At 51.7% G+C, this 138,425-nt stretch overlaps 3 protein-coding genes across 10 annotated transcripts in view; 1 reads left to right on the forward strand and 2 right to left on the reverse strand.

Moving 5' to 3' along the window:
- The first annotated feature begins 22,835 nt into the window (after window positions 1-22,835).
- Window positions 22,836-61,662, forward strand: Phf21b (PHD finger protein 21B). Its single transcript, XM_059247999.1, has 12 exons — window positions 22,836-23,036; window positions 39,628-39,720; window positions 42,845-43,195; window positions 44,357-44,488; window positions 48,268-48,319; window positions 49,660-49,736; window positions 51,585-51,639; window positions 52,884-52,906; window positions 54,904-55,062; window positions 55,479-55,554; window positions 55,924-56,027; window positions 59,627-61,662. Exons 1-12 carry the CDS (start codon window positions 22,836-22,838, stop codon window positions 59,843-59,845), a joined length of 1,542 nt encoding a protein of 513 aa, XP_059103982.1. The 3' UTR covers window positions 59,846-61,662.
- A 13,350-nt stretch (window positions 61,663-75,012) lies between these two features.
- Arhgap8 (Rho GTPase activating protein 8) lies at window positions 75,013-120,875 on the reverse strand. Of its 7 annotated transcripts, none has more exons than XM_059247058.1 (12): window positions 120,595-120,875; window positions 104,590-104,733; window positions 97,026-97,113; window positions 95,815-95,946; window positions 92,551-92,637; window positions 87,475-87,573; window positions 86,772-86,882; window positions 80,451-80,524; window positions 79,766-79,843; window positions 78,846-78,974; window positions 76,688-76,791; window positions 75,013-76,029 (listed from the first exon to the last, which is right to left on the reverse strand). In XM_059247058.1, exons 2-12 carry the CDS (start codon window positions 104,666-104,668, stop codon window positions 75,733-75,735), a joined length of 1,278 nt encoding a protein of 425 aa, XP_059103041.1. In that variant the 5' UTR covers window positions 104,669-104,733; window positions 120,595-120,875; the 3' UTR covers window positions 75,013-75,732. The 7 variants fall into 7 exon arrangements, with proteins under 7 accessions (XP_059103041.1, XP_059103042.1, XP_059103039.1 ...); XM_059247059.1 differs by having other exon boundaries at window positions 104,590-104,736; XM_059247056.1 differs by having other exon boundaries at window positions 104,590-104,736; window positions 120,575-120,653.
- A 15,577-nt stretch (window positions 120,876-136,452) lies between these two features.
- Window positions 136,453-138,425, reverse strand: part of Prr5 (proline rich 5) — a 24,102-nt gene continuing 22,129 nt past the window's right edge. For both annotated transcript variants that reach the window (XM_059247063.1, XM_059247064.1), the window contains exons 8-9: window positions 136,926-137,404; window positions 136,453-136,710 (exon numbers count right to left, since the gene is read on the reverse strand). In XM_059247063.1, the coding sequence (XP_059103046.1) occupies window positions 136,935-137,404 (470 nt within the window). In that variant the 3' untranslated portion in view covers window positions 136,453-136,710; window positions 136,926-136,934. The remainder of the gene's footprint in view (window positions 136,711-136,925; window positions 137,405-138,425) is intronic.

Genomic DNA, 138,425 nt, shown 5'->3' on the forward strand with positions numbered 1-138,425 from the left:
GAGGCCCTCTCTGCAGGGCTTAGGTTTTGCTTTTTGATGACAGCTGACATACTGACTGTTCTGCTTTAAGGTGGACTAGGTCTTCTAACTTTGAAATAGCCTCTATTCTCTAAAGGGACACGTGTACTTCCTTAAGAGTGTTTTCATTGTGGGGTAGGGTCTCCGATGTGGGAGAAACTGCTAATGCAGCTTCCTTCTGGTTCCTTCTGATGGCCAATGACAGGCGGCCCTGGCTCTCAGCTGGGCTGCACTTTGGGGGGCAGACCCTCAGTCTGAAGAAGTAGCTGGCAGTGGTCTCACAGTGGGGCCGGTGGCCTGCATGCTGGGCCGGGTTCCCGGGCTGCAGCAGGGCAGTTGGACAGAGCAGCTGTTCTCTCTATTGCCTTATTAACATAGTGCAAAGGACGGAAAGCCAGCCAGCCCAGAGAACGCAGACGCAGATGTGGTTTTCTTGGGGACAGGAGCCTCAGGGTTGCTTTTTTCTCCCCCCCCCCTTTTTTTGAAACAGAATCTTACTGTGTAGCTCTGACTGACCTAGAACTCACAGCTTAGCCTGGAACTCAGAGATCCGCCTGCCTTTCTCTCCTGAGCGCTGGGATTAAAGGCGTGTGCCACCATGCACCAGCTGGCTAGCAATTTAGAGATGTTCTAAGTCTCTACTCTCCTGTGTGTTCACAGCTGGAGATGGGTGCTAGACTTGAAGATTTGGTAGATGAGGGTGTCTCCCAGCATCTCCTAGAATTGGCCAATGGGTTATGGCTGAACGTTATCAGATGTGAATACCAAAGGGAGATCCTTTTACAAAGGAGAAACTGAGGTCATGGGCGAGAATGGTCTTGGAGATAGTGTCTGGGAACCGGAACTAGCTGGAAGGTTCAGTCTTCACCCACACGTTTGTGACCCAAAGGAAGAGAGTTCTGTATTTCTGTCGGAAGCTGCCTATCCCAGGGGCTACCACTTTGAGATACTGGATCCTACATAGGATGTGCTTGTGTGCCGAGCACAGGAAAGGGCCCAGGCGATGCTCTCATGGCTCTAAAAGTGATTCTTAGATGCTAGCCAAGTAAGAGGTGAGCAGCATGGGCAGGGCCCATGTTCCATTCTAGAGATGTGTGTGAAGCCTGTTGGCTTGGATTCATTGCAGAGCTGTAGATGAAGGTTGGTTGCCTTAGCCCATGTCCCTGCTTGCTGCCCGGCCCATGCACACCCCTTGCTCCTTTTGGAGTCTGCAGTTGGGGGATAGAGTAGGCATGTGAGGGGGTAAGCCCCCTGAATAGAGATGCTAGAGCAGAAAACAAGTGAGACCTATTCCTCTGGGGGGACATAATGCCTGCTCTCGGATCTCTTAACAGGTGTAGCAGAGTCTTAGGGGGTGGCAGGGGTGGGGTGGGGTGGGGGGTGTAGGGTGGGTTGGGGGGTGGGGGCGCTGAGGTGGCTTTGCAAACTGTCACTGAGATAGGCTGCAGGAGGCCTTCTGCCCCCAGGAAAGGGAAAGGGCAGGGCCGGAATAGGGGAGGAGGAGGGAGGAAAGGACGGGGTGATCTCATGTCATTCAGGCAGACAGACAATCTGCACATGTAAACAAACTTCAGAATGTCATTAAAATAGATATCAGAGGCCCTAGTCTAGAACAGGAAGCTATAGCTCACCAAGTGACAGGCAGCGTCCTTGCAATCAGTGGCATACTGCACACCTGGGTTTAGTGATGCCGTTTGGGGGTGACGTGTGTGCCCAGGCAGGCTGCTAGGTGAGGGTTCCCTCTGTCATACTGCAGACACCACACCAGCCCTCCACTGCACCCCACCCCACCTCTACCCCTGTCCCAAGGAGTCAGTTCTGGCGAAGAAAGAAAAGCAACATGCTAGCCACTGGTATGGTGATGGTGTGAGGTTGTTGTAGCCACAGGAGTGATGGCAGATGTGGCTTGGAAAGGTGTGCGGAGGGCCACCCGTAGCTGGTTTCTTAAAGGTGAGGCTGGGACCTCACCTTTAAGTGGCCCAGAGCATTGAGCACAGGGGACTGGAAGGACACCGGGGTGACAGAGGTCTCCAAGTCTTAAGCCCTTTTTGCATATTCTCTGGGGGTGCCCCTAACCTTTGTGAGTGTGGATGATGTCCAGGGGCACACGCTCATGGGGGAAGGCTGCAGTAGCCGTGGCTCCTGAACACGCTGTGACATTTAGCTTGTTGTAGGACAGTCCTGGGTCAGCATGGTGACAAGACAAGGTACTGCCAGTCCCAAGCAGGTGACAGTCAAACACGATAAGTGAAATACTGCGATTAGCAGGTGGCAGGCAGTCTGGCCAAGTGAGGAATGTGGGGTCCATGATGTGGGTGGGCCCTTTAAGTAGGGTGGCCAGAGGTTCTCCCCAAGAAGGTGACATTGGAGCCAAGGCCTGCTGCAGTTGAGTGGGTAGGCAACTCTCCTCACTCTCTCTGGGTAGAGGACGCGCCTGGTGTTTCCATGAGGGGCTAGTGTGGCCAGAAGACAAGTGAGTGTGGAAGGGAGAGCTGAGGTAGGGTTGGGTGTCTCTTTGCTGTACTAGTCCCCACCCCCCCCTTATAAATCAGCTCCTGGCCCTCAGTGCTGGGCTCAGTTCTGTTGGGGTCAGGGTTGACCACCATCTGAAAGTCACACAAAGGTTGGAAGAGCTCATGGGGGGACTTGTGCTGCCATTCTAAGGGAGAAAAGGCTATAACTCAGGCCAAGGCCAAAGGCTGTAACTCAGCGGCTTCTCCCTAACATGGAGACTCTAGGTTCAGAGATGCTGAGGCCTCCAGGGTTCTCTGGTGGCCCAGTGGCAGCCCGGGTCCGCAGACTTCAGATGGGGAGGATAGACCTCAGCATGAGAGGAAGCAGGTTTCCAGACAAACACTCCCGGCCCGAAGGGACACACCTGAGAGATGACTGTCATAGTGCCTCCTCATCCAGAGCCTCACTGGGGTAGGCAGCCACTTTCTCTCTCAGACAAGGTCTGGCTTCTTCCTCTGGGTCAACCCTTTGGTAGCTCCGTTGGGCTGGGCCACAGCCTAGAAGTGGCTTCCCTCCCTCACCTCTTGTCCCCGGGCAGCATCTCATGGTGCCTTCTGGGGCTTCCCAGGTGTAACTATACTGCTGTCCCGGTAGGAGATTCCATGAGGCAACCGCAGTGGAACGCAGCAGAACCAGAGAGATTGCATAATCAAGAGAGCCATTGAGGTTTCTCAAGGGTGTTTGCCGTTTAGATCAGCGAGTGGGGCTCTTTAAGTGAAACAGACTTACGGCTCTACCCCAACACCGAGGCCCAGGTCAGCATATCTTAAGTTATTTTATTAATGCGTTCTGCTGAGTGGACGTGAATGGGCAGCGTGGCCTCACGTACTGTGGATCTAATTATAAACACAAGGGACCGCACCAAATAAGCCGCCTTGGAAGGAGGAAGAGGCTGGCAGCCAGGGTTAAAGCGGCCTTTAATGAACTTCCTTGGTACTTGTATCTTAGCAACACATTTTATTACATCCCAGTGCGGCTGGACTTGTGTAGTAATTTATCCCCCCCTCCTCTTGCCCCAGCCCTGGTGACTCAAGAGAAGAATGTGTGCGTGTACCCCTCCCATGCTTTCCCAAGGCTATGTTTGCCTCTTTTAGGTTTTGTTTACTCCATTTAAAAAAAAAAGTTATATTTGCTCCTGGGGGCCAGGACTCTCTGGCCTGGGGTTGCCACGCAGAGGTATGGTGGCCCGTGTCTGCAAGGTGTGCAGTCCATGCCCCGCTGGGGGTCCCACAAGTGGCATACACTGCCTTGTAGATCTTCTTATGCTCGCTGAGCGTTCCCTGGGCTGGAGTATTTTTACCTGCGCTCCGTTCTTGCGATCGCACTAGTTTGGAGATGGCCATGGAAGTGGGGATGTGTGCGACTCCTGTTTCAACAGCAGCAGCAGTAGTCTGTAAGTGGGGGGTCGTGGCAGAGAGGTACCTGCTAGATGGAGCCCGTAGAGAGGCCTCCAGGATAGGAAGAGGGGCTGGTTAGGGTGCCAGACTGCAGCTGCCCAGATCTCAGAGACCTCATCCCGTCACTGTCCTCGGAGCTGCAACTGTCCCTCAGCCGTGTGTTTCCTGGGGCCACTGTGTCATATGAGCACATTTTGGGGGCTTAAAGCAACAGTGAGCTAGCTGATGGCTCTGGACCTGGAAGTCTGAAATAAGTGTATCTACAGAACCAAGTTTTCTCAACGGCCCCAGGGAAGGGTCCTCCCGACCTTTGGTTCCTGGTTTCCCTTGTCTTGTGGACGCTTTGTGCTAGGTTCTGCCTACATCTCCACAGGCTCTGTTCCCTCTTTGGTGGCCTCTGTCATTTCTCTCCTTCTTTTGGTTTGTGTTGTTGTTGTTGTTGAGACTGGGTCTCATGTAGCCCAGGCTGGCCTCAAACTCGGTTGGGGATTGAGCGATCAGGGGCCCTGTGCGTGGCAGGCAGGCTAATATGTACACATGGAGCTATGGCCCCAGCCTGTCGCTCCTCTCCCTACCCACAGTCAGATTTGTTCAGTGTGCCATTACCTTCCTCTTCTTATGGGGACACCAGTCTTTTGCGTTTGGGAGCCACTCTGTCCCAGAATAGCCTCAACAGAGCTAAAGGCCCTGTTTCTGGGTAAGGTCACAGTCCAAGGTTCCAGGTAGACATGAACCGTGGGTATCACTTCAACCGGTACATCTGCGGGTTATAGGTGAGGCATGCCCTCCTCTGTCAGGAGACGGGGGTGCCAGGCTTGTGCTGACCACACCCTGGCTTCCCGTCACTGCATGTTCTCCACAGGGGGAGCTGAGGTGAACAGGCTGCTGAGCTTCCTTCCTTGCCTGTGGCCGGTGTGATGGCCTGGTTTGAATATTTGACTCAGGAGCTGGCACCTGGGGAAGCGGGCATGGGAGCCGGATTGCTGTTTGTGCAAGGGTCGGTACGGAATGGTCAGCCTGGTTGTTGGTCCTCCTGCTTGACTAAGAGGCTGAGGTTTTTTTTTTTTCAGTCCATTTCTGAATCTGTAATGTCAGGGTGAGCCCTACTACTTCCTCCTTAGCAGATGAACACAGAGTTGCACAGGCATGGAGAACTGTGATGGGGCAGAGGGGTCTGGCAGGGCTGAGAGGCCCCAGAGAGCCATCTTGATCCTCCACTTCTCTGCCACATTGTCAGTCGCCTCGGCTTTCCTGTGAGCAGTATCTGCCACATTGGAGCAACAGAGGTCCCAGCTGACAGGAACAGGAAAGGGCCGAGAGCGCTGAGCTGGGTGTGGACAGAGCTGGCTGGTCCCACTTACCCATCATGGTCATGCTGAGGGTTCAGTTCATGCTGTGTAGACGTGCCTCTCAGTAGGCCTGTCCTCGCAAGTGTCCAGGCTCCTGGGATGAAGCTATTGTCAGTCTCAACCGTGGTGACACAGGAACTGGGGACAGGTCTGGCTGGAGGGTTGTGAGGGACTGTGTCTTTCTTTCCTGTCCCTGAGCCTGGGGCTGGAAGCCCAGATAGATAGCTGTGGTTTGAATAGTATGGCCCCCACAGACTCATGTGTTTGAATGCTTGGCCATAGGGAGTGGCACTCGTAGGAGGTGTGGCCTTGTTGGAGAAAGTATGTCACTGTGGGGACAGGCTTTGAGGTCTCCTATATGCTCAAGCCATGCCCAGTGACCTCAGAAACTGTAAGCCAGGCCCAGTTAAATGTTTTCCTTTGTAAGACTTGCTGTGTTCAGGATGTCTCTTCACAGCAATGGAAACCCTAACTAAGACAGGTGCCTAACACCATTCCAAGTGGTTTTTCTGACGTCATCCCTGCCTGGGCTCAGACAGCCCCGTCCTGGGTGAGGACGTTTGTTTTGACTCCAGTTCTGTTACCTGAAAGCTCAAAACCATCATGTCCTGTAGGGCAGCATGTGGAGGTTGCCAGGTGGAGACACCGAGTCAGGGTGTTCTCTTCTCATGAGACCCCATGGTCTTGGCACATTTTCCTCCACGTCCGAGGAGCTCTTAAGCACTATGCTGAAGAGGGCTGCAGAGACCGTGGAGTTGTGTTTGATACCTCCGCTGCGCTAACAAATGACCAGGGACCATGAGTGGGGCTGAGCTGGGGGTGGGTCTTTGTGGCTCCCTCTTGGACCTTCAGATTCCACATTCGAGACACTGCCCAAACCTTGCCTGGGAAAGAAGCACTCAATGGGCACCCTCATGGTGTCTTTCCCCAGTTCCTCCATGGGTGTCCCCTCCCAGATCCAGCCTCAGACTGAGCTTCCATCCCGCTCACCACCCCAAGATGCTTCGTTTTGTGCCCCACCTCACTCCCTAGGCCTGGCTTGTGGGTGACATCGACAGATTTCCTGCTTATTGTTTGATCTGGGGCCACCCAGGGCAGAGTTCCTCCACTGACATGGCCCTTGTCCTGTCGTCTGTTGGTCGGAGGTGTCCTGGCTTCAGGAACCATTTGTTCCTCTGGGGCTATAGTTTGAGTACCTTGAGTTGGACTCATGATGGACATTGTTTTGGACAGTCCGTTAGTCATTCACCAGTATGCTTTGAGTGACCACTGGGTGCTGGGTACAGAGGACGTATTATCCATGGGGTCTTATGTCTCAAGCACTGTACAACCCTGTGAGAGACTCATGACGGGCCAGAGGCTGCAGAGGAGACAGTGGTTTGGCTTTAACCGCCTCCTCCACCCCCCACCCCCGCTGCTGTCATTGTCAGGCAACAGCAGCAGAAGTGTTCTGCGCTCCACTTGGGACTTGTGTATCTCCTGTGCACAGTCACCCACTGTCCGAATTCACCAGGCCCTGCCAGAGAGCAGATGTCAGAATTGAAAGTCACAGTGCAGTGGGATCAGGCAGGCACACTGGCTCAGGTCTCTTGTGGTTTTGGCAACAGCTTTGAGTCGCCGGTGCTCCGCTCCTTCTGGTTAGGTCTGTGATACCGTTCCCTCCATTTTACACATGGAGGTTCCAAGTGGAGGGAGCCTGCCCAAGGCCCATCCCATGTCGAGGGTGGAGGGACCAGCAGATTCCAGAAGTTTCTGCCTGACTCTGGCAAGTGTTATTACTGGCTTTGCAGAGAAGGAAGCCAAGACTTGAAGCTGTTCATTGTGATACAATGTAAGCCATACAAAACCACCCTCCCGTTGTGGGTCCAGCGACCCAAGCCCATTCACACTGCTGTGTGACTCATCTCCAGAGCTGCAAAATCCGCTAGAGCTGAAACGCTGTCCCCACAGGAAACAACTTTCCACGCCCTCCTCCCAGCACCCTACAGCTTCCTCCCATTCTACCTTCTACATCTTAGTTCAACTCCTCTGGGAACCTTCACATAGAGAACCACGCATTGGCTGATTTCATTCAGCAAAGTGCTGTCCAGACCTGTCCGTGTGAAAATAGGAATGGGCATGTCCTTATTGATTGATTGATTGATTGATTGATTGATTAGTTTGTTTGTTTGTTTATTTTTTGATGCAGAGTTTCTCTGTGTGACCCTGGCTGTCCTAGAACTCACTCTGTAGACCAGGCTGGCCTCCAACTCACAGAGATCCACCTGCCTCTGCCTCCCGAGTGCTGGGATCAAAGGCGTGCGCCACCACCGCCTGGCGATTTCCTTCTTTGTAAAGGCAGAGCAATAGTTTCCCGTGTACAGACGCCCTTTGTGGCATCATCTGTGGCATCGGGGTCCTTCCACCTCCTGTGATGGCTGCTGCCGAGAATGTGGTGTGCCGGTATCTCCTTTCTGTCTTTGGGGGCGCAAAGGTAGACTTTCTTCCAGCAGTGGGGTGCCAGGAGCTGCTTTGTTTCTCCTCCCAGATGAACTCAGCTGGGCAGGGGTCCTGGGAGAAGCCTGAGTGCTTGCCACTGCCCGTCGGACTCAGTGTTGTGATCAATGGCTTGGATACCATTGTCTGACAGGGAATGGGTGTCTCCTGACTGGCTCCCTCAGCCCCTAGCAAGTCTTTGCCTTGGGGACATGTAGACATGGACATATTGTGCACTAAGGTCTGATGACAGTCCAGTGACATCCCACTGGATGCCACACTGACATCAAGAATGTGGGTGTTCCAAGGAGAGAGGTGGCTTAACGGTGAAGAGCAGTGACTGATGATCTAGAGGACCTGGGTTCAATTCCCAGGCCGTCTGGTGTCTGATCACCCCAGGATTTAAAAGAAAAAAAGAATGTGGGTGTTCCAAGAGTAGACCAGCTGTGGTGTGGTCTAGGTCTGCTATTATGTGATTTGCTCCATCCTCTCCCAATTGCATGGTCATTACAGATGTGGGCGATTGGTTCCCCCGAACCTTCTCACTCATTAAAACAGTAACATGTGTGTAGCAGTGTCTTGAGGTGGCGGGCACCGTCCCGTGTGTTAACCCATCGGAACATTTCATTTTCTGAGTAAAATGCCAAGGTTGAGGGCTGGTGAGTCTCCCCACCCCCTCCTCTTCCCTCTCTCCACCAGCAATCAGTCCATAGCTCATAAAAGGGGGAAGGGGGAAGAATAGGATCTACCAGCCTCAAGAAAAGGTGGGTCCTCTCAGGTCAGACTCATCCGGGACAGGAGCAGCCTTGCTTTGGAGGTATGAGTTCCCTGTCACAGAAGGAGCCAAGTGGTGGGAATGACGAGGCAGGAGCTCCTGGAGGGCTCGGCCAGTGTTTGTGAAACTTCAGAAGCAGAGCCTAGGGCTGACATCCCCGCACACCACCAGGAACCACTCGGAGGCTCTGTGGACACTGTGGATACATCTGCAGGTGTTTCTTTTCTTCTGTAACTGGGAAAAGACGGGGTGATGATAGAGGCGATGCTCCTGTGTGCTTGGGGATCAGAGGACCTGGAGATTCCTTGCTCGGACCCAGAGCCTTGACAGTTCTCCATGACACCAGCTCTTAGAGTCCATCCCTGAACCTTGTTAGTTTGGGGACCTTGAGCTAGGCCTCTGTGTACTCAATCTGAGATGGATCATCAAGTGTCTTGTGGGACTAGAGGTAGAAGGACACATGATCGGTGTTAGAGCCTGGCTCATGTGGCTTCTGGAGCGATGTGGCCTCTGCTTCCATCTGGCTGTTACCCTCTGCGGTTGGCTGCACAGACATCCGTCACCTTGGGTTCCCACTGACCCCTCTTCTCACATTGGCCCCATATTTTCTTTTTCTTTTCCTTTTTAAGATTTATTTATTATGTATACAATGTTCTGCCTGCACGCCAGAAGGGGGCACCAGATCTCATTACAGATGGTTGTGAGCCACCATGTGGTTGCCGGGAATTGAACTCAGGACCTCTGGAAGAGCAGCCAGTGAGTGCTCTTAACCGCTGAGCCATCTCTCCAGCTCTCAGCCCCATATTTTCATCTTGCTCACTTTACCCCCTAAATATTTACTTTTCCTGCTTCAGCAGCTGCCCTTCTTCACCTCTCCGCAGCTCTCACGTGGAAAAGACCAATAGCTTAAGTGGCTTCTCTTCCCAGCTGTCTGTCCTCTGCATGGTCGCCATGGTGACCATGATGGTGACGTTGATGCTGGTGACCATGATGATGATGGTGACTATGATGGTGATGGTGACCATGATGGTGATACTTTGGTGGTGATGGTGACTATGATGGTGATTATGATGGTGACATTAAGAATGGTGGTGACGGGATTGGAGGGATGGCTCAGCGGTTAAGATCACCGGCTGCTCTTCCAGAGGACCTGGGTTTAATTCCCAGCACCCACATGGCAGCTCATGACTGTCCGTGACTCCAGCTCCAGGAGATCCAATGCCCTCTTTTGGTCGGTGTGGACACTGCACTCACATGCATGTACCTCCAGAAACACACAATTAAAAAATGAAATAAAATATTCTATACGTGCAGTCATGGCACCTCCATGTTGTCTGGGTGGGGGGAGGCAGGTGGCTGAGGATGGAGCCCAGGGCCTCAAAAAAAAATGATAACGGTGGTGACTGTGATGGTGCTTTTCTGGTGAGGATGGTAGCAGTGTGACAATGGTTACAGTGTGAGTGGTTGTGCTCACAGTAGCGGTGTGCTAACAGTGGTTGCACGGGGAGAGGCAGTGACAGCCGCTGTCCCGAGCACTTCTGGGAGGAAATGTGAGCCTCAGCAGAGAAGCAACACTGAGGTCTTCTATAGGAGTGACTTGAAAACACTGGGTGCTGGAGGTTGCTAGTTAGCTCTGCCGCTTGAGGGCAAATCACACTTGGAGCTTCAGTGTCCTGTCAGTGACGGAAAGAGGTGCACATCGGAAGGGAAGCTCTGTCTTGAGTGACAGCGGAAGGACTTTGGAAACCGCCATTGCGGTTCCTTATGCCCTTGAGGACACAGTGCTGTTGTGTGTCTGTGTAAAGGCGAAGCCACAGCTTTACAATTCCTAACCTCACCAGGGTTGCCGCTGAACGGGGAAGAAGTGTACTGTGCTTCCTCAGAAGCCCCGTAGAGCCAGGAACAAGGGAACTTGAAACATGGAGCGCTGCCACAGTCTTTCGAAGTCTTATAACAAACATGGCGCCTTTGTCACGTAACAACCACAACACATCCCAGCTCAGTGTCTAGGGTGCGGAGGGTCTGTCTGTCCTTCTGCCTATGCCTGTAGCTCTGTTGGTGGCTATGGGTAATGTTGAGGTTCTAAGTAGAAGTACCAGCAATTGGGTGTATCTTAATGTGATTTGTCTGAAAAATTAAAGTACTCAGTGAAGAAACAGTGGGATGAACAGTTCTTCCACTCTGCAGATGAAGTTGATAAATCATGGAGCAAAATGTAGGTACTCGTAAGCAAATACGAGGTGTTCTGGGAACTTCCGCCATCACTCCCAAGAACAAGCGGCCATAGATTTTTAACTGAGATATGCTCTCCATGACCAGGATGAAGGCTTCACCCAGGTCCCTCAGCATCACCACCAGCATCTTCATCACAACAGGCCCCTGACTCCCTGTATCTGTCTACCTACAAGTGCCTGGTGTCTCCCCACCCAAAGGGGGTCTCCCCACCTTCACCATTAGGTGCAGGGAGGGCTCTGTGTGTCACATGCTACCCATGAGATTTGGCACCTCTGAGGTTTGAGAACTCTGGCTCTGGTTAGGGTACACCCTTGGCCTGGACACCTGAAAAAGTGGAAAGGAGATGGTCCTGCTTCTTGAGCCTTTGTTGGTTCTTTTCTCTTGGGAGGTTGGTAGTAATGGTTATTGGGATGGAAGAGATGATAGTGATGTTGAAGTGATAGATTCTGATCAAGTGGTGACTGATGAGGGTGGTAGTGATGGAGATGATTGATGGGAGGTGATGATGGTGATGATTGGTGGGAGGTGATGATAATAGAGATGATTGATGGGAGGTGATGATGATGGTTGACAGAGATGATAATGATATGATGATGGTGATAGTGATGATGATTGATGGAGATGGTGATTATGGTGATAATGGTGACGGCTGATAGAGATGATGTTGATGATTGATGGGGATAGTGGTGATGCTAATGATGGTGATGGCTATGGTGATGATGCTGATGGTGGAGATGGTGATGATAACAATGGTGATGATGATGACTGATGGAGAGGATGGTGTGGTGGTGATGAGTGAGGAGGTGACGGTGGTAACGATAGTGATGATGGTAATACTGATGATAATGATTATGGAGAGATGATTAGCATAATATTGATGGCAGTCATGCTTTACTAGTGTCAGAAGGGATTGAGGAAATTCACAGATAAGAGCCCTGTGTTAGTCAGGGTTCTCTAGAGGAACAGAACTGATAGAATGAATCTCTATATATAGAAAGGAGGGTTTATTAGAATGGCTTATATGCTGTGGTCCAGCTAGTTCAACAATGGCTGTCTCTACCAAGGGAAGTTCCAAGAATCCAGTAGTTGATCGGGCCATGAGGCTGGATGCCTCTTCTGGTCTTCAGCACATGCTGTAATCCTGATGAATAGGCTCTGATTGCCAGTGAGGGAATGGACTTGTCAGCGAGAGCAAGCAGGCAAAGAAAGATCCGGACTAAAAGTGGGTCTTCCCACAGGTGTGCCCAGCTGTTTGTTTTTTAATTAATTCCAGATGTAGTTAATTTGGCTACCAAGAATGGCCATCACAGGCTCAGTTCTAGAACTGGGAATTCCTCCCCCACTTACGCAAGGCACGGAACCCTCTTGAACCTCAGTTTCCCTGTCTGTAGACTAGAAGCAGTCACAGTTTCACAAGCTCTAAGGCCCATGCAGTTGGTAGTGTTTTATCATAACTCAGGACTACACTAGATTTCTTATAAGTTAAAAATAACCTTTTTATTGTAAGCTGATGCCTAGGTACAGAATACCATACAAACCCAGCATGTGGCTTAATGAATCATCTCACAAACACCACCTATGCCAAGAACTGGAACTCTGTCAGCAACACTCAGAGTCTCCCACAAAATGACCCCCAGCGACTGCTGAAGAAATTGTCCTATCTTTTTATATTAACTGCTTTTCTTGAAATTTTCTAGGTGTTTTCTCACCCCAAAGTATATCTCTAGACACAATCGTTCAGGCTGATCCTATTAAACAACCGGATGGTTTTAGATCTCTTTTAATCCAAGGTCCCTCGTCTGTTCTGTCCTTTCTTTTCCATTTTGTGTGTACATGTACATGATGTGTGTAATATATGTACATGTGTGTGATGTATATGCAAGTATGTACTTGTGTGGAATGGGTGTGCATCCATTAGTGTGATCTCAGAGGTCAAAGGACGTCAGTGTCTCACTCTGAATGTGGGGCTCATTTTTCAGCTGGGCTTTCTGCCCAGCGAGCTCTCCCAATCCTCCAGACCGCAGCACTGGGGTAACAGGTGTGTGTATGTGTGTGGGGTCACGCGGGTGCTGGGGATCTGAACTCGGGGCCTCATACTTGTGCATTGAGTGCTGTTACTGTTGTCTGACCCACTCCCATGCCCGTTATCTTTTCTTTGTAATTTATTTGTTAAAACAGCCTGGGACATTTGAATGGCAGACTTCTGAAAACTTGAACTTTGATCAACTTTATTCTGTTGGTGCAATTCAGTGTGCTCCTTCACCCACTGCATTTCCTATCCCTAGACTCTGGCAAAGCCACAGGTGCCGTGTGCCAAAGCTAGACACATAGTAATGTGGACTATACTTGATTACATTCTTTAAAAAATTTTCAATTGTGTGTATGGGTGTGCCACGGCTGGCATATGGAGGTCATAGGACAATTTGTGGGAACTGGCTCTCTCTTTCCACCACGTGGGAATTAAACTGAAGTTGTCCAGTGTGGCAGCAAGTACCTTTGCTGGCCCCTAACTGTACTTGATTTTATTCCATAGCTCCATAGTAGGAGGGAAACATGGTTCCAGTTTGGTTTCAAGTGGTTGTTGTTTGAATGTTTCTGTTTGTCAGTGTTGGGTATGTTTAGGCTAGATCTTACAGCGATTCTTTTTAAAAAACAGTTTAAAGATTTACACACAGAAGGTCTGAGGATATAACTTAGTGATAATAGAGACTCTTCTAGCATGAGTGAAGCTCGCTAGGTTCAATCCTCAGTAGCACACACAGACACACACAGACACACACACACACACACACACACACACACACACACACACAGAGACAGAGAAAGACAGAGAGAGACAGAGACAGAGCGCAGAAGATTATCTATCAAGCCTCTCTTCCTATCCCGTGGTCTGTTGGTCTGTTGTTTGGGATGGACCCCTGTGCGAGCTCTTCCAGACTTCCCCACTGTCTTTGCTCAGTTTCCACTCAGGAGCCTTTACAGTGTGTGGCTGTTCCCGCTGCAGTCCCCTGCCTGCACCAGTGAGTGCCCTGAGCCCAGGGCCTAGAGACGGGGCCGGATTTCCCGAGAGTCACCAGTGCCGGCTAGCCTTACAACTCACAGCTGGGCCGTGGGAAGGCCAGTCCCTTTTCCATTGTGGGTTCCTAAGACCCGTTCTCACCCCGTTTGCCTGTGCAAACATTTCCATCCAAACCCAGACTTACGTTTTCCTCTGGAGTGTTGCCTCGTGCAGCTGCTGGCTCCAGTCCCTCACAGTGTGGTTGTCGTTTCATTCTTGGATTCTCCTCTCAGCCCCAGGTGCCTCCATCCTCACTAACCCTGCTACTCTGTAACTTGCCTCTAATGAGCCACTTAAAAAGCAAACAGTGCTCTACATGAAAACCCCAATTTCCAGTGCCTTCTAGAAGCCTTGTTAGCTATGATTCCCAGAAACAAAGTCTGAAATTAATGACAATCAATAGCCTCGTCTGATGTGAGATGCCTTTCCCAGTCTAGGTTTGTATATGAACCCCATGGCCGATGCTGGGTGGGGAAGCCTTGCAGGACAAACCAGGTGGTCTGGTTTGTGGAGGAGTTAGGAAGACATGGGCTTGGTGAGGTCCAGGCAGCCCTGCACACTCTTAATGTAACTGAACTTCCCAGCCTTGGCTTCCTCATCTGTGAAATGGGTTTAGCAGTATCGGTGTTGAGGGTTTGTGGAGGAAGGTGATGGTGACCTGCATCTACTGTTGGTGCTCAGAGCTTGCTCTAGACTCCTTTCCACTGTCCTATTGTCAAACTCATTTACTCCCTTTCGCCATGAGGTGGACGATGGCCAGACACTGCTGGGGGTGGGGGTGGTCTCTGGGCAGAACCACAGGCGCAGAGTGAGGAGTGTTATGGTCTGGGTCACACCTGACAGAACCAGGTGAGAGCCGGGTGAAGACCACACTCCTGCTCCCTTTAGAATGGTGATTAGGGGGTTGGCATTTGCCAAGATACAGATCAGCCAGGTGCCACGTGGGAGTCCCGAAGTCCCCAGGGCAGCACAGCCTGTCCTGGGCAGTGGGGTAGTGTGTGAGGCGAGTCATTTCCACAGCAGGATTGCCATGGTAACGGGTGCATTTACACTAAATCTCATTCATGGCCACCCTTTTGTCAATCTCTGGTCCAGAATTCTCAGAATCACTCCCCCTGTCCTTGAGCAGCGCGTCCTGGGTCCTGCAGAGGAGTGTTGTGTGTGGCCATGGGGATGATGGTGGTCCTCCCTCCCTCCAGAAAGAGCACAGGTGTGGGCCAGTGCCACTCTGTGCCATCAGAAGCGCCGTGCCGTCACCTGGCATCTCTGACACTTGGTCCCCTCCACTGCGGCATTTGCCCAGTCCATAGGCTGTGTGTTCACAGATCCAGCGATTCTGTTTGTACACTTGCTGAATGCCAGGCGCTGGGTGAGGTGCTGGGCAAATCCAGATCTGGAGGCCTAGGGCCTGCCCTCAGCAGGTTCAAAGCTAAAGCGGAGGCATTGTATCTGTGTAGACCACGTTGGGGAGAGAAGGGGGATTTTCAAGGAGCTGCTGAAGAAGTGTCTCCCAAGACGCTGGAGATGACACAGGAAAGGTGTTTGTTAAAGGGCCAGGCTAGGCCAGTTCCTCACCTTCCTCCTTCTTCCCTCTCTCCCTCCTCTCTCTTCCAGGTTCCAGGTCTCTCTTACTTACTTCCCTTCTCCTTCTCAGCCTGGTTGGACAACCAAGCCTGGTCTTTCTCAGATTTCCTCTTTTTTTTTTTTTTTTTTTTTTGCCTTTGGTCCCAGAGACAAACAGCCGGCCACCCTACCCTCAGTCCCCACCCCCACCCCCACCCATGTCTGCAGACAGGAGCTCCAGAGAAGCCAACAAAGCTTGGGAGTTATTTATTTCTCGTTCTGCAGAAATGTTTATTTGAAGGCAGGAGGCAAGGTGGAATGGTTTGATTTGATTAGCAAGTCTAAAATGTATTAGCCACAAGACAGAAACGATATTACAATTAGTGCTAATTAGCCATGCTGATGACTCGGAGCTCAGCGCGGGGTGGCAGATGTTGGTTCCTGGTCCTGGGTTAACCTGAGAGGGCACGGTCCCCTTGTGAAGTGTCTCGGTTCCCTGGGGTGTCCGACCCTGGACCAATTATGGTCAAGACTGAGTAAAAGCTAATTAGTCACATTGGAGAGACTCAGGTGCGGGACTTTATAGTTGTGTGTAAAGTGACTCCACGGTGCTTAAGGAGGCAGAGGGGCCAGTGGAACCCCCAGCTTCCAAGCCACCCTGAATTAGCACCATCCGTGACAGGGGCTTCCTTTGTACCCTCTTATCTCTCTTTAATTTTTGTGTGTGTGTGTGCACGTGTGAGCTCGCATGAGAGTGCCACGGTCCGTGTGTGGAGGACAGCTGTAAGCATTGGTTCTTGTCTTCCACCTTGTTTGAGACGGGATCTCTTATTGTTTGTTACTTTGTACACTAGACTGACTGGCCTGTGAACCTGGGGGGGGGGGTTTCCCTCTCCACCAAGAAGGAGTACAGTCACAGGCTGCCGTGTCCAGCTTTCTGTGCGTGCTGAGGATTTGAACGCAGGTCTTCAGGCTTGTGCCACAAGCATTGTACTCACTGCCTTTTCCTAGCTTTGCTCTCAAGTCTTTACAGATCTTGATCGTACGCAGCACAGTCCCCCCTAAACCTTATTGCTCGTGTGCACTGAAGGCTGTCTCCAAAGGCGAGGTCTGTGCTGTGCCTCTCAGCACAGGCCTGGCCTGAGGTTGTTACATTTGTTACGTTACGTTTGTTAGATGTGTGGTGGTGCCGAATATATATATCTGAGTCAACCTAAGAGCTACACGATCACATCTCCACACACATTAATTTACTTCAGCGAGGTGTGCCCATGACCCCAAACAAGGGTGAAGAGGACCCCATATTTCCCCCCTACCAGGATTCCTAGTTAACACCAGAGTCAGATGTGCAAACGTCCTGCAGAGAGAAGACATCAAGTCCCCCTTTCAGGGGCTGGGGAGAGGAAATGGTTGTACAACATTATGTGTGTGTGTGTGCTAAATGCCACTTAATGATGTGTTTGTAAAAAGCAAATGAAATGCACCTTTCACCTGAATTTAAAGGGTTATATTTAGACGCTATGATGGTAATCTGGATTGTCAACTTTAGTGGACTGAGAGACACCTAAGAGGGGGGAAGTAAAGCACACCTCTGGGTGTGTTTGTGTCTGTGGTGGTGTGAACAGGTATGGCCCCCATAGACTCTTGTGTTTGAATGCTTGGCCATAGGGAGTGGTACTCTTCGGAGGTGGGGCCTTGTTGGAGAAAGTGTGTCACTGTGGAGGTGGGCTTTGAGGTCTCATATGTGCTCAAGCCAGGCCCAGCGGGGCAGTTCACTTCCTGTTGCCAGCAGATCAAGATGTAGAACTCTCAGCTCCTTCTCCAGCACCATGGCTGCCTGCCTGCTGCTGTGTGTCTCACCATGATGATAACGGACGAAACCTTAGAAACTGTGAACCAGCCCCAATGAAATGTTTTCCTATATAAGAGTTGTCATGGTCATTGTGTCTCTTCTCAGCGATAGAAACCCTAACTAAGATAGTGATGCTGTGGCTGTGTCCAGAGTGGGTTGACGTGTGGGGCAACAAGTCAGGAAGAGCTTTCCACATGGGCAGTGCCATACAATAGACTGGGGCCTGGATGGAATAAAAATGGGGAGCTGATACAGCCAGTCAGTGTGGGCTGGTGTGGGCCCACGTGGGCCAATGTGGGCCAGTGTGGACCAGCGTGGACCAGCGTGGACCAGCGTGGGCCGGTGTGGGCATGTTCCACTCTTCTTGAGTGAGTTGTCTGTTGTGACTGCTATCGCCTGTGACATCAGACTCCAGATTCTTCAGCTTTTCTGTGAACTCACACCCGTGACTCCAGAGAGCTTCCAAGCCTTGCAGACCAAGGCTGCATCATCGGCCTCTCGCTCGGAGACTCCCAGCTTCCCTTAATCGGGCTATTGTGACTTTTCAGATGTTAGACATTTTATCATTTTTGATTTGCAGTATAAAGTAGAACGTTTATACATTTATAGAGCATGCAGATGTGGGCATCGGTGTCCAGGGTGAGAGTCAGGTGTGTAGCCTCTAGACTCTGGCACCTCCGACTTTCTGTGCAAGTTTCAGAGACAAGGTGGGAGACCAGGGTGTGAAGTCAGCTCTGTCAACCGCACTATAAGCTGTAATTTGTCTTTTCTCCTTGGAATGTCATAAACAAGATACTTTTAAGTTTTGTCTTTAATCAAGCTAAAAATTTGGAAGCGAAGGAAAATGGATGCGCGCCCTCTCCTGGGTAAGCTCGGAACGGAGCCTGGCAGCCGTGGGTGGAAGTGCCCCAAGTTGGTGGCCTGCTCTCTAAGCACCACGGACAGCTCCAGAACTGCCTTGGTCTGAGTTGGCTTAGTACCACGGACAGTTCTGGGACCAAGGACAGCTAGCTACTCCGCTTCCTCTAGGAGGCTCTGCCTCAGAGCCCAGCTTGTGCTTAGAGCTGGTGGACAGTCGTAAACCTCTTCTGCTGTCAGAGGGAAGGAATGAAGGATGGTGGAGCGTGGGATGAGTGCAAACAGGACAGGGAGGCACCTGGTCAGTCCTGAGTGTTGACCTCTAGTGAATGATGACCAGGGTCGCACACTTTCCAGGCTGGCTGTGGATACACAGGAGCAGAGCAGGCAATGTAGTGAGCCAGGGCCTGCTCCAGAGGTGGCCGCCAAGGTCAGGCAGGTGCCGGTGTCCTTTGGGCTGGACTCCCTCAAAGGGGCGGGGCTGCTGGAGAGAGCTGAGGTGTCCTCCATCCCTAGAAAAGATGGGCTTGGTACACAAGGTGGGCTTCTGGAAGATTCTCTGCACTCTTAAAGGCCCTAGGCTGAGGATGTGGGGAGCCAGGGGGAGGAGGTGTGAATAGAGTAGAAGGAGGTGGGGGATCAGCTTTCCGGAGAGTTGGGCAGGCTGTGGCTTCACGCTGAGAGAGGGAGAGGCAGACGGGATTCTCTAGGCTTTAAATCCGACAACATTCATTTGTTAATTCATGTTTCATTTTGATTTACTTGTTCAATGATTGGGTGCTGAGCAGTGTTATATGATCGAAACTTTCAATAACGGGGAATGCTCTGCTATTTGCTGATATGTCTACATCGCCACCCGCCACCCAGGGCTTATTAAATCTAAATCACGTTCACACTCGGCAGCTCTGGTTTGAACAGCAAACCTAGCCTGGGCGGGAGATGGATGTCTGCACTCCTGTCTCCTCTCTCTGATTCTCGCTTGATTTGCACGCAGTACAGCGTGGGGCCCCATCCCCTAGCACTGCTACCGGGCTTTCGCACCTGAGCTTGTCTTAACACTGAGATAGGACATCGTGTTTGAGTGTAGGACCTTGCACCGTGTGGTACCAGCACACGGGCACATCAGTAGCTTGCGTGAAGGTAAAATCTGGCTGTACAGACCATTTGCCCTTGCCTCTGTCCATTATGACAGTGTCTCACAGAGCACTCTGGGCAAAGGGCAGCAGGCTTGTACTGCTCTCTGACTCTCCAGCTCACAAGCTCTTGGTGCTTCTGAGGCAGTGGGGGGAGGGGTCAGCCCGAGCCAGGCGAGAAACGGTCTCCCCCTAAGCTCCTGGTATGGGTGTATCAGTGTTAAAACATATGCACCCCGCATTGGCTCTGCTCACTCTACCTGAGTCAGTCGTGGGGATGGCTTAAGAACTGGTTTGATAGCACCTCAACCCAGACTTCACTGTGGCAGGCTAGGTCTTCCTTGGCTCGTTACCCAGCTTCTGGGGGCAGGAGCTACACATTTTCCTCTCTTGTGCTCCCGCTATACCTCCTGTGGTGTTTATCAAACACAGTAGGGGCTCCATATGTGTTGGTGTGTGCCATAGGTGCTCCACGTGTGTTAACATATTTCATAATGGCTGCTCCCCCTCCTTCTACTAAGCATGAGAGGATTTTTTTTCCTGTGATTGTCACTTAATTTTTTTAACATTTTTTTTTTTAATTTATCTGGGGGTATGCACATGTGGAGGTCAGAGGACAACTTGAGGGAATTGGTTCTCTCCCTGTGTGGGTTCTCCTCTCCTGTGTGATCTATGGGGGTCAAACGTAAGCCCTAGGGCTTGGCAGTCAATGCTTTTAGCCACCAAGCTGTCTTGTTATCTCCGGTCTTCACTTTGAGACTGTAGGCCAGTGGTTCTCAATCTTCCTAACACTGTGACCCTTTAATACAGTTCTTTATGTTGTGGTGACTCTCAGCCATAAAATTACTTTCGTTGCTACTCCATAACTATAATTTTGCTACTGTTGTGAATCATAATGTAAATATCTGTGTTGTCTGATGGTCTTAGGTGGCCCCTATGAAAAGGGTCCTTCTACATCCAAAGGGGTTGTGACTCAGAGGTTCAGAATCACTGCTCTAGTGGTGTTTCTGGAGGTGAACTCAGGCTTTGCCCCGGGAGGCTTTATCTCAAACTAGTATACACAGCTTCTAGCACTTCCTCGATAGGACCTTACGTGTTCAGTCCTTGGCTTGAGTGGCCTCTGTCTGCAGCGAGCTGAGATTTTGACCAGTGGCCTCTCCAGTCTGGAGATTTGCTTTGTGCTCTCTGTTCTCTGGATCTAGGAGAAGCCACTGGGCTTCAGTTTTCTCAGTGTTCTCTTCTTTTGGGGGTAGTGACTTACAGACTCCTCTTTGCCTATTTGGAGGCCCTTGGTGCAGACAGGATGGTGACCAGCAGGCCCAGGTCCCCAAATGAATGCAGCCTCCAGGGGCTGCTGTATTCAAGTCGGGTTCCCAGACCCCTCCTCCTGAAGATGGTGATCACTATGATGATGGGAGCTGGTCAGGTTGGCACCAACCCTGGCAACAAGCTGAGAGTCCTCACCAGAGTGGAAGCCTGTGGCAGTCATCTGGTATTGAGCTAGCTGAGGACAACCAGCCTGGTGACGTGAGTGTGTCCTGCCTTCCTTTTTCCTCCTCCCTCCTCCCTCCTCCCTCTTTCTTCTTCACATCCTCCTCCTTGATCTACCATGTACCAGGCCTGTGATAGTGCTCAATTGGTAGGTCATACACACACACACACACACACACACAGAGAGAGAGAGAGAGAGAGAGAGAGAGAGAGAGAGAGAGAGAGAGAGAGAGAGAGAGAGACTTGGGGAAGGACCAGGGTAGGATTGCTTTATTGGGATGGAGTGTGAAGGAGGTATTTGTTGACTGGGGTTTTTGGTGCCTGGTGCATAGCTTCCTGTTGTACTTAGGAGAGGGTAGGTTTTGTTTTTTGTGGGGGCATGTGGCTCTTCAAGGCTTTCTCTTCACCTGAAGGAAATGTTTAGAATGGAACTCATTATCCGTTTTTTCCCAAAGTCAAGCTGATGAGTTCTTAATCCCCTTCAATATCTTCATTAGGACATCAAAGCTGTGGACCTGGGGAAGACATGTTGGATCATGGTGTCTGTAAGAAGGGAGGGAGAGCAGAGGAATTTGAATTTCAAAGCCCAGCTTTTATCTCTCATTAGTGTTTTCTGCAAGGGTTCTCCCAAGACCAGCCATCCTTCAGCAGGGGAGCACCCGAGAGACTGAGAGTCCAAACAGTGCTGTCTCTGCCTGATGAGGTGTGTAGTGTGGACAGTGTGGGTGACCCATGGGGGTCCATGCCACCGGGGATCGAGTGGCTGGCCCAGGAAAGTCAAGGCCACACACTGGTTGAGGTGCAATGCATGCTATTTGGTATTCCTCTGAGCAGGGGATGGCCTGCTCTCTTTGAGAGAACAGAGTAACCAGTACAAGCTCCCTGTGTAGTGAGCAGGCAGGCAGGCATGGCACTGGAGCAGTAACTGAGAGCTTACGTCTTGTGATCCCCAAGCATGAGGCAAAAGAGAGCTAACTGGGAATGGCTCAAGCTTTTGAAACCTCAAAGCCCACCCCCAGTGACACACCTCCTCCAACAAGGCCACACCTCCTAATCCTTCCCAAACAGTTCCACCAACTAGAGACTTAAAATTCAAACATAGGAGCCGTGGTGGTGGTGGTGGCGGAGGGCGTAGCATGAGGGCTGTTCTTATTTAAGCCACCACAGTGTGGAAGTTGCGCTTCCCTTCCTGACAGCCAGGGCTGTACCACAGAAGGTCCAGGAGGCAAGGACTGCAGGAAACAGAGGAACAATTCCAAAATCTGATCCTTCAAGGAATCAGGCAGAGAGCAGCACCCAGGAAATCAGAGTCAGAAGCCGGGGCGAGGAAGATGTGTGATGGAGAATTAAGGAACCAGCAGCAACAGGAGTGTCTGAGGTCTCTACTGTCAGCTAAGGGGATTGATTGGCAGTGGGAGTCGGAGAAATGGGAAGTGTCTGTCCAGAGCCCAGATGAAACTGCAGAGTGCGGCGTGAAGAAGAGTAGCTGTCTCTAGCAAAGGGCACAGCAAAATCCGTGACCGTTGATGTTTGAGAATGCGGGATTTCCTAAGACCCTCAGCATCTGGGGAGAGCGAATGCATGGTCAGTTAGGAAAGATGGTGGAGTCTGCGCTCCCCGCCCCCCAGCAGCTCCCAAAGCGGACACCCTCAGCACTGCACCAGAGTGTGGAGGGTGCAGCTTGCAACCTATTTCTGCTTATGATCTTGTAAAATTCCTCCGGAGCGTTTGCTTCACTTGGCCTTTCTCAGTGAGCCCCAGGCCAGATGCTCACCTAAAATAAGGGAGGAAAACAAAAACAATGGGAATCTGAGTGCAGGAAAGGGATTCCACTGCCTTCGGGGAAGCCCATGCCTGTGATGAGGCCTCTGTCCGGGTCTTGGAAGGGTCCCTGCTTGTTCACACAAGAGAGGTCACTGGACCGGGGAAGTTAGGGAGAGGGAGCTCAAAGAGCAGAAAACCAACTGGTGAAAACTCAGGCATGGGAAAGCAGTTGGTGAGGACAGGAGGCTGACTCCTGAGGCAGTGCATGCATTATTTAAACTCAAGTCTAGAGTCCTTTTGAAAGTGCTGTTTGGATCCGGGAGCAGACATGATGCACCAGCCCTTCCGCACAAATGCGCTTCTCCCTCAACAGTGAATGTGGAACTGACCCCAGAGCTTCCTTAGGGTTGCAGGAAGTGAATACGAACAAGGATGTTCCCAAGGAGCTGATCCCGAACTTCTGGGCTGCCGTGAGCTTGGAAACTGGTCCTTCTACAGAGGTCAGGACTGAAGTAGAGTCGGCGGAAAACACCATGGCACTAGGGGTTGGGAGGGTATCCAGAGGTGCAAGGGTAGAAGAATGTACAGAAGGCTATATGCATAGTTCTTGAGGAGGGTGGGTATCTGGCTCTGGGACTGTTGTGTGGGTGGTGGTCATCAGCTACAGCTCCCAAGACCAGAAAGCAGGCTGAGACAAAGATGGTCATGGACCGCTGCCACAGCAGCCACCTCCTCTCTCTTCCCTGAGTGTGGGCGAATGATTTACTTGTGAGTGCTCCCAAGTCCTCCATGAGTATCTGGGAATAATCAGAGAACTCCACCCTAGTTCATGTACCCTGATGACAGAGGTCAGAGGTCCGGAAGAGGAAGTCCCCACCGGATATTACCTCCTCTCCTCAGTTTTTTCTAATAAAGGGGTGGGGGAGGCTTCAAAAGTGAAACTCCTGTCTTGGGTGCTCCTGAGCGGTAGCTGGTCCCCAGGGACCACCTGTGACTTCAGTCAGGCTCAAGCTGGCATTCTGCCTGAGTCTGCATGGGGCAGTGTGGGGTGGTCCTGCAAGATGGCCACCTTCCACAAGTCTGACCTAGCCAACTCCTGAAGGCAGGCAGCCACCTCTCAGACCCTTGGCTGACTGGTAAACCCCAATATTTCTGCCATTAAGCTAAGTAAATTGCCACCCACAATGAGTAAATTAAATATTGATGATTTCATTGACTATTAGATTTAATTTACAGTCTCTTTCTAGGACTCTGGTAGGGCTGAGGTGGCTCACTGATGAATCCTGGCTGTTGTCCTGTTAAGAGTTGAGTAGCAAGGGAAAGACTTGTCAGCATAAGGTCAGGGACACCCTTAGGGACCCTGATCTTAGTTGTTAACTTGACACAAACTGGAGACACCTGGGAAGAGGGAACCTCATCTGAGACATGGCCTCCGTTGGCCTGTGGCCATGTCGGGAATTCTCTTGATTGTTGATTGATGTAGAAGGGCTCAGCCCACTGCTAGGGATGCTGTCCCTGGGTAGGTGGTCCTTGGCGGTGTCAGAGATACTTGAAAGTGAGGGGCTAGAGCTGCATTCCTTCATGGTCTCTGCTTCAGGTCACACTTCCAGGTTTCTCCTTGGCCTCCCTTCATGGTGACCTGTGTATACTCTGTAAGCTAAAACAAGCCCCTCCTCCTCCAATTGCTTTGGGTCATGGTGTTTATCACAGCAACAGAAAGCAAACCAGAACACTTGGCTTCCCCCACAGAACCTGGCTGCTTCCTCAAGTCCAGCCCATTGAAACCTTGCTCACTTGGATATACCCAGACCATCTATCTGCTCCATGTTCTCTCTGGTCTGCACCACCACTGCCCGGCGGCAATCATCTTGCTTTTAATACCTTTGTAGCTTTGGCAACACAAGAACGTGTAGATTTTTAAAAAACAACAAAAACGAAGACTAGAGGCATAGATAAATGCTTTAAGGCTGTGATATCGCACTTAGGAGATGCAGTAGTACAAACTATACAACCTCGGTTGACTTTTCAGTGTCATGCTGGCATGTCTCTGTTACTCCATTAAGCTAGAAGGAGTCTAAATAAAAATGGAATAAAATTAAAAATAATTTATTTGGCCGGGCGTTGGTGGCACACGCCTTTAATCCCAGCACTCGGGAGGCAGAGGCAGGCGGATCTCTGTGAGTTCGAGGCCAGCCTGGACTACAGAGTGAGTTCCAGGAAAGGCGCAAAGCTACACAGAGAAACCCTGTCTCGAAAAACCAAAAAAAAAAAAAGAAAAAAAGAAAAAAAGAAAAATAATTTATTTGAAGCATGACATTATGAGAATGTTAGTTCAGATTTCAGAATCTCGTGGACACTCAGATGTGAGTAATTCATCTGGCCTTCAAAAACCAAAGAGGGAGAGCTGCTAGGAGTCGGGCTGATTGAAGGCTTTTCCTGGGGCCCTGATGTATGGTGAGGGAATGTCGTTCTTGGTCTAAACCCAGGAACGTGCTTGGCAAGGCCAGGAGTGGCCTGGAGCCAGGGTCTTGGGAAAGCTGCAACTTCAGATCCTGGGAGCCCAACTCTTGTCCCCTCAAGGGCTGTGGTTATCAGTCCCAAGGCTGCTGTGTGCTCTGTCTGTGCCATACTTGAGATACTGTGTTCCCTTTGCACGACATTGCTTGATTAGCGTCCTGCTGACTTTGGACCAATGGATAGCGTTCTGCTGACTCTGTTGAATTTTCCCCTTGCAAACTATATGGAAGATGCTGGACTTCTTAGTATACTCGCTTGGCCTAAGACACAGCTTGTGCAAGACCTCCTGACCCCAGCTCGCCTATCTTTATTTTCTAATCCCTCGGTTCTCCCTCTCAGGAACCTGTCCCTGAAGAACAGCTTGCCAGTCCAGGTCAGTGCCTGCTGTGTGCTGGAGAAGAAAAAGCACTGTTGGTGTTGTCCTAGATAACAGTGTGGCTTTCCTCCTGCAGGGTATGAACGTGAACATCTGCAGCTGCTCCTGCCTTGGCTTGACCTCGGCTTCCCCATCTATAGGACGGGGACTAGAGTGAATAGCTGATGCCCACTCTTCGTGTAAAGGGTCTGAATCAATGGAGAGGCGGGGTCTCGGTGCCCTAGGACATAAGCAAGAAGCAGGGAGCCCTAGATGGGATCCCTCAGACTCAGAAGAGGCCAGGCAGTCAAAACATCATTCGGCCATAGAGATCTGGAGCAAAGTCCTGTTTAGTGTAGTCTTGTATGCCCCTCCCCCACAAGTGTGTGCACCCCTTCCCTGACCCCCAGCCAGCCTGTACGCCTCCCACATCTTCCCCTACAACTGGCTGTGGTTTGTAGTATGTCCCAGACAGCCCTGCTTCCTGTGTGCCTCTCCAACTGTCTGCCGGCACTTCGTGTCAGCTCAGAGGCCAGGTGATATCACACTGCAGGTACCCAGCTCCACGTGGTGCCCTGAGCGTGTCCTGGGCCTCTTTAGAGGGTTACAGGGTGAGCAACAGTTCTGTGTTGAGTACAGCGTAAGGTGGGCCAGTGTGGTTGGGGTCCTGTGGCCCTTCTCTCCTCGGCTGTGTGCTCCAGGTATCGGGGCCAAAGATGTTGGCAGGGCCCACCTTCTGCCCTTTCGCAGAGTACCTAGGCCACCATGTCCAGTGGTCCAGAGCATACACAGGGCTCAAGATATTCTAACCCCAGTGGTTGGCCTTTCTGAGGCCCCAGGGTTGTGGCCTCTCCTTCAGGTTGTCACCAATAACTCAAGGCTTCCCAATCTGAGATTGGAACACCCCTTGGTTGTACCAGGCCCCATTCTTGAGCACACATTCTGTATCCCGGCTTATTGCTGAAAGGGCACACTACTGACGAGGTGTGATGATGCGGCTCACAGCGGGCGGGAAGAAGATGAGAGGTGTGAGAGGTGGTAGTGGGAGGGACCACACACGGTTCGTGTCTGGAAGATCAAAACGATTCGGTTGGCTAAAGGGTCACGCCAGTCCTGATGGGCCAACTACAGCCTGAGGCCTCTGGCCAATAGGAGGCCTACATGGGGTCTTTACCTAATGATGGCGGTGCCCATCGCTGGCAGAGGTTGCTGATGATTTGAGGATCACTTCTGTTGCATCTACCTACTGCTGACTTTGCAGGTGGAGAGATGGAGGCTCAGAATGTCAAGGGCTCACCTGGGTCCCCAGACTCCTGACGCTGGGTTGGGAGCACTTTGGAAGACAGGACCTTGTCTGTATCTTGGTAACTTTATCTTTATCACTTGACTTCGCCATCTCTTTGGAGCCCATGGGGTTCCTGCTAAATCCCTTCCTGGTATCAGCAGTCTCCACAGATGTTCCATCACCTATGTCCAAAGTGTATACTGCTCCTAGAGGGGAAGGGAGAGGATGCTGGCCTTGGCTAAGTGCATGAAGGCCCTTCATCTTACCCGAGTCATGCAAGCATGGTGACTGATACAGATTCTGTTTGATCATGCAGCTCTTGGTTGTAGGGACCTGGGCTGTCTGTCCCTGATTCCTTATCCTTTCTTCCTACTCCATCTTAGATTAAGGGGCTCTTCTTGTAGAGAGTGTAGCTCCCAAACCACCCACTGGCCCCTGACCCATCCCATATCTGTCTCCTTGGGAATATCCCTGCCCCACCTTGCCTGAGTTATCTTAGGTTTCTTACTGGGACTTCTGTGGTGTTCCTGGCAGGGGACAGGACAGATCTGTGCTGTGCTTGGCACTATGCTGCTCAGTGTCCTCTCTACAGCTGCCTGGTATGCCAGGCTGGGAGCCAGAGTGGGTTTCTGAAGTCCCTTGTCTTTCCTGTCCTGGACCGGGCTCCCCTTCTCTACGGTTTCTGGTGCAAATCAGAAAACCCCATCCTTCTTCAGGCTGCACTGGTGGTTAGTGAAGCTGGGGTGTGCACACCTGTGTCACCTCTGTGGACCCCAACACTTACCCTATGCTACCAAGAAATCCTCATCCTGTTCCTGCTCCATGTGTTAACCTGGCTCCTCTCCCAGGCCCTGATAGACATGGTCAGGGCTGTCTGGTCCATTCCAATATGTTAGAGCCTTCAAAAGAAGACAGTATTGGGGTTGGCCCCATAGGGTAGGGCTCACTCCATAGGTGCTCCCCCAGCTGCCCCCAGGGCTCTGCCTTTCTAAAAGGGAGCTGTAACTAGTGCTTGCCTTTTAAATGTGTAATTTCTTCTTTGATATATAATTTACATACATTGAAATTCACAGATCTTAATTGTACTGTCTGATGAGTTTTGACAGTTGCAGATGCGCAGGTAACTCACACCCCCGTGGGGATGAGATGGGGAATATTCCCATCACCTCAGAAAACCCCTTGTGTGCTGCCTCATCAGCCCAAGAGAGGCAAAAAGAACCGGGACGACTGACTGTAATAACATACTCTGTGTAACCAGCATGTCCCAAATACTATCATCTCCAACATATAATTAATGTTTTAAAATAGTAATGAGATTTTTGCTTTTTCCCTCGCTGCCTTTGAAATGGCGTGTGTCTTATACCTGGTGCAGAGGACAAGTGCTAGCAGGTGCCAGGTGCTGGGAGGTGAGGACATCCAGGTGGGGTGTCACATTGGGAGGACTCGAGGACAGGAGGTCAGGAGACAATCAGAGCCTTGATAGAGCATCCCTAGCTGGGCCTCCGCAGAGAAATGCCATCTAAACAGGACTAGCTGCTGCAGCTTCCCAGAGCTGTCCCCTCCAGGCCCTGCAGGCGGGAGGCTGGCAGGAGTCCCCAGGGGCAGCATGAGGGGTCTGCAGCCTCGCTCTCAGAGCAAGTCCTACTTCGCTAGAGAAGATAGTCCTGTCCTGGACTCTCCCAAAGTGTCTTCTGCTGCCGGGACTGGGACAAGGTCTCTTTTCAGTCCAGATAACTCAGGACCTGAAGTTCATTGAACACATTTCTAATTAGACATGCCAACCTCCTCACCAGGCTACATAGAGACAACGGGTGCTGTGTCCCCTGAGGGCAGCCATGCCAGCTGGAGGTGCAGCGCCACCGCGCATACCTGACTGCTCAGTCCAGCATTGAGCTTGCATGAGGCCTGGGCTTCCTGTCCCGAAAGGATAGAGCTGAGCAGGCCCACCTTGTCCTCACCTGACACCTGTCCCATCCCATCTCATAAACTCCCCTTATAAAGCCAGCACCACCACCCCCATTTTATAAATGGGGAAACAGAGTCTCTGGAGGTTAAATGGTTTCATCAAAGGCTGCCTGAGCCAGGGTGTCCTACAGCCTCCCTTGGGTGACAGCTCAGGTTTTGGGGACCTTCTGGTACTAGGTGTGTATCAGACACTGCAGGCAGATACCCTGAGGACATGGTGTGGCATGGGGAGTCTGAGTGACTGGTGCAAGCTGTCTTAGCTATAGGTCCTCTGAGCCACATGCCTATGACTATTGACGGGCCTGGGGTGGCATGCTGGGACAGGTGACTGGACCATGATAATGTTTCCCTCCCCAAGAAGGAGTGTTTCTATGTAGTGCCAGTGTGAGTGTAAACAAATTACCTCTTGAGCTGAGCAGGTGCTGCCGCCAGCCACACACCCCTTCCGTGCTCCTGCAGACCTCACTGAAGTCAGGGATTGCCCCGACTCCCAGGGTGGCCTCCTGAGCCACTGAGCTGAAATGCTCTGACATCCTATGGTCTGAGTGGAAGTGAGGGGAGCCGGGAGGTGTGGGGACCCTGATGGCTTTGTAGATGCGATGCTGAGGAGACTGAAGGTTAGGCACAATGGCCTTGGGCCATCTAGCCCTGACTCTGAGGGCCTCCTGTCCTGCTGTGCCTGTACCCAGAGTGCCCTGGTGACGTGACCTTGAGTGTCCTGTGATTTTGCTACTCTCAAAACATCAGTCTTCTGGCAGAGGGCTCTTCCTGACCCCAACACCCAGAACCTCTGGACTATCCCTCTGCCTGGGAGGTTCCTTTGTGGTTTATGTTTATCTCCTGATGATACAAGCAACCCCGGTCTCCTTCTCTCCTCCAACCCCACCTTCTCTTCTCCTTCCTTCCTTTTCAACCCCTCTCCCCATTTTTTTTTTTAATCAGAATCTCATTTATAAGCTGGGCTGGCCTTGAATTCCACTTGAATTCCTTCACACTCAAAACCTCAACCTCCCAAATAGCTGGGATTGTAGGCATGTACCATCCTGCTGGGCTTCGAGCCTCTCTGTTGTCTGTGAAGGTCTCTCAGGAGCACTCCCAGATAGCTTAACTGATTGTGACTGTAACTTGTCCTTCCAGAGTATGGAGCAGATCTCATCCCTGTGCCGGGCTCACTAGGTGCCAGCTGGAACACCTGTACCCACAGTTCTCTAACCTCACTGCTGCCTTGAGGGCACAACTGGCTGCCCAGCACTCCATACAAAAGGGGCAGGTGGCCCATGGTCAAGGAAGGGCCAGCACTTAGGGAACTAGCCACAGATGGAGGGCGGGATCATCTCTGCCATAGGTCACCTGCCATACAGGGCCACTGGGACCATCAAGAGGGAGTGTGGGCCTTGTGGGCACCCTGTACCACCTTCCTGCTACCTTTATCAGGAATCCCCCCATGTCCCAGGCTGCAAACAAACCGGCACTGTGCCAGCCCATGGTGTGTCCTGCAGGTGCCCCTAGGGACCTCAGCTTCATAGTTAATGTGCCCTGAAAGCCCTCCTGTGATGGGCAGTGAAAGGTCACCTCTGGAGCATGCTGCCTGAGGCTCCATGGCTCTGAACACAGTGAAATGAGTTGATTCCTCTAGGGACATTCCCAGTGGAAACCAAGGATTAGCTTAGAGCAGAGGTTCTCAAACAGTGGGTCACGACCCCTCCATAGGTCAAATGATCCTTTCACAGGGGTCGCCTAAGATTGTCGGAAAACACAGATATTTATATTACGAGGCATAACAATAGCAAAATTACTGTTATGAAGTAGCAACGAAAATAATTTTATGGTTGGGGATCACCACAACATGAAGAACTGTATTAAAGGGTCACAGCAATAGGAAGGTTGAGAACCACTGGCCCAGAGCATCCCAGCCTTCTGGAACGTTCAGGCTCAGCCAGAGCAGAGGGGTGAGTCTCTCAAGCACTGGAGCGTGGGATGCCACAAGGTGAATCTCACCCCCTATCCAAAGATAGGGCCAGTGTTTTAAAAGTGAGGTAATACAGGTCACATACATTGAGAGGCACAAGGCTGGGCATGCAGTCCAGTAAACTTTGATGGATGTCTCCATCCACGTAGTCATCACCCAACCAAGGGCCTGTGCCCATTGAGGTACCACAATTCTTTTAAACGTAGGCCCTGCATCTCATTACTCCCGGATTCTCTTCAGACATAGGTTCACGTAACTGGCTCTCTTTGGGCTTCCCAAGCTACTAGGACATTATGCAAATTAGGTTCAGGAGGTTTGGAGATGACATGGCCAGTGAGAGGTGCATCAGGGGTTGCGGGTGGACATTGGATCTTCTTAAAGATTGTTTATTATATGTGGGGTCTGGCACACATCCTCATTCTGCAACATGTTGTAAGAACACACACTTGGCTATGCCTAGGACCTCTGTCAAGGAGCCGATGCAAACAGCCCGGAGGACCAGGCATGGATGCTGGGGGACATGTGCAGCACTAGCTTCAGGAACACAGGAAGGAGCTGCCCCCACCCTCCATGTCACTTCTTCTTTCCCCAGGCTCCAGGGCCATCACTCAGTCCTCCTCATCAGTACCACATGTTGCTCTTTGTTTGGGAACAGAGTGAGAAACTAGACCCAAGATCCCTCCACAGAGGTTCCAGGCCCCGCCCTTTCCTCTGGGTCATTCCCACCCAAGCCTCAAGCTTTTGTGGGACTGGACAGCTTCTCTTAAAGATGTCCCCTCAGCCCGGGACTCAGGAAGGCTGAGGTAGGTCCCACAGCAGATGGGCAAGGGTGGACACCAGAGTCCCACTGGCCTCCCAAGCCCCCTAAGCCCAATTCTCTTCCCAAGATTGTTTTCATTTCTCAGGGGAGCTGATGGAGACAAAACCCTTTCAGCTGGTCTTGGTCACCTTCTGAGGCAGAGCTGTGTGGCTTCAGAGGCTTCCATTTACATGCAGAAGTTTCCAGAATGCTTCCCACCCCTACGCTGGCCAGGATCCTGTGGCCGTGCCCTGCCCCCACGATCTCAGCCCCTGATCTTTAGACTGTGGTGCCATTTAGAGTGTGCATTTGTACTAAATAGCATAAAATTACATCCTTTCAAGTTAATTAAGCTTCTCCACCACCCCAGTGCTGCAGAAAGGGTATTTCTGATGTCCACGGAGTATAGTCACTGATGTTTCTCATACTGATTGGCAGCTGCTCCCTGAAAGGACCCCTGCAATTGTCTGAGTGGCCTGGGGCACCTTGCCCTCACTGACCAAGTCTCAGTCAGGGTCGCCAGCCCCCACAGGCCACCTGCATGGGCATCTGAGCCGTGGTGGCCAGGTGTCACTGTCCTCAGACACCTCACTTCTCATAGCTGTAGCAAGTGACCTCCTGCCCCAGACGTGAAGGACCCGGATTTCAAAGACTCTTGCTTTGAAGGTGTAGTTTAACAGTCTAACAGTCCCCGAGAGTCCTGGAGGCAGCTGGTGCTTTACAGCTGCCCTGTGCTGGGGTTTATCCTTAGCGTGCTGGGAGAGAGCAGGCTGCTGGGCAGGGAAAGACCTCATGGGAAAGCTGGCCCCAGCGGGAGAGAATGCAGAGGTCCAGATGGGCCCATGGGCCATAGTGTGCCGTCCCCACAGGCCTCTCCCTCCTCTGCCTGCCTTGCTATGCCCTTCCAGCAAGGCAGGGAGGCACCTAACTGGTATCTAATGTGTTGGAAGGGATGAGAACCTTTATGTGCGCAGGGTCTCTGGTCCAGCAGTGATACACCTGCCCCGCTACATCAGCCAAGACTCTGCTCTGGCTCTGTCCCTTCCAGAGTGACCAAATTCAATGGCATGACGTTCACGGCCACCACTGATGGAGCCTCTGCGTAATGCCTCTCCTCCTCCTCCTCCACCTTCCTTCGCGACTTGTGGCACCCAGCACTCCTGTTCATCCACAGGTTTTCATGTGACCCTGTCCATGGCTTCTCCATCCTCCCTTCTGATTCTTATACACTTCATCTACTGCCCGCTGTAGACAAATTTCTAAACAGTCTTATTAAATGAGAAACACAGAGCCAAATACAGGGGTAATAGCTGAAGAGATCAGAGAAATAGCCAAGAGCCATGACTAGCCTTAGCTTACCACCTCGCTGTAGCTTCCCAAGAGAGTGTCTTCCTGTCTAACCTGCGTTTTTATTGCCTTCCTGCCTTCTCACTGGCTCTAAGCCCAGCCACGTCACTTCCGTCTGTCTATACAGACCTCCAGGTCTCTATGGTTGGTACTGGGATTAAAGGAGTGTGTCACCACACTTGGCTGTGTCCTTGACCACACAGAGACCCTGCCTGTCTTGTGATCGGGATTAAGGGCATGTGCCACCACAGCCTGACTTCTGTTTAAGGCTCACTATGACCTCTGATCTCCAGACGAACTATTTATTAACATACAAATAAAATATCACATTTCAGCACAAATAAAATATCACCACAGCCCACTTGGAATATTCTGGCTCGTATTTAAAGGTCCAGCTCAGACGCTGCCTCCTCCAGGAAGCCCTCCTGCTGCATGCCTCCCTATGCTTGTTTTCGGTTGTCCAGTGTCAGAAGGCACTGAAAAAGGCCTCTCCGTGATCTGCACGTGGTGAACAAGCACGGTCATGCTGTGGTCCTCCTCTGCTCAGTGCTCTGAGGGGCAGCAGATGTAGGAGTGCCCCATATCTCCTGCCTTCCTCACCGGTCCCTGGCCGTCCTGGCTGCATGTCACCAAACTGCATGTGGTCCCATGGCGCAGCGGGCAGTGTGCTTAAGAGCCTCTGGGGAACACGGCTGAGTTTGGCTAATTCCTCTGGCTGCTGGGAGCTTTTGAACATTCTTGGTGGTCTTTTCTCCTCACCTAGGGACAGTGGTGCTGTCTCAGCCTTCTTAGATGCAGGAGTTGCTGCACAGTGTATACACCGGGGGAGTACAGGCCCAGGTTTGCTGACTTCACCTGGGGGGTCAGCTTCATGGCCTGCCTGCCAGTGTGGGTGAACCCCTCACATCTGCACCCTTTCCTCCCTCCCTCCCTTCCTCTCTCATATTTGTGACTGCATGGTGGCCTTGGTGTATGGCATACATTTGTCCTGTGGGGCATCAGGACCCAGGGCAGCAGAGATGTTGGAATGGCCCGTTGCCAAGCATGCAGATGCCTCCCGCCCTCCACTCCGGTCCTGGTAACAGGAAGGGGGCGCTTGCTCCTCCAACTTGGGGACGAGGCTCTGTGCTGTCAATGGATGGAAATTCACATGCAGACTGGTGTAACTAGCACTGGTTCTAACTGTCGCTGTGTCCTGTGTGACTGTGAGCTGTGGGCTGGAGGGGGCAGGAGAGCTAGCTGATTTCCCTCCGTATTGGTGAAGAGTCCGGGTGGTACCCATCCAGCTGAAGCTAGTGGAGGCTCCGTGTCTAGGAAACAGGGGTGGGGACAGTAAGTTGGAGTGCAGGAGCCAGGCCCAGGAACTTGCTCCAGCAGCATCGTTCGGGACAAGCTCTTTCCTGCCCACGGTGATAAAGGCAACCATCGAGTTTCATCTGTGAATAACAAGCTGGTTCCCATGGCAGTCAAAGCGGTGCTTATGTTATATTAATATTTATTAGCAGCTCCTGATGTTGGGGCTCACTTGTTAGCTGAACCACACATCACAGCAGTTCTGTAAGAATGCAGGAAAATCACAACCCAGATGCAATTAAACCGCTGCACTCTGCGGCTCTGTCTGCCGAGGCTGGGCCACACGGAGCGGAGGTAACCACATGGAGCGGAGGTAAGAAAGCAGCCATCCTCCGCTCACCTCCCCCTCTCCCCTGACCCAGCCAGAAGGAGGAATGTGTCTCACCTGGGGCATGGGAAGCTGGAACCCCAGCCCCAGAAGCAGGCATCATCCTAAACAGCCAGGGACCAGTTAGAAAAACAGAGATTTGGAGATTCTATCCCTGACATCCTGGGGCCCAGACCCCAATGTCCTGGGCCTGGCACCTCCCCCTCAACAGATTGACTGAGGTTACAGAGACCATGCTGGATTATTAAGTGTTTGGGATCCAGTCCCAAGATCTTCCTGCAGGGGAGTTGGGATCCAGGCAAACGTCTGACCTGGTGACCCATTGATATGCTAGGCTTGGCCCTAAGGGACAAGCAGCAGTTTCTGCCTGTAGCACCCATGTCCTCATTTGGTCAAAGCTACGTGACACAACCCAGGGGGGTCAGATGGCCCAAGGGCCAGACGGTGTGCCTGGCGTGACAATGTTCCATGGGCCCACTGCACATGTAATGAATCTGAGCTCTGAAGGGCCAGTCATATGACCTGACCTCACCCTGGGTGCCTGGGCACACATCCCAGCCTCTGCTCCAGATGCCAGCCAAGCTATGGATACTGCCTCACTGGCTGTATTAGTTACTTTTCTGTTGCTGTGATAAAACACCATGATCAAGGCAACTTAGAGAAGGATCCCCTTGATGGCAGAGTGGAGGCATGGTGGCCGGAGGAGGAAGCTGTGGGCTCACACCTTGACCGCCAAGCAGGAAACAGAGAGAGATCTAACGGCATGAAAAAAAAAAAAATCTCTCGCTGGGGCGGTGGTGGCACACGCCTTTAATCCCAGCACTCGGGAGGCAGAGCCAGGCAGATCTCTGTGAGTTCGAGGCCAGCCTGGTCTACAGAGCAAGATCCAGGACAGGCACCAAGACTACACAGAGAAACCCTGTCTCAAAAAACCAAAAAAAAAAAAAAAAAAGAAAAAGAAAAAATCTCTCAAAACCTGCCTCCAGTGACATCCCTCTTCCAATCAAGGTCACACTACCTAATCCCCAAACAGTACCACCAACTGGGACCGAGTATTCAAATGGCAGAGCTTATAAGAGACATTCTTGTTCAAACCATCACACTGGCCCTGCCTCTCCTCCTTACCCACCCTCAGTACGGACTCTGAGGGGGCTACTTGTCTCCATCTCCACCACAACACACCTGTACCACCTCCTCAGGAGGTCTTTAGGGATCTGGCCCGGACAGAGACCAGCATCCAGATATTTACATTACAGTTACATTATATTACACAGATAGTTAGTTACATTACAACTCATAACTATAGCATGTTAGGAAGTAGCAGCGAAAATAATTTTATGGTTGGGGTCACCACAACATAAGGAACTGTATTAAAGGGTCACAGCAAAAGGAAGGTTGAGAACCACTGGTCTAGAACTATAGGGGGAAGAAGCCTTTTTTGTAAGTTAACCAAGCCTCTGTGTTAGAACTGACTCTCCTGGGCTCTGAGATCTTAGCATATAAAAATTTTCAAGGAACTTGGGGCCTATGGCCTCTAAGCTGTAGTCTGTGGCTCTGACCCTTGGGCCTCCTGACTAGGTTGTGACTTAGGGATGGGAATTCAATTGTAGGATGTGTTTCTCTGGTGACTGTTAGAACAGGGAAGTCATTGCTCTTGGGACCTCAAGGAATCAATGGAACTCAGTGCTCTGAAGTCATGAGCAGGAATCATGCCACATGTCCCTGGAAGGCAGCTCAAGGCCACTCACGCAGCAGACATCTCCAGCCCCAGTATTCCCAGTCCTGTCTGGATGCTGTGGTGGATGTTGCTATGGTGACCCCTCCTGGCTACAATCATCAGAAAGCTTCTTGTATGGTGGCCTTGCCAGTGTGGCTTCTGATGTCCCGTGTGCCACCTGAGGCTGTGCTAGCCACTACCTCGTTGGAGTTTGGCGGAGAAAGTAAAGAGAAGACCTTTGGGAGTCTGGGGAAAAATAAAGAGAAGATCTTTGGGAGTCTGGGAGAAAGTAAAGAGGGGACCTTTGGGAGTCTGGGAGAAAGTAAAGGGAAAATCTTTGGGAGTCTGGGGAAAAATAAAGAGAAGACCTTTGAGAGTCTGGGGGAGGGTTCCCACACACACAGCACATTTAGTCAATTTCCACCCTCAGGGGGACCCTCTTCCTCACCAGAATCAACTAGAGAGTTCTGTGTATTGCCATTAAGATTTGTTTTGGTTTGGGGCTTGGAAAGGTGCCGCACAGAAGCCATCAGAAGTAGGAAGGTGCAGGAGTGTGTGAAGAGAGGCAAGAGGATCTGATCTAATACTGATGGCCTCAGCGATGAGAGCCAAGCCGGCCGTATCAGCCACCACAGTGAGACAGAGGTGAGGTGGAAGCCCTTTCCTCCAGAGGGTTTCCACTGACTTCCAGCCTAGCAGACTGGCTTCCACTCTATGCCCAGCCTGGATTGAGGAGGAAGTGAGCCTCAAGCCGGAAGCCCTCTGACCCACCACTGGTAGCGATGGGGCCTTCATATGTTGTCTTTGTGCTGGGGCAGATGAGTGGACCCCACTCCTTAGTGATGAGGAGGCGCCTGCTAAAGGCAGCTTTGGCTTTCCATCCAGAAGGTGTGTGTTCCTCAGCTTTGTGTCACTGTCCTGAGGGACCCAAGATAGTGTGTAAGAGAATGGGTTTATCTAGCCCATGGTTCTGGGTAGCTGAAGTTTCTCCAGTCCTGCCTGGCCCACAGTCAGGACAAATCTCTCTCACCCGCCAGTCCACAGCCGCTCAGACCCAACTGAGTAAACTTACACAGAGATTTATATTGCTTACAAACTGTATGGCCGTGGCAGGCTTCTTGCTAACTGTTCTTATATCTTAAATCAACCTATTTCTATTAATCTATAAGTTGCCACATGGCTCGTGGCTTACCGGTATCTTACATGTTGGTACTCATGGTGGCAGCTGGCAGCGTCTCCTGACTCAGCTTTCCACTTCCCAGAATTCTCCTCTCTCCTTGTCCCGGCCTAAAATTCCTGCCTGGCTACTGGCCAATCAGTGTTTTATTTATTAACCGATCAGAGCAACATATTTAACATACAGAACACCCCACAGCAGTTCTGGACATTCAGGTCCAGGATGGCTTTGGGGCTCTTGAGAGCATGTCGGACACATGACAGAGCAAAGCGGAAGCACTAATGGAGGAGGGAAAGAAAGGGCCCCGTAACCCCATCAGGTTATGTCCCCAAAGACCTAAGGACCTCCTGCTGAGCCCCGTCTTCTGCAGGTTCACAGCACTTCTCCGGGACAACAGCACCCTGGGACCAAGCCTTTCACACATGGTCCTTTACAAAGGAGGTCACCAGAGTGGGTTGACCCCAGGTTGCCCTCTGTCCTACTCACACCTGGGGTGATGCTCCTCTCTCACACACACTTCCTACTGTCCCCTAATCCCATGGCTGTGCAGTGCCCACCCCGCAGGGCCATTCCCTTTAGTCTTTGTGGCCCAAGCATCCTTCTGTGGCCATTGGGGACACCAGCAAGAAACACTCAGTGGCCCGTATAACTGGTGTTAGAACAGATCTGTGCTGCCTCCTTCATTCCTGCCAACGCTCATGAGTCGAGTCTCCTTGACACATGGAAACATTCACCGAAGACAAGTTTCTCCAAAGCCATGCCAGCTTCTGCTCCTGAAGATGCCAGGGCCTGCCCAAACCTGCCCCCTGGCCACGTGCTGGCTTCTCCACCTCTCCCAGACTGCCTGTAGGACTGAACTAATACAGGAAAGTTATCTTTGACTTTTATGGCCCCTCTTACCCCTATTAAAATGCTCGGAGCTATAAATGTCGTCATCAGCAGCTCATTTATCTTGACAGAAATGCGGCTGTAAGTGAGCCAGCAGCCTCTGAAGCGACTGCTTCTGTTGCATCGATAAATTGCGGCAGGAAGCAAAGCAGAGAGGTCAGGCCTCGCAGACAAAACGCCTTCCCACTTGTTAATGAGCGCTTTATGAGGCTGTGAGAGGATGGACGCCTGTGTGAGTTCCTGTGCCGAGGAGAGTGCACCTAGAGTCTGTGCGGCATTGGCAGGGGATGGGCCATCTGTGAGAGGTGACAGGAATGTTCTGAGAGGACTCCCATCATGCCCAGAAGCAACAAGATACTGGTAACTTGCTCAGCAGAACGTTTGCTCCTGGCTCTTTTTAGCATCCTAGAGATTGGGCATGGTCTGAGATCTGTCAGGTCTCTGGTGCTCCAGGCAGTGGGCCCTACAGTACAGTACAGAACCCATCCCCACAAGAGCCCGACTCACGGGACACTGAACTTAAAGGCACCTTGTATTTGGTACCCTCTGAAGAACAGCCAGGTGCCCCAATCCAGGCAGTGTTCACACAGCTGTGGGGCTGGGTGGAGTTGGCCAGGATCTTGGTTGAAGCATCCAGCAGGCTCTGTTATGCAGACCTCCCATGGCCGGCTGGACAACCACTCCCCTCGCCCCATGCACAACTGGCTGTGTCTTTTGGTAACTTAGAATCAAGCCGAGTGGGAGCGAAGCTGTCACTGTCAGTGCCCCTCTGGAAGCTCTGGGTCTCTGGTGAACCGCGGCCATTCCTCACTCTCCTGGCTTCCCATCCCTTTCCCTTCCCTGAATGTAAATCACTAAGGTGACAGACAGAAGCTGGCTCTGTCACAAGTCAGGAAAGAGGGCTGAACCTGAAGAAGAAGAAGGCTTAGGACCACAGGCATCAGGGCTTAAGGACAGAGACAGGGTCTCTGACTGGCCTGGAGCTCCGTAGACCAGGCTGGCCTTGAACTCACAGAGACCCTCCTGCTTCTGCCTCCCCAGTGCTGGGATTAAAGGTGTGCACCACTATGCCTGGCAGTTCCAGCACTTGGGAGGTGGAGGCAGGAAGATCCAAAGTTCAAAGTCACCCTCATATGGCGAATGCAAGGCCAGTCAGAGATACATCTGGCACACTTGCACATGTAGATACGCGTATGTGCATTTTGTCTCACCATATAGGAACTTCGCTTTAAAAGGGAAGCCAATGTACAGAAAGGTTGACTGTTTTCTGGGCAACGTTTTCCTTTTTCCTTTTCTAGTTTCCACTTGTTCTTAAATGGTGATAGACTACTTAAGCGAACCAAACAAAACCCACTATCCTATGGCGAACAAGAGCAGAGTCTGCCGTTTCTGAGCCCGTGGTCCCAGGCTGCCAGGCTCTGACCGTGACACTCTCTGTCTTTCAGGCTTTGGGAACCACCACTGCAGTGCCTGTCACGGGTCCTCAGGTCAGCTCCCTGCAGAGGTTGGCCGGGCAAGGAGCAGCAGTGCTACCTCAGGTAACCGTCTGTCCGTCCTGCGTCTGTCCCCAGCCCCTCAGCACTGCCTCTGGCTCCTTCCTTTAGACTGTGCCCCTTCTCCTCCATCCCCTCTGTCCATTCATGAGGGAAAGCCTTTGGTTCAGAGTTTTCACAGTGAGGAATCTCGTTTTTCAAACAGTGAAAACTTGTGAAATCCTGGAGTGGGCCATGACCAGAAACTTTTGTAAAGGAGTTAAGTTCGGCGAGCATCAACCAGAGTAGCTACTGCCAGGCGTACTGGTTCTCAAAGCTTTTCCATGCTGGGTCACAGGTAGTGTATACTGGATGATGAGTCTGTCAGAGGGTCTGAGGAGCTCTTCAGTAACGCCTTTTCTGGTGAGTGGTGCAGGGTGTAGGGCCTGGGTGCCAGCCTAGATCCCTAGATGGACTCCATGCCCTGGACAAGTCCCCCAGCCCCTTCACCCTCTTAGATGGAAGGCTTCTCCCTCAGAGGGCTAGATGGCTCTCTACTGTGTCTGTTGGCCTTGGCGGTCACGGGAGAACTTAGACCTGCACCCAGTACATAGCAGATACCTAGACCCTGGAATTATTGCCAGTGCCTTTACTCCCAATGGCTCAGCTTTGGTGAGCGCCTGCTATGTGTACCATAACTGCCTAGGGGCCCCTGGCTGCGGACATGAAGGCAGTGGCTGTCTGTCTTGAAGCTGTGGGGCTGAACAGATGCCCCTGGCTCAAGGATAAAAGGGAGTAGCTGTCCTGAGCCCTTGTCCATGAGGTAAAGCAATGCTCCCACCCCAAGTTCCCACCATTTCCGAAGTCCAACGGGCCTTGCCCCTAGGAGGGTCCAAGTCTCACAGATCTCTCAAGGGGTATGAAAGGCTGGTGGGAGCTCTGAGATGGCCTGTCCCATGCCGAGGTCCACAAAAGTCTCCTGGGGTGTGGATATTGTAGACCAAAGAAAGAAGGTGCAGAGTGAGAACCAAGGCAGAGGTCCTGGGAAGGCCGGAGTTTTCCCCCCGAGGGGGAGCTGAGAGCAGGTAGAGATGGGGGTCCTCGCCTCAGATATCAGACATCAAGACAGGGTTGTCCTTGTCTGTTGGCAGTGGACCGCTCCACAAGGTTTTTCAGCAAGGTTGGGACTGGAGGGACTCGTGCTGTTTCCTCTGGGGCTTTTGTTCCCCAGGCAGCCCTCCCTTAGTTCTCCACCTCCCGGCATTCCACACTGCTCCCACCCCACAGAAGCACAGACAGGCAACTGACAGGCACCTGGTCCCATGTGCTCACACCCCACTCCGTCTGCACTGCCGCCCAGTCTCTTCTTGCCTGCAGCTCCTGGGTTTCTTGTCTTTCATTCAGCCCTTACTGTCCCCTCCCCAAATCCTCTGCCCCTGCCCTGGCTTGGCTGGCTGAGAGGTGCCTAGCACACACCTGGGCTCATCTTGCTGGCCTGGGAAGTTTGTAGGGGTGGAAGTGGACTCTGAGGAAGGAAAGCAGCAGGGCTGAGGCTGTTCCCTGGGGATCTGCTGGCCAGGGTCTCCACGTGGCTGTGGGGAACATCGTAGGTTCCCAGGTTCCCAAAGATTTCCTTGGAGTGGACAACCTGTGTTTGAGTCTGGGTAAACTGTCCTCAGGGTCTAGCACCTGCCCCATGGCTGTTTACCATGTTTGGTCGGAGTTAGGGAATGTCATCTGGCCAGTGTTGTAATGAAGGTGACCAGGAAGGAGCCAGCAGAGTGTCATCTCCCCAGCACCCCTAGGACATCACCTGCCCCGACTGGTCCTCCTCAGAGGCAGAGAACAGCTTGTTCCCAGGCAGCACTAGCCATGTGCAGCTGAGGGGTGGCGGGAATAGGACCCCTCCCTTGTTTCCTCTTTGTGTGTGGCACTGTGCCCAGCGTCTGGGGTCTGATCCTGATACTGGACAAGGACAAAACAGCGGACTCAAACAGGCTGGACACACTACCCAGCTGTGGCGTGGCCCCCAACATAGGGAGGGCCTGGTTTGGTTTGCTCAGGTCTCGCTAGAGCAAGAGATAGTAAGGCTGTCAGAATGGAGGGCCAGCTTGTGTCGGGCAGTGAGGGATCTCATAGCCATGATGCTTGATGACCACAGCGCACTGAGTCCTGGTGACTTTCCCAAGAGTCAGGATCCAGCAGGTTCTCCCCAATGTCACCAGAGCAGAGCAAGGGAGAGTGGGAGGACCCAGCACACAGCTTCAGCAGTCCTGGCTCAGGTCCCTCTGCCCTAGTGATAATGATATCATTATCACCATTCTCCCCAGGCAAGCCTCTTCTGCTTTTGCCTCAGTTTCCCTCCATGGAATGGCCAGGACACCCTCCCCATGGCTTCAATGGGATTCAAATCATGTCCCTCTTTAAGTCTCATTTTTTCTCAACTCGCCTGGACTATCTGGGCGTAGAGTGACTTCACTCGAGATGAGGTCAGAGTCTGCAGCTCCTGCCAAGTGGCTTCCATCACCTCCAGTGCCCGGGTGAAGACGTTACGTGGTGTCTCCAAGACCACCCACCTCCCCTAAGATCCAGGACTGGCCACACAAGCTGACTGGAGCCATGGTCTCCACTGTGTGGTGACTGCCTGCAGCCCATGTCCCACCTCCATGTGTGTGGGCTCTTTAGAATGATTGGTGCCCACGGCCCAAGGGCTACCAACTACGTTTGTCAGGAGACTGCAGGAGCCCTGTGGCTCACCTGGTCCTGCCCAAGGGCCATGATCCCAGCCTCTGTGACACAGGGGGACTTTGTGTATGGACTTGGTGTGATGAGGATGCACTCCAGCTGGGCTCTCTCATTGGCTCCCATCTCCTCTGTCCCCCACAGTTTGCTCTCATTTGTGCCAGAAGGGAGTGTAGCCTGGAGCAGCTTCATCTGAGCCTGGGGGTGGATGGGTGGGTGGAGATCAGAAGCTCAGTGTAGAGCCAAGCAAGGGAGATGGTGGATGGAGTAGCCTGAGCCTTGGCGTCAAAGTCATGACCACTGAGGGAGACTGAGAGCGGAGTCCTAGAGGGTCCCTTCCCCTCTAATGTAGGACTCAGCCTGTCTGTTTGAGGCTTGGCCCATTGCCACGCCTTCATTACAAGCTTGTGTCTGTCTGTCTGACCACACACTGGTCCCTTCCTCCCAGGTTAGGCCAAAGACTCTGATTCCAGACAGCCTCCCTGTCACCCCGGGCAGGGACCGGCCACCCAAGCAGCCCCCAACATTCCAAAAGGCCACTGTGGTCAGCATCAAGAACCCCAGCCCAGCCCTCCCCACTGCCAACAACACCGTCAACCATGTGCCAACACCCAGCAGCCAGGCCCAGGCCCTCACCGAGCCCACCGCCATCACCTCACCCCTGAGCAGTGCTGGGGTGGCCTATGCCATCATCTCCACCTCCCCCAGCAATGCTGCCACCATCACCCCCAGCACCACCGTGCCCGTGGCCAGCGACAGCATCAAAGTGCAGCCCCTCCTCATCAGTGCTGACAAAAAGGTGAGTGTCCACCAGAAGCCCCGAGAGGATGTGTGGCATGTGGAGGCTCCTGTGGGGGCTGACGCTTAGGCAGGGGAGTAGCTGGGTGGTGGGATAGTCAACATGGCCAAAGAATGAAGGGAAAGGTGCAGGTGAGTGTGTGGAGGGAGTGTGAACCAACAACCAACAGGATGAATTAGTGTGAATGGACAGGAGGTGTGAGCAGATGAGTGTGTGAATGGAGCATGAGCACATGGCCAAGGGTGTAGATCTGTAGGAATGAAGAGAGGTATATGAATGGATGTTAGCATGAGTGAGTGGTGCTATGAATAAGTGGTCAGCTGAATGAATCTGTATAAATAAGGAGACAGGTGAGTGGGCATGGGATAAAACAAATCTGGCTGAGAGAATTGCTATTCATTAATATAGGATTAGTGAACTAGTAATGTGTGGCTGAATGGGTAGCTGCAAGAGAGTCTAGTACTGATGTTCCATCTCTGCTGGTAGAGTCAAGTGGTCAAAAGCTGTTTTATGCCCCAGTTACCTGGATGTGTGTGAGGGAACTCCTTGATTTCTTGTGAGGAATTTAGTTTTAATGCTAAAACTAAAATCATCTTCCCATGTCCTCTAGAGCTCTCTGAAGATTGCCTTGTTTGAGGCCTTTGGAGAAACATGGTCACCCCGTTTTCCCTTTAAGAATCTTTCCCTTGGTTCCCTCTGCCCACTCTCTTGCCTGTAGCTGATGTCTTTCCATTTCCCCAGGCAACCCCATATCATCCTAGTCCCTCTGCCTCCCAACCTGATATCTCCGGAAGGGGAGGCCAATGAATGCTCCCCAGCTCGGTATGCCTGCATTTGAGCTGAGAGTAAAGACTTAGCGCCCCCTGGAGGCTGGCATTCCCAGTGTGTTGGCTGAGGCTCAGAGAGGCACAGAGTAATCTCTCTGAGGCCAGGGAGTGGTAAGGTTTGCAACCAGGCCTGCTTGCTTTGCAAACCTGCCCATCTCACACAAAAATGCTCTCATAGAAATGGGTGGTGGGGAGATATTTGGAAGCAAGGCTCTGGACACAGGGCAGCCTAGTTCCTCTGTGATACACCTTTCAGGCCCTACCTGATTCCTAGCTGCTCCCTGCCCCTCCCTACCTGGACCCCTGCCCCTCTCATCCTTCCTGTGTCTTCCAGGTCATTATCATTCAGCCTCAAGTGCAGACGCAGCCCGAGAGTTCAGCAGAGCCCCGGCCACCCACGGAGGAGCCACCTCAGGGAGCTCAGGCCACCAAGGAAGATCAGCCCCCCAGCCAGGAGAATCCCGAGGTAGTGTGGCCTGCTGGAGGGCTCAACCTCTTCTTGGCTTTAAGACAAGGCTCTTTGCAGGGTTGGGATGGCTTCCTTAGGAAGATCTTGATTGGATGTAGCCCAGCACAGTGGAAGCTGCCAGAGCAGGGCTCACCCAGTGAGCTGAGTCTGGACCCTCTGTTCTCCAGGCTGTGCGGGCAGGGTAGGGCCATGGTCAGCACGAATTCTAGCACCTTGCTGCCTGGCTGGGTGTCAGCCATGTTGTGTCCTGTGTAGCTCTTCATCTGCAGACAGGAGTGGTAAGGCCTGGGTTGCTGGAGGACTCCAAGTTGAACCACTGGATCAGGGACATTATCCACCTTCCAGGGATCCCTGGCTGTGAGCCTTGTTCCTCTCAGGACTAAGCCCAGAAAGGGAGGTTTTCCCACCTTGGACAGCATGTGGCCCCTGCCTCTCCTTCCTGTTTGTATTCAATTCTAGAAGCTTGTGGAGTATAGAGTAAGATCAGTAGCACTGTAGAGCTCAGATGCCCTAAGAATTTTCTAGAAGTTGCACGTGACACCTCCCCCCACTCCCTAGAGGAAGAGGGATAAATGGAGCCATTTTAACAGTTGAGTTGCAATCACAGAGCGGGCCGGCAGGTGACCAAGGCTTGTCTCCAAGGACCTGGCTTCATCGGGTATTTGTCCCATGCTGGGACAGCCCCAGCTCACGGAGAACATCCCCGCTCTGCTGTGGTCTTCTCCATATGGCTCTTCTCACTCAGACTCTAATTTCAACAGTGAACCCTCGTTCATCCTACAAGAGTCCAGTCAGCAGGTCTCTACCAGCAGGTGCCCTGCCCCAGCCGGTCCCACACCAGCAAAGTCTTCCCTGGGCCCCCGAGCTCCTAGTGATTGCAAAGGCCTGTGGTCTCAAAGGTACCACTTGCTTTCTGTGCCCGTCCTGCCTCAGTGGTCACGCTTGGGTCTGCTCTCCACCCTGCTCTTGCTGTGAGCAGGGGACTCAGGATGGGCAGATGCAGTCTTTGTCCTGGGAAGCCCCCTTCTAAGGGCACTAACTCAGGGCACTTCTGAGACAAACATAGCTACAAAGGCTGCCAGACAGGGGTTAAGAAACTTCCAGTGAGCCGGGCAGTGGTGGACGCCTTTAATCCCAGCAGATTAATTAATTAATTAATCCCAGACTTGGAATGCAGAGGCAGGCGGATCTCTGTGAGTTCGAGGCCAGCCTGGTCTACAGAGCGAGTTCCAGGACAGGCTCCAAAGCTACACAGAGAAACCCTGTCTCGAAAAAAAAATAAACAAACAAATAAACAAATAAATAAATAAATGCCATCGCTGGGTTGGAGTCTAGCCTGGGCTACATGAGACCCAGCAAGCGCGCACCCACATAAATAAATAAATAGATAGATAGATAGATAGATAGATAGATAGATAGATAGATAGATAAATAAGCAAGCAAACAAGCAAATAAATAAATAAGTGCCACCTCTGGGTTTCCTGGAACATGAAGCTGCTGTATGAGCCACATCTTGACAACCCCAGCCCTAAGGTCCCATTGGGTCTAGCCTGTGACAGTGTATGAGCTCCACATAGCTGTAGGGTAAGGCCCTGGCTGGCTTGCTGCCTGTAGTACTCTCCTGCACCTGTCTCTCTCCTGCCTTGAGGTTTTCAGCACTCTCCACATTCAGGAAGTTTCTCCAGATGACATTTCCTTGTTCTCTCGAAGTGCATCTTAGTCAATTATTGCGCGTTTTTACAATTAGTATAATTATATCTAACTGCATAATTAGTGTAAATACGCGTAATGGCTTAAACAGAACAGTCAAAACACGCCCTGGTGTAGAAGCCCTTGTTAAAGTTAGAGAGTTGGGCAGCATAGGCCTAACTGCAAGAGGCTGTGTGCCAATCAGAACACTGAGCAGCAGCCCCCAGGCACCTCACCGGCCCAAGCGGGACCCCAGGCCATTGCAGGACATGGGTTCTGGTTTTTGTATGGTCCTCGGGACAGAGCGACACTCCAAACCCTGAGCTGTCATATAGCCCAGCCTCCTTTAGCTTCCTCTGTTGAAACTGGGTCTCACTAAATTGCCAAGGCTGGACTTGAACTCTCTCTCTCTCTCTCTCTCTCTCTCTCTCAACCCTGCCTGGACACTTTGAGAGGGGTGTTTTGGTGGTAGTTGCGAGGGGTGTGGGCACAAGATGGTGGGGTGTGTTCTCGATGCAAGCAGCCTGTGTGCCCAGTGAGCCTGCTGCGTGTGCGCAGGTTGGAAGTAGTCTCCAGCAGAGCCAGGGCATGCCCAGGCTACCCAGCCCTGCAGCTGGGAGCCGGAGATGCCACCTCCACTGTGGGCAGCTGAATCAGGGCAGGGTGGGCTACAGCCACGCTTCTCAGAACAGTACTGCAGAGGCCGGCCACTCTGCCAGGAGTCGCCTCTGACTTCCTCACTCACAGGTCCCAAACTTTCTGCAAAAAAGGTGACAGGTGTGAGTGAGGAAGCCCCTATTATTTAACTTCCAAGAGACTATAAGCCTGCTTCATCTCCCTCATCAAATTCCATAAATTTCCAAGACATTCCAAAAGGCCAGTAGAGCTGGATTGGACCTATGCTACTGGCCCCTTTCTCCTATGGCTTCTAGGAAGCTCCCAGCCCAGTCTGTATCCTTGGGTTCACAGAGTCAAAAATATTAAAAGAGAGACGGAGAGGGGATAGATTCTGGGAAGTTCGAAAGGCAGTGAGCACTTGGATTTGCTGCATGCCAAGCCCAGCACAGAATCCTGTCATTGAAGTGTGGGCGTGTCCTGCTGGAATGGTGTTTCACAGATCCACAGTGTCTCCCTCACTTCCCGTGTCTCCTCCGCCATGACTGTTACATACAGACTGAGTGCACACAGGCATTTCTCCTGTCCTGATTCCCCAGACGACACAGTAAAACAGTGATTTATATGTGGTGTCTGTCACATGGGGCAGTATAAGACATACAGAAGTGGTCTAAAGTATCCAAGAGGGTATGCGTAGGGTTTGTGTAGACGCTGTGTGCGGTTTATATAAGGACTCAGCCCAGAGGGTCTGGCTTCACTAGGGCCAAGATAATGTGTACCTTGTGGGACTCCATCTTCCATGTTGCTGACACATTCCTCCTTTAGTTCATTCTTTAAAAAAAAAGATTTGTTTATTTATTATGTATACAGTGTTCTGCCTACAGGCCAGAAGAAGTCACCAGATCGAATTACAGATGGTTGTGAGCCACCATGTGGTTGCTGGGAATTGAACTCAGGACCTCTGGAAGAACAGCCAGTGCTCTTAACCGCTGAGCCATCTCTCCAGACCCTAGTTCATTCTTGTTTACTCAGGCGTCCGTGTGCTGAATGTGCACACGGGCCACTCCAAGGTCAGAATGGTTCGGGAAGTGGCTCCCGTCTGTCTGTCTGCTCTTCTGCTTAAGGCCAGAGCCTGCTGAAGGCTGAGCTCACCCCTCCTCATTACTCACATGCACCTGCCATCTTGGCAGCCCCATGCTGTTGGTTTTTAAAGTGTATTTGAGGGATATGTTATCCAGCCCCATCGCAGGCCCCTAGCTACTCCCAGGAGCCCCCTACACTCATGTTGGACCGTTTCTGGACATCTGAGTTCCCCACATTTCCTGGGAACTATGTTAGCATGTGGAGCAGTGGCCACATGACCAGGCACCCCCAGGGTAGAGCCCTGAGGCTCACGGACTAGTTAGTCCCTGGCTGACTCGGATTACTTGGCTGTGTTAATGCCTCTCTCTCTCTCTCCCTTTTCTTCTCAGAAAATCGCCTTCATGGTAGCTCTAGGCCTGGTCACAACAGAACACCTGGAAGGTAATGATGGGGACAGTGGGTGGAGTTTGGTGGGTGGGGCTTGGTGGGGCCTTAGGTAGATGCAGCAGCCTTCAGGGGGCCCCAGGTCATGGTTGTGCCCTATCCAGATGTGAGGCTCTTAGGAGCCCAGCCCCAGGTAATAGGGGCACAGTCACAAGACAAGCCAAAGAAACATTTGGTTTTGGGTATCCCACGACTGAACATGCCTCATGTGGCACTGTCATGTTCTTGTGGAGGGACCTGTCCCCACCCTAGAGGCCGCACAGTGAAGTAACAGAGGTCATGGTCCAATCCTGCCATTCACTAACCCACGAGAGCTGATGTTTCTTTACTTCTTTGGTGTTTGGTCCACTCTGGACCTATTTCCTCATCTCCAACATAAGGGAAACCAAAACCTCAAGCTTGTTGGGTTGTGGGGAGTGAGGCAAGAGCACTTTCCCTAATATGCAATTGGTCCTTCCTTTGAAAACCTCTCTTTAAGATCTGGGATCCCACAATATTTATTTGGATCCTGATCTCTTCCACAGAGGCCTGTGGTGCCTCATGGGGAGCACACAGAGTGACACAGAGTGATGAGGGTCAAGAGGAAGCTGACTGAGATGAGGAATGGGCACCCCGGGGAGCTACCTGGGGAGGTAGAGAGAGTCGCAACCTGCAAGAGAGACATGAGGGAAAGCAGACAGGCCAGTATGTGCAGGCCAGTGATGGGCAGCACCAAGCTGTGCCTGGCTGAGCAGAGCCAGAGACTCACTCTGCTGCTGCCCTCCAGGGGTCCCAAGAGACAGAGAGGGGCCTGTCTTAGTCACGGTCCCACTGCTGTGAGGAGACACCGTGACCAAGACAACTCTTAGAAAAGAAAGCATTTAACTGGGGTTTGCTCACAGTTTCAGAGGCTCAGTCCATTATCATCATGGCAGGGAGCATGGCGGCATGCAGGTGTGGTGTGAAGTAGCTGAGAGGTACATCCTGATCCACAAGCAGAGAGAGAACCTAACCTGGGCCTGGCTTGGGCTTTTGAAACCTCAGACCCACCTCCAGTGACACCCTTCCTTCAACAAGGCCACACCTACTCCGAGGCCACACCTCCTAATCCTTCTAATCCTTTCAAAACAGTTCCACTCCCTAGTGACTAAGCATTCAAATAGAGGAGCCTATGGGGACCATTCTTATTCAAACCACAGCAGGGCCCTATGCTGAGGAGCGTGTCCCTGTCCCCTCATCCCCCTACCTGACACTCATCCTAAGGCCACCAGAGCCATGCTATAAGCAGTTCCTGGAGGCTCTGACCTGACCTGCCCTGCTGGGCGAGGAACCTGTGACCACTGTGTCTACCTTTCCAGAAATCCAGAGCAAGCGTCAGGAGCGGAAGAGGAGGAGCACGGCGAACCCCGCCTACAGCGGCTTCTTGGAGACCGAGGTGGGACTCTGGGGCACCACCACTGGGGGCTGGGAGAAACAGCGTAGAGTCTCGTGAGCCCCTCCCCCTTCGGTGATGAAAATTTGATGGATGGGCCCAGAGGAGTCCTTGGGATCTCCGCCAGCTTTCTCACTGACTCCTTGCCCATCCTTCCTAGCTGGAAGCATTCATTTGAAACACAGAGTGTACTCTCACTGAAGGTACACACCTGTAACACGGAAGTCAGGAAGCTGAAACAGGAGGATTTTAGTTTCAGGCCAGCCTAGAACCCTGTCATTTAAAAAAAAAAAAAAAAAAAAAAAAGCTGTCTGTTGCGTTGGGTCCCTTATGAGACTACTGTGAAAGACTCATGTACAAAGCCCGAGGGACCGGGACCCAGGCCACCCACTGATCATGGAGCCCACTATGGCTTGCCCTTCACCTGGAGGCTCTCGGCTCTGATGGACTGTAACATCTCAGGCCTGTGCTCTCTCAACCCTTGGGGGCAGCTGGTGGGCAGCAAGTGGGGACCCAATCTTGGGTCCTTTGGAAGAACAGCAAGTGCTCCTAACGGCTGAGCTAGTTCTCCAGGCCCCATTTCTCTTCTCTAGGATATGGGTCCGAAATCCATGTCTCATGAACTTGGATTTAGCTGGGAAGGGGAGCCCTTGTAGGGAGCATGTTCAGCTCCAATTCTGCAGTGCCCTGTCCAGGGGAGAACAGTGGCCCCCCAGGCTCTGTCCACCATCTGTCCCTTGCCCTGCCTTGCCCCCCTGCTTCAGTCTTAGAAGCTGCTCACTCTTGAACACATCCTATTCTCTTCTGGGTCCAGGGAGCAAGCCCTGACCCCAGACATGGGGACCTTTCCCACAAACGTCAGTGGCTAAGGGTGTAGCTCAGTTGGTGGATTGCCTGCCTGGTATCCATTAAGTTCTGAGTTCAGTCCCCGCCGCCCCCAGCACTGCTTAAACCAGGCATGGTGCATATACCTATAATCCCAGCTCCTAGGAGGTGGTGGGATCAGGAGTTCAAGGTCATCCTTGGTTACACAGAGAGTTCAAGGCTAGCCTGGGCTACATGAAATTCTGATTTGAAAATAAATGAAGGAAGGAAGAACTTCAAGCTGTCTTTAGCCTCCAACCAAGAACACATATTCTGCCCCCAGGGCCTTAGCCCTGTGGTTATTAAGAAACTGCCCTCTGTGCTCTGGACAGAACCTACTCATCCCTATCTGCAGCCAGAGCTGTGGGGCCTCCTTAGCCACTCAGTCAGCTCAAAACCCTGTGATCCTTGAGCCTTAGACAAGCATGCAAGCCAAGAGCAGCCCTTTGGCTGGTCCCTTCCTTGCCCCTGAGTGCAGCTTGGCTCCATAGAGAGAGAAGACTTCAAAACTGATTCTAGAACTATCTTTCTACTATAGCCAGATCCACTTGGAACCCCAAGGTCTGGGGGTGTGTGGCCTATGAGGTCACTAAAACTAAGGCTTCTGCCGCTCTCTTGGGCCTCTGCAACTGCCAGGTTTGGGCCACATGCATGGAGGTGAAATTTGAGGGGGTCGGCCCATACACCTCCTGACTGTAGAACCAGAGAAAGGTCAGAGGGCAGATGGAAGGGCAGTGTTGACTTTGTCCCTAACCTATCATGCTTGGAGACTTTCCGGCCCAAGACAACTTGGGATGGGGATTCCTAGGCCTCAGCAGAACCAACCTTTGTAGACTACCCCTCTGCCCCTGGGTCCTTGGTATCTGTTTTTATTCCCCATGTCTTCTACATAGGGTATCTGCCCTGAAGTCCAGGCTATCCCGAAGGGTCCTGGGCAGGGTGTTGTACACACGAGTGATTCTTTGGTTCTGCTTTCTGTCCCTACAGAGGAAGCGGCTAGCCTCCAGTTATCTCCACAACCCCCTGTTCCTCACAGCACGAGGTAAGTGCCAGAGCCAGAGCTTCCATAGATCCACACTCCTCCCTAAGCCTGACCTCTCCACTGTTCTCCAGGGCTTCATATGACCTCTGCTCTCAGGGCCCCTGGGGAAGGTGGGGGGCCACTGGGATCAACTCCATCCCATTAGATCCAGACACTGCGGTGGGAACATGCTGCCCACCAGAGTTACACCCGTGCTGGGTGTCCAGCTCAGAGAACCAGGCTGAAGGTTCACTGTGGTAGGGCCATTCACCGAAGGGCTGAGCAGGCAGGCCACAAGGGCCTGTGTAGAAGATGCCTTGACTTCCCTGCACCTCCATCTGCAGCCGGAGCATGAGACCCATGCCTCCTGTTCAGCCATACTGCCTACTCTTGAACAGCTCTGGAGAGAGCAGGCACTCATCTCCCAACCGGGCTGCGGCTCATTCCCACCCTACCCTCCCTCCTGGGCTGGCTCTGGGCAGTTGGCCAGCCTCGGCTAATCCAGGAGTGCTGGGTGCTGGGTCCAGTTCTAACAGGCAGGGACATACATCCAGCATTCAGTAGGGCCCTTTCTCCTGTGACAACTGTCCTCCGTGGCCAGGAGCCACTTGTCCCTGTCGTCATAGTACTCAGGAAGCTGAGGCAGGAGGGTTGCTGTCAGTTTCAGGCCAGCCTGACCTATGGAAAGGCTTTGTCTCAGAAGAAAAAGGAAATGGCTGCCTGAGTCTTGGGATTGTGGGCAGCTCCTTAGCCCTTGGACCGTTGACCTACACAACGGGCCTCTAACGTCTGCTCTGAGTCAGTGGACAGTTCCTGACAGCATCATCACAGATGGTTTCACTAGGAACCTGGAAGGAGAATCCTGTTTGTGTTTCTTCCTGTGTGTGGTTTGAGATCACGGCCTAAAATGCAAAAAAAAAAAAAAAAAAAAAAAAGATCCACAGCCAGAAGGAGCTGGAAGCAGGTGACTCTGAGGGGTCCCCTGAATTCTGTTTTTGTCTCCGAGGCACCTCACTGTGCCAGCCATGATCCTCATGAGCTCAGATCTAATGAACCTGTCTCCAGGTAGGTCCTGACCAGGACCAAGGCAGAGAGAGTCTTCCCTCATCACACGGTGGTTCTGGGAACTCAGGTGTCACTGGGCCTCGTGATACTCCCATCATGCTCTAGGGCAAGGACTCTGCTACACCAAGCCTGGGGGAACCCCAGCCATGACCTCTTCCCACCCCTACTAACATCTTCTCCACCCTTCCTCCCTGTGCTAGCCAATGAGGACCCCTGCTGGAAGGTACGTGACCCCGTCTTCACATGAAGAGGTGGGGGACATCTGTCGTTGCTTTCAACTTCCCTTGGTACCCAGAGCTTGCGCGACACCAAGCCTGCTTTCCTCATGCCCTCATACCAGGCTGAGCCCTACCTTACTGCAGAGAACTCCCCCTGCGCCTGGTCCTGAGGATGGATGCTCTCACTGTACCACCTACCTTTACCTTGGCTCCTCCCGGCTTCTCTGTGTGACCCTGGGCAGAGCTGGCCATCTTTAGTTCTCTGTTGCCCACCCCATGGGATAATTCCCAGGGTGTCACCCTATGTGCCCGTTGTGATCCTATAACACTACCCACCCACAAAGCTCACACCCCTGTTATCTGAGGCATTAGCTGGTCAGGACCTGGATCCTGTGTATGGCCTCTCACTGACCTATTCCTTTTCATTTATTTATGGTGTGTGTGTGTGTGTGTGTGTGTGTGTGTGTGTGTGTGTGTGTACCATTGTGTAAGTGTAGAGGTCAGAGGACAACCTGTGGAGCTCAGTTCTCTCCTTTCATCATGTGAGTCATAGGGATGGATCCCAGCCTCAGCATCGGGTGCCTTTGTGCTCTGAACTATCTCCACAGCCCTTCCCCAGTTTCTAATCTAGTTCCGAATGAACCTTATCCCACATGCTCGCATGCGAAGGGCACTGCTTACAGCCTGCTCTGGGTGGCCACAGTGCTTTCCAAGGTCACCCTGCAGTAGTAAACACAGGTGCCCTTGGGCCTGACAGTTCATTGAAACTACCAGTGTCCAGACCACACGGACAAGGGGACACATGAGGTCGTGGAAGACTTCCCCTTTTCCATAAGTCCATAGGCCTGGAGGGGCCTTGGCTTCGAGGCAGGAGGCACAGATTGTGGGTCCTGGCTCCATTTCCACTCCCTGTGTGACCCCCTAGGCGACTGCTACACCCTTCCTGGGTCTTTGCACGGGATGAGGGACATAGATGGGAGACTTAGAGGCCTCCTTTGGGGACACCTCTGGTGTCAAGTCCCTGGTGATAAGGGCCATCCCTACCCACCACTTCCATGCTAGAGTTGGAAGGTCTGTTGACAGTCTTACAGGGACAAGGGCCCCTGTGGATTGGTGAAATTATTAAGGCCACTCCACGTAGTTAAAAGGGAGGTTTATTTATTGGTGTAACTTACAAATGAAGGGATAGGTAGGTTGCAGGGTCTAGGAAAGGCGTGGCGCAGTCCAGTGGTGTTCTCTGGAGAACTCTGCTCGGTCTCCCTACAGTGGCCAGGGTCCAGGAACCAAGAGAGCTGGCGCATCCGGATCTCGGGTCTTCAGGGCCCTCTCTTGGCCCCGCCTTGTAGGCGTGACAGTTACCGAAGCCTCAATGGGGGTTGGAACTTCCAGATCAAAGCTGGAATGGCTACCCACTACACCTGTGGGTGCCTGGACGGGTGTTATAGGTCATCAGTGGTGCTCTCCTTGGTGCAGCCTGCTGGTGGGCTGGGGGCACAGTCCCTAGAGCTTGTACCGAGGCCCCTGGGAGGGACAGAAGGGCTCTATCCCGTACCTCACTGTGGGGCATCTGGCATGAGTGGGGGGCATTTCGTGTGCTCTGTCCCGTTCTGTCCAGCACCCAAGGGACAGCTGTTCTTATCCTCACCATGGGTGTGGAAACAGACGTGTGACTCACCTAAGTGTCGGGGGTCCTCACTAGATGATGCGTATGCAGTTGAGGGGACTAAAGGTATAATGTGTGTCAGGTGACAGCCCCCTTCCGGAGGTGGTGTATCCATGAGGATGAGTCATCACTGCTAGGCCTGATGTGTGACTCTCCAGTGCTCAGTGCCCCAGTCAGGGTGTGCATGAGTGCCCTAGAACCCCACCCATGGGACACCGACCCGCCAGTCTTCTATTAGCGTGTCACAACACTATCACCCCGAGGGGGAGTCTCTCCCTCCCAGTCCCGCAAGCTGCCTAGGCCTGGCTGAGACACTTCCTACCCTCTCTTCTCTTGCAGAGCGAAATCACTCATGATGAGTTCTGTGCTGCCTGCAAGAGAGGAGCCAGCCTGCAGCCCTGTGGCACCTGTTCAGGGGCCTACCACCTCAGCTGCCTGGACCCGCCCCTCAAGACGGCACCCAAGGGCATGTGGGTCTGCCCCAAGTGCCAGCGGAAGGTATGGGCAGATGGGCTCACACCCTGCCCCTGCACATTTGAGACAGGGTTCTGGGTGATCCCCAGCATGGGTGTAGCAGGTGCACAAGAGAGTGACAGGGAGTCTTGAGCACCCATCCCTGGCTTTTTTTTTTTTTTTTCTGGAGCTGGGGACCGAACCCAGGGCCTTGTGCTTGCTAGGCAAGTGCTCTACCACTGAGCTAAATCCCCAACCCCCACCCCTGGCTTCTACAAGGGAGAGAAACCTACAAGGAAACATGTCATTGAGTAGCCCCAGTGAACCAGGCTGATATGGCTACTATCCCCTGGGAATCTGTGGCTCAGAGAGCATGCCTCCCTGATGGGCACATAGCCAGTATCTGGTCTCAGAAAGTTCTACGACCTGTATTCTTTCTCATCATCCTATCTGCCCCACAGGCCTTAAAGAAAGACGAGGGTGTGCCCTGGACCGGGATGCTGGCCATTGTACACTCTTACGTCACCCACAAGACAGGTAAGGTGGGCTGGGCAGTGGTGACGCACGCCTTTAATCCCAGCACTTGGGAGGCAGAAGCAGGTGGATCTCAGTGAGTTCGAGGCCAGCCTGGTCTACAAAGAGAGTTCTAGGACAGCCAGGGCTGTTCCATAGAGAAACCTTATCTCAAGACACCCCCCCCCCCAAAAAAAAAAGACAGGTAAGGTGTCCCTAGGAGTAGGAAAGGACCCCTGAGTTCATATGGAACCTTGGGGGTGCTGGGTAGGTCCAGGTTCTTCTGGGCCGGCCGGAGCTCTGAGAAAAGAGTGGCTGGGGCTGGTCCCAAGCGGAACGTTTCCGGTCCAGCTGCTCATCCGCCTCTCCGTGGGCTTTACCTCTCTCCCCCAGTAAAAGAAGAAGAGAAGCAGAAGCTGCTGCAACGTGGCAGCGAGCTGCAGACTGAGCACCAGCAGCTGGAGGAGCGAGACAGGCAGCTGGCCTCAGCTGTGAAGGTGAGCACCGGTGGGGTGGGTGCCTCGTCACCCACTCACCGGACCCAGGGCGATCACAGGCCGACCAGCGCTGCTCAGTGGGCCCATAGGTTCAGCTCTGATGTGGACCGTGAATACTTACCAAACTATTGTCGACATTCTGAACCTGCCTCCTCTCAGCCAGGTGACCTTGGCAAGGCCCGGCCTTTCTGAACCTCCACTTCCTCCTCTATAAAGGGAGCATAGCCCTCTGTAGATTGATGATAGACAAAGCGATGAAGATGATGATGATGATGATGATGATGGTAGGGGTGGCGGGTGGTGATGGCGCTGATGGTGATGATGGGGGGGTGGTGATAGTAGTGATGATGGTGATGGTGAGTAGTAATAGTGGTAGTGATGAGGATGGTGGTGTTGGGGTGGTGGTGATAGTGTAGTGATGGTAGGTAGAAAATGGTGATTGTGGTAGTGATGGTGATGATGGTGTTGGGGTGGTGGTGATGGTGATGATGGTGGGTGGTAATAGTGATGGTGATGATGGTGTTGGTGGGTAGTACGGTGATGATGGTTGTAGTGATAATGGTGATTATTATGGTGGTGGTGGTGGTAGTGGTGAGGCTGATGGTGGATGGTGCTGACAGCAGTAGTGATGGTAGTCCCTAATAGCAGTTCTGGGCCCTGGAGGAGCTCAGCTTTTTTGTCTTATTTTATTTTGTTTCATTTTTATGGTGCTGGAGATTGAGCCTAGAGTCTCGTGCATGTTACACAAACACTTTATATCCCAGGCATGGAGGGCGGGAGGGAGAGAGGGGGGCTAGAGGTGTGAATGCGTGTGCAGGTACACACACACTTGTGTGCACACATACTGAGGCCAGAGAAGGCTGTCAGATGTTTTCCTCTGTTGCCCTCCACCTCTTCCCTACCTAGAGGCTTTATCACTAAACTTGACACCTGCCATTTTGGCTTGGCTGTTGTGCTTCTGAGTTCCCAGGATCCACCTGTCTCTGATCCCGGCATCGAGGTTATAGCCACATATGGGCATGCCCGGCTTTCATGTCGGTGCTGGTGATTCCCGCTCAGGGGCTCACATTGCAGAGCAAACACCCTTACGAACTACCCACTGGGCCATCACCCCAGTTCCCCCTGCATTGCATCGTGTTTTCCTTGGTAATTGGGGGCAGGGTCTCACCAAGTGGCCCAGGTAGGCCTCGAACTCACTGTCTCCTATCCTTGTCTGTCAAAGTTTGGGGATCTCAGGCTTTGAAAAGCTCTCTAAATGATGTGCCTTCTTTAGCCTTGTTAGTCAGAATTCTAGAGGAACTGAGAGAATGAATCTGTGAATACATAAAGGGGATTTAATAGAACTGCTTACAGGCTGTGGTCTAGCCAGCCCAACAATGGCTGTCCACCCATGGAAGGTCCAAGAACCCAGTAACTGTTCAGTCTGTGAGGCTGGATGTCTCAGCTGGTCTGTGGTAGATGCCAGAATCCCAAAGTAGTCTCTAATGCCAGTGAGGGAATGGACTTGTCAGTGAGAGCAAGCAGGCAAAGCGAGCGAGCTCCCTTCTTCCCTGTCCTTTATAAAGGCTGCCAGCAGAAGGTGTGGCCCAGATTAAAGATGGGTCTTCCCACCTCAGAGATCAGGATTTGAGAGAAACCCTGTCTCAAAACCAGTATATATATATATATATATATATATATATATATATATATATATATATATATATATATATATCAGAACTTGAAGTGGGTCTTCTCGCTTCAAATGATTTAATTAAGAAAAATGGTGGCACATGCCTTTAATCCTAGCACTTGGGAGGCAGAGGTGGGCGGATGTCTGTGAGTTTGAGGCCAGCCTGGTCTACAGAGCGAGTTCTAGGACAGGCACCAAAACTACACAGAGAAACCCTGTCTCGAAGAAAAACAAAATAAAACAAAACAAAAAAAAAAACCAACAAAACAAAACAAAACAAAAAGTCCCTCACAGGTATACACACACCCAGCTGTTTGGGTTATAGTTAATTCCAGATGTAGTCAGGTTGACAACCAAGAATAACCATCCCAAGTCCACCCCCGCATCAGCTTGACACACAATCATGTCTCCTTATGTCATGCTTAATTTCCAAATGAAAACAATAACTGGAACATAATTACGTATAACATGATATTACTACCCCATGCACAATTACAAATGCATTGTATATTCAGCCAGGTCATAATTATGCCTAACGTGACATAACTATCCCTTGTACAACCACAAATGCGTTATAAATTTAGAATAGGTGTCACTGTCCCTTGAGGGACATTCTTTTAGTCTCTCAACTTACATATGATAACCACTGGTATTCTCTTAATTGATGTTACATGATAAAGAAATTTTCATATTCTTATCATATTCATGATATTACATGGTAAAGAAATCAAAGAAAGAAAACACAGATATCTGTACAAACACATTCTTAACAGAATATGACAGAAACATTCATGTCAGTTATAATCTCCATTTCTCCAGCTGGTCATGTGACCTTAGAAGGTAGTTATTTATAACCACCTTCCTCTACTACCTATTCCACATTTCCTCCGCCATCAGCAAGCACTTCAGCAGGTCTTGGCTCTTTTCCTGGAGGAGTGACCCCCACCTTCATTCCTTCAGGGTCTGTGTCCTTTGCCATCCTGCCTGGGTTAGATTGTTGCAGTTTCCAATTGACTTTAATCACAGGATGTGGTAGCACCAAGAGATGTCCTAAAGGATCTCTTACACTCCAGACATAATCTTTCTTATCTCTATTGTGGAGTAGCAACCCAGTTTCCCCCATGGTAATCTGGATCAATCACCCCTCCTAACACTGTTATGCCTTTCTTAACCTGTTGGCTTAAGGACATCAGAAGCCCAAAGTGGCTGGAGGTTGGGTGGAGTCTGAGCTTCCAGTTCAATGGAAAGTTTGTTGTGGCTCCTGGCGCAAGTGATCCCCCACTCTGGAACCAAAACTTCTAGGCCAGCAGAAGGCATGGCCCAAATGAAAGGTGGGTCTTCCCACCTCAAAGATCCGGATTAGAGGTGGGTCTTCCCACTGTAAATGATTTAATTAAGAAGAAAAATCCCTCACAAATATACCCATTCATTTGAGTTTTAGATAAATCCCTATGTGGTCAAGTTGACAACCAAGAATAGTTATCCGGAGCCCTGTAGAAATCCCTGATTATCCATACAGTTGGAGGGGTGCCCCCAGGAGGTCAATACTGTGCTGGCACCGTTTGACCTGGAGCCCTGGTCACGTGACTCTAGGCATCCGTCCCACTGCAGTGTCGTCTCTGTGTGCCACACAGAGAAGCTAGAGAGCGGGCAGCAGAAGAGGGCATGCTGGCAAGTCTGTGAGCCTCACTGTCTGCCACCAGCCAGGATGGAACCTGTCAGCTTCGGGGACCCGCATCCCCGGCAGCCAGCATGCCACTCCGGCCGTGTATTCAATCCCATTTTGTGTGAGGCCCTTGGCCTGTTTCAGGTTCTGCTGGGGGTGGTGGAAGGCTTTGTGAAGAAAGGTGAGCCCCTCAAGGTGGCTGGCCCAGGGTGCTGCAGAACTCAATTCTGAGACCATCTCCACAACTTCTGCTCTTGACAGAAATGCCTGGAGCTGAAGACAAGCCTCCTGACCCGCCAAAGGGGCACACAGTCGTCCCTGGACCGCATCCGGGCCCTGCTGAGACTGATCCAGGGTGAGCAGATGCTCCAGGTCTCTATGGCAACCACCAGCCCCACCCCACTTCTGGCCGGGCCCTGGACCAAGCCTTCCACCACCACTCTCCGCACTGCCCTCCAGCACCCCCAGAGCCACAACTGACCCCGGGGATCCGAGTAACACTCACGGGAAGTTACTGGGACCTTGCTCTCAAGACCTGGGGGGAATCTGTCGGCCTTAATTCATAAACTCTATGAATTTTAGACAAAAATAAACTAGACAGAGTGACGGAGAGAGAAAGGAGGAGTGAGCTGAGCATCCCAGAGCCAGAACCGGCATGAGGTGGATCCCTTTACCAGTTGCAGGGGACCACCTGAGGGCCAGGTGAGGGTGTCTCAGGGCACAGGCAGCCCTCCCCTTGGACTGTCAGGCCTCCCTGGCTTTCGGCTTTCATGGCCAGCTCTCTTGTGGTGTTCCCCTCAGGAGAGGCAGACTTCAGGCTGTGGAGAGGGAGGCAGACTAGACCCAGCACAGCCTGTGGGGAGGCAAGGGACCACAGACAGCTGCTTAGTGGGGTGGGCAGGTGAGCCTCTGGTACAAGAGAGGGTAGCTAACCTAGGTAGTTCTCCAGTGGCCCTTGGGCTCCCCATGCCCTGCTGGCCAGCCCCCAATCCATCAGTATTACTATGTTGAAATTCTGTCATTGAACTAGACAAATGACAGACCAGCTTCTCCTGGGGTCACTGCTGCATGGGCTGCCCAGCCTGGCCTCTGCCTCATTCTTCCCAAGCTCATGCTCTTGCTGCGGCCCACCTCTTCCTATTGCCAATCTCTGGAATTTTCCTCATGGAGTTCTGGGCTAGACAGAGCAGTCGCCCACCGTGGGAGACCCCTGGCAGCTTTCAGCTCATGATGGAAGCCTTTAGAGCACTCTCCTGTGCAGGACCCGATGAGCGTCCTGCCCACTTCTTGCCAGTTAAAGACACTATGCCAAAAAGAGCTTCACACTTTTTGTATAGCGGTTTTTTTTGTTGTTGTTGTTGTGCGATCCGTAATGTGAACCGCGCCCCTGCCTGCCTTCCCCTGCATCTGGAAGTCTCTGCTCCAATACAGGAATGGATAACCTCCCCTGACAGGGGCCAGATGGAGCACCCGGAAGGGATCTAGAGATCCAGAGGGGAGGCAGAGAGGGTGGTGCACTTGGGGGCCTGGCCTTTGGAGATGCCAGCGCCCCCCTCCTCAATGCTGCCTCCTCATTTGCAGGGAGTGCAGGTCCCTAGGCATCCTGGGGGTTCCTGCACACTCTGGGAGCCATGCAGCCCACTCCATAAGCCCCACCCTGTCCTGAGGGACACAGCACAACCCTTACGCGATCAGGAGCCGCAGGGCTCCCCGAGCATATCACATGGTGCCGAATTGCAGCGAGCACTCGTGCATGCGCCAGGGCCACAGCCGCACATCTGGGCCCGCAGACACAAGTGCAGAGTGGGAAGGCCGGCTGGGACCCCACCACCAGCCCCTGTCCCTCTTGTCATTTTTTTTCACGACTCCGGGAGAAACTGTGCTGTAAGGATACAAATCTATTTTAATACACATTACACTGGGTTGAACAAGATTTTTATATTCTTTTATCGATGAACGGCGCGAGCCGCGGGAGGCGCGCGTCTTTATATATTGGTTACGAGGTGCCGATTATGCGTCACCGCACGGCTGGCGACGTAACCGTCTTCAGGTTCTTCTTTCGTTGGTTTGGGTTTTTTTTCTTCTTGGATGGATTGAGTTCGATTTTGTAAGAAACGTGGGAGGATGTGGAAGGTTGGACCCGGGAGGGGGAGCTGCTGACGTGTCTTGAGACTTAGTTTTTTTTTTTGGGGACCAAGGAGGACCGTCCAGTGGATAGTGGCTAGAGAAAGTGTTTGTCTTTAAATATACCAGTGTAGTTTTTCCTTCTGTATGATGCATTAAACCCAATTTCAAAGCCTGGTGGTCCTGTGTCCTTACTTTCAGTGTGAGTCTCTGGGGAACCCTGGGGCAACTGAGTGGGTTTCGAAATGGTTAAAAGTCAGCCGGGCAGTGGTGGCGCACACCTTTAATCTCAGTACTTGGGAGGCAGAGGCAGGTGGGTCTCTGTGAGTTCGAGGCCAGCCTGGTCTACAAAGCGAGTTCCAGGACAGGCACCAAAGTTACACAGAGAAACCCTGTCTCAAAAAACCAAAAAAAAAAAAAGAAGAAGAAGAAGAAGAAGAAGAAGAAGAAGAAGAAGAAGAAGAAGAAGAAGAAGAAGAAGAAGGCTAAAAGTCAGGGTCACGTGTGTCCCCACCCACCCCTAAAGGAAATGGAGAGCTTTTGGTGTCCACCCCAGCTCCAGGAGGTAGTAGATTCATCTGTTATGAAAAGCCCCGAAACGACCTCGCTCACTCTGGCTTCTCACCTTGACCTCTTCACCCACTCATTTTTGCCTCCTGGACACAGGAGCCCACCGCCACCTCAGTGTTTCCTTTGAAAGCAGACTTGTGGGAAGGCAGACCAACCAGCATGACCTCCAGACCCTCCAAAGGAGCTTGACTCAGCCTGGAGATCAGGGTTCACCTGTGTGTCTGCAGCTGTGGAGGGAGGAGGGCCTGTTGAATGCTGCCTGTGGAGCTAGGAATAGAAACATGCATGCATGCATGCACGCGTGCGCTGCTGCCCCCCTGCCCCATACATACGCACATGTGTGCACTGAAAGGCTGGACAGCCCACCAAGTATATACACTGTAGCCATGGCCTAGTGTGATTGCTCTGGGGGGAGCATACCGTTTGAGGGGGCCCAGAGTTCAGCTTTGCCTGCTCTGCTTACACACTCCCCACCCTTCTGCCTCCTGAACAGTCTTCACACCCTCCTTCCCAGTCCCCAGATCTCTGGCCCACCCCCATCCCCCACCCCATTGCCCCCCTAGGACAATCTACATAGTCAGTAGTGACTTCTGCACAGCTCTGGCGGGTCCCTGCTCACACAGCCCACGTGACTTACTGTTGACACTCCACAATGACTGTCCCCTGTCTACTCCAGGCTGTTCCCTCCTTCCTAACCCCCATATGCTGGAGACCTCCCGTCTACACCAGCCTCTGCTCTCTCCAGAGCTCCTTGGACAGCTGTCCCCTCAATTCCTGTCTACACTGGTCGCCACCCTGGATTGACATCACTAGAGGACATCTCAGATTCATTATAGGCTCCTTCCCCAGCGGTACCCCAAGAGCCCCCCTCAACCCCATGACCTCCACACTCATCTCTGGTAAATCAGTCACATGTGTCATTGAGACAAGTGGAACAGGACCTACCTCCCTTCTGCTCCAAGGTCTCTGTCCCTTGGCCTTCAGCCCCCGTCCTATCACCTAGAGTTAGACAGACCACAGCTGCCACCATCCACCCGCTCCTTCCTACTCTGTTGCAGTTGCTTTCCAGCTAGTAACTGGTGTGGGTGGGGCGACTGCTAACAGGTCTGTGCCCTGTGTGCTTGGGCGAAGTTCAAGTCCTTGGTCATTCACCAGCCTTCCTTGTAGCATCCAGGGCCACAGGGCTCTCGTCCCTGCTCTCTTGGGGTCTCTTTCTGCTGCTCTCCACCATCTCCACCTCCCGCTCTAGCTCAGCTCACAAAGCATGCTCCCCCTTGCACGCCCCTTGCGCACACAGGACCTCTGCTTGGCACGCTCTTGCTCACTGCCTCCCCAGGTTGCCTTGAGACTTGACCTTGACCATTGCCCTCCTCTCCCAGCAGCTTTCCCAGCTGCTTCCGCATGTCCTGCCCACCTCTGCCTCTGCCTGTTGGTTCTTTAGACTTTCACAACCCATTTTACACTTTCTCTGTTGGGAAGAGGAGAGGTTATCGGTGTGTTAGGCAAAATGCTTGAGTGAAACCTGGCTCATAGATTCTAAGGTTTCAGTCCGTCATGGTGGGTGGTGGGAGGCCTGGCTGGGCAAAGCAGTTCACACCGTAGTGGCCAGGAAGAAGAGACATAGGGAGAAAGAGTGCGTGGAGAGAGGGCCAGAGAGAAAGAGACTTACACTAACTATTCCTCTAGTCCTCCCCCTTTTTAAATTGTTTGGTTAATATTTATTCATGCACTCATTAATTTATATAAGTAAATAATATTTAAATTTAGTTGTTTTATTTTGTGTGTGTGTATATGCTTGAGTGGATGTATGTGTACCACATGTGTGTAGGAGCCCTTGGAGGTCAGAAGAGGTATCAGATCCCCTAGAAATGGAGTCCCAGGCAGTTGTGAGCCACCTTGTAGGTACTGGGAACTGAACCCAGGTCCTCTGCAAAAGCAGTAAGCATCCTTAACCTCTGAGCTATCTCTCCAGCACCCCAAACACGCAAACATGGCACTACTCACTTCCATAGTTAAATGGCTCTGCAGACACCTTCACAGACACACCCAGGGCTGAGCTTCACTAAGCCCCAAGGCACTTCTCAGCCAGATCACATTGACAATCAAGATTCCCCAGCACAGTCTGTACGAATGGTAACAAAAGGAAGGGGCCTGGGAGCTAAGAGGCTGGACTGAATTAACTAAAGAGGAAGGACCCACCTTCAATATGGATGATACCATCACACTGAATAGACTGTTGAGCCTCAGGTGTTTTGTGGTAATGGTGCAGAGACAGATGGAACAGTCCTGGAGTCACCCAAACTTGCTCCTATGGTTTCTGCCCCCCTCTTTTTTTCCCATGAGATGGGGTCTTCTATAGCTCAGGCTGGCCTCTAACTCACTATGTAGTTAAAGATAACCTGTTCTGATCCTCCTGCCTCTACCTCCCGAGTACTGGTGCTGCAGGTGTTTGTACCACACTTGGTTTATGTGGTGCTGTGATCGAACCCGTGGCGTCGTACATGCTAGGTAAGCACTCTATCAACTGAGCTGTATCTGCAGCCATCATGTGTGTTTTTAAAATATTTTTTGCTGGGCACTTTAATCCCAATATTCGGGAGGCACAAGTGAAAGGACCAAGCAGATGCCATAACAGGCTGCTCAGTCTTCTCTCAGAGATCAGGCCTCAATTTCAGTTTCCTGAGACTTGAGCAAGCAGTTTCTGGGAGGGCTATGAACAAAAGACATAGTCCTTGCAGTAGCTCCCTTTCTGCACGCACTCTGACTGCTCAAAGTTCAGCCAGATGTTTACTGTCTGGGGCCCCTCACCAACTTAGAGTTATGTGCATGAGTCAAGGACAGAGCCTGGACCACTGAGCCAGCCCCCACAGTCAGTACGTGCTTGGCCAGCCAGCCCCCATGGTGGCTCAAGGACAAAGCCTGGGACTTGTGCTGGACTGCCCCCAAAGTGATAAATTGTAACCACCAACCAGTAAATCCAAAGGTTACATACCCTCACCCAATTAAAAGAGAACAGAGATAAAAATAAACCAATCCGAGTTGCACCTGTGCAAAACTCCCCCCCCCCAAGGGCTTGTGGTTTTTGCCTTTAAAAAGCTAGCCACACAAAGAAAAAGCAAGCTCCTCCTGGCCTCACAGTTACTACGAGTGAGTGCTTTGGATCGAGCTTCCCTGCCCGCAGCTTGTAAACAAACAGAAATAAACCTTGCTTTTGCATTCTGTACCTAAGGTCTTTGGTGGTATCTTTGGGGTCACAATCTGGGCATAACACAGCAGGTGGGACTGTCAGTTTGAGGCCAGCCTGGTCTACATAGTGTGTTCCAGGCTGACCAGTGCTGTATAATGACACCCTGTCTCAAAAATAAATAAATGCCATATATAACTCAAATCCTGCCTGCCCACCCTCTCCTCCCCTGCCTTGGCTGTCTGACAGAGACTAGGGACCATCCCTGACCAGCATTACCTTTACAGTCTGCAGCCATGCCTTCTCCTGTGGGATCAGAACCCCAGTTGGGTGGAGGGGGAGTCCCCTTCCATATTGCTCTGGCCTTGGAGACTCTCACAGAGCCCTAGGGCGTCACTTAGAGATTGAATTCTACCTTGACAGTTGCCTGTCCTCGACTTTCCCTTTTCAGAGTTCTGTGTGGCGTTGCCTTCCTGATCAGCCCCTACCTGATACAGTTTGCATGCTGAGACCTACCAAATCCTCCTGCCCATTGTAACAGTTATCTAACATCTTCCCACTTCAGCACAAACACAAACAGCATCTGCAAGCTGCTTCTACCGCCCTCCTTTTTTCTTTCTTTCTATTTGTTTTGGTTTGGGGGACAAGATTCTCATATGTAGCTCTGGCAGGCCTGGAACTCACTATGGGGTCCACCCCCTGCTGCTCCCGAGTGCTGGGATTAAAGGTGTGTGCCACCACACCTGCCTGCCTGTGACCTCCCTCCTCATCTCTGTAGCTCTCACCCCTCTTGCCTCCTAGAGCAGTGGGATGTCTAGTCCAATATGGAAAGGAAGAGGTGAGACTCAGGGTCTTTTGTTTTGTTTCTCATTTAAAGTGACAACATTTCAATAACTTCACCGTAAGTGTCGTGGTAGTCCAGGGTTCTCTAGAGGAATGGAATGCACAGAACGGATGCATATTTAAAGGGGGTTTATTGCATTGGCTTGCAAGATACAGGCTGGGTAATCACACAATGGCTGTCTCACACGGGACAGGTTGAGAACTGCTACAAGCCGCAAAAATATATAAAGTAGGACTTCAGCTGATTATGACAAAGCTAATACCTGGAAGAAGCCAAGGTCCTTCCAGAGGTCAAGCTGAGGCTCAAGGAGCCTTGGTGATATTTGGCTTTTGATTATCAGCCTTTTCTGCTGTGTGCTATTGTAGCTTTTCCATCATTTATTGGGCACCATTTCCCCTCTACTAAAGGAATATTTAGATAACCGTCTGTGCTGACAGCTGTGCACAGCCAGAACCCCACCAGTTCAAGCCTCCCTATAATTATCGTCATTGGCAGCATCCGGCCAGGTCCATCCCCAGATGGAGCAAAGTACCTTATCAGAGATACCTCTGTACTCTCTAAGAACAGACTTAAACATCCAAGGCCAAACGAAACAACACCTGTCTCCTAGGTCAGAAGGATACCTTTATTTCTTGTGCAGTTTAGGGTGAGACCCTCCTTCTTTACAGCCTTACTAATAGACTCCTAATTTCTTACCTAACGACTTCTAGGAATGTAGATTGAGCACATAAATTGCCTTCTTGATTTACTAACCAATCATTAGCTCTCTATTGACCTCCTTTACCACTCCCCTTTTGGGTTGTAAAAGAAAGCCTGGTGGTCACTGCCTGAGGAAAATTCTTACCTACCTTTTTGACCCTGTAAGAATTCAAACCTGGGGGGACAGGACAGATGGCTCAGTGGTTAAGAGCACTGTCTGCTCTTCCAGAGGTCCTGAGTTCAACTCCCAGCCACCACATGGTGGCTCACAACCATCTCTAGTGGGATCTGATGCCCTCTTCTGGCATAAAGTTGTAAATGCAGATAAAGCACTCATATACATAAATAAATAATAAAATATTTTAAAAAATGAAAAGAATTCAAACCTGGTGACCTTGCTCGGCCAGAGGATTGCTATTGCCTGGGTTTATAACTGGATTCCTGAGAGACTTGGAGATAACTGAGAGAATAAGGAGACAGAGAAGAGAAATGAGAATGGAAGAACTAGATGGGTAAGAACTGGAGAGGAACGAGCTGAGATGGGGAAGAACTAGACTGAAGGGCTAGAAGAGAGTACTAGAGGAATGAGATGGAAGATGAGGAAGAGCCAGATGGGGAAGAACAAGATAAGGAAGACCCAGATGAGAGAGAAGGAGATGGGAGAGGAGCTGATAGGGGAAAGAACTAGATGGATGAGAACCTAGATGGGGCCGAACTAAGGTGAGAGAATTAAGATAGAACTTAGAGGGGACAGCAGATAAATGTAGAGAGAAATCAGGCAAGAAAGGAGCTAGGCATGAGAGCAGAATAGAAGCTGTCTAGAGAGAGAATTGATACAGAATAATAAAGTGTATGGACTAAGGAGTTTCATGTATATAGATTCATTTCATAAAATCAAAGATTAATTATCAGCTGGTTATAGATTCTTCCCGGACCCTGGGAGGGGACTATCGAGGGACTGGACCCCCCTATTCCCCGTTAGAGAACCCAATACCCCAGTCCTTGAGGCTGGGTGCCTCAGCAGTCTCAATTCGGGGCCAAAGGCCTGGAGGATTCCTAGTTCAGTCTGGGTTGGAAGGCTGAAGGAGCGGGCTCAGATAGCAGTGGAGGTGGACGGCAGCTCTCACCAGCAAGAGGCCAACGCAGACAGGCAAGAAACAAATGCTTTCCCCTTGGACGTCCTTGTATCTGAGTCCCAGCCACTGGATGGTGCCACCCATTCAGGGCAGATCTTTCCACCTCAATTAATCTAATTAAGAAATCCCTCACAGGCATGCCTGCTGTGGGATGTATGGCAAATGTGTTGCTAATTAATCAATAAAACACTGATTGGCCGTTGGCTAGGCAGGAAGTATAGGCGGGGCAAGGAGAGAATAAAGCTGGGAAGTGGAAGGCTGAGTGAGAGAGACACTGCCAGCCGCCACGATGAGAAACAGCTTGTGAAGATGCCGGTAAGCCACGAGCCATGTGGCAAGGTATAGATTAAAGGAAATGGATTAATTTAAGCTATAAGAACAGTTAGCAAGAAGCCTGCCACGGCCATACAGTTTGAAAGCAATATAAGTCTCTGTGTTTACTTGGTCGGGTCTGAGAGGCTGTGGGACTGGCAGGTGAGAGAGATTTGCCCTGACTGTGGGCCAGGCAGGAAAACTCTAGCTACACATGCCCAGCAGTTTCTCTCATGGGGATTCTAGATCACATCAAGTTCATAATCAATAGTATGACAGGAAGTCTCCGTCTCAGTTTGCTTTGAGTTTTATTTTTATGTGTGTGTGTGTGTGTGTGTGTACACACGCGCATGAGTTCCAGGTGCCTGTAGAGGCCAGAAAAGGGTGTCAGATTCTATGAATGGAGTTATATGGAGTTATGAGCTGCCCAGTGTGGGTGCTGGGAACCAAACTCTGGTCCTCTGCAAGGGCCTCAGTTGCTTTTAACTTCTGAGCCCTCTCGCCAAGCCCGAAGGTTGGTTGTTTGTTTTAAAATCCTGTTTGTTCTTAATTTTTTTTTTCAACGTGATTTTATAACCATGTGAGTGTCCCCTGATTCAGTAAATGTGATTATTTATATTAATTGTCAAACACTAAGCCAAGTTTAAATTCTTGGAATAAACCCTACTTGCTCATGGCACAGCATCCCATCCATTTGACTTGCTGATATTAAGTGTTCTGTACCGATATTTCTGTGGGATGTTAAATTTCTGCTTGTCTTTTTGATGCCTCAGACACCTTTATACTATATGAGTCAGAAATGTGCCCCCTTGTTTCCCCGAAAGCCTTTTCGTTCGAATGCGCTAGCAAAGCCATCTGGAGCTAGAGTTTCATTGGTGAGAAGGCGTTACATTTCCATTTTAACAGTTGAGTATGTTTAATACACGGGGCTGTTGGGATATTCTATTCTGTTGTCACTTTCAATACGTTGAGTTATTCAAGGAATTATCACTTAGGCTGATTTTGGCATGAAATTGTTCTTGACATTTTGATGATCGCTTTGCCCTCTGCACACTCTAAAGCGATCAGCACATTTTCCTTCTTAATTTGTGTTTCCTCTCATCTTGATGTGGGATCTATCAAGGGGTTCGTGAATGCGTGTATTTATGTGAAGAACCAGCGTTTGGGTTTGTTTCTATTCTCTATTGCCTGTTATTTATTTATTGGTTTTGTTTGTTTGGGGTACTTACTGATGACGGAACCCAAGGCAAGGACTCTGGCACTGAGCTGCACCCTAGCCCCGATTTCTTTTTCCCTTTTCCTTGTTTGTTTGAGACAAGAAATCATTATATAGCCCATGCTGACCCAGAACTCAACAATCCTCCTGACTCAGCCTCCCGAGGGCTGAAATTACAAGTGTGTGCCACCACACCCAGCTTGCACCCGGTGCAAGCTACTTCTTGTTGTTTTTGTTGGTGGTCAACTTGACACCAGCCAGAGTCATCTGAAAAAGGCAACCTCAGTTGAGAAAAAGCCTCCATCAGATGGCTTGTAGGCAAGTCTGTGGGGCATTTTCTTGATTCATGATTGATGTGGGAGGGCTCAGCTGCCTGTGGGAGGTGCCGCCCCTGGGCAGGTGGTCCTGGGTTCTATAAGAGAGCAAGCTGAGGGAGCTGTGAGGTGCCAGCTGGTAAGCCGTGTTATTCTCTGGTCTCTGCTTCAGTTCCTGCCTCCAGGTTCGTGCCTTTTGACGTCCCTCAGTGAGCATTGTGACTGGGACGTGTAAGCCAAATAAACCCCTTTCTTCCACAAGCTGCTTTTAGTCATGGGGTTTAGCAGAGCAATAGAAAGCAAACTAATGGTCAGGTGTGGTTGCTTGCACCTTTAATCCTAACACTGGAAGGCAGGGGCAGGCAGATCTCGAGTCTGAGGCCAGTCTGGTCTACACAGTGAGTTCCAGGACAGCCAAGGTTATGTAGTAAGTGTGTCTGTGTCAAAAAAGAGAGGGAGGGAGAGAGAGAGGGAGGGAGAGAAGAAGGAAGAGGAGGAGGAGGAGGAGGAGGAGGAGGAGGAGGAGGAGGAGGAGGGAGGGAGGGAGGAAGGAAGGAAGGAAGGAAGGAAAAGAAAACTAGGAAATTCCTCTTAGCCCAAATTTCTGTTCCTTTTTATTTCCTTCCCTTGCATCTAGCTGCGCGGCACTAGCCCCTGCTTTTAGATCATTTCTTTCTTTTTTTTTTTTTTCCTACAAGCTTTTAGCTCTCCCTGGAGGTCCTGCTTTAATACTTCATGAATGTTGATATGTTGTGACATTAGCATGTCTTTAGATTATTTTCCCTGTGAATTCAAATTATTTTCTCGGGAGCAGGAGAGAGGGCTCAGTCAGCAAAGCGCTTGCGGTGTGAGCCTGAGGACCTGAGCTTGGACCCCAGAACCCATGCAAAAAAAAAATAATAATAACAACAACAACAACAACAACAAACCCAAACAAACAAACAAACAAAAAAACGGGCATTGCAGCACCTGCTTGTAACCCCGTTACCGAGGAGGCAAACAGGCAAACAGTACTCTGGGGCCTGCTGGACAACCAGGCCAGCCTAATTGGCCCGTGAGAAACTCCGTCTTTAGTAAAAGGGGTGGCTGGAGATCCGGCTCAGCAGTTAAGAGCGCTTGCTCACTGCTCTTGCAAAGGACCCAGGTTCAGTTCCCAGCCCCCATGCCAGGTGACTCACAAGCAACTACCTAACACTTCATCTGTAGGTAATATAACACCCTTTCAGGCCTCTTCAGACACCTCGTGTGTGGCACACATAATTCACAACAAAAATTTTAAAATAACAACAAACCAACCAAAAAAAACGTGGGACTGGAGAGGTGGCTCACAGTTAAAAGCACTGGCTGCCCCGGCAAGAGGACCCAGGTTGAGTTCCCAGCACTTACCCCGTGCCTCACAACCATCTGTAACTCCAGGGGATCTAATACTCCACTGGCTGTCATGGGCACTGCATGCACATGGGACACAGGCTTACCTGTAGCAAAACTCCGGTACACACACACACACACAAAATCATCCAGGCTTGGAGGCACATGCCTTTAGTCCTCATACTCAGGATCTCTGTGAGTTTGAGGCCAGCCTGATCTACATAACAAGTTCCGGGCCAGCCAAAAAAAAATAAGTGAGCCTAAGAAATGACACCCAAGGTTGTCCTCTGACCTCTACATACACAGGGCACACTGAATACCTCAGGCATGTGTGTATTAGAGATTAATTTCTTGCTTACATTCTGACTTCTTTAGTCTGATTTGTGTGTTTCTTCTCTTTTAAGACATTTTCATATACTTGGATTTTTACCCCTTCTCGATATCATTGATTTTCAGATCAATTTTATTCCATTGTGTTCTTCGCTTGATTTTAATTAAAATCCTTTAATTTACCAAAGCTTGTCTTCTGACCCAGACTCTGGTCCACATTGGTAGCCATGTCCTGTGCACTTAGGAAGAATACACATCCTCAGATGCTGAGTATGATGTTCTGTAAACACTGCGTAGGTCCAGATGTTCAGCTTGCTCGTGTCTTCACACTTTGTGCCCGCCCCCCATCCTTACTTCCTCCTTCCTGAACACTAAGGGCAGGACCCACAGCCTCACATGTACCAGGCAAGTGCTCTATCACCAAACCCCATTCTCTGAACCCCTCATTCAGTTTTTTTTTCCTGTTTGTGTGTGTGTGTGTGTGTGTGCGTGTGCACATGTGTGTGTGTGTGCACACATGCTGTGGTGCACAAGTGGAGACGCAGTTCTTTCCATCCACCACGTGAGCCCCAGGAACTGAACTCCAATCACCAGCCTTGTAGGCAGGCACTTTTACCCATCGAGCCATCCCACAACATCCACCATTCAGTTTTTAAAATTTATTTATTCTTATTTTATGTGCATTGGTGTTTTGCTTGCACGTATGTCTGTGTGAGGAGGTCAGATCCCCTGCAACTGGAGTTACAGACCGTTGTGAGCCACCATGTGGGTGCTGAGAACTGAACCCAGGTCCTCTGGAAGAGCAGCCAGTGCTCTAAACTGCTCAGCCATCTCTCCAGCCTCGCACCATTCAGTTTTTAATAACTCCTTCTGCTTGTATATCATTCAGCTTTGTTTGAAACCATTCAGTGATGAGTGATTGTGGGCTTGCAGAGGTGGACTTGGGCGAGATTCCCTGCCAGTTTTCATGTCACAGAGGTGTGGCAGTGCTGACTGGTACAGATGGTCACCAAGAGAAACTGAGATCCAATTGGACACACACATCAGTTCTGTCCGTGTTAATTGCAGGACACTCTTCAGTCACCTCAGTGACACACATCGACTTACCTGCTTTTCTTGCTGATGAAGGACAGGCGGGCTGCATCTCCACAGCAATGCTCTGGTCCCCCTTCTGGGTCATTCCTAGATATACAACCCAACTCACTGAGTTGCTCTCCCGGTGTCCACAACAGTCTGCATCTCAGCCATGGATGAGTGACTTCTATGTTCTGACTTCCATTTTCTCTCTCCCTGACATTTCCTGCCATGGCGAGCCCCGGCGTGTGGGGGTCTAGGCAGGTTCCCGTGGTTCAGTGTGAATGTCAACCACAAGTTCTGGGCAGCTTGCTGAACCTCTGGAGTCCCTGGAAATCTCTGTCATTTCTGCAAAAGTGAATGTTTGGATAATTCATCTGTGTGTCCTGGCGATGCGGACACCCTGGAGTCCTTGTCCGGGCATTGTTAGCATTGTTTTAAGCTGGGACATTTTGTGTGCCTCCCACATGTGACGGCTGTAATCACTTTCTTTTGCTGTGGGAATGATCGGGAAATTGTGCCGAGACACAGGAAGGTGACGGGGCCACGCAGTGCTGGGCTGGGATTCTACAATTACCATTTGTGAAGAGAAACTGTTATCAAAGGACCCGCAGGAGACCATCTTGGGGCACCTCTCCAAGTCAGGAAATTTGAAACATATATTTCACAGACATGCATTTCCCTGTAAACCCCGCTGCATAATGCATGAGGCTTGATTTAATGTCATTGTTAATTCGGGGCTCACAATGGCAGGCTCTTAAGGGAGCCATCATTTTTGTTTCTTTCTTTCTCCCTGGCAGCAGAACTCTGAGACCCTTCGGGGTTATTCAGCATTCTGTGAGCACAGACATCATGGAGGGGTGTGTGTGGTGTGTGTGTGTGCAGATGCATGGTGGCCTTTCCAGAGGCTGTGGCAGGGGACACGGGGGGGGGGGGGGAGCTGGCTACCTCGGGTTCCATACTGAGCCTTGCTGAGAGCCCACTTTGTTTGACTTTTGGGGGTCAGAGAGGAAGGGTTGTTAGAAAGAAGAAAGGAAGGAGGGAGGGGAGAGATAGAGAGGAAGAAAGAAAAGAGAGAAAGAAAGAACGAATGATAGGGAAGAGAGAAAGGAATAAAGAGAAGTGAGAAAGAAAAAATAAAGAGGAAGAAGGAAAGAAAGAGGAAGGAAAACAAAAAGGGAAGAAAGAAATGAAGAGACCAAAGTGAAAAAAACAAAGGGGAAAAGAAAGGCTTTGTAGGATAACAGGAAGAAAGACAGACAGACAGAGAGAGAGACAGAAAGAGAGAAAGATTGAGAAAAGGAAAGAGAGAGAGAGAGAGAGAGAGAGAGAGAGAGAGAGAGAGAGAGAAAGAGAGAGAGAGAGAGAAACCACAATTTCATGAAGCCCAGGAGAACCCCATGGCCTCAGGGACCGGGAACGACTGAGCAGTGGAAAGAGCAGAAAACACGTGACAGAGCATGGTGGGCGGGTAATGGGGCCACCGACATGTGTGACTGGAGCTTGGCTAGGGGCGAGAGGAGGGGGTGTGGAGAAGAGAACCCAGTAGACACTAAAGCCAAAGGCACCAAGGGCTCCTCTCAACACCGGGGTCGGGCCGGGGCTTCGGAGTCCCCCCTGAGCTCAGAGGCAGTGCAGGCCAGGCCGGAGCCCCCAGCTGCAGGCAGGGCATTCGTTTGCTGAAGCATACTTCAGCTGAGGACCACGTCAGGCTTCCAGCAGAGGTGTGACAGCGCCAGTGGAGATGGACACCAGGAAGACAACTCTATTTTCATCTCAAATATCTATCAGCGTCCAACCTTCCTGTGGTGGGACAAGATAGTGTCTACAAGCTCACCCTCCAGAACTGCACGGTTGCGTTACCCACCCCACTCTCCAGTCACTAACAACTCTCGTGTCTTAAGCAACTTTGCCATTTGGGGCTGTGCTGCGTCCGTAGCTATCTCCGAGATTTCCAGATGACCGTAGCTTGTGTCAAGTGGACGAGAAACTAAGTCTAGCTGTGTCCAAACCTATACAGGCTTCTGCTCTGTGGCTTTCACGAAGAAGTGAGGCTGAGGGAGGCTCTGGGCTTGCCCTTCCCATCTGGATGGTAGGTGCTTACACCATGTGCACCCTTCCTGGAAAGTCTAGCTCTGGGGTGGCTTGAGCTAGAATTGTAGCCCCACCCCCGATGCTGTCAGCCTCAGTATGATTGGTCTCTTCTGCCTGATTCCTGTCTGGGCATAGAGCAATGAGACAGCTGAACGCTCTCCCGAATGTGGATGTTTATTTATTTGTATCTGCCACCGAACAGTCAGGTTGACATTTGCTGGTTGTTTCGAAATTGCTCGGCACGTCTAACCCCAGGTCTAGCCCTTCAGTGCATCCTCTGGCCACTGATTGGTCCAGGGTGGGCACGTGACCCAAGCTTGTCCAATCTAAATAACTTACGGAACTTTTTGCTGGTGGCCTTGCGGCACTGTATGTGGTGATGTACAGGGTCCATTCTACAGCCCTGAGGGAACAATCTGTCTGAGGCCACAGATCTGGAACCCTCTGGCAGGTTGGCTGCCCAACATCAGTTCCACTCCTGTGCCGAGTGCCTACCATGTTCCTCTTTCCACTGTGGCCCACGGGCTTGGCTGCGGACACCTTTCTCCACAGGGACCAGTCCTTCTCCACAGGGACCTGAGCATTGCTCTCCATGATCTTGAAGACCATACTAACCTTGAACAGCGCCTCTGCCCAAGGCAACATGTGCCCCATGCCACCTGCTGGAGGACAGGAGTAATTGGCCAGACAGCTAAGTCTCCCTGGATGATAGCCAGCCCACCCAGGGCATGTTATGGTCCCCCAAGGACCCTTGAACTGTCAGGTAACCATGGATTGTGGCCAGCCTACAGCTGTGTGAGTCACTAGGTCAGATGGCCTGTCACATAGGCCCTGCTCCAGGCCCCTTGCTCACAAATTCGCACTTCCCTTAAGTCACATTAGGTTATGGTTCAAGACAGTCACCCTCACACTTGTGTTTCATTTCAGCCACAGCCCAGAACGGTGATGGACCCGACAATCAGAAGCACAAGATTCCCACTAAAAAGTTCTGGGTTCATTTAATTCCTGTGTCTTCTTACAGACCATAAGTTTATAAGACAAACGGGGCCACAGATACATAGATTGCAAGGGGGCACCTCCATCTTGAGGTATCTCCAGCTAGTCAGGGGATGCGGAAGCGCGGTAAGTATGGTGAGGCCTGAGGAGTGCCTGTCTTCGTGAATCCTTTGGTGACAGGGCCAGCCTGTTCCATTTCCACAGTGTTCTGCCTGTGCTCCCCGAGGGCCTCTTGGGTGCTGAACACTTTGTCATAGTACTCAATCAGCAGCTCCGTGAACAGGTTCAGAGGCACCAGGGCGCTCAGGGAAGCCACCCCCTGAGACGGCCAGATCAAGTTCAGCCCGAACACACATGCCAGGTTTGAGCTGGTCATCTTGTTTGAAATGCTCTCCAGAGACACCTGGAAGAGGCCGCACCGGAAACCAAGAAATGAATCCCCAGGCATCAGCAGCCTGGATTCTGTCCTCACCCCAGAGGAGACTGGTGTGGTAGAGAGACCTGTTGATGATTCCATCCTCACCCCTGAGGGGATAATGTGTTGGAAAGAGCTCTGGAGCGGGAGGGAGTGGGTTGGGGAGATGGCTCAATTCGTCTCACCAAGCGCTTGCCATGCTAGCTAGCCAAAGTTTGGTCCCCAGAATAATCCGGTGCACACTTGTAATCCCAGCACCGGGGAGGCAGGGACAGGTGGATCCCGGGGCTCACTGAAGACCTCTAACATTGCTGTTTGTCCACCACACATCCATTCACATGTATTCATGCATGCATACATGCATGAACATATACATGAATATATACCATACACACAAAGCCAAGAATGTGACATCAAGCTGTCCCCTCTGTCCCTCCTGGCTCCTATCCCTGGACATCGCCTCAGACTGTCAAGTTTCTCAGAGGAGTCTGGCTGGACCTTGAGTGACATCCTTTGGTGGTTCAAGAGTGGAGTGGGTGTGACTTTGGACTGGGGCAAACAGCACAGGTCAGGGATGACAAGAGGCCCCCAGAGCCAATCTTGGGGCTGGGCTTCCTCATCCTGGGATGCAGCTAGCCCCACTTACCTCATGCAGGAAGCCCATGAGGTAGCGGAGGACGGTGTAGTTGTGCTCCGGGAGGCTCCGCAGGATCAGGCGGCAGTGGGTCACACGCAGGCTGCTCTCCACACCTGCAACGGCATGAGGCTGCTGGCCTGGGCAGCACCTCACTACTTCTGCCAGGCTCCTTCCTCCTCTGTGTGATGGCTACAGAAACTACTGCCCACTGGGAAGCAGGGCAGTGAGTCACTCTGCAAACAGGAAAAGGCTAGACCAGGGCCAGCTATTTAAACACAGACCGCCATCCACATCTGGCCCAGCACATTTCTTTGTTAATAAAGGTTTCATTTGTTCTCTCTAACTCCCAAGTGTTGGCATTAGAGGCATGTACCACCATGCCAGCGATCAGTAGTAATATTTTACTTGAACTCAACCGTGGTTGTGTGTAGACACACAGCCTAGGGCTGTTTGTGGGTTACAACGATGGAGCCGGCAGCTGCCATGGAGACTGTGTGGCTGGGGAAGGTAAAGCATTGACTCTGACCTCGCCAGGATAAATGCACCTGCCTCTGGTTCTCAGTACACAGATCACCACACTGTGTTGTTCTTGGGGAAAGCCCTGCATTCACACATAGACCCTCAGTCCCCACCATTGCCCTCCATTTGAGTTTTGTTTTGAGACTAGGTCTCACACGTCCCAGGCTGGCCTCAAACTTGCTCTGTAGCTGAGGATGCCCTTGAACTCCTGGTCCTCCTGCCTCCTTCCCAAGTGCCGGGATTATAGGTGTGTGTCACTGTTTCTGGTTTATGTAGTGCTAGGGATGGAGCCCCGGCACTCTACTAACCAATCTACATCCTCAGACCCTCCACCCACAGATGTGTTCACAACCCTGTTCCCAAGCCTCCAGCCTCTGACACACTACTGTCCCTCTGCTAAGCCTGTATGTATAGTGACCAGGGGACCCTGGAACTGTACGAAGGCTCCTGTTGGGACCCAGGATCCCCATCTATGAAAAGCTTGAGGATGTTCTAATAAAGGTCATTGTCTTGGGGAACCAAGCTGTGGTTGCTTAGTAAGCTCGGTGAACAAGGAGTTTCCTTGCGATTCACCTTTCCAGGGAAACCAGTGGCCACCAGCTCTGGGCTGTGGATGACCCAGTCTCAAGCCTCCTCTTCAGAGAATGATGGCCACAGAGATGACATGGGAGGGACACAGGCCACCTTGGCTATCATGCTGGTCCCTCTCTCTTTTTTTTTCCCCCTTTTGGTTTTACGAGACAGGGTTTCTCTGTGTAGTTTTGGTGCCTGGCCTGGATCTCACTCTATAGACCAGGCTGGCCACGAACTCACAGAGATCCACCTAGCTCTGCCTCCAGTGCTGGGATTAAAGGCATGTGCCACCACAGCTCGGCTATGGTGGTCCCTCTTATCCCTTCCCGAGGAAGCAGGCAGAGCAGCAGAATGTCACGACAGTGACTCTGTGACAGCCGACAGTTGAGCATATTCTTATTTTTGAGCCAGGGATGACCTTGAGGTCCTGATCCTCCTGCCTCTGTCTTCCAAGTGCAGGAGTTACATCTACACAGCACTATGCCTACTTTATTTGGTGCTGGGGATGGGATCGGGGGCTTCCTGCATGCTAGGCAAGTGCTCTATTCACCGAGCTGCATCCCCAGCCCTTTTATGTGCTTTCAATCCTCAGAAGAGCCCTCGTGAATACAGATGAGGGAAGGGAGTGCAGAGGGACTGCATGACTTGCCCCAGGTCACACAACTGGTGACTGGAGAAACAGGGACCCGAGACACAGCTCTGGACCAGAGCAATGACTCCTGACTCCTGGGTCACCAGCAGTGTGCTCCTTGTCTCTGGAGACTACAGCCTTCAGGAAGCTTCCACAGGGCTCCCAGGAAGGGCCTGTATACCTCACTTGAAGGAGAAATGTAGCCACCTGGGTAGGGCCACCAGGCAAGCTAGGGTCACCCTCCCCAAACCCAAGGACAATATGGCCTGTTTGATGCCTACAGCCTCACTGAATAGAGAGGTGGCCCCAAGTTCCCCTCTGCTGACCCACAGGGCTGGACAGTAATGGGCCAAGGTTGGGTGGACACTGCCTCAGCCGAGACAGAGGCTGACCTGGGTCATTAGCCAGGGTTGCCCTGAGGCCAGGGTTCACGAGGGTACATACTGGTGATCCCGAGAATCTGCTCATAGGCTTGGAAGGTCAGCAGCGGCTGGGGCAGCTCACGCAGAAAGGTCTTCAGGATCACGGCTGGGACATGCATGTCTCCGTAGTCATCAAAGTTCACCGGCTTCCCTGAACACAGGACATGGCACAGCTGAGCAGTTCACTCAGCCCATGGCTTGGGAGCTCGAGGTGGAGGTCACAGCCATATGTCCCAGGGATGCCTCTTGGATATGGGGGTGCTGTTCCCCACCAGCTTCCTCTTACTGCTACTGCCTCCCTCTTCTAGGGTGCCCACGGAGCAGCTAATTGCTTCCCTCGAGGTAAGGTTTGGTTCTGGATGGAGGCTTGAGCTCCAAGGTCAGGGCCTTGGCTCTGGGGCTGCACACACAGGGCCAGGCTAAGGTCTAAACGTCCAGCTCGGGACTGTGTGGGCCTAGTGTTTGATGAGTGAATTTGCAATCACAGGGGGCCTAGTGTTTGATGAGTGAATTCGCAATCACAGGGACATGGAGGCCTCAAGCAAGACTAGAGGGCGAGTGTTCCTGGGAGCAAGACAGTTATTTGCTTAGTGGTATTTTGGAGGTACCCCCAGCTTAGAGTCCAGTTTTCTGCTTGCAGAGGCGGGGCTGCCTATGGAATGCCATAACATGATTTCCTTACCTCGAAGTGTTAGTTCAAACCATGTGGCCACCTGGTGTCAGTGGGGAAGGCGCAAAGGCACTGAGGGCTGGGGCAGCACCTTCCCTAGCTGGCTGGAGTCTGGACACAGGACTCCCTTGCTCTACAATGGGAGGGTGGTTGGCATTCCCAGGCAGCAGCCCCCCCAGACCTGTTTCTGGGGTCAGGTGGGGTATGGAGTCACCGAGGACTAAGGGGTGGCAGTTGAGAATCTGGCAGGAGGGAGGGGTCTGGGGCATCACCTTGGTCATACAGCCGCTGCACCTGGTGGACTATCTGGGCGCTGGCCGATCTCCGGAACAGGCCCTCCGTGTGTAGCCCTGCAGGAAGAAAAGACTGGACATCTCAGATCCCAGAACTCTGGCCTTCTGGAGATTCTGTGACTCCCTGTCTGCAGTATCAACCTCCTGTGGTGACAGATCAGGCTTTTCCAGTCACCTGATGTCTCCCCTCCAGATCCTCCCTCCCTGAGAGAAGGGAGTGCAGAAACACACAGGCCTGAGCTCCAGTTGCCTCTGCCTCCTAGCAGCTATGTGATCCTGAAGAAAATGCTCAGCCTTTCTTCTTCTATTTAACATCATCAGTTGGCTGCCCGCCTGCCAGGCCCCTGCTGCTGGCTTCACAACCAGGAGAGAAAGTCAGGCCTGAGCCTGCTCTCTGTGGGGAACAGCACCCTAGGATACATGAGAACACTGGGCAGCAGCCTGGAGGCTGAAGTCCTTCTGGTCTCTCCTGCCTCTCCTTCCTAGCTTCCCCCACAGACCCACAGTCATGCACACACACCTAAGGTGGCCACTGTGCCTGCACATCACATGCTTGCTCAGGTCACAGCTCCAGCAGCCCCTGGCTTGTGGGGTGTTCAGGATCTGACGTGCAGCCCCGTTGGAAAGGCGCTGTTGAGTGTCCCGGCCAGAGCTAGCTCCTTACCTTTCTCCCTCAGGTACGTCACTGTCCACCTCAGCACAGGGGGAATGAGTTCACCTTGGTTTTTGTCTTTGAGGCTGAGGGAGAAGAAAGTACTGGCTTATTCCAGACCCAGAGGGTGAGGGGAAGGCTCTTAGATTCCCCATTCCAGGGGATGGAACATCAAGGGAGTGTCCAGGGAGAGACACAGCCTCAGGCCCCATGAAGCAGCCACGAGAGTCCAAACATTTGGAAGGACAACAAAGTGCCGGAACTCCACCCAGAATATACTTTGGGGAACACTGGGGTGGGGGGGCTGGAGGCTTCCTCAGGGGGCTACTTTAAGGCAGAGGTTTTGAGGGATGAGTAGGAGCTTGCCAGAGGACAAAAGAGAAAAAAAGCAGTACAGACAAGAAGACACACAGAGGTACGAGGAAGTCTGACTGTGAGCATGGATCCGGGAGACCAGACCAGGTGCTCATCCAATTTTAAAAAGTACTTGCTGGGAATGGTGGCACACGCCTTTAATCCTGGCACTCAGGAGGCGGAGGCAGGCAGATGGATCCTGGACTACAATAGTGAGTTCCAGGACAGCCAAGACTACAGAGAGACCCTGTCTCAAAAAACAACAACAACAACAACAAAAAGTACGTGATAAAAACATGGGGCTTGAGACACAGTAACAACAGATATTCAGAAGGACTCGGTGCAGATTCTGAGTCCTCGGCATCTAGCGCTGACTGGGGACCGCAGTGGCAGGAGCTACGGTGTCTCAGGACAAGTGTCTCTGTGTCACCTTCACCTGCAGGGTAGTTGCCTCTCTGTGCACTGGCCGTGGGCTGGCCCACACAACCTGCTGTGGGACGTACGACACAATACACACATTTTGTAAGACCTCCTGGCTAGGCTATACTTGCTCCAGCCCCCACCAGGAGGACAGATGTCCTGGGTGGAGGCCACTCCTCTGGCCCGGTGTCAAAAATGACAAGATACATAAAGTGAGTTGAACCCCAGTTGCTCCGCACACTTCATAGAACCCAGGAAAGAATTCCTACTGCTGTAACATGCTGAGAGTTGAGGCTACTTGTTACATGGTATCACCAGGAGCTGACTGAGACACTGAAAAAAAAAAAAGGCCTGCTCCTGTAACATGCTGAGACAAAAGACCGCTTGTTACACAGCATTACCAGTGACAGCTGACTGAGACACACTTGCTGCTTGTGAGGCTAGGCCCAGAACTACAGGGAAGGAACCTCGGGGTCTCCTAAGGAGGAAGATGGATTAGGATACTAGGATACAGAGAACAGGTGTAATTACAGAAAGCATCCATTCTGTTTTATGAGACTGAGATGAATTTTCTTTTAGGCTGACTGGGGAAACTGAGGCACAGATTGGCTACATGGCTTGCTCGATTGAGTGCAGAGCAGAGATTTGAACCCAGGCAGGCTTCAGAAACTCACCTCTTCAACACTCCATTCATTCTGTCATGGTGTCAAGGTCACTATGGACTCATGAGCTGGACATCAGCTCAGTAACAGTCCATTTAGAGTGTAAATCCAGACAGAGGCAGAGAACAGAGAGGTGGAGCGTGCGTGGCGGCCCTGGGTCGGCCAGCCAAACCCAGGCCTGACCTCGCTGAGCCTCTGTTTCCCCTTCTGTTAGTGAGTGTGATGCGAGGCCTGTCGCCTGGGCTGGCCGTGGGATTATCAGGGTGACACGTGGGGAAACATCCTGTCACTATGCCAACAGTCAGCAAATCTGCTCCGTTCCCAGGTGGGCGGTCCTTAGAGATTAAGGATGCGCCTTAAACACCTGGCTCAGTTCAACTGTTATGCCCCATGTCAAAGCAGCGATGGCCTCTGCACACCCTGACTCTGTGCATGGTTTGGCTTCACGGAAATCCTTCTCTCTGCTAAAGCCGCACATGTAGGACCCTGGACAGTCACCAAGTAGCCATGAGACTGACCCTGCCTCCAGAGAGACCCAGCAGTGGATGGGCCCTTCCCAGTCTGTTCCATAACAGCTTCCTCTTTGTCAACTGTCAGAGAGGAGGTGATGTCCCAGGGGGTCAGGGAGGATGGGGAAGGGCAGCAGGTGTGTAACACTGCTTCCTAGGAAGCCAGGGCCCGTGCCAGCCCTTTCCAGAACTATGCTACTGCCAGCCAGATCCTTAGCCTCCTGGGCCTCAGGCTCCCTGGTTCTGGAAGGTAAGGGTTCAGGCAGCACCTCTCCAGGGCCTGAGGGATGTAGGGGTGTTGTCCTGCATCTGGGCACTGAATTCTACTCTGAGGAGCAGGTGGAGGATGTAAGGTGTGTATGTGTGTGTGGAGGGGAAGGAGTCTCACACATCCCATTTTGTGTGAAGCCATCAGGGAAGGCTTCCTGGAGGAGGGGATAGTGAAGGGCGCATATTCTGCATGCTCTGTGACAAGGCCCCTGGTCACAAGGTTCTTGGACCGGGTTAGTGAGGAGAGCAGTGGTTCATCTCTAGGCCTGTCCTCTTTCCCAGACTCACAGCTGCCCAGAGGAGACTCGCATCTCTATCCTCCCTCTTCGGGAATGGCAAGCAAGGCTTTATATCTCTGTAGTGCTGGGGACTGAACCCAGGGCTTTGCCCATGCTAGGCAAGCTCCTCTGAGCCCTGGCCCAGCCCAAGTGAGGCCTCTGATTCCCCGACTTTGCCTTCCTCCGTTGGCTTAAGCGGCCCGTTCCAAGTGATGACTTTCTGTTGTGAACTTAAATCAGCAAATTAACATTGGCGAGTAGGCTTTAGTTATGAATTTTAATGTCTTCCACTCGCTCGCAGTCCAAACAAATTAGATATCTGGTGCTTTATTTAATACGTTTATTGCCATTTTATTATAGTCATTGGCAATGAGACAACATAAAATATTAATTTAAAGGAGCAATCACACAGATTATCTCTTAAAGTGGCGTGCCCGGAATGTATTCAAAGGCATCTGACAATGCTTGCTGTTCCCTAAAGAGATAATGAAGTGGATTTTTCTGTGTGGTGCTGGAGAGGATCGCAGTGGTAATGTGTACCAGGCGAGCGCTCCACCACCAAGCTGCACCCCAGCTCTGTCCGTTTGTCTGATGTCCCCACTGTCAAGAGCAGCAACGGGAGTCACTAGCAACGTGACAGTCCCAGCAGCTTCCTGTCCACTGACAACTCTGTGTCAGCATATCCTGCAAGTGCTCAGGTCACAAGAGTGTCCCCGATAAAGGTGTCCCCAGTGGCCTGGTTGTGTAGCTGTTTGCTTCAGAATGAAACACCCCCTCCTGGAGAGGGGAGGAAGGAGGAAGGTCCACAGAGTTCACAGCATTCACCAGAAACTTTAAAAGGTGCATACGGCTTGTATAAGGTTATATAAGCAGTGAACAGCTGCTGGGAAGGGGACACTCTTGGAGCTTTCTACAGATCCCACAGGGAGCTCCAGGGATGCAGCATTCCTGGGCCATCACCCATGCTGGGTGTGGGGCTTCTCAGTGATGCAGGTTCCTGAGTCACCTATGCCCCCATGAGTGACCCCAGCAATGCAGTGGTCTGCAGACTAGACTTGGACAGAGCCCCCTCTTTAGCCTGTCAATCTCTCCCACCTGAGGTGAACAAAAATAGCCTTCTCCAGAGCTGGAGAGACGGCTCGGCAGTTATGAGCACTGTCCGCTCTTCTAGAGGACCCAGGTTTGATTCCCATCACCCGCCTGGCATCTTACAACCATCTGTAACCCTGGTCCCAGGGCATCTGACGCTCTCTTCTGGTCTCCGTGGGAACCAGGCACATACATGGTGTACAGACACATGATTACAGGCAAAACACCCCTCCACACACACAACAGAGCAAAGACCAAGTCTCCCCGCAAGAAGCCAGTCACAGAGTAGAGCTGAGAGGCCTCTGACAGCCACCAGCAGTTTTAGGTGAATTTTGCACAAACCGGTACGTTACACCGGTTTTTCATTTTCAAGTGGTTGTGTGTGTATGTGTGTGCTTGTGAGTGCGAGGTGCGACTAAGGACAACCTGGGGTGTCATGCTTCACTGTGCACGCTGATTAGGTTAGGCCAGCTGGCCAGTGAACTCGGGGTATGTCTCTGCTTCCACAGTGATGGGATCACAGGCACACCACACAGCACACCACAGTGTATGGTGAAAGACAGCGTGCCCTGGAAATGTGGCAAGGGCTCATGGCCTCACTTTTGTTTTTGTTTTTATAGATGAGAAGACAGAGGTGGATCTGCAGGGTGTAACAGGCCGTTAGACAGCATGGCTGGAGCCTCTGCACCAGGGAACTCTGAGTGGCAGAGCCTCTAGGGACATCAGCAGGGCTCAGAAACATTGTGAAACTGTCACTTGATGGCCTGGGTCTCCTGACCAGCGACCTCTAGAGGTGCTTGTGGTTACTGCAGGCACCTGCCCTGCCTTAGGGGTGGCCACTAGGGGCATCTGCTATGTGTGGACCACCAGGGAGTCACAGCAGCATGCTTCCAGAATCCATGAAAAGGAAAGCACTCTGGTGGCAAGTTTGTGCTCCAGTTTGGGGGCCAACCATATCACCACACACTGCATTTTCTCTCTGAGAACGTGTGTCTGGGTGGGAAGGCACCGTGGGGTCCAGTAGGAGCAGTCACGGGAGCTATTCAAGTTGTTTAAACAGGAAGTAGCCATGCGCTCACTCAACCTGGAGTGGGTCCAGCAGACCGTGCCCGTCACAGCAGAAAGCCCTAGGGGACGGTACTGGTCCAGGGGCACACGTATAGGGAGTAACAGTCCTCTTTGTGATATCCCAAGATGCTCCCGTCCTCCCCTGCAGGCTCATCCTGCTCCAGCCACTGGGGTCACCAGACGCACCCCTGCCTCACTCAGAGAACACTGCTTTGTCACGCCTTCCTTGCTGACAGGGACAGAACCACGTGACAGCCTCCCACCACTTCCTGTTGCTTCGTTGCTTCCCAGTGGCTGTGATGACTAATTAACTTGACACAACATTCTGAACTGCCTTACAGTTCAAGTCTAGAACAGGTGCAGGGCTGGTACCTGCAGGCTCCAGGGACATACTCTTTGCTTTTCCAGCTTCACAGCCTCTTCCTTATAGAACCCCGCGGGCTGACCTCGGCTCACCAAGGTGGCCCAGACAGTCCCCATCTCAAGTCTCTATTCACCTCCGCAAAGTCCTTCTCAGAAGGCAGGTGAAGCCACAGTTCTGGGGGTTAGGACGTGACAGGCACTGGGCATGCTTTGCCTTCCACACATGCCCTCTGTGTTACAGGCCATGAGAGCATGCGGATGGGTCTTATCCCAGAGGACATATACGAGGACATGAGGAACCCTGCCCTGGTGATTCAGGGAGGACAAGGACAAATCTGAACCCCACCAGACGTCCCTTCAACTCTTCCCAGGGTTCCCAAGTCCACATGGACCTTAAAGATGGCCGGTTTTTCTAATACCAAGCGATTGACTCAAGTGGGCCATGCAACAGGTCTCGGGTACCTGCCGTGAGGCAGGCCCGGCTCTTCCTGTGCTCACTGTGGGTGATCTGACTGTTTCAGCTGCTCTAGGACAAAACATTGCCTTGGGGGGCTGGAGAGATGGCTCAGTGGTTAAGAGCACTGGCTGTTTTTCCAAGGGACCCAGGTTCAATTCCCAGCACCCGCATGGCAGTCCACAACTGTCTATAACTCCAGTTCCAGGGGTCTGACACCTTCATATAGACATACATGCAGGCAAAACCTCAATGTAAAATAAACAAACAAACAAATAGATCTTTTAAAAATTACCTTGGATTTTCATTGGCCAGGTCTATTACCAGGACAGGAAACCCAAAGAGGGACAAACTCACAACCCAGAGGGTGAGGCATGTAGGAACCTGGATTAGGGCTGGGCTGGGGATGCCTGTGTGATTGGGCACCAGGGAAGGCTTCTGGAGGAGAGGCCCCAGATGAGTGGGAATGAAGTTGGCCTGGTTAACAGTTAGGGGGAGATGGCAGATCCACTGAAGGTCAAAGTCTCATGAGCACATCTCACTTGGAAGGTGAGAGGAGAGGTCCTAGCCAGAGGCCTGAAAGCAGGGAGCCAGAACTGAAGGGTGACCAGAAAGCTCTTGTCTCCTGCCTACACACACACACACACACACACACACACACACACACACACACACACACGCACACATGCACACACACACACACACACACACACAGAGCTGTGGGCACTCAGCCTCAGTGGGGACTTGACTCTATTCCTCCTGTAGAGTTAAGCTTGGCCACTGCAGAGGCCTGAGGCAACCTCCCAGGACACAGAAGGGTCCCAGTGCTCAAGGCAGCAGACCAGCCTCCACCCTCCATCACTTACTATTGCAGGCTGACGCCAAACTGCTGGGTGGGTAGAGGTGGTCGAGGTGGCGGGGTCTTGGTGGGAGGGGGCAGCTGGCCTTTGTGAAGGTTTTGCAGCTTCTCGTCATACCTGCAGACACAACAGGAGAGTGTCACCTCACGGGGGACAGCCTTTTGGCCATGGAAGCCATCTCCAAGTGCTATATGAGGACCAGGCTTCTATGGACATTAATGGGAAATGCACATATCCTATGCTTTCTGTCTAAATTTCAGACATCCTGGGCAGGGTGCTGCACTCACTCTCAGGAGTGAGGGGCTCAGAGTCAGACCAAACTCAGGAGCCCCACTGGAGCTGGCATGCTTGGCCCAGGCCTGAAGCCAGGGCTGATCTACAGTTGAGACCCTGTGCTCTGGCTTGCCACAGACGCTCAGTGAGACATTCAGCAGGAACTGAATGAAACTCCACTAGCTGTCTTCCAGAGCCCCTGCGCCTGCCACTCCTGGATCATTTCATTCCACACACGGCTCATCTGCACACCAGGGAACCCCTTTCATATCCGGCTCAGGAGCAGAACGGCAAACCTGTGCCTCCATGTGTTTTTAATCAGTTTTGCACCGGCCGTGAGAAGAGGAGCCTCCCACCCGCATGCAGCCCTCGTGGCTTGTTCTCCTGCGCATGTCAGTGGATATTAGACACGGCTCTGGGGACGGTGGGCACTCACCGTACTACTTCTGGGGGGATGAGCAGCTGGTCGCACTGAAGGTGTTCCTGGAGCTCACGCAGGCTGCTGCAGTAGGTGACTTTTTTCCCAAACTTGTGACTAAGGAAGGAAAAACACAAGAATAAAACAATGAGGTGAAAGTTGAATAAAATAGTGGGGCTGCAGGAGTTGGGGTGCTGCACATAAGACAGGGCATGTACTGAGACCCGGAATGGTCTGGGCACTGGAGGCTCACCTGTATAAAGTAATCAGGGGTCTCCAGTTTGAACTGACTGTGACTTTACATAGAACAGCCAGCATGAGTGCCCCTCTCTGTGTGGAGTGGAGTACCTGTCTTAGTGTCTTTTCCTGTCGCTGTGATAAAATACTCAGACAAAAGCAACCGAAAGGAAGGTTCATGTTAGCTCAGAGTTCAAGGTCCAGTCCATCATGGCAGTGGCGTCAACGCAGCAGGAGCTCGAGGCAGCTGCTCAAGTTATGTCTGGGCCAGAAGAGAATGCACGCATGCATGCATGCTACTGCCCAGTCCCCCCTCTCTCTTTATACAACTCAGGATCCCCTGCCCAGGGAATGGTCCCACCCATGAGGGGCAGGGCTTCCCACCTCAGTTAATAAGATAATCCCTCACAGGCATGCCCAGAGGCCCTTCTCCATGTGAGTCTACATCCTGCCTTATGTATGTTGACTTTAATGATGACCATAACTGTGTGTGGGGCTCAGAGGAACAGTAGACTGAGCTTGCCTGCCTGGAGACACCATGGTCCCAGGTGAATGGTGGCTGTGTGTTGCACCTTCTTCCCCTTGCCCCCTGCCCCCGCCCACCTAGGGACAGGGCAGGGACCTTGGGAGACTCCCCAGGAGAGTCTCAGGAGGCCATGGAGAGGCAGCCTCTGCCATCAATTCTGTCCTCTCCCAGGAATCCAGGACAAGCCCCTTGACCTGCCAAGGCCTGGGTCTCAGTGATACAGACTCTGAACTTGAGCCAGTTTGCAGAACGGCAGTGACCAAAAAAGGCACGTTACAGAAGAGCGCTACTACTGTACCACTGGGGCTGTCTCGGCAGCCTGATCTGTGCTGTGGTTCACAGGCTTTCTAGCTGGGCACAGTGGTAACACTGGCCGACATGCTGATGGCATGAAGAGCCAGAGGGGGTAAATGGCTGCTGAGACAGGGAGAATCATTCTTCCCATGGAGGAGCTCTGGCGTCATTTGTTCAAGCCCAAGTGGTCAGCCCTGGACGTCTCTACATGAGAGCAACGTACACTTCCAAGTGTCACTGTCCATGCAGTGTGTCTCCGGATATTATTGCGTTTAGAATGCTTGATTTTAAGAACTGCTGTTAAAGTTGTTGAATTGAGTTTCGTTTTTTTAAATCATTAGATGAGTTTTGCTTGCGAGTAGGACAGGATTTCCAACAATTTCTGAAATGTATGTAAGCATGTATATGCCACTTTTACTGCACATTTATGCAAAGCAGCATTCTCAGCATTGATGACTATAAAATCAAACTGACCAGCTCTGAGAAAATACTAAAGATGCTATACATGTTGCCTTGTCAGATATTCAGCTAAGACTCAGTTCTTCATGTAAAAACAAGGACATTCATCTGACTAGTGTGTGAATTTGCTTTTGTCTTTAATAAATTCGTATATATACAGTTCTTTGTGTGTGTGTGTGTGTGTGTGTGTGTGTGTGTGTGTGTGTGTGTGTACAAAGAACTGTTGTAAAATAAATTTCTTCGTGAATTAAAAAAAAAAAAAAAAAAAAAAAGGCAAGTTACATGCTCAGCAAGGCCAGCTCTGCTATGGTTAGAACAATCTGTGTTCTTCACATTGTAGATAACGTGGAATTAAGATTATGCAACTTATGACTGCCCAAACAAAACAAGACCACAGGGATCATGATAGATGGTACACCCATGTGAGCAGAGTAGAATTCTGGGTCCCTGTGCCAACTCCAGCCTAAACCAGTTCCCACACCCCAATGGGGGGCCAAGGCCTATGCACTGGCTCCCTCTAGTGGACACGAGTGAATTGGCCCTGGAGGTCAGATTTCAGACACAAGCAAGGTAGTTTTACAGACTACAAGGGTGCTATGAGGAAGCCCGGGCTGGGGGAGAGCGCAGGCCCTGGGCCCCCAGGAAGGGGTCGGGGCAGGTCTTGTGGGATATCCTCACCACCTGTGCATTCAGGTAACAGACAGCTCAGGGACAATCTAGCCTCTGCTCTGAGGACATTAAAGGTCCCTCTGGGGTACGAAATGCTGTGAATGCTGTGTGGACAAGAGGAGCTCACAGAGCCTACTAGGGGCCTCTCTTGTGGAACTGTCCGGACATTGACGTCTGCTTCAGCACTGTGGGGTCCTCCCATGCCACTCTTGCGCACTCGGGAGCCACAGGCCACCTTTCTCTCTGTATCTGCCTGATGTCTCCTGCAAGGGAGTCACCTGCTGGGCAAATAGACATGACCCATCCAGCCTTTTACACCGGTGGACCGGCCTTGGGCAGCTCAGTCGGGAATTCCAGCACAGGCATGTCCTGGGGCATGCATGGGACAGGGTTTCTGTCACAGCCCCAGCTTCCAGGAGAGACGGAGGCAGGATGATGCTCAGGATCCAGCTCAAGCCTGTGTTGGTCCACCCTTCACCCTATCACTCTGGTGTTGGGTCCCATTCCCAAGTCCTTTACTGACTATGTGACCCAGGGAAACTGTATAACCTCTCTAAGCACCAACCTCCCCTGTTTGGGATTACATAAGATGGTTTTGGTGTGTATTACATAAGGTGGATAGATAATTCAATCCTAAAAGGACAATTTAAACCATTCTAGAATAAATCAGGCGGGATGGTGCATGCCACATTCCATAGAACATGAGAGCTGTGGGGAAGGCAGGCTGAGATGCAGGACAGCTGAGGGATGAGGCCTGAGGTGGAGAAGCGCTGCAGCACTACCCAGGACCCGTTGATGACGATGATGATGACGACAAAGACGACGACAACGATGATGATGATGATGATGATGATGATGATGATGATGATAATGAATGTGTGTATGTGTGTGTGTGTGTGTGTGCGCGCGCGCGCGCGCGCGCGCATGCACATTGGAGTGAAAATGTGTGGAGTAAGCTTGTGTGTGCACACATCGGTGCAGGCACCCATTCAAGAGCATATAGTAGTGGGGTTCTGGGGCCCTTGGATATAGATGGGTGGTCCACAGGCAGCTGTCAGGAACAGCTTAAATGTCACCAGCTTAAAATGTCACCAGCGTACCCTCCACAGGTCCAGGTCAGTGTGGAAGTCCAGGAGTGGGCAAGGCTGCAGCCCCTTGATACTTCCAGCTCCTAAAGGTGCCTGTTTCCCTTGATCCACATCCTGCCTCCATCTTCCAAGCCAACGGTGCAGCATCTTTGTGCTTCTTTCACGACATTGCTGGGAAAGGGTGTCCACTAAGGACCCCAGAGACAGCCTGGAGCCCAGTAGAACATCCCGAGTTGTCTTCTGTTTGTAACTTCGTGCCTTAATCTCATCGGCATAGCCCCTATGCTGTGGAATGTGACAGACTTGACAGACTGGGACCCAAGTGCAGAAACCTCTGGGGCCATTCACGGTCCAGTGAAAAAGGGGTCTGCAGCCCCCAAGGACTGATGCCAACCGTGTCCTGAAGGCTGTGTGTGGTGACAGAGACTCGAGAGCACAGCAAGGTGAGAGACACAGCTTAGCCCTCAAGGAGGCAGGTAGGAAGGCTGGGCTGCCTTCCTGAAGTCAGGGGGGAAACGGGAACATAGAGAATGGATGCGATGGATGACCCTGTCTCTGTCCTGTTTTCTCGCCTATACCCCAGGCACAACATGAACCTCCTGTGCGGCCATGGGCTTAAGAGCGTGAAGTGCATTATTAGTACCAGGCCTCCGAGCCACTGTAGGAAGTGGGAGGTGAGGGGAACATGTTGGAGGAGGAGGCAGCAAAGGATTTCGAGGGTCATGTCCAGCAAAGGGTGACCCCCCCTTCTGTGTGTGCCCTCCCTGTGCTAAAATACTCCTGAAAACCCTCCTGAATCCTCCTGGCTGACCAGGAAAGACACTGCCACCCCCTCTCTGGACATGCTACCTCACCTGAGTGTCCCAACCTGCCCCATGCAAATACTGAGCCCTCCTGAATGAAGCTCACCCACTCACACACACACCCACAGTGTGGCTGGGTGCAGTTTGTGCCTGATGCTTGCGGCTAAACAAAGAGGAAGTAACGATGCCCATGGGGCCCTGGCAGAGCCAAGCCTTATGATCCCCTGAAGCTCTTCCCAATACTGCCCAGAGACATCATTGTCCAGTAAGAAAGAGTTCAGATGTCCTGGGAAGAGCTAACAGAAGTTCCCAAATTTCCGGGCTGTTGGCCCGGGTACAGGCAGTAAAAGGCTAGCCCATGGGCTTGGGGCTCCCATCCTGAGCTTCCAGGAATGTCTGTGCCTTTACCTGCTCCAGAGAGGAAACCTGGAACATGGCCATGGGCCAAATCACACAATATATACCAGCAGATGAACGAGGCAGGGCCTCACAGGGTAGCCTGTCTGCACTCAGATGGAGTGGAAACTGAGTCACTGAAGCCAGTTGTGGGGTGTCCACACCTACAGGATCAACCCTAAGAAAACATCTGGGCACGGAGCATGGCTGAGCTTCCTCACCATGTCACACTCAGCTGCAGGGGACAGGCTGTCCCAGATCATTTCCGGAAGACAAAAGATGGGACCCCGTGCACCTGTATCCCAGCCTCTGCATTTACCCTGCTGGGTACACTGGAGCCCCCTTGGTGGGCTTTGTGAACTGGACAGTGACTTTGGGGACCAAGATACAAATGCAAAACGTGGGCATTCAGGTTATAGAGTATTTAAAATAGCAGCTTCCACATCAACGTCATGGGCTAGCAGTCCTGTCCACAACCTCAGAGAGTCACAGTGCATGGCCTGGGTGGTCACGTGACTCCACAAAAACCCATGTATGCCTCAGAGACAGACCTGCACAGAGTCATCCTGTAGGGGTGTGCCTCAGAGATGGCGGTGTGAGGGTCTACCGGGCGCATGCTCACCTGATGAGAGGCTTGAAGATACTCCACAGTGCTTTGATGAAGCTGGTGGGGTGAACAACATAGAGCGCCTTCAGGTTCTTCTTATACCTGAGGAGGGAAAGGTGAGGTGACTTCGAGTCCCCTAACTCCATTACACTCCACACTGAGTGCCTGCACAGCAGGCCCGAGACGCAGAAAATCCATTTCTCAACAGGCCCAACTAAAGGATGTAGGTTAAAACCCAGAAAGAACTTGGGATGCATGCCTTTAATCCCAGCACTTGAGAGACAGAAGCAGGTGGAGCCCTGTGAGTTCGAGGCCAGCTTGGTCTATGTAGAGAGTTCCAGGCCTGCCAGGGCTACACAGTGAGACTCTGTCTCAAAAACAAAACAAAACAAAACCAGAGACCAGAAGAGGAAGGGACTGGGGAGATGGCTTAGTGGGTAAAGTGCCTGGGAACCCCAGAATCCATGTAAGAAAAGCTGGGTGTGGTGGCAGGTGCTTATAATCTCAGTACTAGGGAGGCCGAGGCAGGAAGATCCCTGGCCAGCCAGCCTAGCTCTACTGGGCAAAGCAAATGAGAGATCTCATCTTAACAAACACGGTGGATGGTGCCTAAGAAAGAATGACAGCTGAGGTTAGCCTCTGGCCTACACACATGCACACATGTGCACACACACACACACACACACACACACACACACACACGCACACTGTAGAAGCTGTAGAAGGCATTTAAACCCAGCAACTCTGCTCCCTCTGCTCCCAGCCCACCCACTGCATAGTTTACACTGCGTGTGTGTGACGTGATGTGTGGGAAGTGGAGCCTGTGGCTGTGACTACTTTTGCAGATACAGATGCTGGGTGGGGGGCATGGAGCACAGCCCTAAACTTGTTGTTAAACTGCAACAATACACCAGGAGGCCGGGTTAGGGGCTGGGGGTGAGTGTGACTTCTGTCTTTCAGGACAGGAATCAAAGCGCAGACAAAGAAAGCATCCTAAGCAGAGGCCTGAGGTGGCCTGGCATGGGACACCAGATCAGAGTGGGTAAGGGCATCTGGAGGTAAGGGAGCCAGGCTGGAAGAGGAGGGGCTGGGTCAGGGAGAAGTCGAGCCAGATCGGGGAGCTGGAGGGAGTGTGCAGAGGAGTGGGTGCTGGGCTCCCATGAGCTCACACTGTCAACTCCTGAGGCTGACCAGTAACGTGATGGCCCAAGGCAAGAAAGGCGATAGGACCTTTAAGTACACAGTCCTCGGGAAGGAGGCAGGATCCTGGGAGAAGTGACAGGGCTGGGATGCAAGAGGGAAGGAAGCCTGGAGAGAGAGAAGGGGTGAGACAGGACCCTGAGCCAGGCTGCGGGGCAACGGTGGGCGAAGATAAATTTATGTCATGTGAGCAATAAATGATATGATAAAGGCCACACTAAAGGAAGTCACCCCTCCAAAATCGAGGCCATATGACAGGCTTCAAGGAATCTGCTGCTGTGGAATTGCAGAATGCAGTTAACCCTCACTATGCACCCTGGAGCTCAGAGGTCACAGAAACAGGCGACTTTTCTTTCACCCTGCGGCTGGGAAGGTCAGAAGGTCAAAAAAACAGGCAATCCATCTGATCTCCTACCTCACAGTTTCAAAAAACAGTTTCTCAGGAAAAAAACAAAAAATAAAAAACTCCCCAGTTTCTGGGACTGGAAAAGCCAGGCCCTCACCTCTCCTACTCTCTACAAAAACTGATTCTCAGAGCCTGTACAGTGATTCTCCCGTACCCTTGCAGACTAAGCCACAGGCGTGAGGACGCCAACCTCAGAGCAGCAAAGTCTGCTCTTACCGTTTCAAGGTCATCTTCCTCCCAATGACTCATTTCTTACACGTACCCCACTGAATGACACACCGAGTCGCATGTCCCTGTTGACATGAGCAAGAGGAGAGGGCGTATCCTACAGGTCAATGCAGGCCAGTGCTCCATCACCACCCACCCCTCCGCACCGACCGTGAGTGAGGCCAGGCACAAAGGCCGTCAGTGGCATCTGGAAATTTGATGCTACAACCACGTGGCCTCAGTGGATCAGCCAAGAGCTTCTGACGAATCACATCTGAAAATCTCTGGCCACAAGGTAGGGGATCCTGGAGCTACCCCACACCCACTGAAGAGGCGGCTGCTCTCACTAGAAGCCTTGAACAGGACAAGCGCTCCTGGAATCAGGTTGCGTAAGGAGTGGACACGTAGCAGGTGTGGCCTGGCTTGAGGGTGATGCCCAAGAGGGAGGTGGGTCGGATTCCTCCAGGGCAGAGCAGAGGCAGCGTGATGGATGGGCTCTCCCAGCACAAAGAGGAGCTGGGGTCCCAGGTGCAGGCGCCTAGGGACAGAGGGCTCATTACCCTCCACATATCACAGTGTTGGATGGTTTTGGGGCCTCGAGCACCCACTTGTTTTGTGTCTATGGAGCCAACATAGACAATCCTATCCCTGCCCCACCTCCCTTTCCTAGAGAGTAGGAAAATCTTTATTGATTTGTTTTGTTTGGGTCTTGTTCTTGAAACATGGTCAAATGCAGCCCAGGCCAGGCTGGCTTCAAACTCACACAGCCCAGAGCAACCTTGAACTCTGGTCCTCCTGCCTCCACCTCTAGAGTGCTGCTGGGATTACAAGCATGCCCCACCACATCTGGCTGAGAGTGAGAAGGAAAACACTGGAGTTCAGCTCCCCCAGTCTGGAGACCACGGCCATATCTTCCACCTTTATCTAGTGCCCGCTGACCCAGGTTAGAAGAGCCGGAAACAGGCAGCCGGCAAGGACTTTGTCCCTGCACACGGACAGTTGTGCTCTCTCTCGCCCTTCAGCGTGAGTGCGAATGTCTGTTCGCATTGGACACAGGTGGGGCCTCCAACCTCTGCAGATGTCACCGTGCCAAAACCGCTGGCCAGCCTGCCAGGCATGGTGGCACATTCCTTTAATCCCAGCACTTGGGACACAGAGTCCTGGTCTACAAAGAGAGTTCCAGGCCAGGCAGGGCTATACAGTGAGATCCCGTCTCAAACAAAAAACAAACATAAATCACCGCCTTTCACCCAGATGCCCCCCCCCAGCTGTGTTATACACTTTTGCCTCCTGCAGCAGGCCAGAAGTGTCGGGATGCTGTAGCCTTCTCCCAGATGGACTCTCTCCATCACTAAAATGAGACCCCTGCATCTGTCTCTACCCACTGCATATAGCCTACGACCCCTCCGCCATTCAGTCCCTGTATACAGCCCACCCCTGTGTCTCCCAAGGTGCTATGTACGTACTTCCGGTCAAACTCCTTGTAAGCATTCTGGAGCCAGCCCAGTGACGGTTTGTTCTGGCTGCTGAGGCCGTAGTGAAAGTAGACGATGGTATAGTCATTCTCCACATGCTGGTCCAGCGTGTACTTCAGATACCTGAAGGGCACAAGACACAGGGTTTCTTCAGGACAGTCACTTGCTCTGCACTGAGTTACTGATGTCTGTGAAACAGGAGCCATGGTCAGTCAGCAGGTGCTGGAGCACACCACGCTCAGGTTATCTCCAGAACCACATGGAGACTCTATATCCTTGTTCCTTAGGTGCCACCTGAGGTTCAGAGGTGTTAGCTCACTGACCTAAGGTCATGCAGCAAGGAGACGTGACATCGCCCCAAAGAAATCCACAGGAAAGCCTCAGAAACTGTGACCACCCCACATTTGGAAGAGAGGTGCTCGTAATGAATCTGGGCTCTTAAGAGATGGGTCAGGACGGGCTTTTAAGAGAACTCTTAGAGATACAAAGCCAGGCCCAGGTCCTTTCGTGGGTCCATAGCAAAGACCCTCAGAGAGACAAAGCTGTGTGAAGATGGAGGCAGAGTGGACGTGATGCAGCCCTGCCAAGAGGTGCAAGGATTTGTCTGGTATTGGGGAGCTAAGGGAGACAGATTGCCTGCTTTCCCTTGCAGGGTTCACTAAGGAATCAGGCCTGACACACACACCCTGGTTCTGCATAGAATGTAGTCCTTCTGTTTTATGCCTCTAGATTCATGATCATTTGTTAAGATAGCCACAGCAAACTGTTCCAGCAGGGGCTGAGATTCGAACTCAAGGCCATGTGATTTCCAGCCTTGCCCTCGCCCCAGCACTATGGTCCTATCCACCACAGATGTCTTGCTGATCTGCTGTTACCAGGAACACACCTTCCTGCTCTCTAGACAGCCTGCATCCATCAGGAATGAAAGACAAGCCTCCATGCACCCAGGACAGGGAACTGTCCCCAGCCTCAGAGGTCAGTGCCCACAGTTCAGCTGGCTAAGAGGGAATCAAGCCAACGTCCACCATTCTACCGGTGCTGGTGAGTCCTTGGTAGTCCTGGTGATGGGGTCCCCAGACAGCTCTGGGGTGGGTTTGGATGATCCTGAGCTTAGCGTGTCTCCAGATCCACACAGGGAATTGAGACGGAGATGGCCACCCTGGGAGGCAGACACCCGGGGCCGAGAACAAGGTAGTACTCACTCCAGCAGACGCTGGTGGTTGAGCTGGTGCAGGGGTGGCAGCCGGCAGCAGCTGAATGTGAAGATGCGTCTCCCCTGGCGGTCATCCCCTGGAGGAGCAGACAAAGGTGTGAGCTAGGATGCTCAGGGCTGGGGCTCGGCCAGGTCACACCCGAGGGAGGTATGTGATGTGCACATTTTCTGAGAAAACCTTCCAGCCAGCCATGACTCCATTTAACAGATGGGACACTGAGGCTGCTGAGTTACGTCACCAGTACCAGGTCCTACCAGCTTAACTTTCGCTTCATTGGACTTCAAGTACAGGATCCAGCTGCCTCCTTCTCACCAAAGTGTCCCTCAGTGCTGTCCTAGGACCCTGAGTCTTGGAGAAGGCCAGAAGGGCCAGAGGCCAGTTGCCCCTGGACAGGACAGGACCTGTACAGGAAGGAACCCCATGCTTGCTTTTTCTTACATTGTGGAGCCAAGTCACCCTGTGCTGTGACCAGCTCTTGGAACACAAGAGGCCTTGGGGACAAATACATTCTGAGAACTGGCAATAGCCTCTGAGTCTGGAGCTCTGGCCTCCTCATACCCAGGATAGGGGGTGATCTTCAGCTTCAGAGAGATAGTACATATAACTCAGTTGGCTAGAGAAGAAGCAAGCTGGTCCCAGCATACAAATGGTGCTGGTGGCAGCCATGGTAGCCTCGGTGACAGGAGCCTTCTCAGATGACTCTCAAGTGGACTTGAAGGCCATCCCCCGAGCCTAGACTCAGGCCAGGCATATGGTGACCCTTGGTGAGCTAGATCACACAGCCTCTCTCCAGAGGACAGGTAGCTGCTGAGGTCCCAGGTGCTGCATATGCTACTCCCAGGTGATGGTCGGACCTTCCTTCGATCCACATGGAACCCCAGGTTCACAGTGGAGGACGGGATCGGGACTAGCAGACCCACGTTATGCTGAGGAGCAGCAGCCTGGAGCCACAGCTCCCGCCCACTGGGTCCTCGGGGCTTTACTTCACAGCTCTGCCTTAGAGACATGGGAAGAAAATGATGGGGTGTGCTAGCTCTGGCCTTCACGCTTTATTACAGGTAAACACAGGGCACAGGTGAACGCAACTGAGGCATGTGCCGAGGACCAGAGCACCGGAAAGAGACCAGCTCTCCAGGTTCAAAAGCAAGGAGGCCTGGTTGCAGGGACCTTCCTTCATAACTTTCTTTCTTTACCACTGTCTCACACTCTGTGTGTGTGTGTGTGTGTGTGTGTGTGTGTGTGTGTGTGTGTGTGTATGTGTGTGTGTGTATGTGTGTGTGTGTGTGTGTGTGTGTGTGTGTGTGCGCGCGCGCGCGCGCGCGCGCGCGGTACAGCACGTGTGTAGAGATCAGAGTACAACATGTGACCATTGGTTCTTTCCTTCCACTAATGTGGGACCCAGGATCAAAATCAGCCTTGATGGTAGACACTTTGACCCACCGAGCCATCTCAGCAATCCCCCACCCCTCCCCTTGAAACAAGGCCTGAGTATGTAGCCCAGGCTAGCCTGAAATGAGAGAGCCTCCTGAGTCAGGATAAAAAGAAAAAAGGGGGCAGAGGAAGGGACAGATGACCTCAACCTGGAATCCCGTTTGTCCTTGCTGACTCTTGGCTCAACACAGCCAAAAGAGCTGACTGTGCAAAGATGTGCGTTCTAAAGACTTCTTAAACACAGTCATCAAAGGCAACCAGTGAACTGTGCTTCCTTAGGAAAGAAATGTCCGTGGCCTTGAGTTTAGCTGAGTTAGCACTCCCCGCTCATCCCTAAATTTAAGCCACACAGTCCATAAATCCACCTCACAATGGCATTCACAAAAGGAAGGAAAAGACATAAGTCATCCAGCTTATTTAAAAAAGAAAACTAGATTAGTTTATTTTATGTGTGTGGGTGTTTGTCCGTTTGTCCGCACGTATGTCTGTTTGTCATATGCATGTGGTGTTGCAGAGGCCAGAAGAGGACATCCGATCCCCTCTAACTGAAGTTACAAATAGTTGTGAGGTGCCATGTGTGTGCGCTGAGAATCAAACTCGCGACCTCTGCAGGAGTAGACAGTGCTCTTAACCACTGAGTCATCTTTCCAGGCCCTAAATTAAATCTTAAAACATCAATTTTTTTAAACTTCCCCTATCTGTGTGTGTGTCGTGGAGTGTGTATACATTCCTGTGTGCACAGGTAGAGGCTGAAGGTTGGTGTCGGGCATCTTGCTTGGTCTCTCTCCAACTTATTTCTTGAGACAGGGTCTGTCACTAACCCTGGAGCTCACGGATTCCACAAGAGTAGCTGGTCAGGGAGCCCCGGGGATCCTTGTCTGCCCCTCCCCAGTACCCAGCCTTTTACAGGAATTCTGGGGGAATGAACTCGTCTGTTCCAGCTCGTGTGACAATTTCCCAACTGAGTCCTCATCTCCCCAGCTCCTTCAACTTTGCCTAGTCTTTCAACCTCGTTGTACACAATATTATTTGAACAATGCAGCTCCCAAAGCCGTAGAATCGTAAACACAACCAGTGGAACCGGGGAGATGGCTCAGCGGGGAGGAGCACTTACTGCTCTTGCAGAGGGCCCTGGCTTGCTTCCCTGCACACAAATCAGGTAGCTCAAAACTGCCTGTATTTCTAGTTTCAGGATCCTATGCCCTCTGGCCTCCGTGGGCACCTGCATGCATGTGGTGTACATACATACCATTGTAAAGACACGTCAGTGTGACTCCCTAGAATCCAGTACTCACACTCAAGTGTGTGCTGTCCCCTTCCTGTGAGCCTTTCCCAACATGCTTAAAAAACTTGAGGGCTGGAGAGATGGCTCAGTGGTTAAGAGCACTCACTGGCAACTTGTCAAGGGGACCCAGGCTCGATTCCCAGCACCCAATGGTGGCTCACAACCATCTCTAACTCCAGTTCCAGAGGATCTGACACCCTCTTCTGACCTCCACAGACACCAGGCAAGCATGCAGACAAAACACCCATACACATAAAACAAAACAAACAAAAACTTGCTAACTAACTTGATTAATTCTGAATTGGTTTTTTTGTTTGTTTGTTTTTGAGACAGGATTTCTCTGTGTAACAACAGCCCTGCCTGTCCTGGAACTCCTTCTGTAGACCAGGCTGGCCTCGAACTCACAGAGACCCACCTGCTTCTGCCTTCTGAGTGCTGGGATTAAAGGTGTGTGCCACCATAACATAGTCCAAACTGTTCTTAAATTCTTTTTTTATTTCCATCCTGAAATTCTTTTCTGCAATGCAGTCAAGGATGCAACTTAGCTAAATATAGTGGTGTGTCCTTTAATCCCAGCACTTAGAAGGCAGAGGCAATTGGATCTCTGAGTTCGAGGCCAGCCTGGTCTACAGAATGAGTTCCAGGAGAGCCAGAGCTACATAGAGAGTCTCTGTGTCAAAACAAAACAAATAAAAGCAAACGAAAGACCCAGCTTTACCATAGTGGAGGTTCCAAGGAGAAGATGTCTACTGGCAGCATTGGGCTGCCTCCCTCTCTCCAGAACCTCTGACACTCCTGCCTGAGTCTCCAAGCACTAGAATTACAGACATGTGCCACCATATCTGACTTGCACTTCATAGAAGGCATTTTCCTGTCCCAGCCCCGGATGTCACCCCTCCTGACTCCCCCGACCTCCTAATCAAGCTGATGCCCCTCACCCCCGGCTCTCACATTGTGCCCCACATCTGTGAACACACCATCTCATGCACACAGAAAGAGGACAGGCAATGTGCTGTGGAGTCATGGCATGTGAAGGGCTCCTGGCTGCCATGGGCATCTAGTACCCTTGGGTATTGGCCACACACACTGCAGGCTCAGTAGTGATACATGGCGAGGAGCCACCATCTTGGATAGAGTGGACACAGCATTTCCATCACACTGCACTGGAAACTGCTGCCCTTGAGTGGACACTGAGGGGGTAGACCTCAGGGAGATCAGCTGTGGAGGCAGCTTTGGGTTGAATACTGTCCCCTTCCCCTCAAAACAACTCATGACTTCCTAGAGCCTCCAAATGTGACCTTGTTTGCAAACAGGGTCGTCACAGATTTAATTAGGTGAAAATTTAAGACAGGGCTGTCCTGGATTTAGAACGAAGAGGCCGGAGACACTGACCTAGGAGAGTACAAAGCCATGGGCCAAGGGGGGTGGGGAGAGCAGTGGGAGTCAAAGGTCAGGAGGTCAAAGGAATGCCGGAACCCCAGATGCTGAGGAGATTGGGGTGAATTTTCTCAGAGCCTCAGGGAGTAACCAGCCCACCCACACCTTAGATTCTTACTTCTGAACCCGAGCGCCATGAGAATGAATGTCTGCTCTTTGAAGCTCCTTGGATTGGGACCCTCGGTTCCAGCAGCCCTAGAATTATTATCTGTCACCTGGGTCCATAACCTTAGCACTCCAGAGAGCCTGAGGAAACAGAACTTGGTGGAGGGAAATGGATTCGTTTATAGTTTGCACAGACCGCGGACAGAAGTACTACAATTTGTTGTATCTGTGGCCGTCTTCCAGTGTATAGGAAGAGGCCAGAGCTATGTCTCAGAGTTGTGTCATGACTTAGCCTATCCCATGGGGGAGGCCACCGCACCTCAGGCTGCCTCCATGTCCAGTCTCAGAATGAGGGGCACAGATGTCTCTATTTAGAATTTAGAATGTCTCTTCTGTCCCACATCCTCTCTCATCTATAGCAGGGGACCAGGACCAAGGCCCCCTGCTGCTCAGTGTCGGTCTGCAAGGCTCACACACAAAGCCTGGGTCCCACAGAACAGCCTCCGTCCGTGGCTCCTGCCATTCTCCTCTGCTTGCCTTGTAGGGGAGAGTCTCTGCCTTTTCTCCTCCCTTGCAGCCCCCACGCCACCACCCGTGATGTCCAGGCTCCTCAGTGCCACCTTTACTCTTGTTTGTGGCCTCTTCTTCCTCCTCCCTTGGCCTGACCCTGTCCCAGCGGCCTCAGAGGGCTCTGGAAGTCCACAGCCCTCACTCATCCCTGAGAAGTCCGAGGAGACCCCTCCAGCACCCTTGGGGGGCTCCTGCTCATCTCCTTTTCTGCAGGTCCAATCATCATTGACGGCTTGCCTGAAGGACAGGCCCCGGAAGACAACAAAGCTCCCCTTCTAGAAAGAGACCTATCTTAAGCTCACTTGTGTTGTAAAGAAGTATTTTCAGCTATTCTCAGAGTTCCCTCCTCACTCCCCCAAATGTGATGCAGGGACAGAAGTATGTATGCCCTGAAAGGTAATAAACCAGCATGAACTGATTACGTGCGCTGACTGCATGGGCCTGGGTGGGCTCCCGATTCCTGCCTCTGTAGCTGGAAAGCTGTTTGTTATGTACAACACCACACCATCCTTCCTCTGGGAAGCTCCAGAGCCTGGGATGTTTAAGATTCTAGAACAATCTGCTTGCAAATACAGCGTCCATTCATCTCCCTGTCCTTAAGAACTTGGGCCAGGCCTCCGCTTGTTTAGAGCTCTGTGCTCTAACCCACCCCACAGTCCCCTCCCTTGTCCAGCAGGGGCTCTGGGCACAACACCAGAAAACAGCGAGTTTTCCAAACTGGGTCCTCTTGCCTGGGCCACTGGGTTCCAAAGGCAACTGTGCCCTGTGTCTGAGGGCCACCAACCCCTCAGCTGGAAGTTCTGAGTCACAGTATGGCTGCTTGAAAAGACAGTGATCTGCCAGGTGGCGGTGGCACATGCCTTTGATCCCAGCACTTGGGAGGCAGAGCCAGGCGGATCTCTGTGAGTTCGAGGCCAGCCTGGTCTACAGAGCGAGATCCAGGATAGGCACCAAAGCTACACAGAGAAACCCTATGGGGTGGGGGAGTGACATTCCCCAAGGCTGAGTCAGACCTGACTCACCAGATCTGCAGGGCTCTCCACACAAAGCCTGGGTCCTACACAGCAGCAGCAGCAGTCTGTGGCTCCCACTCTCCTCTGCTTCCTTGCACCCGAGAGCCTCTGTATTCCTGCTCCTGCAGCTCCCATGCCACCCACTGTGAGGTCCAGGCTCCTCAGCACCCCCTCGTTGTTGGTGGTCCCTTCCTCCTTCCCTCTTTGCCTGATCCGAAGATCAGTTAGTCAATGCTCACTGAGGGCTGCAGCATCTCAGTGCAGGAGAAGCCAGGAGATGCCACTCCGGCAGTCAGGGGATAGGGCGTCTCTGCCCAGCCCAGCAGCCACAGAAGACTGTCCTCTGCTGCTCCAAACAGGGGTTTGCACACTCCTCAGAAGCCAGGAGAACACCCAGAGCACACATGCTCTCTCCTCCTCTCCCTCCCCTGCTTCCCTCTGACTCTTAAGCCATACACAGCCTTATTAAGTTGTTAGTGTTGCGTCTGCATTCATGACATCAGTCACTATGAGAAGCGTTCCTTCCAACAACACAGACTGGCACATCACACACAGGCTTCGAAATGATAATAACAGAAGAAGATGAACACTATCCACAGGCGCAAATTCCACAGGCCTGAGATTAATCCACCGCCCGCTTCTCCCCCTGTCTACAACACGGCATCACTAGCTGTCCCCCTGTCTCTACACCAGAGAAGCCCCATTAGGTGCCCAAAGGAAGGCTCCCCAGAGCTGTCACCCGTGGCAGGCACAACACGTTCATCATCTTGTCCAGTAAAACAAGGCAGAGGGTCTGAGTGGGTCACAGTCTACTTGGAGGGATGTGGGAGTTGGTCTATCTGGGGCTTTTTATTTAGCGTTGCTAAGGGTTCCCTCAAAATCGGCGGGAGATGAGAAAACTTGGAAGAGTCTCTCTGTCCTGTAGGAAAGCCCAGAAGGCTGTGACATGCTGGGTAGAATGATCTAGATGAAAGGATGACACCTGTCGTCCCAAAGACCGGGTTTGGCATAGCCTTCTCTTTCTCTTCCAGGCCTCTTGTTCCCCTCCACAGCTCCAAGAGCCTGCTTCCTGCCTCCTTTCTCTGGTATTTAAGTCCAGAACCTTCCATTTCCCATTCTCGTCCTCACCACGTGATCTCTACCAAGCCCAGCCCCGTAGGCCACAGCCTCGGATCCCCAAACAACATTCATTGCGTTTGACCACTTACTAATGTACTGAAGTCCCCACAGCTTCTAAGGTGCCTTGGCTGACCAAAAGCACCCACTTAGGTGGCATGCCATTCTTTAGTTACCTTTAGCAAGTCTCCAGATTTGGCTGTAGGACCCTGGGAAGGTTGCACTACCCCTAGGTGAGGCCCCGTCTGGTTACACCTGGAGGATATAACTGACTCCTAAGAAAGAGTCCTGGAGGGAAGGTGGTCCCTGGCTCAGAAGTGCCCATCAGCCCACGGAAAACTGAGGAGCAAGAACCGGAGTTAAAGACAGGAGTCAATGTTGAATGCTGTACGAAGCCCTGGAAGGGGAAGAGGTGACCTCCTTTGTGACAAGAATGACCCCAGCGGGAGACTGCCAAATGTGTCCTACACTAAGTGCTCACCGGAAACAGAGAAACAGCCATGGGGGACAGAGGGAGCCTGTGACAGCCCACCATCCCGCAAGTCCTAAAAGACTGTACTGCCCAGTCTGGGGACCAGCCAGATGGTTCACCTACCTGCCACCTGCAGAATGCCGTGTCTGGCCACGTCATAGAATGGGTGATTCGTGCTCAGCGTCGGGTCCTGGCTGGCCATGGACACTACTGAGGGCCCTCCTGTGGCCCCCAGTGTGGCTGTCGCTTCCTGGTCTCTCTGTAGCTCTGCTGGGGACACAGGAATTAAAGGGAGTCAGGGGGCAAGCTAGGTTAGGGGGACCTATCGCCAAGCATTGACAAATCACTATTAAATACTATTGGTACACCATTAATAGTTAGCCTTTGCTGAAACCATCCTTTTCCAGGTGGATTTTTGTTTTAAGCTGAGATGTTGAGAGCAAGGGAAGCCGACTTCCTAGTTAACAGCTTTTAGACCCTTCCCTGGTGCCTTGCTGTTTTGAGTGGATAATTATCCTCCAAGTAGCCAGCCACGCGTGGCTGCTCTGAGCGCTACGCAGGGCCTGGGGGAAGCCCCACGGCAACTACAGCTGCTTGCTGTGGAAGCACGGCTCTGTCTCCCAAGCTCTGTCTAGCCACACCCACTTCAATACCCAGCCCCGGACTTTTGCCAGTTCTGTCTCCTGAAGCTGTCTAGCCACACCGTCTTCAACACCCTGCCTTCAGCCTCAGGGAACTCTTGATGAGCCTGCAGCCATTTCTACCCAGACCCGAGGGAGAGTACTTCCCCTGGTAACCCGGCAGAAGGCCTGTGATTGGCAGAGTCCCTCACTGGAGTGAAGGCCTGCCACAGTTGTTAAAGATGCCCCGGCCAGGCAGCTATGTGAATGAATCCCTTTGGGACTCAGAGGGAGGCCGTTTCCCGTATCACCCCTGGGCCCATTCAAGGCTTCTCTCTGGTGTCCATTTCTTGCTCAGTTCTGACTTTTTCCCCCTTCATTTTTATTAGTTCTTTCATACAATGTGTTTTGATCATAGTCCCTCCACCAACTACCCCCAGATCTACCTGCTTCCCTACCCACCCAACTTTGTGTCTTCTGTTTCTTCCTCTAAACTCATGAAAGTCAAATCTGTGCTGCCCATGTATTCTTGGATTTGTGGCCTTTCACTGGAGCACGGTTCACTTACCAGGGGCTACATTTTTTAAATTATTTATTTATTTATTTATTTATTTATTTATTTATTTATTTATTATGCATACAGTATTTTGCCAGCATGTACGCCTGCCCAGCAGAAGAGGGCACCAGATCTCATTATAGATGGTTGTGAGTCATCTTGTGGTTGCTGGGAATTGAACTCAGGACCCCTAAGAGAGCAGCCAGTGCTCTTAACCACTGAGCCATCTCTTCAGCCCCAGGGGCTGCACTCTTAAAAACAAAAACAAAAAAACCCGGAGTCTCCCTCCCCTTGCAACTACCAATTGCCAACGGCACCTTAGCTAGGGTGGGGTTTTGTGCCCACCTCCCCTCTCCATGCTGGGGTCTTGTCTGGGTTGAGTTATAGGCAGAGTGAGCTGAGCAGGTAACAGGAAGACGGGTAGGTGCTGGCAACAGCAACCATAGCAACTGGAGCAGCAATAAAGGGCAGCTGAAGCTGTGTGTTTGTGTGTGGTGGCTCGTGCCTTTAATCTCAGTACTCGGGAGGCTGAGACAGACAGATACCTGTGAGTCCAAGGCCAGCCTGATCCTCATAGTAAGTCCAGGCCGGCTAGGGCTATGCAGTGAGATGCTTTCTCAAAACAAAAAAACAAAAACAAAAACCCCAAACAAAGAATACAGATGGAGATTTCCAGAGACTGCCTAGGGCAGAAGCAAAAGAAGAACAAATGTGGTAGACACAAGAGCTGTGCAGGTCTGAAGAAGTTGAAGGCCCTAATTGCTATGAGAATTCCAGGAGCTGTCAAAAGTCTCAGGGATACAGACACCAGGCCAGAGCCGTCACACCAGCCACTGTGAGGGCTGGATACAGACACCAGGCCAGAGCCGTCACTCCAGCCACTGTGAGGGCTGGATACAGACACCAGGCCCGAGCCGTCACACCAGCCACTGTGAGGGCTGGATACAGACACCAGGCCTGAGAGCCGTCACACCCACCACTGTGAGGGCTGGATACAGACACCAGGCCTGAGAGCCGTCACACCAGCCACTGTGAGGGCTGGATACAGACACCAGGCCAGAGCCGTCACACCAGCCACTGTGAGGGCTGGATACAGACACCAGGCCCGAGAGCCGTCACACCAGCAAGTGTCACCTGCTGCTGTCCCCTGTCACCACTGGCTGTTGTCAGGAAGCCAAGTTTTACAGCAGCTGCCCAAGCGCTGGGGCCCCGTGAGGGCTGACCACCACCACAGAGAAGGGGACTGAATGCCCCTCAAACACGCACAGACAGAACTTGTCAAGATCGTGTGGGGCAAGGGTGGCTGACTCTGCCATTCCCTCCTCTACAGTGCTCAGCAGGAAGATGCCCACAGACAGGTGTGAGGCCTACAGTCCAGGCGCACAACCCCACAGTAAAGGGGCTTCTGGCCAGCAGCCAAAGTGAACAACTGTCAGTCAGCCCCCAGCATCCCTGGGCCCCAGTCTCTCTCTCTCTCTCTCTCTCTCTCTCTCTCTCTCTCTCTCTCTCTCTCTCTCTCTCTCTCTCTCACACACACACACACACACACACACACACACACACACCATGCAATTGTACCAAGGACTGAACATGGAGCCTGTGTCTGGCCAAACCCCAAGCTACTAAAGAAAAAAAAAAAAAGAAAGAAAGAAAAAGGGGAAAAAAAAAATCAGGAATGATCACATGACCCAACTCAGCCAATCACAGTAGATCCAAGACTTTTAAGCTCATCTTTTCTTTTGTAGTGTGTGTGTGTGTGTGTGTGTGTGTGTGTGTGTGTGTGTGTGTGTGTGTTTTGTTTTGAGACAGGGCTGGCCTCAAATTTGATATTCAGCTGAGGATGACCTTGAACTTCTGATCCTCCTGCCTGGGATTATAGACAAGCGGCACCATGCTCAACTTTATATGCGGTTAGAGATTGAAGCTAGGGGCTTGGGCCTGCTAGGCAAGGACTGGACCAACTGAACTATACCCCCAGCTCTAATTTTTGTTTTTGTCTTTTTAGGGCAGGGTCTCATGTAGCCCAGGCTAGCCTTGAACTGACTATGTAGTTTAGGATAGCCTTGGACTCTTCATCTTTCTGCCTCCACCTCATGTGAGGACTCCACCCAAGTCTTTGCACTCCTGTTGAAGGCAGCCTTTGGAAACCTGACCCAAGAGTGGAAGGCTACCCCTTTATATCTGGAACTCACGTCCAGGACTGTTTCCCAGAAGAGCTTAGATTTTTCAGTTAATAACTGATGGGAGAGGATTTCAAAACCAGGTGAATCTTTAAACACCAGACAGGAGTCAGTAACCGTAACCTGACACAGCCCCAGGCTGGGCAAGTAAAAGCTTAGCAGCACACACAATGTCTGAGGAGTGGCCAGGCCTGGGGAAGCAGCCCAGTGAGAGATGACAGAGGGCTCCTTTAAACAGCAGAGAGCCAAGAAAGAATGATGCAGACCTTGCAGGTGGCCAGGCCATGGGAGATGCTCTAGTTATCCCCCAAGAAGACTGTGAGGGGAGAAGTAGCCATGTCCACTGGACCCTTGCCATCCCCACAGACCTATGAGCTGAGGCTGGTGTGTGTGGTTTGTAAGACACATGTCTGAGGAACTGGGAGACTCAGAGTGTTCACTGTCTTCATTTTGTGCACACTACCTGGAGAGACCACAGCCTATTGGAATTTCTGTTTAAAAGTAGCCCTTCCAAATGATGAGAAAGAGCTATAAAGAAAATAGTCAGATCCATAAGATGGTTCAGGTAGTAATGGTGCTGTGGGATGGTCTGTATGCCAAATTGCTCTGATTGGTCAATAAATAAAACACTGATTAGCCAATGGCCAGGCAGGAAGTATAGGCGGGACTAACAGAGAGAACAGAGAAAACAGGAAGGCGGAGGGAGTCACTGCCAGCTGCCACCATGACAAGTAGCATGTGAAGATGCCGGTAAGCCATGAGCCACGTGGCAAGGTATAGATTTATAGAAATGGATTAATTTAAGATGTAAGAACTAGATAGCTAGAAGCCTGAGCCATTAGGCCAAACAGTTTAAATAATATAAGCGTCTGTGTGTTTATTTTATAAGGGGGCTGTTGGACTGCCAGGGCTTGGCAGGACCCGGAGAGAAAATTCTCCAGCTACATAATGGAGCTTGTCATTAAGCCTGACAACCCCAGTTCCATCCCCAGAACGCACAGTGGAAGGACAGAACTTACAAGCTGTCCTCTGATCTCCACGTGTAGGTCACGGCATACCCGTGTATGTTCCCACACACACAAAAATAACTAAGTAAGTAAATAAATAAATGTAATTAAATCTTTTAAAAATAATAATTTAAGCAATTCTACAGGGTCTGGAAAGATTCCTCAGTGGTGAAGAGCATGGCTGCTCTTGCAGAGGACCCGGGTTCAGTTCCAGCAGATACCTGTATGTAATTCCAGTTCCAGGGGAGTCAGTGCAGTCTTCCAACTACAAGGACACTGCATGCATGTGGTACACATATACACATGCAGGAAAAACACTCCTATTTATTTACTGGTTTGTTTGTTTTTCGAGACAGGGTTTCTCTGTGTAACAGTCCTGGCTGTCCTGGAACTTGCTTTGTAGACCAGGCTGGCCTCACTGAGATCTGCCCACCTCTGCTACCCAAGTGCTGGGATTAAAGGTGTGCACACAGTTATTTCACATGTTTTAACAAGTCCCAGGCAACCCTTGTAGTACAAAACTTCTGTCCTGTAAAGCATTTTAAAACTCTGGTTGACATTTAGAATAATTAGTAAAAGCCAAGCGTGAAGGGTAGCACAAGATAGTATTCCTATCTGCACCAAAGAACTTCAGGGCTGAGGATGCGGCTTGATGTTCATGCATGAGCACCTGAGCTCAAATCCTCCAGAACTCAAGTAAAACAGCAAAACACAGCAGCACATACCTGCAGTCACAACACTGGGGAGATGGTACAGGAGTGACTCTGGGGATCACTGGCCAGCCAGTCTAGGGGAATCAGTAAGATCCAGGTTCAGTGAGAGACCCTGTCTCAGAAAATAAGGTGGAGAGTGACTGAGGTGGACTCTGGACATTGACATCTGACCTCCACAGATAAATGGACACACGGGGTTGTGGGGGCAGGGAGGGAGAAGAACAAACTTTAATTCCTTGACCAAAACACAGTCGAGCTGACAAGTGTATGTCTTCAAATACAGATGGGAAACTAAAAAATGTAACCAGGAGACATCACTACAGACACCACAGCAGCTTTGTGTGCTGATAATCAGGGAGGTTAGACCTCTCTAGGATAAGGTATGAAACTTGTTAGAACTCATGATACTGACTAGTAAGTGTGAGGCCAGCCTGGGTTGTACAGCAAGACTCTGTCTCAAGACAAAAACACGCTTCCTCCCAATCTTCAGGCTACAGAAATGTTTAAGAAATATTGCCAAGAGCTGGAAGCAGTGGCTGAGGGGAAGCGCCTTTCTCAACCACAGTGCCCTGAGGAGAACCAATCTCTACCTCTCAGAGCTCTGGGCTGCTTCAGTGCAGACTAGCCCAAGGTCACCCACAGGTCAGTGCCCAGGACAGGAAGCCCAGACTCTTTCTTGGCTTTGTGCTTCTGCAAGCTCTCTAGCATGTGCGGTGATGTGAGTGAGTTCTCCCTGCTGAAGCTCCATGCAGGGGTGTTGTTAAACTAGTCACCTCTAACAGGAGGCTGGGTCATCATCAGGAGGGGTTGCTGAAGCTTCTCTCGTGTCAATAGTGATATTTCTAGAGTCCTTGTCCAGTTGCTACACACCCTTCCCCCTCCCCATGCTATTCTATCCTCCCTGAAGCCCTCAGCCATCTGTGCTCCTGGTCAGGACTCTGCCACCAGGCTGCTGTGTGGCTCTGGCCTGGAGCTTTGCTCCATCTGGGTGGTCAGACAGGCAGGGCGGTGGCTAATTTATTGCCAAGTCCCTGGGGCTGCCAGGGCAATGCTGGCAGGAGATCCCGAAAGAAGGGCATCCTGAGTGGGGGAGGAAGAGAGAGGGCGAAGGTCCCAGGAGAGAGCCAAGGGTATGATGCCCAGAGGGGACAAGCAGGGAGTGTGTTCCATCCCTTCTACACACTTGCAACAGACACGGAGACAGACGAATCTTGACTGGAGTACCTGTAATTCTGGACCACCTACCTCCTCATCCTAATCCTGTGACATTCTTTCCTACACTAGTGTGGACAGCTGAGACACCTCAGCCCTCCCACACTTCACACAGAGACCTGGCCTGTGGCCTCCCCACCCTCAGTCTCCCCAAGCCTTCTCCGGTACTTTTCCACGTCACCTAACTCTAGATGCTGAGGCTCTGAGCTGGGGAGCCACTGGCCCAGGCCCCAGATGCATACTCAGGATCAGGTTTGCTTCCTGGCAGGGTGCAGGACATCAAGGCCAGGCCTCATCAGCCCACCTTCTCTCCAGTGCTCCTCAAATCCAAAATTATCCACACTGGAGAGCAGCTCACTGGGGACCTCACTGGTGTGGGATGATGCCCAGGCTGGGACCCCGAGCCCACACCTTGCAGGGAAAACCTACTTTATAGGTAGCCAGCAAAGGAACTTGGCCCTCAGAGCCTACAGCTCCAGACACACATAGCCTGGGGCAGCTGGCCAGGAACCAGTAATGGCCGAGAGGCCAGTCCTCACACCATCCCCAGGGCAAAGAAGCTACGCAGAGCCCACAGCCATGGCCTCCGCAGCAGTGATGGCTCCATTTTCCTCTGTCCTCTGCTTTAGCCAACCAACATGTGGGTCCTTTTCCCTTTACAAGCTCAAACTCTTTTTTTTTTAATTAAGAAATTTTCTATTCATTTTACATACCAACCACAGATCCCCCTCTCCTCCCTCCTCCTGCCCCCCCAGCCTTCCCCCTCAACCCACCCTCCATTCCCACCTCGTCCAAGGCAAGGCCTCCCATAGGGAGTCAGCAGAACCTGGTGCATTCGGTTGAGGCAGGTCCAAGGCCCCTCCCCCTGCACCAAGGCTGAGCAAGGTGTCCTACCATAGGCACTAGGCTCCAAAAAGCCCACTCAAGCACCAGGGATGGATCCTGATCCTACTGCCTGGGAGCCCCCCAAACAGTTCAAACTAAACAACTGTCTCCAGTATCCTAAGGGCCTAGTCCAGTACCATGGGGGCTCCACAGCTATTGGTTTACAGTTCCCATTAGTTTGGTCTGGTCGTCTCTGTACATTTCCCCATCATGATCTCGATGTCCCTTGCTCATAGAATCCCTCCTCTCTCTCATCGACTGGACCGCTGGACGAGCTCAAACTCTTTATCCCTTGGCACAGCCTGGACTCTTTGTTCTGAAGTCTGCATAGTCAGCCCTGCTGCACCATTGGCAGGAAGGGGCCTGTGCCCCCTTCCCGCTGCAGCCACTGAGTGGGAATTAAAGCAAGGCTCTTCCAGCATCCCACACTGCTCTCAGCCTCACCTGACTCCTGGTGTTGTGGACAGTGGGAACCCGCCTCCCAGAGGAGGGAGTCTGAACAGACCCAAGAAGGAAGCTGGACCATACTACCTCTGAGAGATCTAGGAGGTTCAGAGGATCCCTGAATCCTGTCCCCATCAGGTACCACATGGCTGTCAGGCCCAGGAGCCACTGGAGATGCTAACTGGCAGAGGTCCTAAGGAATGACTCTGTTTCAAGGTGAAGCTATACACACAGGCCCTTAACAGGGACCCTTTCATGTGTCAACTGGTTGGGCCACTACTGGCCAGGTGTTTGTTCAAACACTAGTCTCTTCTCTGAAGATATTTGTGGGTGATGTTGACGTCTAAGTCAGGTGGCTTTGTGTAAAGCACATTAACCCTCTTCAATGTAGGCAGGTGCCATCTAATCAGTAAAGACCCTAAGAGTGGCCCAACCCTCCAGTATAGGCTGGTTCCTCAGGCGTAGGCTCCATTCTGAAGTTAAGCTGGGACTATTTTGAGTCACCTCATTAACATAAACTCAGTTGTAGCTGAAAGAGCTCAAAACATATAGCAAATGATGCTCATTTTATATATATCTCCAGGTCCTAGCATAAGCTAGGCAATTGCTCTTCCACTGAGTCACACTACTCCCAGTCTCCATACTCCATATATATATCTGGCATGTGGGGTGTGTGTGTGTGTGTGTGTGTGTGTGTGTGTGTGTGTGTGTGTGTGTGTGCAGCACACCTCTGCAAACACAGAGGTCAGAGGAAGACCATCAGGTATCCTGTCAGTCTCTGCTTTATTCCCTAGAGACATGGTCTAGGTTGGCAGACAGCAAGCCCCAGAGATCCTCCTGTCTCTGCCCGCCTTCCCAGGGCTAGGGTTACAGGTGCACAGCCACACTCAGCTTTTTTTTGGGGGGCGGTTGTTTCAAGACAGGGTTTCTCTGTGTAGTTTTGGAGCCTCTCCTGGAACTCACTCTGTAGACCAGGCTGGCCTCGAACTCACAGAGATCTGCCTGCTCTGCCTCCCAAGTGCTGGGATCAAAAGCGTGAGCCACCACCACCCAGCTTCACACCCGGGTTTTTACAAGGGGGCTGGAGATCAGAACTCAGAACCTCAAGCTTGCGCTGCAATCACACTTACTCACTGAGCCCGCTCCCACCAATGTACATTTTAAAACTCCTGTCCCAGTCCTGGCTGCAGGTCTGTAGCCTCTATCCACCCTCCTCACTCTGGAGGGGAATTCTCCATGTCCCACAGGAGTGTCAGCCCTCTTGGCACCGGCACCCACATCACAGCAATCCCGCTAGGGGTGAGCAGAGATTCCTAACTCTGGCTTTCTGGGTCTTCCTAGGTGGAGTGAAGTTTCATAGGAGCCCAAGAGCCCCCTCATGCCCCAAGCAGGGCCAGCATAGTCAAGGCCCCTCATAAATGCCAGAGTGACAAGTCCCGCTGCAAACAGATCTGTCCTGCTCAGTGCTTCTGGGCCTCAGCCCTGCCCCCCAGCCTGCCTGGCTCTGCCTGTGTACACACACACACACACACACACACACACACACACACACACACACACACCTGCCTGTGTCCACTGCCTTCACTTGCTCCCTTTGCAGCTCAGTGCACTCCAGGAGTCTCCCCGATGTGGGGACTTATTCCTGGGGGAGCCATCAGCGTCTGTGAGGCTGGGAGAGCTTCAGTCTTCATTGGCGCCCAAGACCAGAACAGGCGCTCCAGCAGCAGGCATGCTATGCAAAACAGATTCCAAACCACCCAAGGGGTCTATTTATGATTCACAGCAAAGTGGTGTGCTGCTGTCAAAATGTGTTTGCATATTACACAAACAGACCCTCATAGCAATTATCTTAATGCTGTAGCTACAAATGAACACCTACTTACTTCGGGCAAATTAACTCTGGATTTACCTTAAACAGCACAGCCCATGGAGGGTGGGGCACACGGATAAAGAGCTCAGTGGATGTGCACACCTCCAGGCTCTCTCAGAACTCAGGAGAGGAGTCCCATATCACCATTCCTAACCCTCTAAGGCTCAGAAAGAAAGAGGCATGCACTGGTCATATCTGCCTCAGACACCACAGCAGGATCCATCTTTTTGTCTCAGCCAAGCTTGTGGCCATAGCCCCCTCCCCCAATGCCCACACCTTACCAACAAGGCCACGAGGTCCCCAGTGCTGGCAAGAGGCACACACAGACTACTTACTTGTCCAGAGGGAGAAATAGGGAGACGCCAGAATCTGGGCACAAGATCCAGGTGAGACACCAGGGATTGGGGGCGGGGGTGGGGAGGGATGGGGGCAACAGTAGTGAAGTCCTTGTGGCTGTCTGTCAGGAGACTGGAGTTCAAGGTATCTCCTTGTCTAACCCCACTCTCACAGTCTGGAACCCTTGCTATCACCATTCGGGCACAGCTGGTACCTCTGTCACAGCTTCCACAGCCCACGCTCAGTGCTAGATGGTGGTGGTGGTGGTGGTGGGGAGGGGGGGCTGGCTTTCTACTCTTCCTGAAAGGATGCTGAAGCCTGAGATCCCGCCTCAATGCCTAGTCTCAGTCCCAAACATCCTTCTCTTAGTTTTTCTGTTGCTATGATAAAACACTCTGACCCAGGGCTGGAGAGATGGGTCAGTGGTTAAGAGCACTGCCTGCACTTTCAGAGGTCCTGAGTTCAACTCCCAGCAACCACATGGTGGCTCACAACCATCTCTAGTGGGATCTGATGCCCTCTTCTGGCATAAAGTTGTACATGCATAAAAAGTACTCATACATAAATAAATAATAAAAATCTAAAAACAAAACAAAACAAAACAAAACAAAACAAAAAAACCACTCTGACCCAAAGCAACTTTGGAGAGGAAAGGGCTTATTTCATCTTACACTTCCAGGTCACAGTTCATCAACAAGGGAAATCAAGGCAGGAACTGTGAAGCAGGAACCAAAGAGGAATGCTGCTTCCTGGCTTGCTCACAGGCTAAAGCTCAGTTAGTTTGCTTATATAGCCCAGGCCCACCTACCTATGGATGTGCTGCCGGTTGTGGGCTGGACCCTCCCACATCAATCGTCAATCATGACCGTCCTTCACAGACATGGCTGCACAGGCCAATCTGATCTGGGAGATTCCTCAACTGAGGTTCCCTCTTTCCAGGTAATTCTAGGTATGTTGAGTTAAAAATAGAAACTAAACAGAACACTTGGCCGTCCAATGCCTGCCCAAGGCTTCCTGTTTCAGCTCTCTTCACATCAGGGGCTTCCTGAAGCCCCCATCCCCGACCCAAAGGCTGCCTCTAGAAAACAAGATGGACCACTTCCACCCCGTGCCTCTTGCTTCAGCCCCATGAGCCTCAGGTGCTCTTTACATATCACACTGTGGCCACCTCAGAGCCCTTGCACATACTGTCCTTGTGACCTAGAACACACAGCCCACACAAGGCAAGTGATCCATAGCCAGCGTCAACTCTCGTCACTGACCGAAGTCTGACTCGTAGTTCAGTCTGGATTCAACAGTCCTGCTTCAGCCTTCCCATGCTTCCTCACGGGAGTTAAGACCTCTTCTGGCCTCTGGGGATACTGCACACGCATGGCACACAGGCATATATGTAGGCAAAACACTCATACACATAAAATAAAAATAAATAAACCTTTAATAGATAAATAAGAGCTGGAGAGATGGTCCAGCAATAAGTTAGGAACACTTACTGCTCTTCCAGAGGACTGAGGTTCAGTTCCCAGAGTGGGTCACAGCCATCTGTGACTCCAATTCCAGGGGATCTAAGTCCCCTCTGGCCTCCTTGGGAACCTGCACTCATGGGCACACACCCACCCATATACAGACACACACACACACATATGTATATAATGAAAATATAATAATAATAATTTTGGGCGAAATGGATAAATATCGGGCTGGAGAAATGGCTCAGTAGTTGGAAGTTCTTGTTCTTCCAGAGGACCTGAGCTCCATTTCCAGCACCCACATCAGGTGGCTCACAACTTCCTGGAACTCCAACACTAGGGATCTGATACCCTACTCTGGCCTCTGAGAGTACTGACCAACAGATACACACACACACACACACACACACACACACACACACACACACACACACCTGCACAGCTTGAGAGATGGGGGGCATAGTTGCAGGGACCTCAGGGAGACCGAGACAATGACTTAGAGCCTGTCCTGGGAACTCAGGGTTCCAATCTACTGCAGATCACAAACCCAGCAAACCCCAGCCCAGGCATCCTGTCCCTTCAGCATTGACACTGTAGAGTTGAATTTTAAGGCCAGTGGAAAAAAAAAATGCCAAGGGTAGCTCCTAGAAATCTCCAGAATCCAGACCTGCCTAACCAGTTCCTTCTGAGAGTCCCTGGCTCCTGCCCCCTCCGATTTAAAGGTCATTTCTTGCTCCCAAGTTGGAGCTGGCTGGACTTCAGCAGGGAAGGACAGCAACACACAAATTCACTCAACACCTAGGCTTGCTCCCAGAGGCCACAGACAGAATGAACGCTAACAAGCATGATCTCTCCCAAAGCTGTGTGACCTGTTTGAGGCACTCTGCCTAAATCAACTCAGTTTGACCCCTCCATAACTGGAGTATGGAACTTCCCAGGTGAGGAAAACAAGGCTCAGAGCGGCTGGCAATTGACTCAAGGTCACACAGCCTGTGGCCAGGGTGTGGGGGCCCATTCCCAGCTGTTAACCACTGCACAGCCTAAACTGAACACACACACACACACAGACACACACACACACACTCACACACAGACACACAGACACACACAGACACACAGACACACACACACAGACACACACACACACACACACACACACACACACACGTTATCCTCCAAGCTTCAACTGCCTTCGGATGCCTGTGAGAGAAGATGGGAACCCAAAGCAGTAGCTTAGGGAGAACCATTCACCTAACCCTGCTTCAAGGAACCCAGAAACCTGGACAAACGGGCTACCAGAAGAGCCATACAGTACCCCAGATCCAAGTCTGTCCCCACCCACAGGAGCCACCCAAGAAGCCTCCAGATATCTGTGGGACATCTTCAGCAAGCATCAAATGTAAACACATACTGGGGGAAGATAAATAGTGGAAAACTTCTTATTTCTATCCCTGTGCTAATGTCTGTGACACAGGACAGAACGACATGGAAAATAATGAAAGCATAAAAAAGGAAAAGAGCCCACGAGTCTGGTTGAAGCTTCTCCCTAGACGAGAAGCAGAATTCTAGCACATTCAACACCTGCTTAAGGTCTTTCTCCATTCCCAGCTCTAAACCTGCATTTTCTAGGACTTTCACTGAAAACTCCATTTCCAGTAAAACATATCCCAAAACTCTTGTGTAACCTTAGAGGTTCTTGAATTAACTTTATCAGAATATAACCCACCTCCAGAGCTACCCATAATTTTACCTAGCAAAGAGACGAGGGTGGGGTGGGGGGAGAAGGGAGATTCTTAGCAACCTTTTGAGAGGTAATTTGAAAGCCAGTAAAATGGTCTATATGGCTGATGCTAAGACACTTATTGACGCTCCCTTAAGAAGGCCCTGTCCACATTTGGATGTATCTTAATCTTTCCTTGAGTGCTTCTCTTTCTTTTAACCCCAGTGCTTAACATTTATGTAAAAATATCTTTTGGTGGTGGCAGTGTGACGCACACCTTTATAATCCTAACCCTCAGCAGGCAAAGACAGCAGGATCTCTGTGAGTTCGAGGTCAGCCTGGTCTACATAGCAAGTTCCAGGACAGTCACAGATAAATAGAGAAACCTTGTCTCAAACCAACAACAAAAGTCTTTTAGGGGCTGGAGAGATGGCTCAGCAGTTAAGAGCATGGACTGCTCTTGCAGAGGACTCAAGTTCAGTTCCCAGCACCCACATCAGGTAGCTCACAACTGCTAGTCCAGGGGATCTGACACCCTCCATGGTCTGCACAGGAACCTGGCCTCGTGTGCACATCCCCACTCCCTCCCCACACAGACACACATAATTTAAAATAAAACCATAGTTTTTTTTTTTTTTTAAAGTAAAAAGAGGGTGTCGGAACCATTAGAGCTGGAGTTACAGTTGGTTGTGAGCCACTACATGGGTGCTGGACCATCTCTCCAGCTCATAAAAACTCTTTTAATAAACTGCAACTCTTCACTGCGAAGCCTCCCTCCCTCCCTTGTGTGTTTTTGTTTCCTTGAGCACCTCCCTTTCCACTTTTAACTAAACTTCAACTCTGTTTCACACTGCCTAGTCCTGAAATTCCCTTTTTTGTTGTTGTTTTCAAGACAAGGTTTCTCTGTAGCTTTGCGCCTTTCCTGGAACTCGCTTTGGAGACCAGGCTGGCCTTGAACTCACAGAGATCCACCTGCCTCTGCCTCTCGAGTGCTGGGATTAAAGGCGTGTGCCACCACTACCCGGCTGAAATTTCCTTTTAAGTGGAAGCCGTAGATCCTGGCCGAGGTCCCTACAGGAACTTCCTCAGGCCACTGAGGGCCAAAGTATGGAGGTTCACATCTGCCTCTCACTGTACACATCTGGAAGAGCAGGCAGTTGCTGGAGGGCTTCCAAAGTCTCCAAATTTCATCAGCCTGCTCCCACCAAGGCAGATTCCAAGCCTGGCTTCCATTTACCAGTCCTGGGGCCTATGATTCTCCTGCCTCAGTTTCCCCATCTGTAGAAGTGGGCAGTGCCACTGCCATCTCAGGAGGCTGGTTTGGGTGAGGAATGAGGCAATTGGCATGCAAGGATGACTTGACTTCTGCTAGGGGACTTTGCAGATGTGGAGGCCGCTCCCCACAGCAACGTGGCCAGCTCAAAATCCACTCACCTAGCTAGGTGTAGTGGTTCATTTTCGTAATGTCAGCATTTGGAAGGTTGAGGCAGGAGGATTACCTAGAGTTTAAAGCCAGCCTGGGCCAAATAGTGAGACCGGTCTTAAAACAAAATAAAATAATCAAGCTCTCCCAAATCCTCCTGAAGTTTTATCTGAATCATGTGACCAGTGCCTCAATTTTCCCCACCAGTGAAATAAAGGTGATTTAGGGATTGGGATGGGTTTCTAGTGTGGTCAGGCACCTCCAGGTGACAGTCCTTGGCTAACCTATTATATTTTAGTTTATTATTAGAGACAGGGTCTCACCCACCCAGGCTGGCTTCAAACTCACTGTGTAGCCAAGGATGATTTTCTGTCATGTCTGTGGTAAATGCTGGGATTACAGCCTTGGGCCACCACACTTCTGGTTTGTGTGTCACAGGGAAACAAACCACGGGGCTTTGTGTATACTAGGCAGGGGTTCTATTAACTTAGCTACACCTCTAGCCCCACCTCCTCTTTAACTGAAGCCACGTCTGGGTCCATTATTGACATGGTACCCCAAATCTGCACTTAGAGACGCCAGGACTCACAAGGTGATTAGCCAGGAGAGCACCAACCTTATCCAGCTCTCCCAAGTTGCACTTTACTGTGAGCTGATCCAAGCACATAGCCTGGGCACGCTCACCTCCACCTCTCCTGGACCTTCCAGCAACCTAAGGGCCATACCCCATCTGCTTATCTCCCACCCATCTTCCAGCTCAACTGCAGCCTCCTCCAGGAAAGTCTCCACACCCCCTGCCTTTGATCACAGAGAGCTGATTCTGGGCTCCGGAGAGCTGGGAACCCGCGGGAGGCTGACCTGACTGACCCTCTGGGAGTAGCCGAGCTCAGACTTCCAGTCCCTTGCCCCCTCCCCCATCCCGGCGCTGACTCGGGGGAGGGCTTGGCGGGGCATTCCATAAGGAACTCCCAAGCATATTCTGAAACGACAGAGGCCAGGGAAAGTTGCCTACTTACCAAACTGTGGAGTCGAATTGAGTTTTCACCTGGACTCAAGTTCGCCCCGACTCTCGCTGACAGCGCGCACTCATCCAGTGTCTGCAGCCTGGGACCAGTAAACAGTCCCAGACGTCCCCACCCCATGTCAACAGGACGAAGGAATGCCACCCCTCCCCCCTGGTGGCCTCCGCAGTTTCCCCAGCAGAGCCTCGGCGCCCAGCAACGTTCTCGGGAGGCCTTTGCCAGATTTGGGAAAGTGAAAGAAGCCCGCGCAGGCTGCCCTGCCTAAGTGGGGACTTCCGAGGCCTATAAATCCTGGGAGTTGGACCCAGTGTGACAAGATGACCCAGACAGACCCCAGCCTCGGGCCCCACGTGCATCCTCAGCACCCGCCCCGGCCTCAGTGTTCCCACCTGTGAAGCGGGAATGATGCCACCATGATGAGCTCAGGTTTGGTGCGGGAGCCCAGCGGCCAGTGCCGGGTGCTGACCCCGGTGGTCCAAAGGGGACCGAACCCGGGTCAAAAGGAAGCGAGGAAGGTAGGGGGCACAGAGAGCAGGGACAGGGTGGGGAGTGGAGGGACAGCCAGGGGAAGGTGGGGTGGGAAGGGGCCGGGGCCAGGAGCACAGGAACCGCGACTCCCCCCGCCCCCAGGCAGTTCTCCCAGGGGGGACTCACCCGACCACAGAGCAGCTCACCTGGCCTCTGCAACTCCAGCCGCTCACCTGGCCAGGCCCCTCCCCTCCAGGCCCCGCCCCACGTCAGAAAGCGCACAGCCCGGAGTCCTCAGGGTGGGCGGGATCAGGGCAGGTGACTGTGGCTCTAGGCGGGAGGGAGCTGAGGGACACTGGCCCTGGGTCGCCTCCACACCCGCTGCCAGCCCGCAGGTTAACCCTCACTCGGGATGAGACGGGAAACCAGAGATCGGTGCTGAGTTAGGAAACGGAGCCCGCATCCTGGATCACCCGACCCGCCGTCCCAGGCCTGACTCAGGCAGCTCCCTCTCCCCTCCGTGCGTCTCTGTCCCTGCCCGAGAAACGAAGCCAGGGCTGGAGACTCAGAAGCACTCCCACACCCCTATGACTTGCCTCCAGGCACAAGAAGGTCTTGATGTCCTAGGGAGAGCAGACCAGAGGTGAAGGGAGGCACGAACGTGGCTTTACCAGAGCGTGTACTTCTGCCCCCAGGCTGCCGCTTCCTCCACTTCCTGATGTCATGCTGGGCCGGCACCTCTTTCCACCTACACCTCATCTCCTTCATCCACTTGCTGTCCACCAACCTACAACCCCGATGACCCCTCGCTCCTACCCCAATCCCAAACTCAGGCTCCTAGCTGCCCGCTGGATACTCAGCCTCTGGAGCGGCACCCTCACCCGCTCCCCAACCCCTCCCCACCTCATTCTTCCAATGGTGGGGTCCAAACTGTTGAGTCCTCACATCCTATGTGTGGGACACTCTCAAGCCCTGGTAGCTTCTTCAAAGAATGTCGTAGTACCACCACTTCCCAGTGAGTCAAGTCAGTGATCTCCTGGCGCCTGTCCTTGCAGCCGTCTGTTCCCACATAGGGTCTGGGGATCCCTTTCTGAGGACCCTCATACCAAGCTCCACTTGAAGTTTCTCCTGTCCAGTATATGAGGCAGGCAGTTCCACAGGCCAGCTGCCCTGCACGGAGGGGACATGGTCCTGAGGAACCAGTTAAAACAGTGCTGGATTGACACCACCCACCTCTAGAGGGTGTAGTGACTTCAGGGGACAGTCAGTGCAAGCCACCACCTCCTGCTTCCAGAAGTAACTGGGCCGCAGGCCAGCAGCGCAGGCCACCTGTGCTGCTCCTCCAGTGGATCCGTTGGAATTTGCTGGACGGTGGGGAAGAGAAAAAAAATACAGTTCGCTGTATCTACCACCTCACCCTAGTAGGGGAAGCTTGGCTCACTGTGGGCACTAGTGGAAGTCAAAAACATCTTCACCCTCCTTTGCTGAGCCCATAGCTGAAGCCCCTATAACAGAAGACAGCTTAACAAGCCGGTATCATACCAAATTATTTCATGTAAGATTTTAAATATTTTTTAAAATTCATGTGTGTGGGTGTTTTGCTTTCATGTACATCTGCACACCACATGCATGCAGTGCCCAGGGAGGTCAGAAGAGGGCATCCGATCCCCTGGAACTGGAGTTGTGAGCGGCCATGTGGATGCAGGGGACTGAGTCTAGGTCCCTCTGCATGCGGAGCCAATGTCCTTAACCAATGAGCCACCTCTCCAGTCCCATTTCATGTGAGTTTTACGGGACATGGGAAGCTTCATAAAGAAAGGAAGACCCAGAGAAACAGGCGCATTATGTATTTTTATACTTGGGTTTGAGGAAGGGTATTAGTCAGGGAGGAATATGATCGGCGGGCAAAACGTCATGTCTTAACGGAAATAAACTGGGGGACGTTAACCCCTCCGTTGTGTCCCCACGCCTCAGGAGATGAGAGTGTTCTCTTCCTCTGGGTGTCATGAGGCGCCTCTCATGGGGTCTTGTGGCCTGGTCAGGGGAGAAAGGACAGGGAAGGATGAAAGGCCTGTATTAGTACCCTGTCTGTTGCTGTGACAAAATGTCTATGACAGAAAGAGCTTAAGGAAAGAAGGGTTCATTTTGGCCCCCAGCTTGAGGGAACAGCAGGGCAGAGGTACTGAGGGATATGCGGGTGCATGGGTCATTTTCTCTTTTTTCTTTTCTTTGTATGTTTAGTGTGTGTGTGTGTGTGTGTGTGTGTGTGTGTGTGTGTGTGTGTGTGTATGTGTGTGTAGAGGTACCCTCAGAGGCCAGAAGAAGGTGATAGATCCCTGGGAACTGGAGTTACAGCCAATGTGGGCCACCCAACTTTGGTGCTGGGAATCGAACTCAGGTCCTCTGCAAAAGCAGGAAGCTCTCTTAATGGCAGAGCCATCTCGCTTGTTCCTTCCTTCGCTTTGGGACCCCAGCCCAATAGACTGTGACACCCACATTCAAGATGGGTCCTCCTAGGTCTCTGGAATCACCCTTACGTCATGCCCAGAGGTGTCACCTAGGTTGAATCTGAATACTTCAAACCATCACTGCTCCTTCCTGAATCAGCTTTCCCAGGTGCCACGTTTGGGGGCAGTGTGTTCTGAACCCACATCACTAGCCATTTGGTCACCATGGTGGGATCTAGGCTTAGGATGAGGTAGACTTGGCAGGGACCTGAGTCTGTGGTAACATGGAACATTTCCTGGATCAAACCTGCCTCCGAGGCCTCCTTACCTCAGCTGCATGCACCCAAACCGTGTATTATTGTTTGAGCTTGAGTTATTTTATTCCACAGGAGTCAAAGCACCCTGATGGAAAAATCGGCCTCTTTATTTTCCTGTCAATACGAGGGATCGAACCTGGTGTCTCCCACATGCTGGGAGGGCTATGCTGCCACTGCCGTGGCTTTTAATCCAAGTTGTCTCTTTGACAAAGCTAGCAGCAGGGAAAAAATCATCCCAGGGGAGGATGATAATCGACTGAGTCTAAAATACACTGTATTAGTCAGGGCTCTCTAGAGGAACAGAACTGATAGAATGTATGTATATGAGAGGGATTTATTAGAATAGCTTGCAGGCTGTGGTCCAGCCAGTCCAACAATGGCTCCCTACCAACGGAAGTTCCAAAGATCCAATAGTTGTTCAGTCCATGAGGCTGGATGTCTCAGCTGGCCTTCAGTATGCTGAGATCTCAAAGAATCAGGCTCTCATGCCAGCGAAGGAATGGACTTGCCAGCGAGAGCAAGCAGGCAAAGAGCAAGCTTCCTTCTTCCATATCCTCTCTTCTCTATAGGCTGCCAGCAGAAGGTGTGGCCCAGATTAAAGGTGGGTCTTCCCACCTCAAAAGATCCGGATTAAAAGTGGGTCTTCTCACTTCAAATGATTTACTTAAGAAAAAAAAAAAATCCCTCACGGGTGTGCCCAGCCATTTGGGTTTTAGTTCATTTCAAATGTAGTCAAGTTGACCACCAAGAATAGAATAGCTATCACACACACACACACACACACACACACACACACACACACACACACACGTCTTTACTGACTGGTCACTGGTTTTGCTGAAGATAGCCATGAAATCACCAAATATATGTTAGAAGGAAGAGGCAACAGCGACCTGTGCTAAGCAGAGGCCACTTGCTCCCTGCCCCAGCACACAGTAGGATTGTCTCTGCACAGTAGGATGGTGGGGCAATCTCCTCCACATTCCCTCAGTACCCTCACAGTCGCTTCTGTGTAGACTCAACCATCCTGGCATGTGGGCCTGTAAACCAACACAGCACAGCTTGGAGATGATTATCTAACATCTTCCTCCCCACAGAGGACTCGAGGAGGGCAGGAAGCAAAGAACCCAGGCTTAATTCTTTCTACTTCTTATTATATTTATTAATTTATTTTGGGTACGCTATGGTGGCACACGTATGTCAGGGCATGTGTGTAGAAGTCAGAGGACAACCTTTGGGAGTTAGTTATCTACTTCTACCAAGTGGGTTTGCGCTTACACACCACACACACACACACACACACACACACACACACACGCAAATTAAAACACAGTAAACCAACCATTGACAGTGACTGCATGGCACAGATATGTATGAACTACCATTGATGAGAAAGGGCAGAGGCTGGAAAGGAACAGCACACCAGGCTCCCTCCCTCTCTTTCTTCTGCATTAATCAGGCTGTTGGATTTTCCCTTCTGTTTCTATAACAATAACTTTGCATTCCAAAGGCTCTGCAATAAAAAAAAAAAAGGAAGGATGATAATGGGAAGTGAAGAGTTACCACCAAATGGTGTTACTGCTGCCTTTATTAAATTTGTTCTTACACATGTTTATGAAGTCGGAGGCCCCTTCTCTCCCAAGCAGCAAATTCTAAGTTAATGAGCATGCTGGGGTGGGGCACAGGAGACAGGAGGGGGGAAAAAAACGGGCCGCCAGCCTCGATCCTAGATTTCCTGTTTGTGTTCTCCCTGGTGGCTCACCCAGCCAGCTGCAGGGAGCTGCAATCTTCTTATAGCCAGGAAACCTGCATTTCCGTGCTGCTGACGCATGGGGACAGACAGGCAGAAAGGAATCTGGCCAACCTCCAGCCACCTCCTCTGCTGACCGAAGCACTGGAACCCACGGGTTCTGGGCCTGCTTTCTGCTGGTAGCCAAGGGCAGAGACAGGGGCGTGCTCTGGTTTCCCAGCAGAGTCAGGTGCAGATGAGGATGAACTCTGGTGCATTCTCCATGGTGTGCTCTGGGACCCTATGGCCCATTGTGGAAGCCCTTTACATCCCCAGCCTAGGGGCCTCTGCTTTGGATACTGCAACCCTAAAAAACAGTGATTACCTCAAAGGGAATACGTGTTTATTCTAGAGTCAAATATGAGCGACGCCAACATGGCATGGTTGCATGAAGTTCTTAGAGCAACAGAAGAAAGTCATGAATCAACACACTTTGAATAAACATGAATAAACACAATGGTGGGAACATCAGGTAGGCGAGTTCCACAAAGCCCGGTGATCTCTGCGCAGACCTCAGATGCTGTCTGATGACATTCTTAAGCTTTTGGGTTGAGAGGAGATAAGGATCTGTTGTTAGCACATCCCCCAGGGTCTCACAGGATAATCATAAGGACACAGAGGAGGGCGGGCGAAGAATGGCTATCAACATAGCATGAGATAACTTGGCTCTGGATCTGCAACATTCCAACCTCTCCGCAACCAGTGGATCTGCCTTACAGGTGCAGCGTCTTCTTGGGAACTTCAGTTCATTCTTGTTTGACTGGAGTGTGGCCACTGGTGTCCCAGCTCTTCAAATGCCCGTGTTATCAAAGAGGTTTCACCTCCTAGGCCTCTGTCTTGGTTAAGTGTCTGTTGCTGTGATAAAGACCACGACCAACAGCAACTTAGGGAGGGTTTATTTCAACTCACATATCCTGATCACAGTCCGTCAGGACAGTTAGAGCAGGAATTCAAGGCAGGAACTGGAGGCAGACACTAAAGCAGAAACCGTGGAGAAAACTGCTTAATGGCTTGTTCCTCGTGGCTTGCTCAATTTTCTTCTTCTTCTTCTTCTTCTTCTTCTTCTTCTTCTTCTTCTTCTTCTTCTTCTTCTTCTTCTTCTTCTTCTTCTTCTTCTTTGTTTTTGATGGTGGTGGGCAGTGTTCGAGACAGGTTTTCTCTGTGTAGCTCTGGCTGCCTGGCTGTCCTAGAACTCTCTCTGTAGACCAGGCTGGCCTCAAACTCAGAGATCTGCCTGTCTCTGCCTCCCGAGTGTTGGGATTAAAGGCTTGTGCCACCACCACCCAGCTTACCGTTCGCTTTCTTATGGCACCTGTTCAGAGATGGCACCGCCCACAGTTGCCTGGGCCTCCCACACCAATCATCCATTAAGAACATGTCCCACAGGCTTGCCTATAGTTTGATCTAAAGGGGCATTTCCCCATTGAGGTTCCCTCTTCTCAGGTGACACTAGCTTCGGTCAAGTTGACATAAAACTAGCTAGGACAGCCTCATTGACGGATCGTGACCTAACAATTAGTTAACCCAGGCTCCTTTGCCACCAGGGTATGGACAGTGACAGGCTCCACTATGGTGAGATACACTCTCAGAGAGGGAGCTGACTGGGAACACGTTGTGCTACCAGGGCCACTGTGTCCAGTGTGTGTGTGTGTGTGTGTGTGTGTGTGTGTGTAGCAGGCACATAAGCCCTAGGAGAACCAGAAATGTTAAACACACAGGCTTGTCTCTTCAAGGGGAGAGATGTACAACCTGTCTTCTGACCAGAAGGCTAGGAGCAGACATGGTTAATAGCCTGGTGACCTTGGTGATGTCTGTGTGGCCAGGCTTTCCTCCCCCAGATCCTTGTCTTGAGCCCGTTTTCTTAGTGAATCTGCAGAACCTAGCTCTACTGAAGATGCCATTTGTGCTTTACAAAGAGTTTTGACGTAGTCGTGTCTTAAGCTTTATTGTGCACACGGGACTGAGTTCATCATCACCAGGAAACTTCATCAAATTGTGCTGTGCTTAAACATACCTGAAATAAACTACTCAAGGTCAGGCAGTCAGTGCTTGAACCAACACCAGCTACTGAGTCACGTGGAACCCAAGTGCCTTCTTGCCTCTCACGGATTATTACTCTGCAGGCTATGGTGTTTGCAGAGACCCCTGCAACGGAGATGGGGTGGAGTGAGGTGGTGTGCAGAATCATTTCAGGCTAAGGACCTGGGACCTTCCGGGTATGGCTGCAGTGGCTGTTGATTTTGGATCAGTGCAACTGGAGTCTCCTGTGGCGTAGTCTCCCTACTGGGTGGGAGTCTTCTGAGGGGTGGAGTCTCCTATGGGGTGGAGGCTCCATATGGGGTGGAGGCTTTTGTGGATTGAAGCCTCCTGTGGGTGGAGTCTCCTGTGAGGCGGTCACCTGTGGGTGGAGTCTCCCTGTGGGGTGGAGCCTCCTGTGGGTGGAGTCTCCCTGTGGGGTGGAGCCTCCTGTGGGTGGAGTCTCCCTATAGGGTGGAGCCTCCTGTGGGTGGAGTCTCCCTGTGGGGTGGAGTCTCCCTATGGGGTAGAGCCTCCTGTGGGTGGAGTCTCCCTGTGGGGTGGAGCCTTCTGTGGGTGGAGTCTCCCTATGGGGTGGAGCCGCCTGTGGTTTGGTCACCTGTGGGTGGAGTCTCTCTGTGGGGTGGAGCCTCCTGTGGGTGGAGTCTCCCTATGGGGTGGAGCCTCCTGTGGGGTGGAGCCTCCTGTGGGTGGAGTCTCCCTATGAGTTGGAGCCTCCTGTGGGTGGAGCCTCCTGTGGGTTGCCACACTAGTCACTGCTTTACCCTTGGGCCGATTCTGCTCCGTGGGGTGCTTTTGGACACTGTTCCTGGAAGCTGAGCCTGCGTGTGGCTCCCCACTCCTGACAACTCAGAAAGCTCCTACCACCAGGCAATCAGCATTGCCTCAGCAATGGGCTGCTGAAGTGACTCACACATAAGACCCTTCCCTGATCAGCATCCCCATGTTGCTCTCATCTCCACCAAACACAAACTGAGGAGAGTCCCAGAGAGTCCGGAGATGAGAGATTGTTTCTGCAGATAATGTGGTGATCCTTTGCATTTTAATAACCTTTTACAGCTGGCTAGAGCTGGTTTGCCCTCTCCACAAACATATCCATCAAGGAGGGGAGGGTCCTGGGGGCAAAGCCAGTGGTTTAGAATTGAGCCCTTATCACCTTCAGGTCAAAGCCCACTAAGGACCCATCTGCTGCTGAACACAGGCTTTGTGCAGCGCTCAGTCGTGTGGCTTCATAACCCAGTATGTGAGTCACAGGCACAGACCAGCAAAGTCACCAGAGTCTGCAAAGACCCTTGCTTCAAATGGAGAAACTGAGGCTGTTTGGCCTGCCTGATATCTCACAGCAGCCATCTCAGACTCAATGCTAGTGGTACTGGCTGTCTCCAGGAGAGGTATGGGGGATACATGAACACAATGTAGTATTCTCCCATCAGCCTTCTCTCCATCTGGAGACCCCATAAACCTCGGGACTCCTGGAAAGAGGCATGTGTACTCAGGTTGCACCGAGTGCTACTGCCAAAATGACAGCACCACATCTCCCACCTCTGACCCCCAGGCTCAGCATCTTCTCCCAGCTTCGTGCACACCTCATGCATGCCACACGTCTGCAGCCCACCTGGAATGCCGCTAGTCCCAGTATCGAGGGAGAGACAGTCCACGTGGGCTTCCACCCAATAACGATGCTGCAGCTCCAGAAGGCTCCTCCATCTAAGCCCTGAGAGCTCTCTGGTTAGAGTTGGTCCTGCTCAACACAAGGAGTCCACAAGACATGGATGTACTCAGGACGTGAACATAGAGGACACCGGGAGATGCCATGTAGAGGCTCATTGTCAGGGGATGTGTCCAATTCCCTGTGTAGGCTCCTCTACCCAGGACCCTACTCCTCTCTAGGCCCTCAAGACGTCACCAACTGACCAGTGGACACTCTTGGAGCTCAGAGACCAAGGTCTCCTGAGGGAATGGGGGCCTCTTCTCTTGGTCTTTAGCACCTAGGCTTGCAAGGGTCACATTCCATATTCCATAGGAGACTAAGAATTGTTGAGTCTGTCTCCCTCCTTTACATGTCTTCAAGGCTAACCCAAGTTTTAGTTTTGTATGAGTTCCCTTTCTTTATTTTCTTGGATTTATTATTTTACATGTGTGAGTGTGTATGCCTGGTGCCTGTGGAAGTCAGAAGAGAGCCTCAGAGCCACTGGAACTGGAGTTGTAGATGATTATGAGACACCACGCGGGTGCTGAGAACTGAATCTGGGTCCTCTATCAGAGCAACAGATGCCCTTAACTACTGAGCCATTTCTGCAACCCCTTGAATTGACTTTTTTCCAGGCTGAGAAATATTCCAGCATACACATATGCCACATTTATTTAAAGGCTGTATATTTTGGTTACTGTTCTATTGCTGTGAAGAGACACCATGACCAGGCAACTTACAGGAGGAAGCATTTAATTGGAGGATGGCTCACAGCTTCAGAGGGTTAGTACATAAATATGGTGGAGAGCTTGGAGGAAGGCAGGCAGGCATGGTTATAGAGCAGTAGCTGAGAGCTTATATCCCACTCTTCAAGCAGTAGGAAGAAAGCAAGACTGGGCCTGGTATGGGCTTCTGAAACCTTAAAGTCTCCAGTGACACACCTCCTCCAACAATACCACACCTCCAAATCCTTCCCAAACCATTCCACCAACTGAGGACCAAGCATTCAAATATATGAGCCTATGGGGACCATTCTCATTCAAAGCACCATAACATGTTAAGTCAGGCATAGTGGTCCATGCCTTTAGCCTCAACACGTGGGAAGCAGGTAGATCTTTGTGAGCTGGAGGCCAGTACCTGGTCTACACAGTGAATTTGAGACCAGCTAGGAATATACAAGAGATCCTGCCTATAAATAAATAAACACAATCTGATAGAATGTATATCATTAAAACTTATTACAAGCCAAGTGTGGTGGCACATGCCTGTAACCCCAGTTACAGAAGCTCAAAGGCAGCCTGAGATAAGTGAGATCCTGTGTGTGGTGGGGGGAAGGGGGGATGTTAATATTGTTATCATTTTATTATTTATTTATTTATTTATTTATTTATTTATTTATTTATTATGTATACAGTGTTCTGTCTGCATGTATGCCTGCAGGCCAGAAGAGGGCACCAGATCTCATTACAGATGGTTGTGAGCCACCATGTGGTTGCTGGGAATTGAACTCAGGACCTCTGGAAGAGCAGTCGGTGCTCTTAACCTCTGAGCCATCTCTCCAGCCCATGTTATCATTTTAAAATGTGCAGTTCAAAACAAGGATGATAGCCTATATGCACATAGTCACAGTTCTTTGGAGGTTGAGGCAGGAGTATGTGTTCAGTCTGGGAAACACTGTGAATCCAGGGTATAGCTCAGCGGTGTTCAATATATTCACAGTATTAACTGGGCATCATTGTGTGTGATAGTCTAACCTGGGCTACATAGAGAGCTCTGGGAGGAGCTACTGTTGCTGTATGCACCTCTATCTTGTGAAGCCAATCTCTCTCTCTCTCTCCTCTTTCCTCTCTCTCTCTCTCTCTCTCTCTCTCTCTCTCTCTCTCTCTCTCTCCCTCTCTCCCTCCCTCCCCCAAACAAATTATCCTTCAGAAAGGTGTAGGCAAGGTCACTGAGAGGGAAGGCCCACAATAACCGTAACTGGCAGACCATGCCACTGTGAGGGTGGGGCTCAGGACCAGACCCCCCTCCCATTCTTCTCCCTCTACCCCTGCCTCTTTCCCTCTCTATCCCTTCTTTCTTCTCCACGTGGCCATAGCCAAGAACCATGCCCTGCCACACTCCATTCCAGCCCCCTCGGTGCTCCCAGACCCCCTTGGTGTTCCCAGCTTGTCTGTAGGAAATACAAGAATGTTGCCTGGCGGTGGTGGCGCACGCCTTTAATCCCAGCACTCGTGAGGCAGAGGCAGGCGGATCTCTGTGAGTTTGAGGTCAGCCTGGTCTATAGAGCGAATGCCTGGACAGCCAGGGCTACACTGAGAAATCCTGTTGTAGTCAGAAGTTTTCCAGTGTCTCTCCAGGTCCTTGAAGCCACTTATAAAATAAACATTCAGAGGCTTAATATTATTTACAAACTGTATGGCCCAGTGGCTCAAATCTTCCCACTAGCTAGCTCTTATAACTTAACCCATTTCCATTTATCTGTAAGTTACCACGTGGCTCTGCGGCTTACTGGTACTTTCATGTCTTGCTCCCCCTGACGGGGCTCCCAGCGTCTCCTCTCCTCTGCCTCTCCTCTCTTCCTCTTCTTTTCTCTCCAGTTGGAATGTACTGCCTTATTCTGCCTCACCATTGGCCAAACAGCTTTATTTATCAACCAATCAGAGCAACACATATTCACAGCATACAGAAAGACATCCCACAGCACCCCGTCTCAAAAAGAATACCAGTTGATTGGTCACCCCAGCCTCTGTCCCTTTTGTGGCCTCCAAGCCTGAGGTCTAGGGCCTGGTCAACACAGGCAGAGCTTAGAGCAGTGCTTTCCTGAATCTGTGGTCAAACAGTGGTACCCAGAAATGATGGTGGCTACTCTGGGAGAATGGGGTGAGCTGAGGAGTCACAGACCCTCTCTACAGCACACCTACCCATCCAGGGGCCCCCCTTCCTGGGCTGTGTGTACAGGCCAGTGTGAACATGTCCTGTGAGTGGGTAAGTATACAAGCATGTACATGTGGGTGTAGGATTATGTCTTTGTATGTGTGTATATGAACATGTGAGTGGGGATGTGTGTGTGTGAGGGATGACCCGATGTGTGAAGAGTGCTGGGACTTCAGATAAAGTCCCAGTGTCCCTGTGGAGACAGGACAGCGAAGCTTCTAGCAGAGTGGGTAGGTAGAGGCCTGGAGCTTCGGGAAGCAGGTGCGGCTGCCAGTTCCCTGGTAGAAGTTTCAAAGGTTTTAAGAACAATGAGGGGGACGGGGGGGGGGGGGAAGGAGGCAGTTCCCCCCCTCCCCACTCCCAACCCCGCTTCCTGTGCTGTGTGGCACAGGTGCAGGGGAACCTGGGAGCTCCAAGAACTGAGGCTTCAGGCAGGTAGACAGACTGTTGAAAAGGGCACGGAGGAGGTTCAGTCCTGTACCTCGCGAGTCCTGTACGTTCGCGAGGGAGCTGATGGGAAGGTCAGCACACCTCTCTGTAGGAATGCAATGACCTCCACCACCAAGCCACCAGAGTGGTTTTTATCCTGAGGGCGCAGGGGAGCACTGCAGAATTGGGGACAAAGGAGTTCTGTGTCCTAATCCCTCTGTCTGTGCAGTCTGGGCCAGGCTGCTGAGGGTTGAGCGCAGGAGCCACAGAAGTATGGCGAGTGGACTTGGGACAGGGTGGGGCAGAGGAATCCAGGTAACCAGGCCCTCTGTCTTACTGGGTCCTAGGTCCTGTGGGTGTGAGGGAGAGGACAGACAGGAAGCATGATTCTTACACCAACACTAACTAGGCCCCCATGTGAGACCACAAAGCCCCTCAATTTCCCATCAGCCTCGCTGAGGCTCATGACCTGGCTTGCCTTTGCCTCCAAACAGCAGGAGATAAAGCCCAGGTGTCTGATAGCTTGATGGAAAAGTGATGGTTCTTTTCTTTTAAGACAGAGGTTCAGTGGGGGATGGTGGCATACACCTTTAATCCCAGCACTTAAGAGGCAGAGGCAAGGGATCTCTGTGAGTTGGAAGCCAGCCTGGTTTACAGTGAGCTCCAGATCAGCCAGGGCTACATAGTGAGACCCTGTCTCAAAACAACAAAACATAACAAAAAGACAGGGTCCATGTGACCCAGGCTGGCCTCATCTGGACTCACTGTGTAGCAAGGATGACTTTGGGTGTGAGCCACCATGAGATCAAACCCAGGGCCTCGTGCATATTAATAAGCAGGCAATCTACCCACTGACCCACATCTTCAGCCTTAAGCAGTGGTATCTTTGTATTATTGAACTCTAGTGATGGGAACTGAGCCGAGGGCTTGGCTTGCTGAAGGTGAAACCTACCCTGAGTGTGTTCCCAGGGCTTGCCTGACATCTCATCCACCCCATCTAAGAACAGCCGGAGCGTGTGAAGGGGCTGGTCCTGCAGAGCCAAAGCTGCAGGATCTCCATGACACAGGGCAACAACAGGATACCGGAGAGGAGTCCCTCTCCGAGGATCCAGTATTGATAAGTGTCGCAGAAGCCAGAGGCCTCAAACCAGACCAAGGTAGGACTCATCGCAATGGACATTTGCAAGCAAAACTGTTTGGGCAAAAGGGTAGACTGTGAGACATACCATGACATGCCACAGCTTCCACGGCGAGATTCTTTTGTTTTTTACTTTTTATTATTTAATTTGTTTTCTTTGGGGAGGGACGGGGAAGATGAGTGGGATTGGGATGCACAACGTAAAATTCACAAAGAATCAATAAAAAGCTAAAAAAAAAAAAAAAAAAAAAAAAAGATGGACACACATTCCAACATGCCAAGTTTTTAAAGCCCAAGACAACATCCTCCCCATAGAAGGGTGCGGTGCTGTTTACTGTCCCAGAAGCCTTTGGGAGTTAACACCAAACAAAGGGTCAGTTACCAGGAGTCACACCAGTTGAGAAATGTTTTCAATGTCATTTTATTTTTGTTTTGAGACATTGTTTCATCACGGAACTCTGGCTGGCTTAGAAGTGGCTATGTAGACCAGGCTGGTCTTGAACTCACAGAGATCCATCTGCCTTGGCCTCCCAAGTACTGAGATTAAAGGAAAATGCCATCACACCCCACTCAACATAAAAAAAAAAAAAAAATTTCCAAGAGCTGTTTTCTGTGTGCTCCCTATATCCCCACTCCTCCCCTCAAGAGAGTGAACTGAGGCTCAGAGCTGATGGCCAACAGGCAGGGCCTGGTGTCCCAACCTATGACAGTCAGAAGTGCATGGGCCTTCTTCATGTTCTCCCTGTGGGCTGAACTTCTTATCAGTTAGTAGGGCTTGTCATTTGTGACAAACATCTGCCTTCCATGCAACCCATGGGTGGCAGAAACACATGTGCAGGTCTGCAGAGGGAGGCAGGCGGGCCCAGAGAACCAACGGAACCATCCTAGGACACCGAGAGTCCCCCACTGGGGCTTCCCCTGGGGCCCCATGCTGATTTAGTAGTAACTAATTAGTAGCAGGACACTGGGCTGGCACTGGAACAGACCTGGGGGCTCAGTGGAAGAGCGACTGAGCTTCCTGGAGTGGGGGACTACACACCACGAACCCACGACGTTTCAGCTAGGAACTTGGGCCCCCTGGCTCAGGGCTCTCCCAAGGAGTGGGAGGGACATGCTAGCAATATGTTCGTATGTGGGCACATCCTGGTGTGATGGCTATTCTCGGTTGTCAGCTTGACTACATCTGGAGTCAATTAAAACCCAAGCGGTTGGGCACACCTCTGAGGGGGTTTCTTTCTTAATTAAATCATTGGAAGTGGGAAGTCCCACTTTTAATCTGGACCTTTGAGGTGGGAAGACCCACCTTTAATCTGGGTCCACCTCTGATAGTTGCCTATGTAAAGGGTGTGGCAGAAGGAAGCTCACTGTCTTTGCCTGCTTGCTCACTCTTGCTGAAGAGTCCATTCCTTCCCTGGCATTAGAGCCTACTTCTTATGTATAGTCAGTCCATCAGTTCTGTTCCTCTAGAGAATCCTACTCTAACTGGCTATGATTGTTCGCTATGCTTACAGTAGAATTCCCCACACACACAGTTGAAGCCTCTGCCCATAATTCCACTTCCACCTCTCAAGGGGGTTCCAGAGAAGTAAGGGTTGAAGATGAAACTTTGCTGGTGCTGAGGGAGGGCGGGAGGGTGGCACAGCTTAGCCCGGTCCCAAGCCTACCTCACTTCCCTGAGAGCCCGCAGCAACCCGGCCAGCTTCTAGCCAGGGATTTGACTCAGGTTCCAGCCTGTCTTGAGACTGGGATGGCTCTTGCTCCCCTGGGTCCCTGGAGGTCACTTTTCCAAAGCCCTGTGTGCTGGCTAGTTTTATGTCAACTTGACACAGGCTAGTCATCTGAGGAGGGAACCTCAATTGAGAAAATGTTTCCAGAAGATCCAGCCGCAGGCAAGCCTGTAGGGCATTTTCTTATTTGGTGATTGATGGGGGGAGGGCACAATCCGTTGTAGGAAGGGCCACCCCTGGGCTGGTGGTCCTGGGTTCTATAAGAAAACAGGCTGAGCTGGTGGTGGTGGTCCAGGCCTTTAATCCTAGCACCCAGGAATCAGAGAGGTGGATCTCTGTGAGTTGGAGGCCAGCCTGGTCTACATAGTTCCAGGACAGCCAGGGCTATGTAGAGACCCTGTCTCAAAACAAAACAACAACAAAAGAAAACAGGCCGAAGAAGCCATGAAGAGCCAGCAGGAATCCCCCATGGCCTCTGCATCAGCTCCTGCCTCCAAGCTCGTGCCTCCTCTTCCTTCAATGGACCGTGAGTCTGGATATGTAAAGCCAAAACAATGAACTCTTTCCTCCCCAAGCTGCTTTGAGTCTGGCTTCATCACAGCAATAGTGATCCCGACTAAGACACCCTGTGAGTTCAGCATGTGCCCTGACCACAGGCAGCACAGTAATTGAAGCAGGCCACCCCAGGTGGGAACAGGCTGTTTCTCCCACCCTAGGAGGCAGGGGACCTTCTGTCCTAACACCTCCAGCAGATCCCCTGGCCCCACAAGGCCTGCAGTTCAAGTGTGAAGTCGCTGCTTCCTATCCTATTTTCTGGCCAGATCTGGTCATTCTGCTCCTGGGTCTGTTACTCGCTTGTTATTCCCAGAAGACAATCAAGACCTGAGTGCTTTGAAGGGTCTGGGACAGGGGTCAGCATGTGATCAAGAAGGACCAGACTCTCCCTGGCTCTCTAAAGAGGATCTCCATGGGAGAGAGGTCTACTCCAGGCATGGCTTGTCAGGCTAAGCCGCTGGGCTGGTGCAAGCCTGCAGCAATCCAGCACTCAAGAACACTTATGCCCATTTCCCAGGCAGCGGAACCAGCCCATCTGCAGACCTGGGAGGTCCTAACACCACCCTCAGACTCTGGGTAAACCTCTCCAGAGGTAGAGAACCACTCCTAGGGCAGATGGGAGGGCTGGGCTGTCTGTCCCACCATGCCAGGAGAGTCTTTAGCAATCCCCACCAAACAAAGGGCAAGATCTGTAGATCTCATGTGACCCCCTTCCCTCCCTGGCTGCAGTGGGTCCCTCCCAGCCAATGCTTGGGGGCTTGGAACAGGGATCCACAGTAGTTCCTGTCTTGTACCTAAACATCATCCATTAAGATTTCAGGCCTACCTTATATACTTTCTGGACCCTTCCATCAAGATAACATAGCAACACTGCCCTGAAAACAGTGGAAGATTGGACAATGGGCAGGTAGCCATGGCCTCGGCTTGGGAATGTGCCCCTGGCAGGAGGGAGAAGTTCCATGAGGTGGGGGTCCCAGAAGGACACCAGGGGGAAGACAGGAGCCTGGAGCTGTAACTTTATTTCATGCCTTCCTGTTTCGTGGCCACCCAGGGCAGAGGGAGGCAGGTCTGGCTGGCTGTGGCGTGAGTCCCGTCACTGTGGGGGCCAAGCTGGGCTGGCATAGGCAGAACCCACTGGCTTCACATTTTCCTGGGTAGGTGTGGGCACCAAGGGTGGGGCAGGCAGGAGGGCACATGGTGACCACATCCTCGAGGTGGCTGAGTATCTGGGTGGTGCCAACGGGACGTCCCAATCAGACCTGGGGTGAGCATGGGAAGTGGATAGGTTTTCCAACAGACTGGGAGTAACAAGCGACCAAGGCAGTGTGACAAAGGGGCTGGCGATATTCGGAAAGAGTAACAAGTCTCTCACGCACACATACACAGACACGCGCACGCGCACGCGCGCACACACACACACACACACACACACACACACACACACACACACGGGCCAGTAAAAACAGGAACTAACCTCAGGTCATCACACAACACTCGGTCGGCTTCCGGTTGCATCAAAGTCGGACACACTGGAGCGACTACCCCGCCCAAAGTCAATGAATATTCCCTCGGAGTCTGAGTCCACCGACTCCAGGATCTGGTCCACCAGGGTCTCAGGGCTGGAGGTGGGTGGGGAGCCGTGGGCTGGGCCCTGCTCGGGAGAACGGGCAGGGGGGTATAGTCTGCTGGGGCAAGGCCCTGAGTGGGGCGTCGGAGAGGACCTGAAGGTCCCCGAGGGGCCCTGACCAGGTGTGTCCACAAAGCCCTGGGGCTCTGGACAAGATGTCATCTCGGAGACCGAGTGCCTGCGGATGCTTGTACCACCGGCCGCTGTGCCCTCCGCTTCATGCTCAGCCACGGGATTGAGCAGGGGCGTGTTGTAGCTTTTGGACCGCACCACCGGGTTCTTGGCTAGGACGTCCCCGGAGCGGGAGCGGCGCAGGAGCCGTTTCTCTGCAGAAAAAGACACAGTCATAGACACCAGGACGGTGGCTGCTGACCCACGTGTTCCCTGCATGTCCGAAGTCCCACATGGGCAGAGGCCCCTCATCAGGGGTCTAACCCACAGATGGGCCAGCCAGTAAAAGGCTCAGTGGCCGCTAGTTCTGGATCAGCCTCACCAGCCCCTGGGTTCAAGCCTCCTGCCCTAGCTAGAGGACTTTAACTAACATTCCCAGCCTTGGCCTGAACAGGCAGTGAGGCCTCAGCTGCCCAGGTTCAAATCTGCAAGCTGTCAGTTACCCGTGAATGACCCCATGACACTCATACATCCACGTCTCCCTTTCCTCACCCACGGAAGCCTATGGATCTTAGGTACCAGTCTTCCCTAGGCCACGTCGGAGTAAGGCTCCCAAGCAGGACCCTGCAATGCCCCACAGTAACCATGGGGTGGCACTCCTGAGTACCACAAGCTCAGTCAGGGAGCCTCTCTGGATCAGGAGGTTGCCTTCTTGACTGCCAGGTATCCTGCTGTCTACAGACAAACAGGTCCTGGGAGATGCAAAGCTCTCCAGCTCGAACTTGCCTGAGCTGAGGCACACCTAATACCAGGGCAACCCAGATGATGGGGAGCCTGCCAGGTGACCCCATCTTGTCTGTTCCTACGATCTAGTCTGCATCCCCTCCTGCAACCCCGTGGTCACCATGGGGACTCACTGACAACGTCTTCCCTGCTGGATCAGAATTACGAAGAAGGGTGTGGTTTGGCCTCTGGGCTGGGATGCAGAAGGTGCCCAGATACCACTGAACAAGGGATGACATGGCTGGCCTCTGAGGGACCCACCAGACTCTATAGGGCCTCCTTTTACCTCACCCCTCCCTGAGCCAGTACAGACATGACATCTAGGGGATGCGGGAGGCTCCCCGCATGGTGGGTCTCTGTGGAGAGCCATCGCTGTTCCAGGGGTTACCTGCTACCCTCCAACACCCTCTGCCCTGGGGGTCCAGGGGTGCACACGGCAGGGCCAGGCAGGCG

Source organism: Peromyscus eremicus, chromosome 20 (genome assembly GCF_949786415.1).
Source record: "Peromyscus eremicus chromosome 20, PerEre_H2_v1, whole genome shotgun sequence".
In the NCBI taxonomy this organism is placed as follows: domain Eukaryota; kingdom Metazoa; phylum Chordata; class Mammalia; order Rodentia; family Cricetidae; genus Peromyscus; species Peromyscus eremicus.

Excerpts from the sequence above, each read along its gene's own strand:
- Phf21b (XM_059247999.1), top strand. The coding sequence starts at position 22,836 with ATGCGCTTCTCCCTCAACAGTGAATGTGGAACTGACCCCAGAGCTTCC. Across the intron at positions 39,721-42,844 it reads GAGCAGCAGTGCTACCTCAG|GTTAGGCCAAAGACTCTGAT; the intron begins GTAACCGTCTGT and ends CCTTCCTCCCAG. Across the intron at positions 52,907-54,903 it reads ATGAGGACCCCTGCTGGAAG|AGCGAAATCACTCATGATGA; the intron begins GTACGTGACCCC and ends CTTCTCTTGCAG.
- Arhgap8 (XM_059247058.1), bottom strand. The coding sequence starts at position 104,668 with ATGGCCAGCCAGGACCCGACGCTGAGCACGAATCACCCATTCTATGAC. Across the intron at positions 97,114-104,589 it reads CGGCATTCTGCAGGTGGCAG|GGGATGACCGCCAGGGGAGA; the intron begins GTAGGTGAACCA and ends CTGCTCCTCCAG. Across the intron at positions 80,525-86,771 it reads TTTGGCGTCAGCCTGCAATA|CCTCAAAGACAAAAACCAAG; the intron begins GTAAGTGATGGA and ends CTTCTCCCTCAG.